Source organism: Pleurodeles waltl, chromosome 10 (genome assembly GCF_031143425.1).
Source record: "Pleurodeles waltl isolate 20211129_DDA chromosome 10, aPleWal1.hap1.20221129, whole genome shotgun sequence".
Lineage (NCBI taxonomy): Eukaryota > Metazoa > Chordata > Amphibia > Caudata > Salamandridae > Pleurodeles > Pleurodeles waltl.
In genome coordinates, this window is record NC_090449.1 from 1,047,175,283 (window position 1) to 1,047,319,461 (window position 144,179).

A 144,179-nucleotide genomic window follows, 5' to 3' on the forward strand; every position below is an offset into this window, starting at 1 on the left:
GCTGTATTGGAAAAGCTTGACCTCAAGACCATCTTCAATTCGACCCCTGAGAGCTTACTGTTTGACCCCTCGTTCGATCCCCTCACTCGACCACTGGTGAAAGCCCTGCAACTTTGATGTTCAAGAGAGCCATGATGACCATTACCTCAAGGGCCCAGCAAAAGATCACATACTGAGGAAGAACCTTGTACCAAAGACTTGGATCGTAAGAGGAAAATGAAGGATTATGTAGACAAGTGGCGACATGCTAAAGACATTGTTTTCACTGTAGGAGAGAAAGTGCTTGTCCGTCAATCATGAAACCGTAAGTCTGATATTCCCTTTGATGCCGAGCCTTTCCATGTTGTGACCAGCAAAGGACACGTGGTGACTGCTCAATGTCCTGTGAAGTCCATTACACAAGATTCCTCGCATTTCCGACAAGTAGCTCATCACTTATCAGATGCTGATTATAAACAGAGAGATTGGTTTTGAAATGACAATTGGAAAACTCGACTGCTGTTGCTCCTGCACCTCCAGTGCAGATCATGGACACTCCTATTGCCGGTTGCCTGGTTCCAAAGACAAGATCGAGATAAGTAATCAGAGCGCCACAAAGGCTTGTTGAAGAACTATGATTGTGTATATATTTTTTGAGAATGTTTAATTTTTTATTTCAACAGATTTAGTGTTGTGGGAGTTATGAATGACGGAACCTTTTTGACTCCTAATGGACTCCGTATAACTGTAACATAAGTGTTAGTACTTGGTGAAGTGAATGCAGGTTTAGGATGCAGAGTTCGTGGTTACACGCAGACAACTAAAGGTGTGTAATATCAAACTCCATGTGTGACGCAGTGATTGGCAGGTACCCAGCCTCAGGAAGCCACTACAGCCTGGAGCCTCTGGAGACCTGTTTAATGTCTCTCCGACCACACAGCTTTAAACTTACGGTAAGCAAAGCCCTCTTGTGGACCATAACAAAAATGTACAGTGGGCTTGGAGCCCACCCATAGTTTATCATTAGTTGGCTTTATAGTCACTCTCTTTTGCTTACTTCATATTCAATGGCTTTTGAGGGACCCCCAGTAACAACTTGTGGAACTGCACCTTCACAAAAGAAAATCAATGCATTTGACTTGAGGGACACGTGTCAACAGCTAGAGGAACCTCAGCTTCAACTAAGAATTTCAATGCTTTGGCATTTGACGGACACCTAGTAATGACTAGTGGAACTGCAGCTTCATGAGAGAATTTCAGTGCTTTTGCATTTTACTTGTGAAGGACACCTGGTAATGGCTAATGGGACTGCAGCTTTGGGTAAGAATTTCACTGCTTTTGCATGACTATACGGCTACCTAGTAATGACTAGTGGAACTGCAGCATTTAACTTAAGAGGGACCCTTATTAACGACTTGTAGAATTGTGTGCATGCATATGTGTGTGTGTGTGTGTATATATATATATATACACACACACACACACACACACACACACACACACACACATACCCTTCGTCTAGTATTTATCATCTATCGGCTTGAGTTTTGCTTCATACTACGACACTCCATAGCATAAGCCATAAGGCATTTTGCTGGGACATAAACACAGTGGCACTGGAAAGAAAAAAAACAGTTTCCCAGCAATATGGTAGAAAGCACTTGACTTGACCAGTGGTTGCTATTACCTATATTTACTAGGCTGTCTCAGTGTGAAGTGTTCTTCAGTAATCAAGCCATTTATTGAAAGTTGTGATATTGATTGGCATAGTCACTTATCCTATTGACATCAAGCACAATGTATTAGAGTAGCAAAAGTGGATATGTACATTTTTATGTTGAAGCCAGACACTCTCAACTTTGTGTAGGACATTTGAAGCAACTGTAACTTACTCAATAGGAATGTTTAATAACAATGCAAGTTATTGCAGCTTTGTGACTGACTTGTTAAACAGTTGCTTGAGAGGGATATCTCATAAAGTTCTGATGGGCTGCAGTCTTGTTAAAGACTTCATACTGTTTCCTCTGACTCGAAAGGACAACTAGTAATTACTCGAGGTACTGTAGCTATGTGAAAAGCCAGATGGATTGGCTTTGCTAATGCTTGTTTAACACTGGAATTGGTGTTTACAAACTGCTCTCACTTTGCAGTCAGAGAAAGGAAAGGAAATTGTGCAACAATTTTGCTGAGGTAAAGTATGAAAGGAAAGACTGTTGGATGTCATTTTTTGTAACAAACAAAATGTATACATACCTGTAAATGAACTGTACAAATTCAGCAGTTAGGAAAGCAAAAAATAATGACTTTTTTATAATTCCAAAGTGTGATGGAAGCAAACATTGTACTAGGCTCAAAACAAATCTAGACAGTTTACTTGGTGATGCACAAATGATAAATATTTACTGATGGCCTGATTTACAAAAGGTAAACTTACACTTTTGTGTAAATTAACTTTTTTTTTATTCACAAACTACAAGTTAATAGTAGGTTTACAACTACGGAAACTGCAGTCAGGGTAAAGCACTCCACACAGAAAAAGATTGGGCAGGCCTATCTTTTTATGCGAGGAGGACTCCGTAGTCTTAAACTTACTATTACCTTGCAGCGTGCAACTATTAATAAAATAGTGAACTTACACAAAAGTAAGTATAACTTTGTGAATTAAGTACCACAACAACCCGATTTCCACACATCATTTGTGTGCAAAGTATTTGTATCAGTAAAACCTCCTTTGTGCAACTTCAGTGGTCATTTCAAAGGGAAAAAATCAGCCTGTAAATGACTGTGTGCTGCCAAACGATGCTTTAGTTACAATAAAATCATGCATTTGCAATGCAATAGGTCTCACTTTTGCAATAGTTAGAGCTATTTGCGTAAATGTCAATGTCTATTACCTGTGTGTTGTGGTTTGGAGTGGAGTGAATGTGTGTGTGTAGTGGAATAATGTGGGTTGTACTGGAATTGTTAATTGCCGGGATTGTGTGGGGTGGGACTGTGTGATGTGGAGTATATTTGTGTAGTGGAATTATGTGGCGCTGTGAATTACAAAAGCCTTTTATGCACTTATGACTGTTGTGATTGCAATATCATGCCTGATGAAAGCCTGGGGGAGTGGCGGTACTGGTCAGTGGTGCAGTACAGAATGGAGGGGCAGTATGGATTGGTGTAAGGGGAGGTGTATAGATATATTTAGGATTGGTAGCGTAGGGGAAGGTTTCCTCTCTCTGCACGCCTCAGATGTATGTGTCTGTTCCCACCCAACTCTTTTGCAAGGGTTTCATATGTCAGATAAAGGTAACCGGAAACGTTTTTGAGCAGGAAGTGTTCATAAGTGTCACCTGACCTCCACCTCGCCGCCAAGATGTGGTACACTCTTCCGGCCCACCTGCGACAGACAGAGGACCTACTTACCTTCAGGAGACACCTCAAGACTTGGCTGTTCGAGCAGTAGCAGCCCCCCCTTTCAGCGATTTGAGACCCTCACGGGTGAGTAGTGCGCTTTACAAATGCTTTGATTGATTGACCTGATATGTTCCTTGTTCAGGTCTGCATAGTACACGTGACCCTATTCAAGCCTTCCACTGTGAGTGCTCCTATCAAGGTTTGGGTCGAACACTGAGCATAAATGTACAAATGTACCAATAGTACCCTCACATCAATGCTTTAAAGTTACAGAAAAAACACCACTTGTGTAGAAATATAGAACAAAATATTATATTTTGGGAGACTGCCAAAAAATTGCAGAATAAACTGTTTAAAAGTGCTACATAAAAGTTAGAAGACCACACATGGGCTGGTAGGGAGGAATGACCCCTTCCCAGTGTCGAGAAGAGAAACAACACACGTGGAGCGCTTCCTGTGCATTCCTGGAAACGTGTTTGTACTGTTAGATATGAATCACTGGTTTTGTAGATGTTGTATGTATGTGGGGTAAATTAGAGACATTTTCCAAAACCCTGAAGGCTGCTTTAAGTAAGGTGCGGTCACGTGATTCTAATCACCCCTGGATGTGGCACGAGCCTGCGGTGGCACACGAGGGGCTGCAGTCCTATCACGGGGAGCCTCACTCGGGGATGTCCCATGCACCCTACTCTCCGGTTGTGTTGACAGTAGGGTTAAGTTCCACTACTTGGAACCCTGGAAACTGTGGGACAGATGTATAAAAGCTTTTTGCATTCGCAAACGGTGCGAATGCCCGTTTGCGAATGCAAAAAGCCATTTCAGAATGTATTAAAGGCATTCTGAAAGCAATTTTAAGGAATCGCTAAAATATCGATTCCTTAAAATTGCGACTCTCTAAATAAGAAATCGCAAATAAGGATTCCTTATTTGCGATTTCTAAGCACATGTAAGAAGCAATTCCTTAATGCGAATTGGGCATTAAGGAATCACTATTTACCACCAATTTCAACTTGGTGGTAACCATGTGCAAATTTTAAAAATGCATTTAAAATGCATTTTTAAAATGTACATGTAAAGCACACATGCCCTTTTGGCATGTGTGCACCTTACATGTCCTAAAAAACTTTTTGGGGTGCAGCAGAGGGGGCCTTAGGCCCCCAGCACCCTGGGGTTTTGCATTTCCAAAATTGAGATTTCCAGTTAAGAAATCGCAATTTTGGAAATGCAAAAAAGTCGCAAATATGGGCCTGCAGGCCCATCGGTACGAATGGGGCCGGTATCCCAATTTGCGATTCGGTAATAGCATATGCGATTTTTAAGAAATCGCTATTACCGAATCGCAAATGTGATACATGGCATTTTGCGAATCAGAAATAGCAATTTCTTTAAAATCGCTATTTCCGACTCGCAAAAGGCCTTCTTGATACATCTGGCCCTGAATTTCTTCCTGTAATCCATGAGGACTCACAGTGAATGCTGGCCTCGTCACCTCAACGGAGTTCTTCGTATTGTATTTATCACACAGGAAGACAGATGTGTTCTAGTAGAACGTGGTGGTGCAATCCAGCTGCTCCGTGCAGTGAACACAATGCAGGGGTGTAGGAAAGTACCATCTTTCTTGGCATGTTACCCCCAATTTTACATGTATGTCAGTATGTTTTTGCCTGTCTCACTGGGATCCTGCTAGTCAGGACCCCAGTTCTCATAGTTTGTGGCCTAAATGTGTTCCCTGTGTGGTGCCTAACTGTCACTGAGGCTCTGCAAACCAGAACCTCAATGCTTATGCTCTCTCTGTGTTTAAAATTGTCACTTAAGGCTAGTGACTATATTTACCAATTCCAATTGGCATACTGGACCCCCCTTATAAGTCACTAGTATATGCTACCTAGGTACCCAGGGCATTGGGGCTCCAGGAGATCCATATGGGCTGCAGCATTTCTTTTGCCACCCAGAGGGAGCTCAGACAAACCCTTACACAGGACTGCCACTGCAGCCTGCGTGAAATAACGCACACGTTATTTCACGGCCATTTTCACTGCACTTAAGTAACTTATAAGACACCTATATGTCTAACCTTCACTTGCTGAAGGTTAGGTGCAAAGTTACTAAGTGTGAGGGCACCCTTGCACTAGCAAAGGTGCCCCCACAAAGTTCAGGGCAATTTCCCCAGACTTTGTGAGTGCAGGGACACCATTACACGCGTGCACTACATATAGGTCAATACCTATATGTAGCTTCACAATGGTAACCCCGAATATGGCCATGTAACATGTCTAATATCATGGAATTGTCCCCCCCCCCTTCCAAATCTGGTATTGGGGAGATAATTCCATGCATCCTGGGGGCTCCACTATGGACCCCCAGTACTGCCAAACCAGCTCTCTGGGGCTTGGACTGCAGCTACAGCTGCTGCCACCTCACAGACAGGGTTCTGCCCTCCTGGGGTCTGGGCTGCCCAGTCCCAGGAAGGCAGAACAAAGCATTTCCTCTGAGAGCAGGGTGTTACACCCTCTCCCTTTGGAAATAGGTGTTACAGGCTGGGGAGGTGTAGCCTCCCCCAGCCTCTGGAAATGCTTTGAAGGGCACAAATGGTGCCCTCCTTGCATAAGCCAGTCTACACCGGCTTAGGGAACCCCAGTCCCTGCTCTGGCGTGAAACTGGACAAAGGAAAGGGGAGTGACCACTCCCCTGTCCATGACCACCCCAGGGGTGGTGCCCAGAACTCCTCCAGTGTGTCTCAGACCTCTGCCATCTTGTTTTCAGAGGTGTGAGGACACTCTGGAGGCCTCTGAGTGGCCAGTGCCAACAGGTGATGTCAGAGACCCCTCCTGATAGGTGCATACCTGGCTAGGTAGCCAATCCTCCTCTCAGGGCTATTTAGGGTCTCTCCTGTGGGCTTCTCATCAGATTACGACTTGCAAGAATCCATCAGGGCTCCTCTGCACTTCTCTCTTCGACTTCTGCTAAGGATCGACCGCTGACTGCTCCAGGACACCTGCAAAACTTCACCGGTACTCTGGGTCCCCTCTCATCTTGACGAGCTTGCCCCCTGGAAAACAGATGGTGGACCCAAGTGACCCAGACTATCCAGTGGTCCAACTGTTCCGAATTTGGAGGAGATAAGTCCTTGCCTCCCCTCCCCTCCCTAGACAGTAATCCTGTGCACTGTGTGATCTGCAGCTACAAGGGCTTCTGTGCACATTTCCAAGAAAACCTGCATGCACAGCCAAGCCTAGGTCCCCAGCACTCCGTCCTGCGATGCCCAGCTCCCTGAGTTGACCTCTGGGGTCGTGGGGCCTCTCTTTGCAGTGTTGAGACAACTGCAGTGTTCAGTCTTTTGAACCTGTGTTCAGGGACTTCTGTGGGTGCTTCCCTCCTTCCAGTGGGCTCTATACGTTGCTTAGGGTCCCCTCTGTCTCCTCACCTGAGTGGCAACATCCTGGTCCTTCCTGGGCCCAGGCAGCACCCTTTTTCTTCAACCGTGACTCTTGCAGGTAGCAAGGCTTGTTTGCGGCATTTTGCGAAGGAAACAACTCTGCATCCTCCAGCACACTGTGGGACATCTTCTGAACAAAGCAGAACCTCCTACCTCCTTTCGCTGCTGCAAAACCAGCATCTTCTTCCAACTGGGGGCAGTCATTTTGCCTCTTTATCTGGGGTTTAGTGGGCTCCTGCCTTTCCTCCCCAAGCCCACCCCCCGGACAATTTAGAGACTCTTGGACTTGGTCCCCTTCCTTTACGGGTCTTCAGGTCCAGGAATCCGCCTTCAGTGCTTTGCAGTCTGTTGTGGTCCTTGCAAAATCGTTCATCACAACTTTAGCGTGTTTTGGGGGAAATAGCAGTACTTTACTCCAGCTTTCCTGGGGTGGGCTCTCCTTTACACTCTTTTTGTTTTCTCACACTCCCAGCGACCCTCTACACGTGCCTAGGGGTGCATTCGTGGTTCGCATTCCACTTACTTAGTACATGGTTTGTGTTGCCCCTAGGCCTATTGCACCCTATTGTGCTTTACAGTGTTTGCACTACTTTCTGACTGTTTTACTTACCTGATTTGGTTATTTGTGTATATTTTGTGTATGTTACTTACCTCCTAAGGGGGTATATCCTCTGAGATATTTTTGGCACATTGTCCCTAAAATAAAGCACCTTTATTTTTAGTAACTCTGAGTATTGAGTTTCTTATGATATAGTGCTATATGATATAAGTGGTATAGTAGGAGCTTTGCATGTCTCCTAGTTCAGCCTTGGCTGCTCTGCTATAGCTACCTCTATCATCCTAAGCTGCTAGAACACTACTACACTCCACTAATAAGGGATAAGGTGTAAGTACCATCAGGTACCCACTACAAACCAGACCAGCCTCCGCCAAGGGGGTTGAGGGGAGACGAGCAAGTACAGGTCTGAGTTGCATGACGGGCACTTGACGCCTTCACTGAACACACAAACTCGCACACCAGGGGGCAGGATGCCCGTTACCGGTAAAAAAAAAGTGCCTCGCTGACTGCTGGGAGGGTGGGGGCATGCTTGAGCTCGAAGAGGCAAGTGGAGGGTGACAAGCTGTTGGCTTTTAGATTTTCACATGGGTCATGAGGCACGCAAAAATATCTATTCTTCAAAAGTAGTTTGATTTAGAGACCGTAAACTGCATAGATGACTATTAAGCGAGTTTTAAATCTACAGATATCCAGCCACACTTCGGAAATTGCAGGCCTTTCCACTATCTGCATTTATTAACTGGTTCAAAGGAAGGTATAGTCCAGAACTCAGCCTAACATTTCTCCAAGCGATGCGTGCATCAAGTTTGTTTAGGCCTCAATAACTGGAAGAAATGGCAGTTTGTGAAATACTCCTGTCCGCAAGGTTTGGCAAAAAGAAATTGCTACAGGGAAGTCTACGATTTGTTTTCTCATGTTGTCCAGCTTTTCTGTACATGTCTATATCAGACCAACAACTGGGGCACCTTACTGAAATGAATCACCACTGGTATGACCTGTACATCTTCATCAGTGTGAATTGATCTCCTCCCCAGGGTAGAACCGCAAGACTGCACCAGTCCGATGGAATTTTATTTACGTGATGTTATGGGGCTTTGTTTAAAATAGGTGGTCAAGTGATGGAGCCACAGAAATTAACCATCCTTGAAGATAAGACGGATCAGTGGCCTATATGCTCGTGGCTGTCATCTTATTACCTAATTCAAATCTCAGCACGCCCCACTTGGCTTTTGATCCTTCTAAGAAGTGTAAATTCAGTAGAACTAAACACTCTTGGACATAGACTTTTCATTCAGATGTTACTCACAGTGCACTTTTTTTTCCCTGTAGGGAAACTCTTTGATCTCGTGTCTCCCCCCAAAAAAACAGAGCATTTGCAATGCAACGGGTCTCGCATTTCTCCGAGTTAGAGCTATTAGCAGTTATAAACTCCCAAACGGACTTTTCTTGCCTCATTAAATGAAAGAAAAAAAAAAGTGAGCGTGATCGCGCTGCTAAAGAAGCGAGATCGCGCTGCGAAAAATGAGAAAAAGTAGTCCACAAACTGGACGGAAAACAGCAAGCCTTGTATGTTTTCAGTACTTGGTTGCTGAGCTCGAGGGCTAACCACTGGAAAATTCATGACGTATGCATGCCTTCCACTAATGAAAGCAAGCAGATTTTAAAAGGCAAGTCCACGAACCAATGAAAAACACTGACGTGACACGGGCAGGGCTCCAAGCCCTTTTCTAACTACTACAGCGTCTCGCAAGCGCATGCTACGCAGGCTCGACCCTAAAAACATAGCTCGGGTCAGCAGGGCACAGGCACATCCTGGCGCCTCTGGAAATAGCACTGGAGAGGCATTGGGTGTCTGTCTATGACCTGGCAGCGATCACCCAATATAATTAATGTGCAAGGGGGATGGCCTGGGAATCTGACAGTCAACTCGTGTGTGGTCTATGCCACTGGGATTCATGGCTCGACAATATGTTACCATCGGCTGAAGGAGACGCACATTGTTATTAAAAAGTTGTGCTAGCACTGTGAACGCGCATCTGGGACAACTTTGTAGCACTACCCGTTGTCTTGGAAATATGCAGTTATGATCTTAACATGAAGCCCATTGTGGTGCCCATAGTAGGGTGTCGAGATGCAGGCTGAAAAACATCTAAGCGCTGGGAAGAGGGAGGGAATCACAAGCAACACAATCTCAGTCTTTGAATGCACATCAAATTTGACCAGATAAGATTTACAGCAGTATCCAGCAGAGCTCGGAAAACCAGCACTCCTCTCCAGTGCTCCAGATGAAAGATCAAAGTAGTCCCTGAACACATCTTGAAATAGTGAGCAGTGTATTTAAACAGTAGTTGGTACAATCTCCTAGGAGGAGGAAAAAAGGTGGGACAAAGGGTAAGAATACCCAGTAGAAAGCAACATTTTTTTAAAAGACACTATCATACACAAATCACAATGGCTGGGTGGAGCTGAACCTCACAAACCATCTACAACAGGTCGCTAAGCGACAGCACAAGCACTGTTTAGGCTCGACCTAAATATCACCCTCATATCCTTTAAAGTTAGGGGAGCCATGAAAGTTTTTAGTTTTAAAAAAAGTGGCCTCTGAGGCTAAAGTTTGCAAAGCACTGGTTTAGGTTTCCCCTCCTTCTGCAAGAAGGGGATACAGCTAGGCGGCAGCCTGCAGTAAAATGATAATACGATGGACATAAATAATTAACCTATCATGGACCTGTACACATTCATGGAAATAACACACAACATACACTCCATAAAAGCATTAAATAACAGCACTGCTAGTCTGAGGCAATTTTGCACCGCCAAATTATTTTAATAGCCACCAGTTGCTTTGCAAGGGTGGTATAAGCTCAAACATTCTTTGGTTGCACAGTGAGAAAGAGCTACAATTGTTGTGCAAAGGGCCACCTACATTCCTGAGCCCTGGAGCCACTGCGCTTGCTACAATGAGAGTTAAGCCCCCCGATAGACTCGTAGTGTGGAATTCACATGCAGAGCAGTAGGCATGTGGGCCAGACCGCTCACCACCTATTCTCCTCATCTTTCTTTGTGTGGTGGTGGGGAATGGGCTGTGGTTTAGGTGTAACTTTAGTCTTGCTCTCTGCCCTGGATGAGCTGAAGTCTGATGGCAGATCCCACATTCTGAGAATTACAGTCTTGCATTGCTTCCGCTGAACCAAATGCATAACCAAGATTGTTTTTGTTTAGCAGAAAAGCTAGAGATGCATGCCAAACCCTTCAGTGTGAGAGAGGGGTGTGTCTGCCCACACAGCATCACCGCTTTAATTTACCATAGAACAACAGCCTGTAGTAGGTGCAGTCGAGCAGTGAATTGTCGACCAGTATGGAGTCAGTCTAGCTAGAAGAGCCCTGTTGGTCCTGGGAGAGCCCCACCGAGCAGAGCACAGGAGAAGCAAGTCAAGCACTACCCCAGTGTCTCACTATGCAGCCCTTAATGGTAATTGCTGGAGATGGTGTGACCACAAGATGAAAATTCATACTGTGGTGCCCAGTGCTCTTCAGGGTGCGAGGCAGGGGGCAGTATTTGCTCACGCATTTCCAAACCAGGTAAACTACGGACTACATTTACAGACCATGGGTGCTGCAATGTGTTTATCAACTGCCTTGTTATATATTAACCCCATAGCTGCTGAGCCCTTTTTTTGACATTTGGGTTAGTTTGTAATTAGGGCGCCATTACTTTTTTTCCACATAAGGTATTGTATGGAGCTGGGTTCTGGTTGCAGCCCCACACTTTTTGCCTAGTTTTTAGATGCAACTTTGACTGAACTGCACTGGGTTCCTGCTAACCAGGTCCCCAGTGCCCCTTTCCCTAAAACAAGACACCTGGTCACTTGATCACCAAGCGACCAGGCCCTTCAGGCCCTTCAGCCCCTAGTAAACGGTAACCCTGGTACCTAGGGCATGGGTACTGAAGAGGGCCGCTCAGAGCTACTGCACATCTTGTGCTACTCTGAGGGACCCAGCACTATCCATATGCAGACTGCCATTACAGGCTGAGTGACAAGGTTCCCCAAAACTGAAAAAAACATAGCACACAGCAAGCGTGCCATGTACCCTAAACACTGCATGCAACATATATATATATATATATATCTTCAAACAAGGATGGTCTAAAGGTTGCTGGGTGGTGCACTCCACTGCCGGTGCTCGTGACGGAGAGGACCAGTCTCGAAAAGTACTGAACAAGACTCCTTGGGGAGTTGAAACGCGTTGGTGGTTGTGAATTTGGCATCAATAAATAGGCACTAATTGAACCTCATGGAGTGCAGTGAATACTTTTGGTGAATTATATATATATATATATATATATATATATATATATATATAATGTCACCCCTCTAGCAGACATTACAGCTCTAAGGCAGGGTGCAGTATATTATGTGAGGGAATATCTGCACAAGCAGATATGCCCCTGCTATGTCTATCGATTCTCTCAGATACTGTAGTGCCTGTGCTGGACACTGTTCACTATGAGTTTCCCAGCTACATGATGGCTTCTCTGAATACAGTGATGTTCAGTATCAAATATCTCAGATTAATAAACCCTCACTGATGCCAGTGAAAGATTTATTAATAACTGAACCCAGAGGGCACCTTAGAGATGCCCCCCTAAAAAAACCTACCAGCTACTAGTGTATTGACTGGTCCTGGCCAGTTCAGCCACTAGACAAGTTTCTGATTTCTTCCCCTACCCCCCCCTTCCCCCCACACTGCTTTTCAAATTCCTCTATTTTGTTTGGAATGAACTAGGCCACTATGGTTAGCGTTATGCCCACTTCCCAGTGGAAGTGGGCATAACAATGGTGGTGTCACCCTAAACGTGGTCAGCCCATTGGCTACTACATGGCACTCCCTGTAACACCCCTAAATTGATTATTTAGGTGGCACCCTAGAACCCAGATCGACAACCTACGAAGCAAGGACAAAGAAGAAAAAAAAAGAAGCAGCTGACTCAGCACCAGCCCTCTCTGCTGCTGCCCTCACCAGACTCTGACAAAGAAGACAATTGCCCTGCAGCTGAGCCTCCAAGAAACCCTTTAGGACTGCCTGCCTCATAAAAAAGACTCAAGACTCCTGTGAGCAGCGGACCTGCTGAGCAACAAAGTAACAAGAAAGGACTCTGCAGCTTTAAGAACACCTGAAACCTTATCCCTGCACCCGACGTCCAAGACATGAGGCAAAGCGTACCAGAGGCGCCAGCGAGTTTCCCCAACTGTTTGGAGTCAGAATCCACTTGAGTTTCACCTCTCTTGGCCTCCCCCATGACACCTGCAGCCTCTGCATGCAGGCTTCCTCTCCTGCAGTCTTGTGGTGAGACGAAACCAGACACCTCCAGCAACCACTGCACTAGTCACCCTGACGCAATCTGAGGTGGGTCACCAATGCCAACAACGTCCCCCGGCTCCCCTGAGCTAGAGTCCACCCTGGGTCCACTCCTGCTGGGCTCCCTGATGACTCCTGCTGGGCTCCCTGATGACACCTGCTGCCTTAACACACAGGACCCCCTGACCACAAGTGCTCCCGGACAGAAAAACCAGACACCTAAGGACACCCCTGCAGCCGTCGCTCATGTCCTAGAGGAAAGGACCAAAGGTGGATCTACATCCCTGAGCAGCCCAAGTCTACTACTTACCTGTTTGTTGTCCCCGACTGGCTTCCTAGCCAGGGCCTGCAGCCTGTCTCCATGAGGTCCAACTCCCATAGAGAACCATCGAGTACCTGACGCCTTACTGCACCTGACTGCCCCAGTGCTGCCCAGTGTGATCTGCTGATGTGGTTCTGATCAGTCCCCAGTACTTACCTTTGCTCCCTGAGCTCGACCTTTTAAGTCATTGTTAACGCTGGGTTTGCTGAACATTGTTTTCTTTCATAGGAAACCATTGAAGGAACTCTGAGACTTGCACTGTCAATATCAGAAACTGCAAAGTATTTATGATTAAAAGTCCACTTACCCGATTATGACGTTCTTGGGTTTGAAACATAAAAAGAATTAATGTTTGTAATTTTGTCTCGCATTTATTCTTTGAGTGTGTCTCATTTATTGTCTCAGAGTACAACAAATGCTTAGCACTACCCCGTGATAAGCCTAACTGCTCGCCCACACTACAAAACAAATGACCAATTTGTCCTATCTACTTTTGCCACTGCAAGCCAACTGAGGATCCACTGGACTCTGCCTGGTGTACTTCTCCTTAGTGCAACATATAGAGAGTCAGCTTCCTACAGGTATCCCTTGCCACATTTGTGTTGTTTCTCTCCCCCCAGCCCCCCAAACATCCTGGGGATTCTAAAAGTACCCAGGGTTTGTTGAGTCCCCTGGGGGAGATGGCGAAAATAGGCAAAATACAGCTACATTTTGAGTTTTGGAGAAAAATAGGAAAAACTGCTCTGGATAAAAGTGGCTGGGTTGTTTTCTAAAAATGGCATCAACTAACGGTTTGCTGTGCTAAAGTCACCATCTTCACGGGTTTCAGGAACACCCAGTGCTCAATTAAACATTTTTTTTACCTCCGTTTAGGCATTTTTCAAAGAGGTGGCCCATTTTTCCTAATGCTTTTAACCTACTTTTTGTAGAGGAAACCAGTGTGAAACCCAGGATGGGGTGACTTACGGGGCTCTTGCTAGGTTGTTTTACCCAGTATCTCTTGTAAACCTCAAACTTGGAACTACAAAAAAAAAATATATATATATATATATATATATATATATATATTTTCCTCGCATTTCTGTGATAGAAAGTTCTGAAATCTGCAGGGAGCCACAGACTTCCTTCGAACCAGTATTCATCCAAGTCTTTTGATAAAAACAGTACCTCACTTGTGTGGGTAGGCCTAGTGCCCACAACTCAAAATATCCCAAAACGCAACATGGATACATCACGTTTCCACTCAAAACGGACCCTCTTTTGCACAGAGGGTAGCTGTGGATTGTGGACCCTAGCTCAGCTGACACTTAGGGAAACCAGATGTCTAGTTTTCACAACGGAGTCTGGTAGTTTTTTTTCGGATGGTAACCTACCCAAGCCCAAAAAGTGCAGCCATTCACAATTACAAGTGGAATGATATTGGGAGTTAGCTATACTCTGGACCATCATCCAAAAGAATCAAATGCCCGCCCGCCTTGCCATTGGGATGGGAAGCTTTAGTCCGCAGGGGAGCAAAGAGACCGCTTTAGGGGTAACATTGCAAAAAGACCCAGCAGAAGGGGAGTCCCCACAGGATGGGCAAGGAAAAAGGGAGTTTCCTTTAGAAAAACCTTCACCCACCAGGGTTACCCCTTGGTGGCATGCTCCATCATTGGGTTCCTCCCAATATGCTACTGAACGGGGCATGCTGCGAGCTACTTAATACGTGGGAGCACTGATGTTTGCATGTCAATGTGATTCAGGTAAGGGATAGGAGTGGCAGGGCCTCGGAAAAGTAAAAAAATCCCTGCCTCCTAGCGGTTCAAATAATTGAATAGATCTAGTGGCGGTAGGGTTAAAAAGGGGTTTAATGAAAATAGGGTATACAAGGTACCAGTCTTCCTGGTCTACACGTTTGAGCCTTACCCCTAGGCTCCTCTTCAGGACCAAGGATGACTCGCTGGTTCCACTCCTTATATAAACATTACTTGTGTGAGCATGTATTCTCCATTCTAAATGGTAAAGTACATTACACCTATGTGGTGTCAAAGTGATACCTGTAGAGCCATAAAGGGATATAGTTTATTATAGCACTGTAGAATACTGGGCCGCCATACACATTTTAATGCTTGTGGATGTGATGCCAAAACTGAGCAAACTTCACCCCAAACCTGAAGAGCACACGTGGTTCTCAATGGTCGAGTGATGGATGCCAATAATTTTTCATAATGGACATTACAAGACAAACTACACATAGAAACACGTAAAGCACACAGACCACCACACTTGGTAAAAGGCTGGTTACGGTATCATAGATCCGCTAGGAAGGGGGGGGTGCTAGTAGTCACATTCTAAAGGTTTAATAAGGTATTAAAATACACTCTACTCCTCTCCAGGCCAGCGTAGAGTGACGCAATGAAGAGATATCAAGGTTGCACTTCATCAAAGAAACACTCCACCTCCCTGTTACTGGCATCTGAGAGCCGGGCTGATAAACTTGATGGCTCAGATGCGTGCATCGCAGCGTGCTGCAACATAGGAATATGTCGCAGTACTAGACTGCTGACTTTTCAATGTGGCGGATTGCCCTGGCCTTCTGGGAGGTTCGCGAGGACCCCTACAAATGAAGTGCCTCCGAGATTGCCTCAGAGGAGGTTGCCCTGCCCGGAGGGGGTGCTAAAGGGGGTGGAGGGGGATGAAATCTTCTTGGCATTGAAGATGGGAGGGGGATGAAAAATTGAGTAGCTATATACAGAGAGGTCAGCAGAGGCCTCCAATATAGGTGCCAGAGGCTGCCTTGTCGAGTTTTCAACCTGACGCATCCTGTGATATGTATCAATTCATAAGGGGAGGTGCCATATTCGCAAGGCAACTGGGGGTGAAGCCTGATGTTATGATGAGAAAGATACCCCATTATTTTATTATTAAAAATATATATTACTGCCATACAGTGGGCTGTCTGCCCACCCCAGAAGGTGGGGGTGTAATTACCCCATCTTCACAGCCCAGGGTTAGAAAGACTTGCCCCATTTAATTGCATTGGGGGAATGGCCATGCCCATGGTGGGCAGCCCCCACTCCTATATTAAAAAAGAAACCCTGGCTCCTAGTGGGCTGTCCCCCCTGGGGGTTTCAGATCAGGGGTAATTAGTCCCATCCGCCCCTGTGGGAATTTTTTTTTGGGGTGGGGACATGGCAAAAAAAAAAAAACAGTCCCTGGTGTATAGTGGGACTTCGGCCCCCCCACCCACTGCCCAAGGGGCAAATTGGGATAATCACCCCACCTGCCCTCTAGATGGTGAGGGCATAAAGACTTACTTTTTGGGGGTGGGGTCGTTGCCATACCAACTATGGGTAGCCCCCACTCCCGATAAATATTCTGAAAAAACACCTCTGGTTTCAGGTGAACTTTTTTGGGGGGGAAGGAGGGTCAGTCGGCAGACTGCGGGTAATTATTAATCAGCTCGTTTTACTTTCACTTTATTCTAAAGCATCAGCCACACTGGGGATGTAGCGGGGCCATCGGCTGCCCCCACAGGGTGAAGTTGGTGTTTGCTTAGGTTTATATGCGTAGTTTGTATGGTGCAGCACAATTTGCACGTATAAACGAAAAACACATCTCAGTATTTAATTAACAGCAAAGTTGGTACAAAAGTGTCCTTTCTGGATTTGCAAGAACGGATTTCGCACCTACGGCGCGGTGATGTGCGCAAGGGCTTTCTCAATGGTGTTTTGAAATCAAATGGACATTAAGGGAGCGGCATATGCTTCTATGTCCCTGCTTGAAGGTCGCTCGCGAAGGGGTGTCTACCACCAGTGCAGGTGCCTTTAACAGCGAGGCAAGTATCTGCCATCTCTTGAAAGTTAAAGTGCCCACTGGGAGTGTTCGAGGCCACGCTCCTTTACAGTGCACTTTAAAAGGAGCTTCTTTCTACAGGTTTAGAGCTAGACTGCATGCTAACCATGAACTTCGGGGCAGACAGCACGAAGCTCTGGAGTCCGTAGGTTTTTGTTGCTTTCATTTCAGAAAACACAAGTGTTTCCCCTATTCTTAGAGAACCTTTTTTCAATTTTATACAAACACCTTATTTCAAACCACCCTATCACTGCAAAAAATATATATATCCCTCTGCTGCAAAAATAAAAAACAGATCTGAAACTACTATGTAAGCAGAACACCTCCTGCCCAATCAGATGTTGAACTGTACTCCAGTCACCCAACATATGGGTTGTGTCAAGGCGCCTTAAGTTCTAATTATCATTTTAACTCTGGAAACACGTGCAGTCAAGTCCGAGCTAAAAAGCACCCTTTTGGTTAGCCATGTCGTTATGGCAACCTGTGTACTGCACGTGGTCGTGTAAATGACACCACATAAAACCACTGACGTATCTACTACGTCAGCGAAGCGACACACGTTGCTCTTTGTACATTCGTTTTGATGCCAGTGGAAATGCGACCTTCCAGTGTGTGGAATGGTTAACAGGGCATCTAGTTATGAATGGTGGACACGTTTCAAGTGTACGTAAAGCCTGCGAGACGGGGCCTCGTGAGTGAAATTACAGGATTCTTTCTACTTCATATAAAACATCTGCTGACATGCAGCTGGTGGCACCAGATCTGCAACCTTATATATATGCTTTTGAGGTCTGCAGCGGCCTCTGCGTACTCTGGTGACATCTAGTGGCTGACCGTGGCACTCCAGTCTGCTCTCGCCACAAGAGCATCTTTTCAGTGTTCTTTCTTCTGAGGACTACCATGTCCCAAAGCCCGAATTTCTCCCACTTGCCAAGATCCCCCGCAAAGCCTCATTGTGCAGTTCTTACACGATGCCCCCAAACCTAATAGCTTAGGGTTTTCTCGTCCACTTTGTATCCCACTGCTTTGACCGCCATATTAAAGAACCCTTATCTTACGCCACGTGCACGGAACTTAGCAGCGCACTGCGCATCTGGCCATCACCTATTAAAATCCCACATTCCTGTCCGCCGAAGGTAACTACGTGCAGAGAGAGGAGGGCGCTATGGGAAGAGTTGCCGACTTTGGAACTGGGGAACCAGGTGAGAGTTTCAGCGTCGGCGCAACATCTGATTCTGAGCAAATCACTTAATCGGCCCGTGATTTATTAAAAATAAAAATAAAGCTGCCCATGTGTAATGTAACCGGTGCTCATGTAAAACATCCAACGACCTTGGGCTGAGTTCGCGCTATAAAAAAATAAAATTAAAAAACCTGCAAAACTAAAGAGCCTTTTGTCCCGATAGTTACTCTTCCTATGGCTCTAGTGCACTTCGGAGCTCGTCTGGCCTGTTTAGGTCGTGCGTAGGGGGGTCTGCGTTGATGCAATCGTCTGCAGCTCACAGCTTTTCCCCGCAGTGCTAATGACCGACATTTAGGGTAAGGAGAGTCACAGGCTTGGAGAGGGTGACCCTATTTGACTGGGAGAACTTGGCGAATAACTGGTGCAGTAAACCAGGGCTTACTGGCCGTGTTTCTTCAGATGGTTCCCCACGGGTCTCCAACCTTTTCTGTATGTAGAGCTTCTGCTCAATAAAGTCCTCCAGAGATACAAGCAAACTATTATCACTAGAAGTGACCACATACACTAAGACAACCTAAGCAGGATTAGAAGTAAAGGCCGTAATAACTTTTCAGGCTAGGTTGCCAGCAGAACCATTAAATACCAATTTTTATTTTGTAGAAACAAATCTCAAGATGAAACCCCTTTTTTGCCTTCAAACATAAAACTTTTCATTTTTAGGAAATGCATAACCAAACAAACACCAGCCGGCCATCACTGTCACATGGACAAGTACTTCACATGTGCATATACAGCTTCACATGCTCGTGCTACATTCATACGACATGGATGCTCGCTGCAACCCCAACGATGCCGGTAACATTCCAATACTTTTAATGGTGCTTTGCTCCAGGTATTAGTTACCAAGCAGCAACAGGAGACAATGCCACGCATACAAATACACACACGCGCAGACTAACAGATTAATGCACACAAGGCTCTTAATGGTCTCAGCTCTAGACCCATAACCTGCTCTCTTTAGCTTTGGGGCTGATCATGCACCAACTAGCATAGTGCGACCAACGGAGGTGGGCCAGAGACCGCCACAGCAGGTGTTGGAGTCACTTGAAATGATTCCGACCATACTGCATTAGTACTGTTTCACTGCCACCACAAACTGGTTGTCCTATATCGCAGCTGTTCAAAAATAAAGGTTTCAATGCTCTTCACCACAAACCCAAGCATGCAGTTCCTGGTGGGTTCGGGATCCACCGTTAAAGATCACCTTCCTAACAAGGACACCAATGCAGAAGCTGAAAATGTTTGCCATTTAACATGTATAGTCTTGTCGTGTAATTTTGGGCTGTGCCAACTCAGAATCAAGTTAAAACCCTGGCACAATGTGGTCTTAAAAGTCACAGATTTAACAACCAGGGATAATACATCCAGGCAGTGGACGACTGTCATACCCTCTTGGTTCCCCATACAACATTAACCCACCTTGGTGTCACCAAAACAGACCGTGTTTAACTTCTAACCCAGGTTTGAACTGAAAGGACAGCTGTAAGCCGTACATGTCAAGGACAACATTCTTACACCCTAATCTCAGGAGGCAAGCTTCTACCCCAGCTGCCTCCAACAAGAAGTGATCGGAGCAGGCTTTTAATCTAGGTTGAGGACCGACAAAGCAGCAGAGAACTTCTAGGAAGTCTGGGTTCTTTTAGGCAGTCACCAACACCCCACACTAACCACGGGTCTCGGATGGAATGACGACATGCATACTCCATAAGGATCTGACCCCACAATGCTGCACCTTAGATTACTTAAACATTGCCGAATCCTCACAGGTCCCACTCCCGAGTGGGCATCATTAGTTCTTAGGTGCCACAAACACTCGCACAATACAATGTCTTGCACTCAAATTACTCTATTAAACTTACTGTGAGCTTCAACCCAGTACCGGCACCACTGGTCGCACACAGGACACCAAAAGACTCGGCACACCGGTCTCACTGCAGGTACCACACCCTTCAAACCAAGCACTTCCTCAGCTTAGCATGCTACCTGTCCAATAACGCGCTTTAGTACCTCGCACTCGGGTATGAAGCGCTATGCAAGTCCAACCGCGTTCGCAAGAGAAAAGCCAACAAATTGTTATGCACATCATTTTCATTTTTCCTTGCAGTGGTCCAACCTTCATTTTAGCATAAGCAGCAAAATACATTTAAGATACTTAAAACTACCTAGTGCACAAAAGCAACAAATGCAAGTCCTTTCAAAATCAATTTTATTCCAAATCTCTTTACAAGCACAAGGGGGTTTAACGGTAACGATGGAGCTGCAGGGTGTTGCGTCTCCTCCAGGCGGCGCGACGGGAGCCTCCGATGGTGAGGTGGAACTTGTGTCCCTTGCCCAAGCCACGGCTCTTCTTGCCAGCGGAGGTGAGGCCACGCATCTCCCGGTGCTTGTGGACTGCCTTGGTGATCCATTGGATCTCTGGGTTGCGTCTGATGGCCTTGTGGAAGGTGTCAATCAGAACCACTTCGAAGAACTTGTAGGTGGAGTCCTCACCGACCCAGTAGGAGCTCAGCACTCTCAGACCTCCGCAATGGCGACCAGCACGCTCCTGCAAGGGAGGACACACGTTAGAACATGCAGATGCTCAAACCACACCAGGTCATTGGATGAACAATATGTCTGCTGTGGAAGTAACAGTGTGCTCTGGGTAAGCGAGCTCACCCCACCCCCTAAAAAGCATTTCCTTTGTCTCTAGTGCCTTTGCTACTAAAAAAATACAATCTGCTTCAAATAGTTTGGTGCTGTGAAGAGAAGCAAAACTAAAATCATGAAGAACCAGAGGATTTCCCAGATAACTATTACCTTTATCACACCTGCTGTTATGTGGAATAAAACCAAGATACTGTTTAGGGGGAATTGGACAGTTTAAAGCCTCGTGGTATTTTGTAAGCACAAAGGTACAGATGGAAGAGATGATGGAGCACATGTACCTGAGACAACAGAGCCTTAAGTGCCCCGAGCAGGGTGGCTCGAGTAAAGAACGCCAGTGCAACAGACTAAATTAGATTTCTATATACAGACTAAATCTATAGGCAGTAGAAATGGAATTCAAAAATAGGGTTTAAAAGCCTTCAAAGTTCAGCGGGCTTGAACCACAATTCAGAGACGCCCAGAAGCAAAGATTTTTTGTAAAACTAAAATGGCTCTAGACAAATATTACAGACTTGCACTGCTCCCTCTTTACACAGAAATAACCTTCTTACCTCAGCCACGGACTGAAGGCTGCGGGCAAACTTGATCTGGTTGACGCCATGGTGCACAGGTTTGCCATAGGTGGCTCCCTTGGGGACAGGACGCTTACGGCCACCACGGCGAACACGGACACGATAGATCACGTAACCTGCAGAGGAAGAAAAGTGCCAGATGCATTAATGAAAATATTGCTGCCAGTTTGAAAGAGTAAATACTTGCAGACTACGAGGTTTTACGTTCATAGTGCCCGCACCTATTGAACAGCATCTATGCGCTACACCACTCGCATTAAAAACACAAAAATAAAAAATAAAATTAAAAAAATATTGGAAACCATGCAGTTAAGGCTAACCCTAGCCTCATAGAAAGTTTGGCTCAAAAGAAACAATCCTTTAAAAACAAGAGGTTCCTTTAGCAGTATGCGGGCAATTGGATTACACTGAGCATCTTCTCGATGCACCTCTGACAATGATCATCGTAGATACAAGGGAACAGTGAAAACGCCACCAACGACCGCCTTCTGACCGAGTCAAACAGTTGGTGAGAGATACACTAAGATGCACTTTACACATAGTTGGAGTTTTATCCAAGGTGAGTCACTGGTGCAGGGAAACCCACTGCTCTGAAACTGGCAAGGGGTCCAAGAGTGACACTCGAGGTAAAGTACACTACGGCCCTGTGGATTTAACCTGCAGCCATCACTTCAGCCAGGATAGCCCCTACATTTTCAAATTAATACAGAAGCTAAAATGCTTTCTAGATCGCACGGTGCCTTATGAAGCCTGAGAAATAGTCAAAACTTTATAAAAAAAAAAGTTTTCCCTTTCAGTTCCCAAAGCCTCGCATCTCCTTGCTATTTCACATTTACTATATTGCTTCAAGTTTTTAGGGCTGACTTGAACAAGCACTAGAAGGCCAAAGGGTGGGTCTTTCTGCCATGTACCACAGCATGCAGAGATTGGCACACATTTGCTGTTGCGGTGGTGGTAACATCAGTGGGGCGAAGTCATAACAGTGTTGGAAATAGTGGTAGTGTTTATTGGTGTTGGTGGCAATGGCTCGCTCTACAGTAATAAGCATTTTAAAAGATCTAATGCGGCAAACCCCACCAAAAACTAAACAAGATTGCCTTCTATGTAAAATGTATGTATGTGGCAAAGAACTGAACGTTTGAGGAGTATTAGTCAGATGTAAAACTGTTCCTCATTCACTGCAATGCAAGTACTCCAGGAGAAAAGGAGCAGTATTCCTAGGTGAAGCCAAATTCCTATGAAATGCATATTTCAAAAAATTGTTAAACCAGGTCATACAACCGACTGCTGCCTTGGTTCACCCTGAATTTCTTTCTGCAAATTAAGTTTTTAACCAATGCCACTAAAGTTACCATGTAAAAGTTTACAACTGGGAGTTTATGCGCAACTTCTAGGTGGTCAAAGGGATCTTCCTCATATGAGAACCTTAAAAATCCATTCTTTGTACAACAAGCTATCTACTCCTTGGAGTACTTATTTCTCAGGCCTCAGAGCCTGAATCTTCCTTCGAGCTTCGTGAATAAATATGTGCAAGAAAACAAGAAAAAAAAAAAAAAAACTAGTGTTCTAGTTGGAACACATATTCCGAGCATGTCATCAAATCTACCCTAGTGCACCGGCCCCCTCCCCCCCAACAGTAGTGGCCATAGATTTCTAGAGAACAGACACCCTGAGTATTAAAGTATGGTGGCAATATGTAAAAAATGGGTCACAAAGTCTGCAAATTATAATTTTAAAGATTTGCATGTCAAATTTACCACTGTGACTGGGTCAGTAACCAGACAAGGCAGAACTACGATTGCCACAAGAATGTTTAATAAAAAAAAGTGGTTTCTTGTAGCATTCTGAGTGAAACAAGTAACCACCACGTAACCCAAAGAAAGAGTAAAAACAAATCTCTGAACTGCCAGCATAGGGAGCAAGCCACTCCCCTGCACTCCACATAGTTAGTAGCACTGGTCGACCTCCAGTAATACTAGGTAAAATAAAAGCATTTGTTGGTTAGCATTGCCAGGTGGTAGATTCAACACAGTAACAACCCGTACACAAGTCAGCAAAACAGTCGTTATCTGGCAAACCTTACTTTCAACCCCACTTCTCATATGCGGACCTTAACAAGCGAGTCCGGTCGAGACAAAAGTAGCTACAACAAGTTGTCTCACCAAACACAGCCCCGACCGCCAAAGGTCATCACACCTAAACCAGCGACCTGGTGCGTGCAAAGGGCTGTGAAGCAAGGGCAGGAAATGTAAGTGCGATACTGGGGTGCAGGTGTTGTCGCATGCTCACTCATCCCGCCTCCCACCAATACTGATGCATTCACATAATGCTTGGTTTCTCTCAAAGACCCACACCCCCTGCGACATAGGTCAATGTCCAGGCGTACGAGGCCAGAAGGCCGAGAGCAGGGTCTAGGCAAGTAGAGTTAAAGCCCCCCGTGACCTCCGGCTCATGCGGCCGCTCCTTCTAGCGACAAACAGAAGAAAGTGATCTGGGTGACAGACAACGGCATACAGAACCACTGCCATAGGACAGTGGTCTTCAAACTGGTTTTAAAGGCACCACCCACCAATGTAAAAAAAAAAAAAAATTGGGGCCCGCCAGAATTTCACAACTATTCTATTAAATTGGCAGTGTGTAATCCTGACTATACGTATTTGAACATTGCAATTAAGTTTCAATCACCCCTTTTGAAAATGCAATCAAATACACGATTGCAAAACATACTATTTTGGTTAGTTAGGTCTTACTATCAAGTAAAAGTATCAAAAAAATGATTCTCAGAAAATCAGGCGAAGCATTAAGGAATATTTGGAGTCCTTTCCATTTCGACAGATGCTCCCAGCTAGCTAGAATTTACAGAAGATGTTACTGATGGCCTATTACTGTTATCAGCAGATTGCTTCTTTTGTGCAGAGCCCTGGCGACCCCCCCTCCTTGGGGGAGGATCCGCCCAGTTACAAGACCCTACCATAAGAGCTCAACTCCAGCCAAAGGAGTACACTTACTTCCACATTGAAGCAACCACTCCAAGGACACCTGGATCCTGAAACTGCCAACTGACCTCGTACTCGGGGCTTTGCACTCAAGTGACCAACCAACCCACGAAGAGTGCGCCACATCCCATCCAGTACATCACTCCATGGAAAATGGGCATGTGCACTAAGAACTGGTTGCGAAAGAACATTTTTGGTGATGGTCAGAATAGACTGGGCCAAATTCCCTTCACCCACCAAAGCAGGTGCCATGCAGGACTCGAGAATGCCTGCTCGTTTAAAGTAGACGATTTCCCGATGGTCCGCTGATCTCATTTCTTGTAAAACACCACAGATCTGAGACCTGATTCACCCCGAGTGAAGACTGGACCGAAGCATAACCTGTGTGGCTATCTGGAGAACACTACTGAGCAGGCCAGCTTCCCGATTTCTCAGTGCCCACCTGTCGGGCCTGCGTACTGAAACTACTTACGGGAAACTCTACAAAACACTAACATTAAAGGGCATGACCGCCCTAGAGCCACCGAACGATGGGAAACGGTGCCTTGCCTGGCGGGCTGTGCTTTCTCTTCTCACAAGTCACAAACCCATCCCTGCCCAACAAATATGAGCCACTTCCAACTGTACTGATATTCTGTACTGGCAGCGCTTCCCAAATGTCCCACCTTTTCCACAGCGCTTCCCAAATGCCCCACCTTTTCCACACACTGCAGCTGTTCAGAGGCTCCCAAAAGCCAGTCTTTCAACTTGCTTGCCTCCCTTCCACCATTACTAAGCACCACCCCTTCCACACAAGATACCAAACACAAGTATGTCCTTGCTTGGCTGGTCTCAAGCTTTGCTGCTGCTCTCAGCTTGCACACACCCGGCAGCTTGGCATCACTGCACGCACAAGAGCAATTCTGAAAGGCTCTGCAATGCCAAACCAATAGCAGATTGCACACAATATAAGTGCCAGTAACTGAACATGGGTAGAAATGCAAACATCACATAATGTGCCCCTGCGACAGGTAAACTTAACAAGCATTTCTAAAAAGTGCAAGAAGCATGCGAAATACCCCTAAACGAATTACATATGAAATTAAGTCACGGTATAAACCATACGTGCAGATGCGCAGAGTGAAGAAACCCACTTGCAATTAATGTAGAAAGCAAGTTTTTTTTTTTTTTTTTTTAAATGTGGTAAATCCATTCAGTAGTTTAAAATATAAGCAAATTAAAGCTCAATGCTGGATTGAAAGGGTAACACTTGTATACTGTGCCAGTTTAAAAAGTGATTTGTTAACTTGCTTATAACTTTGCTCGGTTTGACAAATATGCCTGAAGTATGACATACACTGAATACATTATCAATTGATAATACATTTGCGCAGGTGAGCGCAGGAGGGTTTAACAAAAAGGAAGGGTGCTCATTCATCTGCCCTACACTGTGCGATGATTCTGCACAGAGCTGGTCATTTTCTATTGGTGGGCCAAACTAACCATAAGGACCGGACAGTTAAACACTCGGAACTGTCAATTCAATTACCATTTGCTTATAACTGTGGCACTGGATCAATCTCTGCAAAGATTAGCAACTAGTTAAGAAAAGTAAATTATATTCTGACGATCCGATTTGGAGGAGGAGTGGGTTGGAATGTTAATTTCCTAATATTTTTGACAGTTTGATTCAACTGTATGCAATCCGACAGGACTTCAGAACGTTTAGCCTCCTATTAGCATTTGTTTACGCCCTCCAGGGTCCACCATGGCATGGCCAAAAATAATGCTCATTTGCCAACATTAGCACTGTGCTGACTGTACATGAAATTTGACAGAAGCCTGTACGGTTTGTTTTTTTGATGCATTCGTCAAGTTTTAGGCCAATCTAAATGAGGAAGGAGAAAACATTCAGGTGTTTATAACTTTATATGTTGATGAATCTGCATCAAACGTGGCATTCAGTTAGCAATGTACACCCCAGTGCACGTATTTTAGGTTTTGTGCAGATCCAAAGGAAGCCAAACAAAGCCACAACTCGCTCCAAACTCTGGTGCGCGCGCTTTAAACGGTGTATGGTTAAGAAGCCTAGCACTATGTCCTTCCCAAACAAATCCGCACAACACTGCTCTGCAGTGCTGTTATGGCCATCAGAAAGTTTGATTTCTAAACGTTTATACTCCTTTTATCCAATGAACGTTACTATTTTCATTTCGGGGAGTAATTCCCTCGGCAAAGGCAGCCCTAGCCCAAGCATGTTGAGTATCTGCTCTTTATTTGCCACTGTTGAGTGTGGAAAGGGCTATGACTCGAGTGCATGATGAAGCCACTCATCTATCAACAAGGGTAATAGCACAGAACACACTGCAGGCCCATCGGATTTTGATTAAATTAAACCAGATTATAAGAGGCCAAAATTTGTTCACAGGGAGGAAAAAAAAAAACTGCACACAATATGGAGGTGCCTTGTGGCTATGGAGGGTGTCACGTTGTGGTAACGGGGTCCGAATCAACAAACGCCAATTGCTGTACTTCAGTAACTTGGGATGTGGCCTGTTGCACTGCTGCATTGTGCGACTACCTTAAATAGAACAATTACTCTAAGTAACGTGATTAGGAAACCTTTGCTTTCACTGCCATAACAAATACATAGTAAATGATAGTGTACGACTGTTTTTATTGCACAACATGGTGGTATTTATATATAAAAATTCACAGGGAACTCCGAAATGTGGCTCTTCACCATGACCGAGCCTGATCACGCTGGTGAGCTTTACTATTGTATTGAGTCAACATTCCATTAATGAAAACTTCAAATATCTAATCTGAATCAGCGCCCATCGTTACCTGCAAACATTTGCAATGCAACAGGTGTCGCATTTGCTTGAGTTAGACCTATTGGCGTTGTAATTTCATAACTTAACTTCTCTACAATAAATTGGTCACCCCTGCTTCATAATTTGGTCTTTCCCTGCCACATAATTTCAGTATCCCAGCATACAACTAACACACTTCTTCCTCTTATCGGCAGCCAAAAATGAAAATGTTGCCATTTAGCATCCTAATTTAAGTCTGCATTGCTAATTCCAATAGAATACCACTTTCACTACCCCAGAGTTGCTGGCTAACTTAATTCCCAAAACAAGACAGCCACGAAGGAGTAACGAGAGGAATAAATAGAAGGGTCTACGAGAAATATCAAGGGTCTACGAGAAATATCAAGGGTCTTCAAACAGTCATAGTGTAATAAGGATGTTATGTTGCCTTGAATCAGTCATAACTATAATGGAGAGATTAATAAAACGTACACAATCATCACGTAACCTAATAAAAACCTTTATCAAAAATAAAGTGTTGGCATTAGATTGTAATGCTTAGAACAGCCCCTAGAGGGCACCGCAATGAAAAGAGCATAAGAAACATGGTCATGTACCCATAGAGTTGCCCCTAGCCGCATGAAAAGAAAATGTCAGAAAGTAATGCATTGTAACTATATATTTAACCCCCAGAGGGCATAAGGCATCACACTTTTTTAGGGCTAGCAGGCCTACTGCAATGAAATTACAAACAAGGTATTTAAAAAACACTAGCTACTCCCAGCTGGAAAACAAAAGTTACAACAATGACTGAATGGTGGGAGGGCTGGTTATTTTGGGGTCCCCACTAACCTGGAGTGTGGACCCAGAGATAATGTAGACAGAAATAGCACATTGTGGTGAATGTTTTGAAGGTGGTCCCATTGTCCCATGACCACCACAGGCTGAGTTATGTACAAAAATACATTGTAAAAGTAGTGCCCTGCAAAGCATTATGGGCGAGTTTTCGTGCCTGCGAATACTGTAGTATGTTTACTAATGCTCAGAACAGCCCCTAGAGGACATAACAATAAAAATAGCACTTAGAAGAAACATGGTCATGTAACCATGTAGTTAGGCCCTAGAGGGTATAACCACATGAAAAGAAAATGGCAGAAAGTAAATCAGTAACCATATTTAGTACCTTACACATTTTCTGAGCCAACGAACTTACTCCAATGATATTACAAACTATACAAACTAGGCCCTTAAAACACAAACTACTCCCAGCTGCAAAACAAAAGTTCCAGCCATGAGAGACCTTTCACCTCTTTAGAGTGAACTGCCTAAAAAAATAAACATACCACTTAAAAAAAAAAAAGTCACAAAGTGACGATCCCAATATTAGAACAGGGGTTGTAAATAACCATGCAGTGTAAAACTGACATGTCAATCAAACCTTCTCACAACTACGCATAGAGACAGGTAGTGGACAACTTAGTCTCTAGCCCAACGAGCCAGGCAATGGACAACCATTTAACCTTGAACCACATAGTTAATAACTCAGGACAGTCATGCAAGTTGCTCAATCATCAAATGAAAGATTGTCTGATAGCAAAAGTGGGCAGCTTAATGACAAACAAAGCCCCAACTTTAAGGCTGTTGTTGTACATTTAATGTACAATTACCATAGATCAAAACCCTGCTCTATATTGTCACTGTAATTTCATTGCAAAGTATTTCTTAAGACTGCTATGCATTTATCAAATAAAAAAATTTATACATCTACAAACACCCTGAAATGTGTTATAATCAGACAACACTTCCAACTTTTCCAACCCGTTGCATATCAGGTGCGTATTTTCTTTGAGAGTTTTGGCGACTCAGTTTTCCATTACAGCCTAAGTACTCAACAGGAATGACAGTCAGAGGGTTAATATTTAATTTTCTTAAATTGTTCCTAAACATATGTGGGAGATTGGTGATGTTACCAGGGGTGTGGAATTCCTATAGCCTGACGCCCAAGACATTGTTTGGGGTCAAGGACAACAAGATTTATTGCTTATTTTGTCCTTGTGTCAAGTAGGCCCCAACCCCCTGCAGCACCAACCCTTTAGCTGAGAGTTTACTGTAAAACATTATGGAGCAGGGAATGGCAGTCTGTGGTTTAGGTAATATTTGTGTCCACGTGTTAATGCTGTTCGTGTGGCTCATTAATTAGCCTTTACTATTAGGGTGAGCGCACTAAGGAAATGTTAGAAGCTCGGACTGCATTACTGACAGGGTTCCAATATAAAAATCAATACGTTTCCAAAGTTTAAAAACAACAAGCTACATATAATGCTCCCAGAATGCTCTGATTACATGCAAATATTAGCAGATGCTGAAAGCAAGATTAATGATTCTTTGCTTTCAAAATAAAATATCCCTACAAAACTTAAACTAGGAAAAAATATTTTGCTAACTTACTGTGAAATGTTAGGCACCACTTCTTTGAAGCATCATTTAGTAAAATATTCATCAAATTAGTGTAACCAGTTTCAACATAATTATTGGAAATATTAAAATAAACAAGCATTGCCAAACCCAATAGGTCTAAAATTGGTGGCCAGCCTTTTGGTTTCAACTTGATTTTTGTAAAACATTGTTCTGGGAGCTGCCGGCCATCACCATTTTAACAAACATTAACAAAAAGCAAAACCTTTATTTTTAAAACTCAAAATGCACACACTGCCACAGTAGTTTCTGGCACTGAACAAAACTATAGTGTGCTGATACACTACTATTGAATGATAAGTATGCTGTCCAGTGAAGCCAGCAGATGGAGAGATAAAATTGTAATAATTACGAAAGATCTTGGTTAACACCAGACCAAATGAGATGCCAAATCCGTAATGTCAAACATGCACCAGTGGTATGTGTCCTTGTGTTAGTGTAGATTTGTGGCTTTTACGAATATCACAAGAATTGACATTAATAGGCCAGGAAATTGTACTCCTAAAAAATATTTGTGAACTCCATTTTAGCACAAGCAAATATGCGTGTGTACATTTGCTCATGCAAAGTTTGAGCAAGTTTACAAGTTCACTTTCCCTCCAACCACTTTTTGGTCCTTTTTTACAACCCTGGAAGATGTTGAACTTCTGCCCTTGTCAAGGAAAAAATTGCCAACCTTTTCCAATATCGAAAAAGTTTAAAGAGCTGCTGAAAACCACTAAAACAGCTGCTGAAAACCACTGAAACATACAAGTTATTAGGTATGCAATATACTCAAAAGGGCACTCAAGCCCGGGATCTATTTCGTACTGCTACCTCCAGTCCAAGTATGTAGATCTGCGGAAGGGTGGCAAAATAAGGGAAATGCTAGTCTTGAAGCCCTACTACAGTATGAGGCCCTGACATAACCAGAGAGGCTAATATCATAGCTCTTACACAACAATATGGCTGCCATATTGTTACCGCACGACATGACACCAATGGGACAAGTGGATTTTGTTACAGGACAAGCAGATTTATGAAGCAACCTGTCAAATGGACAAGTACATATTTTATTAAATTCCACACCCCTGTGTTACTATTATTTAATAATGAATTTAGACTTAACTCTTACGGTTAGGTATGCCATTTAGTACCAGGATACCAGAGACACTGCCCGGATTAGGACGGTTAAAAACAAAAGTAAGCCGTGCAGTAATACACAGGCTCCGTTCAACTAAAATAATAATTGTGATATGTTGTGTACTTAGTGCATGCGTCTATTTCTTAGACATTGCAGTTCGGCTTGGATCCTGTCTGCATGTAGCAAGCTCATTTTGTTGGTCATTCAGTTTAACTTTGCTTTGACCACTTCCCAAAAAAAAAAACACGCGAAAGCTCTCAGACAACAAGAAAGTCTGAAAGGGGATATTTTACATGAACATGAGAAAGAGAAAAATAATAATCACGCACCTTGTTTGGCCTTGTAACCTGCCCTGCGAGCCTTGTCTGGGCGGGTGGGACGGGGTGCCCGGTGCAGAGCAGACAGCTGGCGGTACTGCCAGCAGCGGACACGCAGGAGGAAACGCATGACGTCCGACTGCTTCTTCCTCCATAGCTCCTGCATATATTTGTAGGCACCCATCCTGGATTCTTCTGTTACAAAAATAAGGGTTAGTTAAACTGTGAACGTTTATGTGCTGAAATGGCAACTCAACATAAAAAGCTGCCATTATTTATCAAATAAAGAACTAATGGTAGTTACATAAGTAAAGTAACTTTCAGTGTAGCACTAGGAACATGTAAGTGGTCAGGTCCTTCCAAAACATCAAGTATTAGGACACTCAAAAGTATGATAAAGTCGTAGTGAGCCAAAGGATGCTGCATGAATGTGTTCTCGTTGTGGCTGGGCAGCATTACACTTTACTGCCCGGCACCCACGAGTCCACTCAAAGGCGCGTTAGATTGAATTATAGAAAATACATTCCAAAGACTGAACCTACCAACTTTGCATTCTACCCACACGTTGTACATTTAGAATACCTAATGTAATTAGTCCCCCATATCCATACAGGATAACTTCGGAAATTCAATTGTTTAGGTTTCCAGAGTACCCCATGTGCTTTTTATGGACTACAGTAGCACAAAAGCTGCACCGCAGCGACACGGCACGTTGCATGTAAACACTGTCACACAGTAAGCTAGTTTATTAGTGTGTGGTAGGCTCTCAATGGAATACCAAACTATGAACTTGACCACTTATGGCAAAGGGGGAACATGTCATCAGCAAGGTATAGATAGGATCACTCACAAGACACGTGCACACGCCAATTATATTTATGAGAAATACTTCCTAATTAAAATAAAATAAAACGTATATGTTCCCATCTGTTAAAATATATATCCTTAAAATATAAAAGGGGAGGCAATTTTCCAAAACCGTAAAGGTGCCCCTCTTGTATAACACCGGGGACTCGATAACCCAAAGCACAAGAAGTGTCAGGCCAGCCAATCCTTCGCACTTAAAGCTGCTTCAAGGCACTAGGTCATGTATGACATTGAACATTTTAACCAGTCAAATTTATAATGAAACAGTGCAAGCTCAACGTGAATACCTACACGTGGAGGCACCGGGCAAGGCTAAAAGCCGTAACATGGAAAATGTTGGTGGCCAAAACGAGAACGGTTATTGGGCACACATGACATCAGGGGAGGGTGTCACCTGGAAAATGTATACGGAACACAATAACCGGCGAAGAATTGCCGTACACACTGAGCTCACGCAGACAAACTCGTGATTTTTTTTTATTTAACTCAGCTACAACAGTCCCGGACTTTTGCAGTCAACCCAAACGGATACAAAGCTTTACGCCCCGGCTGCACAAAACCACCCTGCCCTGCTTCTATCGGACGCGCTGGCATGGTGTCCAAGCAGTGCACAACATCAATTTCTAGGTCTCGATGAGTGATCATTTGGACGGATTGAGAAGGATTACTCGGCGACCATAGCACAAACCCTCCATTACCTTAGGCTCGCCAGCCGGAAAGGAAGAGATTCTTTCCCAGGGTGCCATATGATGACGAAGTTCCGTCACTTCCGGTTAGGGAGGTGGGAAATGTAGTCTTAATGAAACATGAGAGCAAGATACAACATAGCTGTGGCGCCGACAACAATGCGCTATAGGAGTGCGTGGGCCAGGCCATGATGAACTTCGTGGCCCTAAAAACATCAGTTACCGAAGGTGAACAGACCCAGACCGTCGTATGATAGCGGGGGGACCCCCGTTGCGTTTCAAGCCTCGCTTTGAATTTGTCTACATACGTATAAAGCGAGAAGATTTTGGTGCTAGTGATGTAATGGACATAGAGAAAGGACTTTAACAAAGCCTAAATGCAAAAATAATGCGGCCATCTTGGAAAGGGAGAGTCGTGTTGTTTATCATGGAACTAAAGTTGCGTGTTTTGATGTTATTCTAGGAGATCGAGAGAATTTGGCACGATTATTGTATCCCCACTTCATTTTTGAAGTTCATGCTGTGTCATATTTCCGTTTGATATTCTTCGATGTTCTTTTTTTCTATATTGCGCGGCTCCCCAGCTCTGCCTCTATTCCCCGAGTTGTCTCTTTTCTATGTCTGCGCTGTCAGTGTGTAAATCCCTCATCCGACCGGGCAGTCAGTTGCAGAACTGACCGAGGCGTAGGTGTCCTGTGCCGCTGGTTGGTTGGCACAGCGCCTGGACAGGAGGTAGGTGTGTTTTCACTTTCAGCAGCTGCCAGGAAAAGAGGGGTGTATTTGACTGAGCACAAATACATATTTATTTATGAATATTTAGGGTCAGAAAGTTATCTGTGTGTCCAGAGTTACGCATTCGGTAATCAGTTAAAAGGAATTCAGAGGTAAAGCAGAAGATCTAAGCTGATCAAGGGAAAAAGAGTATACTTTAGAGCGGTGATTCCCAAACTGTGCTCCAGGGACCCCTGGGGGGGGTCTGTGAAACTTACTCAGGAAGGTGTCGACTGCTTAGAAAATTAATTAATATGAACAGATTAATAAAGCGTATATAAATAGTGGCTAAATGTACAATTGAAAACTTTAAACCGTACTGTAAATGTCAAGGAATTCGAAATTGGAGGATACAAATGTAATTAGTATCCCACATTGATTTGTGTGCGCAGTGCAGGTGCATCAAACAGGATATAGTGTGAACAATGTGTGGGTTCAATTCGTTGTAGAAAAGTTCAAACTTTCTTATTAAAAATTTTATTTCTTTTTATTTTGTGTGCAAATTTTATGTCAAGACCGGAGGCTCTTATTATGCTTATTTTCTTGCTTTAATTTAAACCGCAGCACAGTCAAGAGAGAAAATCACCAATCCCAAAAAGGCAAGAGAAATCCTTAGCCAATGGGAGCAATACGATGAACACCATGAACCAATCAGATCATGACAAAGCTAATATATACCTATCTAAACCGCAAGCAGTCCTCTTTTCTTGCTGCTCGCGGTCAAGATAAGTATATATTTTCTGTATGTGCTCTTAATATGTATGGTGCATGTTATCTTTAACGTTTAATGGAGTTGTTGACACTTGTATTGTGCTAGTATTCTATTTGTTATTCTTTCTACTGTATCGCGCTTTGACGCGTGTTTTTCCCTCCCCCCTGCACACCGTTACTGGTGGTGTCTTCCTGGCCCTCACGTTCGAAAGCCTTCTTCAGAAACGTTTTTCTTCTTGGCGTCTGACTCTCCAACGGTTTTTCCTGTCAATGTCTCTTCACTATTGTGCTCGATGGCCTCAGCCAACGCTTCACTTGCCGTCTGTGGCGTTGCTCAGTTCTCCCTTCCGCATTTTTTCCTCAGAGGGGCACGGCCTTGTTTAGAACAAGCCAGCTTGGAGTTTTTCCTCATGGTAACCCTTTTCTAGTCTGGTTTTTGCTTCTGTTGTTCGTATTTCAGTGAAAACAGAGAGTTTTCTTATGCTTTCCAAAGCAATGACAGTGAGGAGGAGTTTAAAATAATTTAAATTATTTCATTCAGTCTTCAGTTGCCAAAGCAGTCTCATTATCCATGAACAGGGTCACTAAAAACCTAGAAAATTCAGTTTTATCCATGATGTCCCAATCTAAATTGGCCCTATCTGTGGGGGAAAGCAGAAAGTGCAAAGCCATGGTGGCTCCCAATACTCAACAACAGACTAAAAAATCTGCACTTCTGGAAGGTGAGTCTAACTCACACGAGATTGAGGACGAAGTTCCTCACAGACCTCCACCCAAGGATGGGAAAGTTTTTCAGGAGGAAAAAGTAAAAGAAAAAATATACACTTCGATAATGGTGCACAAAAGATTGTGATTTCTTCCATTCAGGATACTGATGATGATGATGTTGACCCTGATTCTGACAATACTTACAATGCCGATTTAGACATCTCAGATTTCTGGTCTGGCCCTCCTCCTAAAAAAAACAAAGTTGGTGGTTTTTAATGATCCACCAGAGTCCAAATCTCTTTTAGACTTGAAGGGTAATCCCATGTTTGATCCAAGGCTTATTCACCACCCTAATTCCAAGGAATGGTTTCCATCTCAACATGTAGGTGATTATAACTCAGCTACATTACGCTTGCCCCTGGATAAACAGAGAAGGGCAAAATTAAAGGCCGAATGTCCAAGACCTTCTTTACCTTTGCATATCACCGCTACCCCTTTCATCAGTCCTTTTATCTTGACTTTCTTTACAAAGTTTGGCAAAGGTCCACGCAAAGGGGTTGATAGAGCGTGGTCTTTGTGCCAAGATAAAATGCTGGATGTAGTGGGCCCTTTGGCTCAAATTTTTGACTTAGCAGAGACTGCCAGACTGAGCAGTATGGCTATTCATTCAAACAAATTGTCCTTATGGGTCCAAAGAGCCTTCTGTGTGTTGGGTAATGCCAATTCGGCAATGACCCCTGAGAAGTGTAAAGGTTTACTCCTCAAATTGGATCCTAAACTTGCAAATGTAGCATCAATGGACCCTGGGATCAAAGCAGATGGTTTGTTGTTTGGAGAGTCCTTCATTAAAGAACTAAGTAATATGTTACAACCTTTGCATCATTAGACAAAGCCTAGCAACCTTTAAAGAAAGTGTTTTCCTATCATGTTTTTGCCAGGTGCGGTATAGGAAGGAGTTGCTTTACCGGCCGCTACCCAAGATCTCAGGGTTTCAGAGGCCCCTACAATTCGTCCTCACAGGAATTTCATCCCCAAATTTGGCCCCGTAGAGCAAGAAGCTTCAGAGGAAGGAATAGACGTTTCCACAGATCCGCACAACCAGCAAGTAAGTGTACCTTTTGGCCATCTTTCTGTGGGGGGTCATCTAAAGTTTTTTTTCTACACAAGTGGGAATCCATAAGTTCAGATCCATGGTTTCTAAGTACGGTTCAGGGTTATTCTATCGAGTCTCACAGCACTCCTTTTCAAACATGTCTTCCCCCCTCTAAAATCTTCTGCAGAAATGACTTCCCTGGTATCTCAGGAAGTTTAATCCCTTTTTCAAAAACACGCGATTCAGTGCACTTACCATCATCCTCTAGGCTTTTTAAGTTCTATCTTCTTGGTTCTCAAGAAAATCAAAAAGTTGAGACCAGTTATAAATCTCAGGGATTTCAACCAATTCGTGGTATATCATCATTTCAAGATGGAGACCATCTTAAATCTCAGAGCTACTCTTCAACAAAATGATTGGATGGTTCGTTTGGATTTACAGGACGCCTACCTCACTATTCCTATTCATCCAATTCACAGAAAATTTCTTCAGTTTCAGTGGCAAGGAGAAACGTATCCGTTCTCCTCCCTTTTCAGTCTCTCTTCAGCTCCATGGTGTTTTACCCAATTAATGAAACCTGTGTGGCCCATCTCAGGACACAGGGTATCCGTCTAATCCCTTATCCAGACAATATTCTGTTAATGGGTCAGAATCTTTGATCTCTTCTTTCGCAGATGCATCACACTTGTTCTTTCCTGACGGATTTGGGTTTCCACATAAACAAAGAGAAACCAATTCTCGTCCCTTCTCAGAAATTGGAGTTCCTCGGTTTTCTTATAAAATCGGTAGAGGCCACTCTTCAACTTCCCGAAACAAAAATAAATGCAATAAAATCAGAGATAACCCACTCTTTACACCTTCCTTCTGTCTCCCTCAGGTTACTTGCAAGAATTGTAGGTCTGCTTTCCTCCTCAATTCAAGCAATGTTTCCCGGTCCTCTCCATTACCGCGCCCTTCACAGATTAAAAATTAGTCATCTTCGCAAGGGTCTTGCTTATTCAGATTCTATCCCCCTAGACCACGAATCCCATATAGAACTTCAGTGGTGGCTAGATCACCTCGAAGCTTGGAACGGCAGGACTATCTTTGCATCAGCCCCAGAGCTTTTGTTAGAATCAGATGCAAGCCTGACCGGCTGGGGCGCAAGGTGTGGTCAAGAATCGACTGGAGGTTCATGGTCTCCACAGGAGTCTTCATTGCACATCAACTGTTTAGAGATGCTTGCAGGCTCATTTGCGATCAGAAGCTTTGTAAAAAAACAAAGTCTGATGTTCCATTCTGCTTCGAATGGACAATCTGTCGGCGGTCAGATACATCAATCATCTGGGAGGTACAAAGTCCAAGCCATTGGTGGAGTTAGCGAAAAGCCTTTGGGAGTTTTGTCTACAACAAAAGTTTATCTCTCCGGGCCGGATATCTGCTAGGGAAACTCAATTGGGTAGTAGATTGGAATTCCTGACCGATTCCAGCGATTGGAAACTTCATTCTTCTGTTTTTCACAAATGGGGCCCTCTACACATAGATCTCTTTGCATCACGTTTAAATGCCCAACTGCCTCCGTTCTTCAGCTGGAGACCAGATCCTCTAGCATTAGCAACGGATGCTTTTCAACAAGACTGGTCTCAATCAATCAGCTATGCATTCCCTCCTTTTCTAATGATCAACAGGGTCCTTTGTCAAGTATGCCCTCAAAAGGCCTGTTTAATTTTGGTAATTCCCCTCTGGCAGTCCCAGGTATGGTACCCTCCTTTTCTGGAACTAGCTATGGATTTTCCGATCATTCTTCCTGTATTCCCAGATCTCCTCCTCAACCCGGAGGGATGCCCACACAATCAGATTCTCAACAAGTCTCTAACCCTCTCGTCTTGGAAGGCAATGGGTCATTCCAATCTTATTCAGGAATTTCAAAGGAAGCTTCAGATTATATCTCCAAAGCGTGGGCTCCTGGAACCACAAAAGCTTATAAATCGGACTGGTCTTTATAGTATAGATGATATGTGGGAAAATCTTCTGATTCCTTTTCAGTGGATATATCCTTAATCGCTAATTTCTTAGCAGCTCAAGCAAGTTCAGGTAAGTCTTATAGAACTATCAACCTTTATCGTTCGGCGATATCTCCTAACCATACCCAAATCATGGTCTGCCATCTTTAAAGGGAGTAAAATTCTCCAATCTGCCTTCTCCTAAATATAGTGAGTTATGGGATGTTAATGTGGTTTTTCAACTGTTTCTGTCATGGCAGGAAAGCTCATCTTTATCTCTTAAGATGATTTCTGCTACATTGACAATGTTGTTATGTTTAGTTTCCATAAAGCGTTTGTCAGATGTCAAAGCTTTAGATATTTCTGGTCGTCATTTTACTCCCACAGGTTTTCATTTTAAAATTCATAGACGAAACAAAACCAATATTTCTACATTTTTTTTTTTTTTTTTTTTAACCTTATTTCCCAAACCAACCAAAGTTGTGTGTAGAAAACTGCTTAAAAATGTATGTGCAAAAGACAGTCCATCTCAGAACGTCCTCTGTTTCCCAACTCCTCATTTCTATATAAAAAAAAAAAACATAAACCATTTTCTTCTCCTACTCTAGCCCGTTGGGTTGAATGGGTAATGTCCCTGGCTGGGATCGATACTTCCGAATTTGGCTCCTACTCTTCCAGGGGTGCTATGGCTTCTAAGGCCTTTTGGACTGGCTCCAGTATAGAGGACATTCTAACATCGACCAATTGGTCTAATGATAGCATTTTTCATACCTTTTTATTGTAAACAAATTAATACAGTTTCTTCAGTGGTAATTGATATGCCTTGAAGAAGCATAATAGGAGCCTCTGGTCTTGACATAAAATGTAGATTTTCCTAGTAATTTCTGAAGGAAAGTCTTAATTTTATTAAAGACACGGAGGCAAGTATTATCCCACCGCAGTATCATATTTCTTTCCCACCCAACAGTTTCATCTTCAGCTGCTCCAGCAAACAATGCATAAAGAACCGATTCCACCAGTCACCACCACTTAGTCTCGTCAAGTCAGTATTTCCTCTTCAAAATACTCTTCAACAAGACGGCTCCTGTTCACCAATTCCAGTCTTCCCTGGATTCACCTTTTTCGAGACTGTTTTTCATTGATATTGGCCATTTTGATGATTAGTTAAATATTTCCAATGTTTACTTCTTATTCTTAGACTTCTCGCTCAAGAAAAGAGGACTGCTTGCGGTTTAGATACGTATACATTAGCTATGTAATGTTCTGATTGGTTCATGGTGTTCATTGTATTGCTCCCATTGATGGAGGATTTCTGTGGCCTTTTTGGGATTGGTGGTTTTCTGTCTTGACTGTGCTGCTGTTTAAATTAAAGCAAGAAAATAAGCATAGTACTTGCCTCTGTGTCTTTTAACAAAATTAAGACTTTCCTTCATAAATTACTAGGAAAATCTACATTAAATACTATGTGTAATCATTTGGGTATGTGTTTGATGGAATGCATGTTTCTGTAGTTTTTGTGTGTATTGTTTTGCTGTTCACATCGTCGATGGTTAGGCCGGGATCCCCGGCTTCAGTAATGATGGGGGTGCGTTCCCAGATTCCAATAATGATTCAGTGGGTCCTCGGATTCCACTAATGATAAAGTGGCGGTTCGCGGAGGTGAAAAGATTGGGAACCACTGCCTTAGCGCATGGGTACTCGCAAACGCTTTTCCAGGGGCCAAAAGGTTTTGCCTGTGATGTGACTGAGGGCTGCATTGATGCCAGCAGAGTGGCAGTGGTAGGGGGAAACATGAATGTTTGTAAATTCATGTTTGAAAACTATTGCTTTTAAAAATAATAATTCTTAATGCACTGATATGTGATGTACTAAGGTGAAATGGTTCTGCATGTTAATGAAACACACTTATTGAATTTTAAGCAGTCCTTATCAGATGTTTACACTTTTGCTGCAATACCTTTAAAAATAAAGGAGTTTCTAAAGTTAGGCGGAGTTATTTTCTTTCTTTAAGAACCCTTAATTAAAGGCTTGCCTGTTCATTTGACTTCTTTCTCAATGTTAGTGCTGAGTCAGAAAAACAGCACCTTAGTGCCAGTGTTGACCAGGGGGCCGCATATAAATATCAGAAGGGCCGCACTTTGAGTATCAGTGCTTTAGAGTATGCCGTATTCACTTAAACAGTGAGAAATGTGTATATGTAAAAAAAAAAATATATATATATATATATATCGCCAGTAATCTATATAACAGTGTTTTGTATAAACAGGTTTGTAGGGTTAGAAGTCTTTGACGCACTATTCCTATGCTGGTTGGCTTATGACATATATATATACACAAATCTTATTGCTTGTGAACAGTGCACACCCTCCATACAATATTGGTTACAAGCATTGTTACGGCCCTTCTATATTGACAACCTGTAATAGTTCCACCATTTCCCCCACACTTTGTCATGCTTCTGTGGACAGCCGCAAGATGCATAATTCAGCTTTTCTTGTTGTGCACACCAATCAACACCCGTATGCCACACTGCTAACGATGTAGGTATGGGTTGCTTCTACAGGTGGGCTATGTCTCTCTTGGCTATTAGGCAGGCCACTCCTATAAAGCTGCGGTCCGCTCGCGGGCCTCCCAACTCCTCCATTAGCCCCTGCAGTGCTATTTTAGGGGTCAATTTTATGAGACGTCCCAGGACCTCAAATCTCTCCTCCCACTGCCTCCCAGAAGGGTCTTAGCTGCGGGCACTCCCAGGCCAAATGACAGAAATCCCCAGTGGGAAGGCTACTCTTTGCACAGGCCGGATGGGCCTCTGGTAACCTTTGCTGCTTGCGTGCGGGGGACAGATAGGTTGCGTGAAAGTAGTTGAATTGTACCATATGTAATGATGCGGCTATGGCCAATTCTTTTGCGGCAAGGGAATCTTCCCTCCAGTCGTCGTCTGTTCACCAACCCAGTTTACTTATTTCTGTCTCACGGAGTCTAAGCTGTCTGGGGCATGAGTAAGCAAGGATTGGTAGATTCGGGTCATTGCTTTCTTCCCCAAAAGCTCCATGAGTATCTTTGACTCTAGAGAGCTGTATACTGGGAGTTGAGTGTCTGGGGATGGGTGAACTAAGGGAGTGTCTTATCTGTAATAAGCGGAAGCATTGTTTATGACTTATGACCTATTTTGAGAGCATAGGGTGGGTTTGGTTTGGATGTGTCTAAGTGTGAAGTAACATTTCACAAGCATGTGGAAAATCAGGCTTCTGAAACATTTACCAGTTGCTTAAGTGGATGATTATGAATCTAGTGAGGTAGGAGGGAGAGCATAGGTTATGTTGCCAGTAAAGGTACAGAGTGCGAATTTTGGTTCTTGAACACTGTTGTAGAGTCATACATTTTCCCTGAAGCACAGTTACCAATAATCCTTAGTTAATAAATATTTTATTGCCCAATAGTTGAAGAACCAGTGCTACTCATTAAAGAAACAATGTAGAAAAAGTAGCAGATATAGTGAGATCTGCTTAACACATTGCAGAATGTAGGAGATGACTTCAGTAGGTGAAAGCAGGAAGGTTGATGAAATGGATGTAGTGTGTGTTGTTACAGACATGGTAAGTCACGTTGTCTCTGCAAAGAATTGCCCTGAAACTTAAATACAATGCAATAGTGTGGGACATCGTGCAAAAACGTATAAAATTAAATATGATACCAGTTGTTGTGTTCATAATATCAAAGATGTTGAGTGTGAGTACTGATATACGTTAAAAGCGCTAGAAGAGACAGCACTTCAACAAATGTTCTAGACTTGTTCAATCTCTGCATTGTCAACTTGAAATTCACGATAGGGCAGTGCATGTATAGGTGAAGACTGGCTGCCATACGCTTTGGTGGCTATGGTCATGGTTCAGAAGTTTATTAATGAAACATTAATGAATGTGATTCCTTATTAGTGTTGCTGTATTTGTATTTCATTGATAAGGTACTTTGTGTAATTTTTGGAATTAACCATTTTTATTATTTCATCCTATAGAATATTGCGCTAACTTGCCCATGGAATATAATTTAGCCTTACAGTGCTCGATCAGCCCAACTCCACTGGGCTGTCTCCTCAGTGTGGCAACTCTCATGTACGTTTGGGATTGGATCGGCATCAGTTTTGGTTACTTCATTGTGGGCTTGTTAGTCCACAAAGAACAACAAGTTAGTAGACCTTTGCTCTGGTACCACAACCACAGGACCAGACCAAGTACTACGAAATCTCTCATTGAACATCTTGGCAAATTCTCCTGTAATGTATCCCTTGAGCTGTTCAAACATTCTGCCCTTTACTGGCGGACTTTTCCGTCCCAATAGATGCCCCTCCCAGATCAGAACACCCTGAACCAACTCCTAACTAGGTTGGTCAGATCTGTAAAATCGGTGGGAAAGTCCATCAGCATTCCTGTGACTCAATCTGGCTCAGTACTCCACTACAAAGTCTAACCCTTGCAAAGAAATAGATCATCTCAACAACTTGAGATTCTCTCCCTTCATAGCTGTTTACCTTTTCAGTGGCTTATGATCAGTTTACACCACAAACTTAGTACCAAACGCAAGGCCCACACAATGGAAAAGCACTTCTTTTTCAATAGCCGTCCAGTTCTGCTCTCTGGGAAGTAATCTTTTACTAATAAAGTCTAGAGGACAATCTCTACCTTTGCCATCCATTTGAGCTAACACTGCTCCAACTCCTTTGTCTCCAACTCCCTTGTCAGAGGGATACGTCTGTACAATGAAATGCTGACTGTAGTCAGGTGCTTTCAGTGCTAGTGCAGTGTACAGTGCCTTCTTCAATTCCTCAAGTGCTTTCTTACATTCCCCAGTCTATATCACTTTCCTCGGCTGCTTCTCCGGGGTCAAAGTAGTCAATGAGACAACTATCATTCCATTGTTTGATGCAAAATTCCTCTAATACCCAGCAAGTTCTAAAGAGACCCTCACTTCAGCCTGGGTAGTAGGCACTTCCCACTCCATCACAGACTGATTCTTGACAACAAATGGGCAAATCTACCCGTTCCCCCCCATCTCAAACCCCAGTAGACTACAGAAGACTGTCCTACATGACACTTGGTTGCCTTGATGGCCAGCTTCAACTCCTGTGTCCTAGCCATCACCTGCTCGAGGAGCCTGAGGTGGTCCTTCTGTGAGTTGCTGAACACCGCAGTATCATCCAGGTAGGGCATGAAGAACTTTTCCAGTCCAGCGAGAATATGGTTCACCAGGTGTTGAAAAGTTGCAGGAGCATTCCAGAACCCAAAGGGCAGCACCTAAACTGATTTAGCTCCTCTGTCTTAGAAAATGTAGTCTTTTGCTTGGCATTTGGTGCCAAAGCGGTCCTCTAGTATCCACTGGTCTGATCCAAGGTGCTCAATTACTTTGCAGCTCATGAGATTGGATGGGCATCAGTTTTGTTCACCTCCATTGAGAGCTCGTTAGTCCACACAGACCCACACATGAGTAGACACTTGCTTATATACTAGAACCACAGGACTAGACCAAGGACTACAAGAACACTCAATGACTTCCCAATCCCCCCCCCCACCACCTCCAGGTCCAATATCTTGGTGACCCTGGAGTCGGTGAGAAGAGGGTGGCAAACCATCCCAACACCTCTCTACACTCTCGCCGCTGCTCAGGCAGTAACCCAGGGGTTATCTGAACCCTTTCCACAGTACCGTCCACATGTCCCTGTACAGCAAGAGAGGAAGAGGCTCACATTTTCTATGTCTTCCTCAACTTCCTCTGCCATAGCAATGATATTTGCTGTGTAGTCTACCTGGATGCAAGGCTTCAACCTTTGAAATGGAACACCCTCTTGGGTTCCCTTGTGGCACCTTTATCCACCAACTGGATTACGTCAAAAACCTTCTGCACTACCTTGTTTGGCCCATACCATTTTTCCTCCAAAGCCCTTGGATGAATAGGCTTTAACACCAACATCCCCTGACCTTCCTCATACCCAGTCAGTGTAAATTTGTGATTGTATCATTCCTTCGTTAGCGCTTGGATAGCATGAAGGTTGTTCTTTGTATGACTTGTGTATTCCACCATCAACTTCCTGAGGCCAGTCACATAGTCCACCACGTCCTTTTGTGGAGACTGAGGTTCCTTCTCACCCCTCTCTAACTAATGAGTCAACCCCCACACCGGGTGTCCATACTGAAGCTCAAAAGGCCTAAACCCTATTCCCTTCTCAGTAGACAAACACTGGGCATGGCAGGAGAAGATCGCACTTTCTCTTGAAATTCTCTGGCAGAGTTCCCATCATGTTCTTCAGTATCTTATTGAACTGCTCCACCAAACCATTGGTGTGTGGGTGGTATACCATGGAGACGTAGTATGTCACACCAGCTTGCTCCCACATCTCTCTAGTATAAGAAGAGGTGAAGTTGGTTCCTCGGTCAGAAATTTCTATCCTTGGAAATCCAGCCCTAGAAAAGCCCCCCTAGGAAAACTCATGCTACCACATTTGCAGTCATGCTCCTCAGAGGTACAGCTTGTGGCTAACTGATGGTGTGATTCTTCACAACCACGTATATTTGTTGCCTGACTATTTGAGTGGGTCAAATGGTCCAACTATCGCTATTCCCACCCGCTCAAATAAAACACCTACAACTGTTAGAAGCACTAACAGTGCCTTAGTCCTCCCTCCTGTCTTATCACTCATCTGGCAAGTGGGACAGGTTCTACAGAACCTCTCTGTGTATCCCTGGCCAGTAGAACAGAGGGTCCAAACTATCTTGGGTTTTTCTAATCCCTAAGTGTCCTGCAAAGGGCACTACAAGGGCCAGTGACAACAGGAAGTTCCTGTGCACCAATGGATCCAATAGCCTCTTACTAGTTCCTGGCTCAGAATGTATTAGTTCGTTATAAAGTAGACCATCCTCCCGGCCAACATAGTGTTTCCTGACATCTCTTTTGCTGACGTGTCCCTGGGCTTCCTTCTGAAGTCCCACAAGCATAGGGCACTCCTCTTGTGCCTTGTGGAATTCTTCCTAGATCACCTCACAGCTTTGTAAACCCTGCAGCTCTGAAAGCGACCTAGACTCCAGCAATAGGTCCACTTCCGGAGATTCATTCTCCCCTCTGTCTGGAGTAGGAGCGATGACCTCCATGTTCAAGAAAAAAGGGACCTCTGCAGGGATAGGGTTACTGGGACTGGGAAAAATATCAATTGAAAAGAACAAAACAGTCTACCCTTCAATTAAATTACTGCCTATACATACAAAAAATACATATACACACTGCTCAGAAGGACTCTGTTCTTTCTTATGTCCTTTATGTTTTCAATACATAATTAGACATAATAATTAATAACTTTTAAGTATCAAAATGCACATCTCCATAATCAAAACAGTCAATCCTAAATGCTTCAAACACAGGTCTCATAGATGACAGGAATATTTATTTATAATAACATACAGACTTATCTTCTAACACACATACCACATACTCATTCTTCCATACAGTCACTCATTTGCATATAAATAAAAAAGCTTCACAACCATGTAGAAAGTGCCTATGTACTATATTGGTACCACTTTAAATCTATAGATTCATATATTTAAAAAAAACTAGCATAAGCATTAAATCTGAATATTACACTTCACTTGAACTATAATTGCCATAAATTCAGTAGTAATAACAATTATTATTCATTAGGGAGGCTCCACCAGCTCCAATTTTTTTAGAATAATGCAGTTCTGTCCGTCCCAATCCTTTTTGTTTATAGTGGTTTTATACAATTCTAACACGTTTCAGAGTGAAATGCCTTTTTCAGGCCCACCACATTTTCTTAGAGACTGCTCTGTATCCTGATGACCTGCAGAAACATAATTCGGAGCCCTGCTGAACCGCACACAGACAAGTTCAGTCACATTTCAAATCACCAATGAGTTTAAAAAAAGGCTAAAACCACCTAAAAGGACCTCCACCAAAGAGTAAAACCATGTCCCAAACATGGAGTATCCACGAAGAGATGGTAGATCCACAGTGAACTTTAACAGTGGGCAACTCCAGTATGTAAAGTGACTCGTGTATTCTACCAAGAAAATTCAACACCAGAAAGAAATATAATAAATAAAAGAATATTCCTTCTATGCAAGCCTTCCATTAGGAAATAGAATCCGCACTCTGTCTTTGCGGTATAAAAAGCTTGGAATCGATGTGAATGTTCACCAAAGAGTCCCTGATAGGACCGATGTAATGCTGTTATCTGCAGAACATGGCAAAATAAAGAAAACAATGTCACAACAAATGCTCAGTAACACGAGGCTCGGTCTTGGAAGTGGAAGGCTGAGGCAGAGACGCTCTACCCATTTGAATGCCCATAGAGAAGAAAAGGAAGTCGCCCACAGTGTAGAATATAATGGCTCGTCTCTAAAGGCTTCCGTATTGACCCCTGTAAGTAAGCAAGGAAAGGAAAATTGAGGGTCACTAAGCCTGTTTTTTTACAAATCATTATCGCCAGGAGGGATGGTCACCAAAATACCCTCCTTCGGGTGTAGCAGAGAGATCACATCTCCCTTCCAGTTGTAAACACCCATGTAACAATGTGTTCAAAACAACTCCACAGTCTAAACCTCTGACAGACTGTCCTCACCATACGATGTTTAATCCAGAGCGCTTTTCGTGGGCCTAAAGCCAAAGGTGGACTATTGGAACCTAAAAGACCCACTACACAACAACATTATAGCACTTCTTCAAAAAAGTATTTTTATTTCACCGCTATCCTACAAGTCTGAAATAAAGTTTATCCATGATTAATAAAATTACCCCACTCGGCACTGTAGAAAGACAAATTCCTAAAAAAAAATACTTCCACTAAATGGATATAGTGCGCTCAATTCACCCGAAACTTGAGTGGCTCTTCTTACCTCAGTTTGTGAAACAGCCATAGTTTTGTCGTCCAATAGATTTTAAGTATGAGAGGTGGTGACACTATGAACCTCTTCTTAAATACTGGAAATCAACTGGTTCCTTGAGAAAAAGATGCTCCCTCTCAACCATAGCGCCAAAGGTTCCAGTATCCCTCAGGGCAGGCACTTTCATCCCTTTGACACTAATGTCCTGCACAAATCCGGTTGTGTTAGGATGAATGTGCTTCAGAGCATCTGGGTCCCAAATGTCCATAGTAAGGTCAACCAGGCCCTCTCGGTTCCCGTCACCCACGTGTAACATACTTGCTAGCGCAGGTGCTGCTGGGTCTTGTTCTTTCCCCTGACGGCCTCTCTTAAATTGTCCACTTTGGACTTGAAAGAACATCCTTGCCCTCCCTTCTCATGTTGCTCCTTCCCGTATATAGCATCCCCATGTTGCTTTGGTCCTCCTCAAGTCACATCAGTTTTATCCAGGCCTTACCGTCTAGTGTAGAACCAGTCGGTGGAGAGTTTGTTAACACGTTTTCTTCGACTCATGCTACTCTAGCCCTTTGTGTACACTGTTAGGTAACCACTTCTTTTCTTTCAAATGAGACCGGTATTTACTAAGTGGAGTAGAGCATTCTTCCTTGAGTCATTCTGTCACTATCAACTGGTTAATGGACTGAAAGTACTTGGCCTTATTCCCTCTTCGACACTCATTCTAATCTCTCAATGCATAATGAATCAAAGTCTCAAACATCATCCCCTTTCTTGCAGTCATGGAATCTCTGCATGTGTTTAGCTGATTTGAGGCCAGACTGCCTAAATTTGTCCCTGATGAAATTAGCAAGGACCTCTGTTCCTTCTCCTGGGAATCCTCCACCCTCTGTCCCTACATAAACCCTTCATCGGAACTATAGACATGGTACTGAGGTGAATTCCCAACCCTGTAGTTTTCATTGTCTATGCATGTCACCTCTGTGCGTAGAAGAAAAAAAACGGGACTCATTGTACTGCTGGTGCAAATTGGAGATGGCCAGTGCCAGTTCTGTGTCCAGGCTCCTAAATGTTAAGTGCCCTCACTGCTTGCCGCCAGTTGTGAGAACCCCCCTTCAGTGGGCACAAAGGGGCTACTGGGCCTAATTGAAGGGGGGTGCGGTGCTTTAAGACCTTTTACTCCTGATGTCCCATGGGCAGACATTTTATGGAACATGACCTACTGGGCCAAGTACCCCTTCTGTATTTGACACTCAGTGATTGATGTGGATGAGCAGTCCTAGGCTACCCCTAGGTAGGGAGAAAGGGTGTGGATACAGGTTAGTGGGCAGAGGATCACAACTCAAAGAGCATGCAGCAGCAATAAATCAATGACAAGCCAAATACTTACTTTTTTTAGAAGTATTTTATTTCTAGCTCTGCTCATTAAATGGCACAATATGACATTGACAAACAATAACACACTTCCTCTTGAGGTCAGGGCTCTATTGTTTCAATGACAATTCCCTGTCCCACTCTTTCCTCGCAGTGTTCTAGGAGTTAAACCTTATTTGCTGTTGGCCACATTCAAGGAACGCTCAACTAGCAGTTCATTTCCCAGCAGTCCACTCTGACTCTTAAATTTAAGTCAGATGTGTCTTAGTGCTCTAGTGCGTTCAGCAGCACCCGCACCCTGGTGCCCGTAGGCCCTAAACAAGTCTTACCCACTCCGGCAGGAGTGAAGTGTGCGGACTCTTGGAGTGTGCCCCTTCTGTGGGTGCTCCCAGACACTCCGGGCCCGATCAGGTGAACCGGTTGGACATGCACTGGGCAGGCACAGTCTTTTTCTTTCTCTCTTTCTTTTGTTTTATTTCTCTCTTTTTTTTTTTTTCTCTTCTTTTTTTTCTTTTTCTTTCTCTTTCCCTATCTCTTTCTCCCCCGCACCCTGCAGCCACGCTCTGTCAGTGATTAGAAATTTTCCTGTGGGGTAAGTGTTCATGCTTCAGAAGGAGGCATCTGGGGGTTGAGGGGTGATGATTCCGATGCTCCTGTCTTTGATCTCAAGCAGGATGGAAGACGCTTCCATGGTGGCCTTACAACCAACTCCTTCCACAGTCCTTGTTGCTCCTGCCTAATCACTGTGGCGTAAGTACTTCCGGTAGCCTCTCCTTCCCTGCAATTAAGTCTTTTCTGTGGCCGGCCTCTCCTGGCATACAGGGTTGCCGCATCGGTGCCTTAAATGCTTCCGCCTTTACCGAACAGCAATCTTTTCAATGGCTCTTTTCACTGTGGCTCTTTCCTGGCACACAGAGGTTGCTAGTTCAGTTCTGCACACTGTCAACGACCCGATCAGTGCAGTAACCGTTTCCTCGAACCGGGCCGCTTCTCATCAGGGCTCCCCACTGGACCTTGCTCCGTCCAGCGCTCTTCTTTTCCTTATCAGGCATACTGATCTTGGCCTACAGGCACGTGCTGGTGTTCGAAGCTCTAGAAAAGGTGGTTGTGGTCCCCGCTAGGTGATGTCCTCCCATCCTACAGGGAGACTAGCAGGCCTTGGTCCCTAGTCCTGGTGACAGACAGAAGTTTTGCAGAGCTTCCCCTCCTCACACAGCCAGATTGCAGCTTGGTAGATGAGTTTGCAAGGTCTCAAACTCCCCTTCCTAAGGTTCATTTCCAAACACCAGATGTGAATTAGGGTTGTTGTCTTTGAAGTTTTATGTTGGGGGTCTGCTTCTTTTGAAGAGCATACTCCTCCGCTCCATTTTCCTTTTGAAAATCAATCAGTCACAGCAGGAGAAACTCAGCGCTGCACCCCACCCCACCCCAACACAGGCCATGGAAGTTGTTCACATAAAGTTATGTAGCTAATAGTTCATACAGCCAAGTTTTATTGGATAGTAGTGCAGTCCTTAGTGTATTCCAGAATGCGTAACATCCTTACGACAGCCAGCCAACACGTTTCGTTACTAAAAGGGACTTTTCCGAGTGTTATGTGCTTGTTTTACCATTTAGTGACTCCAGAATACAAAGAATTACAAGTTGCAATTTCCACTGCCAGACGGGATCACCATTTTGCCAAATCGTCTAAAAACATTACAGCATAGATCTTTCGCTCTAACTGCATAGGTTAATCGAACCGCAGTTGATCTCACCTAAACGATTTAATATAATATTACTTACGAGAGAATTCTGTTTACTAGAGTCGCTATATAGATGATATATTTGCCATCTGGACTGGTGACAAATCTCTTCTTGAGGGTCTGCTCGCAGACCTTAATCAAAACATCTACGATCTCAAATTCACTGGCCATGTCAATTCCCAGCAAATTGAATTCCTGGATGCAATCTTATAAATTAGAGACAACAAGATAGCTTCCAGATTTATAGAAAGCCCACAGCTGCAATGCAATTCTACATGCTCAAAGCTCGTACCCAACCTCACAACTGAAAGGATCCTTTTTGGGGAACACCTGTTAGAAGAAATTGTAGCAACGACTTTATTTTTACACAAGAACTCAAACTACTGGAGAATCGGTTTTGCTTAGGGGTTATAGTGAAGATTTCTTATCCAAAACCATGGAAAGAATCATCAAGACAACACGTCCTTCCCTTCTTGCACATCATAAACGCAGAAAACCCCCAGATAACAGGTTAGCACTGATAATCAGATACTCCTTACAAAGTTACAATATTCACAGAATTTTGAGGAAACATTGCTATCTGTTATGATTGGATGGCACATTAACCAAATACCTGCCAGACCATCCATGTATCACACATAGTAGAGGAATGACTCTTAGAGACCTACTATGCACTGCTCATTCTTCCACATTACCTAGAACGACAGGGATTAACTGGTTTATACCCAAGCCCCAAAGTTTTTTTTTTCAAACGCTTGAATTGCAACATCTGCTAATACGCCATGGACAAGGCTACCCTCTTCCAATATAATACCAAACAGAAGTACTACATAAATAACTTCATTAACAGTAATACCAACTTTGTAGTTTACTGCATCATATGTCAATGTGAACAGATCTGTATGGGTCGTACTATACGACCACTAAAAGAGAGAATCCAAAACATTGGTTTTCATGGTATTGCGGTGGCAGAGACTAGCCCCAGAGGTGGAGTTAGAACTTTGATTCTTAGGAGAATGGAGACTAAATGGATTATAAAATTGCGGGCTGTGGACAGGGGTCGTAATACTGATATTGAATTGCACGTTTTCCTTACAGACAACGTGAGATAAATGTGTCACATGTGGTACTTATGTATGCTGTCAAAGACTTATGTAAGCCAGTATATGTATACTCATGCCTCATCAGATGTGTACATTTTGTTTATCCAGTGTTTTGAATTTCGTTACAAGGATTGGATCTCTACCTACCAGGACATATTTATTTTATCAATGTATCAAATGTCATTAAGATGGATCGGAATCACCATTATTTATATTTCTTCTCTTTTCCGATCTTAGAAACAATGTTGTGTAGCATATCATTATGTATACGCTAAATGTTTGAGGCTGTGATACTGCATCAGTACTCATATTATGATGCTAACAAATTCTAGCCATATGTAATTAAAATTATAACTTATGTCAGGATGTGGGCATTTAACACAATGAAAAATGTACTTGGACTAACATGAACATACTGTATGCTAACTTTGGTGCTCTAATAATTTCACTGGTACTTTGAAGGATACCTTTGTATCACACATTTTCAACGCTTACGGGGAAACAAACCTTCAGAGTTAATTTCTTCAATTCTTGTGTGCTCATTACTTTCATATCGCCTACCTTTTAGGCTTTTATTCGTTACAGTCAAACCTTAACCATTCACCATTATAATATGGCCACCAAGTATATTCTTTGGCAGTCCTCTTTCTATATTTGCTATTTATGCGAATATTTAAATGGGAGATTTCCCGCGTTTACTTTGAACAGAGATGCAAGCGTTTGGGGACAATAAAAGTAATTCATATCAACACTTTGATACTGATAGCAAAACTTCTATTTATCTACCCCCTGTTGTTTAGAGGATCCAGCTTATTAGGGCTTACTCAAACGCACATGGGCCTCACCTAGGACACAGAGGCTACTAGCTCATTTCTAACGAAGTATTTCTTACTTATTCTCGATACGTGCCACCCGGCCAAATAGCACCATACTTGCCTACATATTTAGTCTTACAAATGTATTCCAATGGATCCATTGACAGTGGTATCTTGGGTAGTAGGATACCTGTTACCACATTAGCCCCAACCGTTAGTGTTACAATTTATATTTGCCCTTTTACACTATTTCATCCGGGAGGTGTGATACATAAACTACTCTTTAATTTTGATACAGGCCATGGGAGTGACTAGAGTTCACTCCTGGATGTGAGCCACGGTTATATGTGCACTGCCCTGTTCCTGTATTGTACCCTTCCCAGTCACACATGCATTCAGCACAGAGCTACCACTCCTGCGCAACACTCCACATCCAACGGATGTAGTCAAGGGGCGAGTTGAGCCCAGAGCAGCAAATCTTTTAAAAGTAAATGACCCTGTAGGCCTCACTCCTGTGACACGGGTTAAAAAAGGCCTGTTCACTCTGCTCAACTCCTAGTGAAGGTGGTAGCCTTCCACCACCTATCAGGGTAGCGCTTTGGGTGTTTCTTCTGGTCCAACAGGACCGCTGTCCGTGAGACAGGCCTATGTCATGGCACTCATTCATGATCCATGTCTGCCTATGACAACAAAAATCAGCGTTTGGGATCCAAACAAAAGTACAGTTGGGCACTCCGAACAGGGGTACACGTGCATTACCATGAAGAGGACTTTGTCTTCACAACATCGTGCAGGAGTTTTTTTACGCGCTATTGTCTGCCATACGAAGTATATTCACTGTGCTACCTTAGGGGTTTCTTTCCTTCTCCAGTAACCAGCTTTAAATCTCTTCATGGTCCCCATGATCTTCTATACCCTCATCCAGCTGGAGTTACCACATCCCCTGTGTGAAGTAGTACCCCATCTGGAGTCACAATAAGTGTTCCAATATGTTTGCATCCGGTCACCATACATGAATCGCTGAGCCCACTCTTTCTACACATCTCAACGTAGGCCTATTGTGTTGGGGTATGTCTGTTGCAGCCTTTTGTTGAGGGGGGGGGAGGTAATATATCAGCCCATCATCATCTTGTAATCAGGCGCCATTTGTTGCAGACTTCAAAACCATTTGGGGATATTTCTCCAGCTGCTTTCCAAGCTTACATCTGGATCTCTTTCCCAATTTCCTCTTCTCATTGTAGTTGCCAGTTCCACCTGCCCCACTTTTGTGCACATTTCAGAATGGAATACAGGGTCAATATTAGGCTCTTCTTTCTTTCATAAGCTCCCATGTATTCTCTAGCTTAGGGTAAGTTGTCCGTTCATAGATGGCTGCATCTCTTAGCTTGCTCTCTTTTCTTTTCTTTACTTTACTTTGTGGTAGGGTGAGATGAACCCACATAAACTAAAGGCTAAAATCCCCACACTAATAAACCAAACAAGAACAAACCTATTGGACACCTGGTTGTCCTCAATCTCAGCAAGAACCAGGTCACTAATGATAGCTCGGTATGCCATGGGTTGACCCACATCTGTTCCTCTGGTGAATTGGTCGAAATTAATCTGTTTGTGTCACAAATAGCTTGGTCATTAAACTCCTGACAACCCTCACTTCTCAAGTCACCAAGTGTTAATTGAAATCTCATGGGGTACAGGAAGGGTAGAGTAGGCCCATCTGACCGCCCTTGATTTTGAGCTCATCCTAGTCTATCTGTTCTCCCAACTCTTCTTTACTTGAGCATTAATAATGTCATCTTTTTATGTACATCCCCTCCAGTCAATACCTTGGCTCATGTAAAAAAGGAGAAGGAGTCTTTGAATCACCCTAAAAACTGCTTTCATCTTCAAACTGTGGCATATATGGAACCCAATGATCATTTATTGTTGTACATCCACTTTTATGAACACATAGTGTCCCTCTGGGTCTGTCCATGTCTTCCTTACCCGTATAGGAAGACCATTTGGGATGAAAATAGCCACCCTTCCTGTTCAGTAGGCCCTGGACATTCCAGCCTTGGCACCTTGTTGAGAACAATCTGATTCCGACTTCTGGCTGCAGATTCCTTACCTTTGAATTTCCCAGGCGTCAGGCTGGATCCAGAAACTTTTCCTTGTGCAATAGCCTTGCATGTGCTGTCGGGTGACTCCATTTGGTTCAGCGTGGCATCGTTGGCTTTAGATGTGATGTCATGGCCGCCTATATAGTCCCCACCCAGGCATGCAGATGTCAGTTCTTTTCTTTCTGTTCCAGTTAGCGCAGATCTGGAGAGAGCTATCCCTCGGTTGCTTTTTCACAGGCTTTTTTTTGTTTTTTGTTTTTTACATTTTGTCAACGATTTTTTGTGAGTGTCTTGGGATGACGTCTAGGAAGGTAGGGTTTATGCCCGGTGGAGCCTGTCACCGCGCCATTTAGGTATCTAGTCTGCCTATTGTGTCTCGAGCTCAATCACAACTCCAAATCGTGCTTGGACTGCCGGGCCATGACGCCAAAGGCTTTGAGGGAATGGTCCCTAAAGCTGTTTGCGAACCTTCTACATTTGCTGGGGTTTACTATAAACATACCAAAGTCACACCTGATGCCCTCTTTCATAGGAGCTGTTCCGGACACAGTGCAGTTTTGAACAGCGAGTCCAGAAGATTCAAGTTATGATACAAATGTTTCGGCCTCTATCCTAGGTTTCAGGGAGACTGACTCTGAAGCAGCTGGGCCTCGCAGCCTCCTGCTGGTAAATCATGCCAGGTGTCATATGCGGACTCTGCAGTGGCACCTGAAGTTCCAGCGGCGGACGTAGCATCAAGGAAACCTCTCCGACATGGTCCAGATCTCTGAGGGAACTGCGGAAGACCTGCAGTGGTGGATTATGAACAATGATTGAGTCGGAGGCAGACTCCTCTCCCTTCCCCAACCTGACCTTACACTAGTGACAGATGCATCTCTTTTGGGATGAGGCGACTATCTGGGAGAGGAGTACTCCAGTGGAATCTGCGCTCCACATCAACCTGTTGGAGCTCCTGGCGATCTGACTAGCATTGAAAGCACTTCTTCCCTCTGTCAAGGGGAAGTTAGTGCAGATGTTCACGGACAACACCACCGCCAGCCAGACATTCCTCCACGAAAATGGTATCTGCCTGCAGTTGACAAAGATTTGTAAAATATTGTATAGAGAAGTCTTTAGATCCTCTTTCTGCCTCTATGGCTGATGTTCTTTTTATCATTCTGTCCCTTGTCCAGCAGGGCTCTGCTCTGGGCTCTCTTAAAGGCTATCTGTCCGCTTGCTCTGCCTTTTCTGCTGCTGCCTGACCAACCGTCTTTAAGTCCTCTGTTGTAAATAGGTTTCTGAAAGGGCTTGTACATTTGTTTTCCCCTTCGCCCTTCATCATGCCTCCCTCTGACCTGAACCTGGTTCTCACGTACCTCATGTGTGCTCCGTTTGAGCTACTTCACAACTGCCCCCTCAGGGTTCTCACAATCAAAACAGCCTTTCTCGTGGCCATAGCATATGCCCGGAGGGTGAGTGAGCTGCAGGCCTTGTCATCCAAGCCTTCATATCTCACAGTGTTTCCTGATAGTGGTGCTTTGCATCCTTGCCTCTTTCTTCCAAAAAGTGGTGACCGCGTTTAATTTGCGACACTGTTACCCTACCCACCTTCTTTGCTCCCCCGCATCCCTCTAAGGAAGAGGAGCGACTCCACCGGATGGCAACAAAAAGAGTGTTGTCGTTCTACCTTGACCGCACAAAAGAGTTCCGGGTGAACGACCAACTCTTTGTGGAATATGTGAGAGCAAATAAAGGTCAGGCAGTACAGAAATTAATCATTTCATGCTGGGTCATTCTCGGTATAAAAATCTGCTACGCCCTGGCCAAGAAGCAGCCTCCTGAGGGCTTACAAGCCTATTCCACCAGAGGACAAGCTGCGACCACGGCGTTTGCTCACGGAGTCCCAGTCCTGGACATCTGTCAGGCAGCAATGTGGGCGTCCCTGCACACACGTTCCAGTAACTGCTTTATGTGTACTCTGTTATACAAAGGACCTTTTATAGATGATCCTTGATTTTGTTGCGTACAAAACCCGTTGTACCTTCCAGAGTAGGAGGCCAACAAAGGAGCTAGCCTTTAGGTTGATGAGTACTTGCGTAAGACGTGTAGCTGTGGAAGGTTTATCAGATGGATGCCAGTATTGTTGCATTTTGTGGTTGCAGTGTTTATTGTTGGGTCTTGGTACCACGATGCAAAGGATCCTCTAAAATGCAAATGGTGTTGGCATTGTGTGAGAGTCAGTTGCGCCTCTGTGGTTTCCAGATAGGTATTTCTCTACCATACTGGAATAAATATTTAATTTTATGCAGCATATTCTTTATATCACTTGTAGGACCGGAATTGTCATAGTGTCTTATTCCATTGCATTGTGAGAGAAATTTTTGCTTACCACTAAAAGCGGGAGAAATGCCTCCGTGTGGTTAGCAGCTTCAACAAGCATCCAGCCTGGGGGTGTGGTTTCCACAAGACTATGAGCATCCTTGGTAAAAGTGCAGGCTCGGTCATGCAACCTCTGTTCCATTTCTGCAGTTGGGCTGTAAAATGTGGTATTGTGCTAATGGTGACTCCTCCAGCATGACCCTGCTGCTTACACATCCACTTGTGACACTGTTAAGCCTCTGATGCCCTGCTTTGATGTTGCCCGCACCAGGACGTTACTGAAAGAACTCAGACACATGGACCTATGGCAACAGACTGCCATTAGAGCACTATTTGCTTCTTATTTTAGAGCCCTGAAAAGGGAAAATAAAGTTCTGTTTTCCCATGGGGTGGGATCTCCTCAGAGGGTTCTGAATATTTCTGCATTGTACTTTTTGAAATGCCACAAGTTGAGAACTACTGGTCTTTTTTTACTTACTACATATGGGACTAGAGATGCCTCACCCAGAAAAACTTGGTGGCCATTAAATTTGCATTAATAGAGTTTAGGGTTTGAATATGTTGCTGGCAAATTCAATGTGTTGGGTGGTTATACGTCAAGGTTTATAGTTAAACAGCAATATTTAGCTTGAAGAAGTGTAGACTGTTGTATGTCTGTGGATATTGTGTGGTTAACATGCTGGAAAATAATTTAGGAAAGAAAGAATGGCAAGGAAAAATCCTGTAGACAGAGTAATGTCTTACCTCTATATTGGCATTTGGGTGGATTGCTAGGGAAGTACCATATGCCATTATTTAAAACCAAAATAAAGAGCGTTAAGTTTAGCTTTATGTAGGATTTGTTGGCAATTACCCACCCGATCTCCCCAAAGTATCCTTAAAATCATTCAGGTCAAATTCCTCCCTGCTTTCACCTATGCACACAGTGCCAGATTAACTGAAAGTTTAGTTTATTCAAACAATCCTTGGTGGCTATGGAAAAATTGTCGAATTCTGTATCTGGGCCAGATCTGCTAAAGGTTGACTGTGTTATAGCCCTGATGTGGAACTGAATTGTCCGTTGCCTACTCTAAATCAAAAGAGTTTTTATGTCTCTGGAGTTAATACTTAATTGCATGCCTACGTACATTAGATCTATTGAATACTTGGTCGGCTAATGCTAAATATTTAACATTAAAACGTACAGTTGTCCTTAATTTAAGTTTGCTTTCCCCTGGTTGGGATTTTGGCCTCTTGCTTCAATGTTCATCTCCATAATATGCTGTCATGACTTAGGTTAATCTCAAGCAAGGCTTGTTTGTCAACCTCCGTACAGAAACTTATAGATCCAATTTCTTCAGTTGAGACGTGTGCTAATACCACTGTTCGAGTTTAGGCGTGGCTGGAAGTAATAGGGTGGGTGACGGGTAATGGTCGACTGTGTGGTAGCTGGAAGGAACGCTTGCTCCACGTTTCGTGTTTGTACAAACATATTCTTAAGGAAGGATGTTCAGTGGTTAAACCATACTTTTTGGCTTCTGAAGTCCACAGTCTTAATTCAGCTGTTGATGTTTGTCTGAAAAATCCAATCTACAAACTAATGATGAGGGTACTTAGTTTGAATGTGTAATTTGAATGTGAGGATCTCAAACACATATGTTTTATTCCTTTAGTTTAGTTTCAGGTTTTATTTAGAGTAACAGTAAAGTTCAATGGATTGTTTTATTTCTGTTCTATTTTAATTGTTATAAAACCATGCAGTCAAATTTATTCACTATCCGTACTTTAGTGACAAATTTGCAGTTTATTTTCTGTGTGTGTAAGGCTCTTTGCTGTATAGATAATTTATCTTAATGCTTTTAATTGATCATACAATACATTTATTATGACGTAGGCAAGTAGCACCAGTTACTATTAGGTGTAACTGTGTTAGGGTTGCCAGTGACTTTCCACCAGGATCAATATATTCCAGTTCTAGCTTTCCTCTTTACAGTTTGTTGTGTTCAGATGTGTAAGTACAACTGAACAACCCCCATATTGGAGGTATATGTTCAATGAAACCCCAGGAGTGGAAGCTGGGTGTTCCATTGGTATGCATGCCTGGCTGCAGTCCTAAATGTCCAAAAACATTTGGTTACATTCACAGTTATTTTCACAGTGTGAGATGGGTTGTATGTTGGCCTTTTGACTTAATATGGAGGGATTGGTGCCCTAAGTGAGTATAAGGAGTAAAGTGCTGCTTCGGTACTTGAGTATCACTTGGGGAGAATTATGACAAAAGGAGGGAAATGGGAGCTCTACTGGTAGCCGAGTTGGGACAGGATAGAATGTGCAATAGCGCAAATAGCGACAAGGTGCTTAATGGTGGGGATGTTCTCTTTGCAGTTAGTGGAAGTTCCTAGAGTGAGGTAGAGGAAAGCTACTTTAGATATAGCAAGTTAATTGGATATACCTGGCTATAGGAAGAAAGCTCAACCATCGCTGTAGAGTGTTGCTCAAGGTTGATAGGAGAGTTTGTAGAGCAGGTAACACTGGAGGAGGTAGTGGATTTGTGAGAGGAGTTGTGTTTGAGAGAGCAGATGGTTAAAGACTTTCTCTGACAATAGAGTTGCGTTTGTGAAAAAGGCTATTGTAGAATTTCTAATGGGGTATGGTATTGAGCACAAGAAGACGGGTTTGTTTGTATTGAAGGGAAATGGTTTGGAGCTAAAGTCTGTTGGGTGGTCAAAGACCCCTTTCAGCTGCCAATTAGAAGTGGATTAGGTTGGCAGAAAGTGTTTTCTGAGCTAGTTAAGGCTTGCCAAACAAATGAAAATACCACAACGGGCAGCTCTCCTGATATGAGCAATGATCCTGGAAAGTACATTGTATTTCGGCTGTATAAAGAGGAAAGGAAAGCTCCAGCTGGTTGAGGTGAGATAGGGGAGCAGTGACAGTAATCTGGCTATGCAGAGTTTGCAATCACAGGAAACCGCCCCAGAAATACTTTGAAGAAAAAGTAAAGGAGACATCTCCTGCCTCCCAAAGAGTGCTCTCACGCTCTCAAAGTATGGAGCTAGACCTATTGTGCAGCCTGTAATTGATGTATATGCCTGAATGGAAGACTAGTGGAGGAAGCAGTCCTTTTCCTGAGTGCTCAAGCTTGTGGGAGACCAGAGGTTGTGGGTCAGGAGCATGAAGATAAGTTTGCTCCACTTGGGCCATCTAGAATTTTCCTTTCACAGTAGCCCGAGTGCTTAGCTTTGCTGTAGAACAGAGGGGAATGTACAATACTTAATTGACATGACTGGTCCGACAAGTTTTGCTGATGTAAGTATTTACTATGCTTAGATTGATACATACATGATTGATTCCTACGTTGTCTTGCTCCTTTAGTGGAAATACTATTGGGCCTGGAGTGTGTCCAACCTTATGGGACACCTACTCACTGCTCTCGAGTCATCTCTAAGGCTAATGTCAAGCAAAGAAGCCAATGGTTTGCTAAGTAAAAGCCAGAGCTGTATTTAATGATCTGTAGGAGGGGAGTAGGACTTGGAGCCAAATGCATTCTATGTATATGTTAGGATTTGGCAGTAAGTCAAATATTTAGGACAAAACTTAATTCAGGAGCCGCATAAGGTTTGCATGCATTGCTTCTCTGTTTATTACCAAGAGGTTTCCAGTATCTGAGTGGTGTAATTCTTTGTACTCCTTCAGACTGTGATTTTCTGTATGATGGTTTCCAAACTCTGAAAGCACACATTTGTGAGTGTTGGGATTTAATCTGTTGTTTTGTATGTTTGAACAGGCAGTCTTTGCTGTTGCTGCCCCCCTAAGTGACAATGGGGAAGGGGTACAAGGTGGTGATTTGTGGATTGTCTAATGTCGGAAAAACAGCCATCCTGGAGCAGCTTCTTTATGGGAACCACACTGTCGGTAAGGTCTTCATACACTTGTTCTTTGCTTAATCACTGTCTGCGTTCATTATAGCTTCTACGTTTAATTTTTGTTGCCCCTTTTTAATCTTCTAAAGTGAAAAATGGTATGTGCTTACAATGCAGAGGAAAATACAGCATCTACAACATACCACTAAATAAACAAAACAATGCCTTAAATGATAGTGTAATTTTAGGCACATTTGAAGAGCGCACTGTCGCCCAGGAGGGTATCCTGGCGCTGAGCAGCTGTGAGTCTAGCCAAACCTAGGGCTTGGTGGGACTTCTCCAGATGCCCGGTCTTCAGCTTCTTGCAAAATTGAAGAAATGAGGAGGCAGCACGTAGGTGTAGCGGCCGTTTGCTCCACACTCTAGGAGTGACACAGGAAAAGGGCTTGACCGCTGGATCTGGTTGTCAGTATATGTGGGATTTATGCAAGCAGGAGTCCGGGCGAGCAGAGGTGCCTGGAAGGTTTGTGAAAGCAGATGCGATTGTTGAGGTATGCTGGGCCAGTGTTGTGTAGAACCTCAGAAGTGTGGATGAGGAGTTTGAATTGTGCTAGTTTGTGTATGGGGAGCCAGTGGAGCTCCTTCAGGTGTTGTGTGATGTGTGCGCAGCTTGGGAGGTTGAGTGATTTTTGACCATTGAGTTCTGAATGGTCTGCAGCTTTCTGGTGAGTGAGTTTTTTTTTTTTTTTTTTTTTCCATTGATTCTGACCTAGAAGGTTTTCCCATAGTCCAACTTGCTTGTGATAAGGGCGTGCAGGGCTGTTTTCTGGGTGCTGATTGGGGTGTCGGTCCTAGCTCTGTTGCCCTCCACATGTAGTACCATGGTGAAGTGCTCTTACAGGAGATCACAATTTCAGTCTTGTCTGTCTTTAGTTGGTTTTCATCCAGTGGACGATTTCAGACACACAGCTATTGAACTTGATCTGGTTACTTGCCCTCTTGTTGACGAGGGAGAGAATGATTTGCATGTCATCGGCATAGGAGAGGACGTTGTCATGAGAGCAGACCATGCAGGGTCGCAGATGAGATTGGGAGTCTGAAGTATATGGTGACAGGCTAACTAACTAGTTCCTTTCAGGCAGGAAGGTGCAGACCCTTTGGACTTTTTGGACTTTAATTTCAATGTCGTGTAGGAGATTCATGAGGAAGGGTTGGGTGATTGTGTCAGACGATGTGGAGAGATCCAGAAGGATGAGGGCTGCCTCTGTCCTGAGTCATACGGATGTTATCCATGGCAGCAAGGAGAGCTGTTTCCATGCTGTGATTGGGTATGAAATCAGACTGAGTGGTGTTGAGAAGATTGTGGTCACTGCAGTGTAGTGTGAGGCATCTGTTTATGATTTTCTCAAAAACTTCGGCCTTGAATGATAGCAGAGAGATCGATCTGTAGCTGACGAGATTTATATGGTCCATGCTAGTTTCTTCAGCAAATGGAGGACAGTTGGGTGATTCCAAGCATCTGGGAAGATTGCAGAAAAGGTAGTCATTCAAAATGGGTGTGAGCCTGACACTAATGGGTTGCAGACCTCTAGAGTAGTCGTGATTGGAGCCGTGGTCCGATGGGGCACCTTAGTAAACAGACTTCATGGTGGTTACTTTTTCTTCTGGGGCTGCCAATGGGCCCTGTGATTAGCATTGGTGCTTTGAGTAAAATTAGATGGCTTTGGCGAGGCCTGTCCGGTCCAGTTGAGAGTTGAAGTTGCTATAAATAGTGGTGATTTTGTGGTTGAAGAATTGGGACTGTTACAGAGCTCCTGCAAGGGGGTGGTCCAGTGGGGGTGGCTGCTGGTAAGGTGAATTCATTCATGATGGCAAAGATGTCTTTGCTTTTATTGGTGCTGACATCTATGCTTGATGGCCTGGATCATTTGGTGGTAGCGTCTCCGGGTGGAGTATATTATCAGAATACGTAACAAGCATTGGCAAAGCCAATAAGTCGCCCCTTTGGGACCTACTGATTTTGGCAATGCGTTTTGGCATTGTTAAAAAAAAAAAACTTTTTGTCAGTTCTGGTTATTTTTGACATAAGAAAAATAGCTGTGATGATGCAGCCTTTTGGTGGACTCGTCATTCTGTAGGCGTGCACATACATAATTGGCGTGAGCATACCTACAGAATGAAGCAGGTGCTCTTCTCTCTTACATTTTATTGAACAGTCTTGGATGACGGGCACCAGAAATTGTAAGTGTGCAAAAGTTCTTTTGGGGAGCGCTGTCAGCAGTTTTCAGCTTGACCGTCCAAAGTATATATATTTAAAAAATAATCAAGGAGGTGGTGGAGCAATGGAGAAGGAGAGTGGAGTTTGGCGGAAAGCCTGTGGGAGTGGGTGGGGAGCATGAGGGAGAGAGCAACACAGGGGACACATAAGGGAGCACACGAGGGACAGAGTAACACACAGGTGGGGGTGAAGCATACATTGAAGACAAGAACATGGAGCAAAGTGGGGCATGGGAAGAGGTGCACAGGAGAGGGAGCAAACACAGAGCACAGGGTGTTGGATATTGTTTGTGGGAGAGAAACTCAATAGGGAGAGAGCTGGAAAACATGTACATTCTCTGCTCACCCAAGAAAGGAAAAAAAAATAGTTCCCTAAAAGTGAGCAGCAGAAGGACATAATTTGACTAATTAAGAAGTTAGTAAAAAGTTATGCTCCAGGGTAGTGACAAATGCAACATGGACAAGGAAAGCCATCAAATAAGAAAAAAGCAAATGAGTGGCAATAAAGGAAACCAATTGTAAGCATTTTGGGGTTGTAAATCTGTAAATTCTTGGTAAGACTGCATTAGGTCTTTGGCAACCTGTAGGCTTGGCTTACAAAAGTTGAAGGGGGACATATAGAGATGGAGGCACAGAAGAAACTGGAAGGGAAAACGACAGAAAAGGGGAGTAATTGTAAAGCCAATTAACAGTGGGTTGAGATTATGGGGACATGGGCTGGTACGGTTATGTTAATAGTTTAGTATGTTGTTCCACGTAGTATTGGTCCCAAAGGCAGTAGGGTCGAAGTATTTTTTTTTCATAAGCCTGGTGTCTTCTTCTTCATCGGTGTTTCCCAGACTATGGGTTGCGACCCACTGGTGGGCCATGAGCTGATTTTTGGTGGGTCGGAAAATTCAGAGCAATAAAAAAAGAAAGATGCCTTTACATTCTGTGTTTATCTTGTCACATTTGCCATGCTTCTAAGACAGTGGCTAAGTGTCAGGCATTATCTTATGACAGATTGCTTGCATACTCTTTTAACATGAGATTCGTGTTTACTTTTCTTTCTCTGACTGCAAAGTGAGAGGAGTCTTTAAAAATAATTCTATGACAGTCTTGCTGGAGCACAGGGAACGTGAAAGAGAAGGCTGTAGGAAATATTTTTTGCAACTTATAACAATGTAAATACATATAAATGAACTATTTGCATTCATTAGTTAGGAAAGCAAAATAAAGCACTTTTTATTTTTTTATTTTTTTTTATTTTGAACTGTGCTGAAAACAGATATTTTTATTTTTTTAACAATCAAAAACAAATTAAGACACTTTACTTGTTGATGAGCAAATGATAAATCTTCACTGAAACCAGATCTCCACACGTTATCCTATAATTGTTAAATAGTTTTACTAGTGCTTAAGTTGTGAAATAATGAGTGCCGGTGCCCACAACTCTGCTCCGAGGCCCGCAACCTGCACTATTAAATGTCAGCGTGCCAAATACCAGGGCTGTGTAGTCCTGAATCCACACCAGGCCTCTTAACTCGACTGCTGAATACTTCCTGCCCCTTTTTTCACACTCTTGCAGGTTCCTGATTTCTCCTTTGGGGTTTTCCGTCTTCCTCCTTCTTTCCCGTTTGTGTGTTTTTTTTTTTTCTGCTCTCTTGTTCTCGGAAAACATCTGATGATGAAAAATAAGTGCCGGTCCCCAAAAAATGAGTGCCGGCTTTTAATCAGTAAAACTTTGTGTCAGTCTAAAGTTAGTGGCCATTTCAGTGGAAAACGTGCTGCTGTAGACGACAATGCTCTACCAGACAGTGCGTTAGCTATGTTTAAAAAAAAATAAAAAAATAAAAAAAAAAATCACCCTGTACATTAAAGATCGGCAGCTCGCAGATGTTTGTCATTTAAAAAAGAGAGTCCTGGTCCTAACACGCTTGGGAACCACTGCAGTCGATCACGTTGACCTTGTTTTAAAGTGAGCAACTCGTCCTCTAAAGAGAGAGCATGTAACTTGATCTCAAACAGCTTTTGCATCTGATCACAAAAAAAAGCAAAAACAATATAAACCGAATTATCATATCTCTCCACCAATGAAATTCTCCTGTATGTGTATTTCTCCTCGGAGATGATAAAATAGAATCCACGTTGATTTGATCATCTCGGAAAGTCACAGTTTTACACATAAAATTAAATAGCCGCAATTAAGGAATAGTGCAAATTTCTGTGGATCTTCAGAGAACTGTACTGAAGGCATTAAGGGCCTGCTCGAAATCACTGCAGAAGAGGAATTTGTCCCAAAAAAAATTAAAAAAAAAAAAAAAAATTTAAATAAAAACTTACTTTCTGTCCTGGGAACTGGCAGCGTCCACGGCTCTGCAGTTAGTATCTGTGGGCAACTTGACTTGTACATTTGCACATCTCTTCTCTGTTTTCGTACATATCTCCTGTTTGATGGATACTGACTCTAGATGGAGTGAGTTCTTTCTCTAGATGGAGTGAGTTTTTCTGATTTAACTAAATTATGCAATCCTGTATTTTGATTAGGACTTCTACAATCTGAGGCAGTGATTAAATCCATTGCTATGATTGGATGGTAATGTGGACGAGGCACTAATCTTAAGCACAGGATCCACCCAAAGCAATTCTCTTTTCAGTCCCTCACCAACCCCACCAGTGGCCACGAACAGCATTATGACTGAGAAGAAATGAAACAAAATCACAATATTTTACCGCTGCATCCTTGAGACTTAGCTGCTCAGTGAGGTCTGCGGAATGTAGAGAAACCATGATATACAACAGATATGCCAAGTGCCCTATTATCACTCCGATAATTCAGCATACGTCTAATTGTGAGTGTAAACAACTCTCTGTACTTCGACACGTGAGGGGTAAGTCTTGAAACCTAAACTTGCAAAAGATAATAATTTCAAATACATGTGTGCATTAGTATGTGTGGCTCTGTTTAGGATACCTCCCTCAGGCACTGTCACCACCCTCTTTGATGAAAGATGAGTATTATCTTGTCCTTTATTTCTGCATAGCTGCAGAATAACCATTCTTGTTAATAACCTGTTCTTACCTAGACATGAGAATAGTGTAACTTTATTCAAATTCTAATACCTTATCCATCACTTCGACATGATATTACTAAATACATATGCAGTAATGCACATTTGGAGTCCTCGGTGTTTCTCCGCCGGGCAATAGGGTAAACAAAGCCGGTCTAAGTAGTTCAAACAAATGTTCAAAAGAGTGGTTCAAAGTTCCTTTTCATCAGCAACACATCTTGAGGATAGTTCCATCATCTAATTCTCCATTCATATCAATTGTTTGAAGCTCCACAAGTCCTTCCAAGGAAATTCGTAAAACAAGTAGGGAAGTTCCTGGCTGCAGCAAGTTTCTGTCACAAGTGCCTAGTGAAGAAAGCTGTGAAGAACGAGGACAATTCTACTCCATGATCTAATTTGGCAGGAGTTTGTGGCTTGCTGGCGATCGTGCTTCATTGCCAGCACTCTGCCGTGAAGCATGTCTTCCACATGCATGCAGCTTCAGTGCAAATGGCACCAGCACTTGGCGATGACAGCCAGCCTTGTCTTCCTTGAAAGACACTGGAGAGCCACCCCCACACGCAAGGGCCAGAAAAAGTGGTAAGCAGAACCTTCACCCCGACTTCTTGATAGCCTCCCCAAAACTGGCTAGGCTATCAACTCTTTCATTGACCCTGGCCTTATGACTTGTTTGTATTTAGGTGTCCACAATAACATTTCAAGAATCCTCTGTTTGGACTTTATCGGGGGGTGAGAGGGTAGAGCGGTCAAGCAGGTGAAGTCTTACTGTTAGTGATGCAGGTTTAAAAACTTAGATGCAGCTAGAACATTAATAACGTGCTATAAATAGAATGTTTGACGACCCTTTCTTCTAGCAAAATGGCAGGGACTTAAGTGCCCAAATGGATCAATGTATGGTAAGCTATGGTATTCACAAGCAACAGTATCTATGTGCTACTCGGACTTTGACAGTGAGTAGGACACCTGGTTCCATCTGTGCGGGATTCCTAGAAGGGGAGGACAGATGAATAGAAGTTCTGATTTAGCAGTATGTTTGCCTTTCTGTAGTGTGTTCTGTTATGTTTACCTGCTTGAGTAAATGCAGACAAGACCAATTCTATATGTGGGTCTTTTAGTCATCCATATTTTTGTTTGTGTATAATGCCCAACTACTTGGTACATCTGGGAGTTATTAGACCGTTGCTGTCCTAATGTCTAGCAGGTAGGTGAGGCAGGCTGGCAGGTGTGGTGTTGGTGCTGATATCCCAGGCACAATGAGTGACATCCACACAATATGCAAACAGCATCCCGTCCAAATATTCTTACTTAGCCCATGGTAGCCTAGTGGAATGTTGCTTAGGAGTGAAACCTTTTCTCCAGTAGGTTTTCTATATTGATTCTATAATGATGCAGTCAGCAAGGGCTGGTTTTGGTGGTCCAACCTTTGCGGTAAAGTGTCTCTGAGTGTCTGTAGCGAAGAGAGCTTTCAAAAGTTGTACACACCGCCACAAGGACCAATACCAACGTTGCAAGAGAGAGAGTGTGTCCTGGAGAGTGTGCTTTCCTAGACTCATTGGAGATGACACAAGCAATCTTTCACGGGGGTTTTGGCGCAAGGTGGGGAGAGGCATTTCCTCTTAGTTAGGTCAAGTTTGCCTTGGTCAGGCTGGGCAGCTATGGCAGCACCCTACTGTTGTTCAAGCTCCAGTCACAGAGGGCAGTAGATCATAGCTGTGCCTCTCTGTTCTAGAGGATGACCTCATAATTGTTCTTTATCACAACAACAGATGGGTTCTTATTCAGTTTTCAAGCCTGTCCCTGGCAGGGGTGTGTAATTTTATTAAATATTAATATTTAAGCGCTCTGAGATTAGCCTTTCTGATTATGCCAGGACTCATACTACAGTATTTTTATTTTTTAATACTAACAAATACCTTATTTTGCAACCTTTCTGCAGGTATGCATACTGGTACTGGAGGTAGCTGCAAACAGTAGTTCCAAAGTTGGAATGCCCTTTTGAGTCTGCAAACCTACTAACTTGCATGTTTTTGGGGTTTTCACCGTCTCTTATCTAATCTTGTGTCCAACTGATAAGGTTGGAAATTTACTCCTTAACAAGGGTAGAAATAAAAATTCTTCCAGGGTTGGAAAAAGTGGTTGGAGGGAAAGTGAACTTGTAAATGCTCGACATATTTTCACATGAGCAAATCTACACATGCATATTTGCTCATCCTAAAATGGAGTTCACAGATATTTTCTATAAGATTGTCTTACTGGCCTACTTCCAGAAATGTTTGTGAATTCACGAAAGCCGTAAATCTGCACTAATGCAAGGGCATTTACTATGGATGCACCTTTTTGACTTTCTTTAAGAATTGGGCATCTAATTAGGTTTGGTGTTTACCAATGTAGCAAGGTGGCAGTATTATGTGGTATGACAGGGGAGTTTTATCACATATTACTAACACAATACCCCAAAGTGCACCTCAAATTCACACTAGTAAACCTTAACTCAGTCTTGGTTGAATGGCAAAGAGCAGTCGGCCTACTTAAAGGAACAGGTGTTAGGCATTTCATAGCACCAACATGGACGATAAGTAATTGACACGACTTGAGAGAAATCCAACACCAATTTATAAAAATAAAGCAGATTTTTTATAACTTTAAACATTAAAATGACTTTGATACACAGAGGATAACCAGAGTTCTAAATTTTAGAACATTAAATAAATCAGTACTTTGCAGAGCTGTCGAACTGTACCTTTGTGGTCAGTGGGAGAAAACAGTATGAAATCGGTCACTTCTTGGCTGAGTTACATGGAACCCACCTGAGGTTAAGGTCTTGCAGGCTGACAGACCAAGCTTCAACAGTCAGTACAATTTTACCTGGCTCAAGGGACCAGGATGCAGAGGGGTGCTGGCTGTCCTTGCTGCTGAGCAGGACTTGCAGTCTTAGAGTGGGCACCTTAGCAAAAGGTGACCTGCACATTGAGTTCACTGAAGCCGTTTAATTCTTACTTTTGAAGTTGGCCTTAGGTCAGGAATCACCAGGCAGAACTGCATGGTGACACTCTGGTATCTGAGGGGCAGAGGTGCTTCTGGCTATCCGTGGTGCTGAACGGGATCTGCGGGTGATCACTTTACCAGGTGTGCCAACACAGGCTGAAAGGAGATGCAAAGACTGGACAATGGAGCCACTGAGGTGGATTGCTGAGCTGTGTCGGCGAATCCTTGGGCCTGGAGCGTCTAGTAAAGTAGGTTCTAGTCCGACTGACCACCAACAAGCATTGGTGCCAGCAAGCACTGGGGTTTGTGAAATTTCCTTCCAGAGGACCAGGGGAATGATGCAGAAAACTGAGCCTCGCTGAGAATCGGGTTTGCAGTTCCCTGGAGGCTCCTGATTAGTTACTTTTGGGTGGCCACTCTTCAGAGCCCGGTAGACACTTCTTCAGTGGTCGTGGAAGTGCGGTCTGATTCTGCCGTCATCACGGGACTAGTACCTCTAGTCCTAGGGTGTCCTGATGAAGGGGATCAGTTGCAGAGGGTTCACCTTCATTTTGGAACCGGTCCCTGGTCTGGGGCGAGTTCAAGACCAGCAGTGTGCAGAGTGGCTACCATAGGTGCAGACTTTGTGCCTCTCTATGTGGAGTCCTGCCTTGTCGTGGAGTTGGGTCTTTTCTTGTTTGACAACAGATCTGATGTTCTGGTGTTAGGGGTGCCCCTTGAATCCTGGAGTTAGGGGGTGTTAAGGGCATCTAGCCCTGCAGCTAATCCGCCCCTTCGGTGACTATATTCAGAGGGTGCACATCACCAAACTACGCAGACCCCACTATTCCGAAGTCTTTTCAAGATGGCACAGGCCATCCTCCACGGTACACTCCAGCTGGCCCACCCTAGAGGTTTGGGCAGCCTCCGGGGAGTGCCCGCCTCCTGACTAGCTAATTTTCCCACCTGCCTGCCTTGGGAAGGTATGTGGGGCCCGGGGAGACTTTGCCCTTGAGTGGGGGACAAATTCCTTTGTCCAGCAGCAGCAGTGCAGCCTTTAAAGCTCACTGCTGTGATGGATCCATTAATAAGCCATCCTGGCAGGATGGAGGTGTTACTTCTGTCCTGCATAGGCCTTTGTTCCGACCTCTGGGAGCGGCACCCCCTCCCCAGCGTGAGGTCACACCTCTGTGTTGGTGGTAAACACTCTGGAAAGCCTGTCAAGGCACGGGAGAGCTGATATCTCAGTGGGCATCCTCTAAGGATGCCACCTGGGTACATGCTAGGTAATCCTGGGCCCGAGAATCGTGCCTGGGGTTAAAAAGCACAGGGTTTGATACCAAACACAATAGAATTCGGTCGAGCCATTATGGAGTTGGCATCGGTGCCAGCCCATGTTATCCTATGGACCCCCAGTCACTTACGGTAGTACTAGGTTTTAAATGCTACCTCTGAGCTATATATGCTTGCAAATATATGTCCACACTCAACACAATGCACCCTGCCTCCTGGGCTATAGGAGGCCTACATTAGGGGGTGACTGCCATATGTTATGGGCAGGGAGGGAACACTGCCTGCACATGGAGTGGGCAGAGTCAAACTCAAGCAGGTGAACTGCTTGTGCAGGGCAGACATGGCCGGCCTGCAGACCTTGCTTTTCTTGGAGTGACCCAGGGTGGCATAATCAGTGCTGCAACCCTGCTGACCTCTTTACCATCCTTGCCCTGGTTTCACTGGCACCCTTTACTAGGGCCTTACAGGGGTGGTAATGTACTTGCCAATCGGGTTATCCAATTTACAGTTATAATTTAAGGGAGTGAGCACTGGCACTGGAGCCTGGTTAGCAGGTCCCAGTGTACTCTCAGATCAACAACGACAGCATCAAGCAGCCAAATGTGGGGAGTGACCATCCAAAAGGGCACTTTACAACAATCAAGATTTTTTGTTTTTAATAAAAATGTATTTCTTTCTTTATCTATTGGCTGGCTTCGCTGTGACAGCATTCTGCTCTTTCCCAAGGAGCATATCGACACACAAACTTGTGCTCAGTGCCAGGAACTACTGTCACAATGTGTGCTTTTTGAGACCACAAAATGTTTTTTCTTTTTGCCAATATTTGTTATAATAGTGAGGGCCTGGCAGCTCCCACAGCAATAATGTTTTACAAAACTGTGTCAAAACAAGACGTGCATTGACATGAAACTAAAGGCTGACAACCAATGTCAAACATGTTGGCTTTGTCAATGCTTGTTTATTCTCATGTTTCCCATAATCTTGTTGAAACTGATTAGACTGGTTGTTCATTTGGAATGTTTTTTGGATCTACAAGTGTGTATCAACACATTTTACTAAAAGGTGCTTCAAAGAAATGGTATTTAATATTTCACAGTAATTTAGCAAACTTTTTTCGTAGTTACATTTGTTTGTGAACATTTTTTCTTTTTTTAAAGCAGAGAACCTTCAGTCTTGCTTTCCAGCTTCTGGAAATATTTGCATCTAATCATAGAGCACTCTGGGAGAATTATACATTGCCTCAGATTGTTCAACTTTACATATTTTTATACTGGGACCACTGTCAGTAGTGCAGTGTGAGTTTATAACTTTTCCTTAGAGCGCTCACCCAAATAAAGGCTTTGCATTACTGATCCATAAATACAAGTTTCAACATTAGCATATGTACACATTAACTTAACAGCAGACAATGTCCTTCCCTGATCCATAATGTGTTAGTGCAAGCTTGCAGCCAAAGAGCTTGTGCTGCAGGGGTTTAAGCCTGCTCTTCCCAAGGACAAAATAAACATTAAAAACCTGTTGTCCTTGCCCTCCAGCATTATGTCCTGGGAGTCGGACTATATTAATTCCACACCCCTGCCCTGGCTCCAAGGTAGGGAGCAATGTTTTTAACTACCTTTGGTCAGTGATTCCCTGTGCAGCGAGCTCCAAGAAATCAAAGTGGGGAGAGGGGGGGCTTTCACCAGTAGATGTTGGCTCCTGCCTACACACCCTAGCCTCACTAGCGGCATTGAGGATGCTGTTTCTGTACCAGGAGGTGCTTAAAGGCCAAGACAGGCCCCTCTTAGCATGTCATAGACGGACTGATGATGGGACCATCTTATTGGCTCCCTCCTGTTGGCCCACTAAAGGCTGACATACCCGTCCTTCTTCTCTCAAGGTTCTGTGTGTAAACAATTATTTTTGCTCTTGCTTCCCTCCGGTATTGGTGATTAATATGGGCAAAAGAAAGGCCATCACCAGCGCCACTTTGGGCTCAAAAACACCCGCCTTCATCAATTGACAGCTTCTTAGTGCAAGCGATGGACCGCTTATCAAGGAAAAATAATTCGGCAGGGTGCCATCTTTCACTCGCGGCTGAGGACCTTGATACTCTGACCCTTTTTAAGGCACTTAGGTACCCTACTATAAGCCCTGCTGATTCTGCTGGTGCCATGCTCCACCTCTCAAGTACGCCAAGTTGTTTAAGAGGGATTGTACTGGCCATAGTTGGTCCTGTAAGTATCAGTTCAGTGGAGGGGGCTACTCATATTAATGGTACGGCAACCAATGTTTTGTTTTCCTGATGTCGGCCGACAGCCAAAAGAAGGAAAAAAAGCTCAGAGTTAAACCGCCAAAACCGAAGCAATCAATAGGGTTAAACAAGATGGACAACTTGGTAACCTGCCTCCTATGAGCACCGACCCCGTGGGACAGCCTGGGTGCGCGTCTTAACGAACTTCAGGACACTAAGTTGTGTCTGGTCTATGACCAGCTTGCTGCCATTGAGACCAACTTAAGTAAATTGTGCAAATTGGTAGAAAGTGGCTCTGTTTCCCCCCCCCCCCCACCCCCCGCAGCCACAGCCCTGGGACGTTGACGATCCTATCCTCCCCAAACATCGGATACTCAACCATTAACAGATACTGGGACAGTTGGTGGTAGAGCAATGCTTAATTTGTGCTTGTTGTTTCCGGTGCTGAGCACCGGCACTTATTTTTGATGGCCCCGGCACTTAGTCTTGTGCCTCAAGCATTTGCTGCGAGCAAAAGACACATATGGGAAAGACTGAGGAAGGGAAAAACTAAAAAGCGTCACAAAGGGAGAAAGTAGAAAGCTGCTTGAGTGAGCTGAAGAGGCAGGGACTGGCTGTAAATGGATTGAAGAGGCCCGAGATGGCTTCAGGATTACGGCGCCTCAGTATTCCGTGTTCACTCCTTTAATTGCAGCAGCCGCGTGTTTAAGAGTAGGGCTTTGGGCACCGGCACCTTTTTATTTACAAATTAAGCACTGGGGTAGAGGTGGTGCTAACATCAACATTTTAACCCGGGCTACAGCTACAGTTGTAAATTTACTGGAGGGTGGGCATTGGGCCTCACAGGAGGGCGGGCATTGGGCTTCTAACAGTTCCAACAGCCAGACAGTAGGAAATCGGTCAAATTTGCCCCTTCCTCCCATGTGATTGATTTGCCTCCTGCCCTTAAGTTGTCGTTTTAGCTAATGTAGCCATCCTTCAGGCAGACTCTGTGGAGTCGACATCAGCGCTCAAAAATAAAGTAATCTTCTGGCTGAGCACCAATCTGAGCTGCAAGTGTGGCTTCAACGAGATTTTGTGTGTACGGTGGGTGGGGGCGGGGTACAGGTCCTGTGGCGAGGCAATACCCTGGTGACTATATAACTATTAATGTATGCAACCCCCAAGTTGCAGGTGAGGTCTTGGCATGGTGAAAACTAGTCCGATTAGGATTCTGCCACTTGTTTTTTTTTTTCTTCTTTAATAAACACTTCGCAGTCGCGCCTGTGAAGAATAATGGGGCTCGAGCCCCTCAACAAGTACCCACAAGACAGACACTGAATTAACACCCCCCCCACTCACTACTTGCGTTTTGTATAATAATATTATTAGCATTATCAGTAATTTGTTATATATTGCACAACATAAACTGAATTGCATCCTGTATTAATAATAGATGTTAATCAGGGAATAGTCAGTTCATTATCAGCCTCCAAAAGCTGAAGGTATGAGTCAAACCTCCTTGGATCCCACTGGTAGCCTGTACGTAACGCCCACATCTCTGCAGCAGGTGCATTTCCTCGCTGCAATATGGGACATGAGTCCCCTGGCTTAATGTTCCATAGACGTCCAACTTCACTTCACTGATAAGGGCTAACCTGCCCAAATCATAACTGGGGTTGCGTTTTTGGCCATGCTGAGGGGACCAAACAGGTCTTGCTGGACTCCTCTTCTTAGCTGGTGTCAAAACCAGGGGCAGCCATGGCGGAGGAGCGTCGCAATGCTGGTGAAAGCAGAAACATAAAGGGATAATAAAATTACTTAATTATCCCTTTATTTTTCTGCTTAGTGAGGGCAGGGCCAGCATCCTCCACGTCAGCAGGTGGAGGAGTGGTGGTCCTCTTCTAAGTGCGCATGTCTGTTAAGCCGGCTGTCTGAGGCCTGCCAAACTGACATGCGTGCTCCGAACTCTCCATCCAGCTGTATTGCTCAGCCGGGTGAAGACCAAGCGCGGTGTCCTAAGCCCTCCCTGAGCGGCATTTCTGCCCGCTCAGGCAAGTTCTGGCACTTCTTTCATGCTGCGTCACCACATGAGAGAAGCATCCGGATTGGTTGGGGAGGGGCGGAGAAGCCCAGAAGCTGCTGGAGTGGCAGAACACGGAGGTGGCAGGTACGTTTATTTGCTTGTTTGTTTTTATTGCCCCTCCATGCCCTGCCCCTTGCCGCTGCTGGTCAAGACTGCTGTGCTTGTGTGTTGTCATAATAGGCAAAAAAACAAAAGATGACAAAGTATGCCACTGATAGTTACTCCTGTGGAAGAAATTAGTGCAAGCATGTCACCGAGGGCTTTATTTCTCTCAGTAGCAACTCGAGTGGCACAGGCAGCCCGACTGAGCTCAGAGTCCTAGTACATGTGGGTGACTTACCGTTGGACATTAGTGGTACCCATCAATACGTTTGAAAACGCTCCAAATTAGCATATTCTATGCATAAATCATGAGTCTTGATCAAATGTGAGAATGTTTAGATTGAGTAAATCAGTGGCTTGTTCTCCTGTACCTGGACATTGCTTTCTTTTACAAGGAGACAACAGGATATAGTCATAATAATCCTGATAATTATAAGTATATTGAAGTCTGCAAGCTCTGAATTAAAAAAATAAAATTAAAAAAAAACGATAATGTTTTTAATACAGTCTGGTTGCTACTTTACTTCCCTGAGGCATGAAAGTGGCATCAATTTCTTATTGCACTTGAGGTGTGATGTCCTGACCATGCCAATTAGTATGCACATCAGATAAGAGAGCAGTACATCCAAAGGGTTAATTGGACCTGTCTGCAGGGCAGTCATTTTAGGTCCTGCAGACCTTCTTAAAATCTTTTATTGCTGTTTCCGCTGATCTCTCATGCTGTCAGAAAGTTTCTTTCTGGTTTCAGCTGCAAGATTGAGAGAAGAGCTGTCCAACCAAGATGATGACAGTATTCAGGGTTAATATCTGGCAAACCAGTATATGTATGAGAGATTAGGATGACTTTTGACATTAGAATGTCACACGGTGCTTAAATGATTTTACGCTTCTAGCAGTGCCCAATGCTTATGATTTCCTGACTATGAAATGCTTGTTTGTGGCTGCTTTTATGGTTAGTTTTTATGAAACAATATAAACATATTTGATTTGCAACAGGAATTTGTTAATTGAAGAACCTGAAAGCCATGGAGATCTTTGATTTAATATATTTCAATAACTGCATCAAAAAGTTGTACCACATGTCTTCATTTGCTCCACTCAGATTGGCACTGGTACCCTCCTCTCTTGCCTTTCTTCAAACCTTGCCCATCCTTCTGCCCTTGTTCAGTTAGTGGATGAGTTGAAACTCTCCAGATCTTTGAAATTGTATTTAAGCCACATCTAATCCCAGGGACAGAAATGTAAACTAAACTTTAGGACTTTCTTAGGAGCAGCTTCCCCAACAGGGACAGTTTTGTTGTTCGGTTGGCTCAATATTCCAGAGATTATCTGGGTGACCAGTTAAGGGTTCCCAAAAAAACCTGTTCTACTCTCCCTCACCCAATACCAAACATTATAATATACAGTGGTCAAAGTTACAATATACAAGCCTGCATTTAGGACAATCCTTAAAACTGCTAGAAAACATACCTTGCCCCACTACAATGCTCACATACTCCCTCCTTAAACGTTTGCATAAAATTACTGACAATGGTTAATTTGCGAGACCAGTTTAGTCTGCTTGGGGGGCCTTGCCTACTTCCCATGCATCAGCTAAGGTTCCATGTTCTGAACTGCACTCATCGACTAGCTGCTGGTAACATATAGCTGCTTTCGCACCATATTTAAATGTCTCAGTAGCCCAATAATACTGTTCGCTCCACTGAATATTGAAATTGCTTTATTCTGCATCTACTTTGCACTGTTGTGCTCTAAAGTGTGCTGTCACTGTGCACTCAGGATTGGGACTGTTCTATATAGGATCCATAATAAATGTTAAATTAATGATAATTTCTCTCACTCGTCTGTTCCAGACGGTACATAGTGAACTCTATAAAGTCCTCACAAGCTGGTATCTCTCCTTTAGAATGATACCTCACCGTATTGCGTTATTGAAATCTATTTTCGACTGGTCATACTTCTCCTTCTGTACTCCCATATATCCCTCCTTTTTGGGTCGATTCTACTCTCTCTCTCGTTCTACCCCTTTCCCTCCAAATAGCAGTCTCAGTATGTGGGTTGTGCAGTTTAGTCCCTTGATAGAGGCTCTGGGCGAGAGCAGGTAGGTGAAGATTACCAGAATTGTAAATAAAGTTAGACAGAAAGCTAGCATTTACCAGCTTCATTGTTGCAATCTGATTGGATACTATCATTCTTCTATGTTGCACCATCATTGTCCTTGTTTATGTCCAACTTCTTGCCAGGTTTGGAGGCCAGTGAAACTCAGGAAGACGTGTACATCGCCTCCGTGGAAACTGACCGTTCCGTAAGGGAACAGTTGCGCCTCTATGATACGCGGGGGCTACAGGAAGGCCTAGACTTGCCCAAGCACTACTTCTCCTTTGCTGATGGCTTCATACTTGTTTACAGTGTCGATAGCCTAGAGTCCTTCAGAAGAGTGGAGATGCTGAAAAAAGAAATTGACAGATTTAGAGACAAGAAGGAGGTAAGAAATAGGATCTCGAGAAGGAATGTTTCCTTCCATGTAAAACATTCCAGTTTGCACCATTATAATCTTTACGTGAAAGCTTTAATGTCTAAACTGTTTTCCACTATCTTTATCTATTTATTTTGTTTCATTTGACGATGTGAGTGGTTTTCCCAAACTCCCTCCAACCTCCTTTGTGGTTTTTGCCACCCAGTGGGGTGTTCTAGGGTGGGAGGGGCAGAAACAGACCTCGTGCAGCAGTGACCCCCAGTGGCAACTCTTGTTATGCTGTCTGCAGGCTTGTAGTCTGACTCTAGGCCTCGGTTGCCTCAACACCACCTGACTCAGCTTTGTGAGAGATGAAGACACCCTGAGAATTGTACCCCAGAAGAAAATCGGTCCTTCGTCTGGGCGCAGAACAGAGTGGAGTTTAGGAAATAGTTAAATTAATCCTCATTATACGGAATCCACTTAAGCTTCTTTTAAAATGAGACTTTTAGGCTTGTCTACTGGACTTATTGGTAATGTAGACTGCATGGGACAAAACTGATCAATGTCTTGAATCACCACACACTTGAATACAAATATTCCATCATTAAATGCAAAAGACCTTCCATAAAAAGGTGACCTTGTGCATAAACGTTGAATTATGTTTTGATTTACAATCTCATAGAGCAACTCTCAAGCATTCTATCCTATGCTTCAAACATGAAAAATGTGATGCATTGTGGGAGACAGTTTAAAACGGGAATTCTTCTTTTCTTCTTAGGGCCCTATTACCGAAGCAAAATTGGGTCAACTAAATTTACCCTTTTTTCATTTACCAAATATTCTGGGATTCCAGGCAGACATGAACCCATTTACAGGGGAAGAGGTTTCTGCCTCGAGTACAATGATCTTTGGGGGTGGAAATTCCAATCAAGTAGAGGGAATGTGGAACTCAAAGGCAACCTGAGGACTCCAGGGCGCACTTTGCATTGGAAGTGTGAAAATGACCACAAGCCATTTACATTTGGGGTCATTTCCAAAGTCTGATCCCACCTTTGAAATAGTTGAAGATTTGATCCAGCATAGGGCTGGATGGAAACCGACCAACCCCTGATTTGTTGAGTGGCATTCTGCACGTGATGCATATTTCCTGCAGAGGAACAAATGTGCATTTGCACTAGGGATTATTTTAAGTTACTAAAAGTGCTGCAACGCTTGTTGCCATACAGGGGAAGGCCCTTGACAATGGTTGACTGATCACCATTTTTTTGCTTATTTCTGTAATTGGGTGTGTCAAAGTAGTACTAATGAGATGGATCATTTTCTCAGATAGTGATAATGTGTGTAAACAATAAATAAATAAATAGAAACTGAGGTAGTATTAATGCGTTACTCTGCATAATTTGGTCCTCCCCTGCTCATCAATCCATTACCTAAGATTATCTCCCAGTCCATTAGTTGTCTTTGAACGTTATGCATGTGTTAAGGTAATGTATCTGTGACCTTTGATTATACAGAATTATATCTGGGGCAAAGTTTATATAGTGGAATGTTGCCCCGGAAATTGATTATATAATGAAATAGATTATAGGCTATAGTTTACATAGTGGAAAGTATCCTAGAAAGTTGTGAACGTAATGGCCTATATTATCCTGGATCTTCAATTGCATATGTGTTCCCTGGGATATTGTCTGCGTCGGTAAAGAATGCCTTTGCGAAGTTTATGTAGTGGAGTATATCCTGGGATGTTGTTAATGTAATGGCATCTATTATCCTGGATCTTTGATTGTATAGACTTTGCCCTGGGATATTGACTATGTAGTTAAATGATACCCTTGCAGCATTTTTATTGTGGAATATATCTGGGGAAATTGTTCATGTAATGGACCACGTTACCTTTTGCCTTCAATTATATTGAACGATATTCTAGGACATAGCTTTTGTAATGGAATGTAGTCTAGGAAATTGCTTATGAAGTTGTATATCGACTCTCGCTTATATCGAAAGTTTCCACCCTCGGTCTAGGAGGGCTACATCCATGCTTTATTTTTTTGCTGGCGAGTAGTTATGTAAATCAGTTCAATTTAGGTTCATGGTAAATTTTTGATCCATCAGTTTGTCTACCATGGTTTCACTCCTCCTTTGTGTAGCTTGGATCCCCCTGATATACCAGGATGTAGTGCAAGAGTGTTCTCATGCAGTGGAATCTTACTGCATCCACACAACTTCTGGACTTTAAATATGTCACAGTCGGCTTTACCTGGGAAAGACCTCCTTCCAAAAAGCAAAAGAAAATCTAATTACATTCATACAGAATTATTGGATGAAAATGCACGGTGTTCCTTAAAGCTGCAGCACTGTCCTGGGAGGCCCCTCTTTTCACAGCTTCACTGCTGGTATGAGGGAATGCACTTTCTTGGCCTACTTATGCTACAGGGATAACAGCTTGTTATGAGAAGCTTTAAGACCTGGTTGTTTCTTGGTCTGACTTCTCGCTGCTCCAGCTCGCAGGCTTCAACTTGACCCTGGCAATGGGCAGTAGTTACTTATAGAAAACCTGACCGGAACTTTACATCTTGAATTGACGTAACATTCTGAAGATTTTTCCAAGCAATTCATTTGCATGCCACTTGGTAGCATTGTGCGGCTCAGCATCAACTCAGTCCTGTCCCGCTGCAGAAGTGATGTTGGGAGTCGCAATATAACTGTCATCTTTGTATGTCTATACCCATTCATTTCTTTCCGCCCCTTCCGACGTGGACCCAGGGCTCTCTCCCTTAATTTTTGTCACTTGAGTGAAAAATTCTCAAATTTTTATCAGTGTGTAAGAGACTTCTCCCCCTAAAATCACAGGGCTCAAACCCTTAAAGGATAGCCACAAGCAGGTGTCAGTCACGGACACATGAGGTCTATCTGTTATTTCAGCTCCTTGCATGACTCAAAGTCTTACAAGAAATGTACTCAAATTAATCCAAAGACCATTTGGGACTGCGAGGCCAAACTGTACATCGCCGAGCATCATTGAAAGGGTCAGAAGGCTCAATCTCAATCAAAGTTACAGGCGCGTTCTTGGTCCCGAGGCCATTTTAGACAGAAATCATCATCATCATCCCACTCCAGATCATTAGACAAGCCCAAAAAGAAACAACATAAGAAGTCCCAACACGGCTCTCCTTCTTGCCAGGAGACGCTGCACAGATGTCACGGTACCTCCAGATTTTAGCCGCCCACCCCCAAACAACCCCACGCAATAATCCCCGGTCCATTGGCAATCCCACAGCAGATTCAAAGAGGCTATGTTGCAGGGTTTATTGTACCCTTCAGAGCTCTCTTTTAGGACCCATGGATCTGAGAACACTTTCATTCGAGTCACTGCCATCAGATCTGTCCCCAACGCCGACTGCATCTCTTGACCCTTCTCTGGTGTTCATCCCAACTCAGGGACGACGCCCACTCTGACTTCTCGCATGGAACCAATACCACATCAGTTCCCGTACGTCGACACAGGAGAGAGAGCCCACAATCCTTTCAGACTTTAAAATGAATCCGCCACAACCGCAAGTGAAGTTATGCCTAGCTCGACCACTTTCACAACCCCGTTCTTACTCAGACGTGCTTATGCTGCCAGATAGGTGTTTTGACCTGAAGGCACATGAAGATGACGATGATGATGAACTGCAAGTATCTGATGAAGAAAATCGTTTTCTGGACCTAGGTAAGTCAATGACTTACCTACATTGACCTCAGTGCACAGAGGAATCTGCATCATCTGCTAAGCTAATCAGGCAGGTGGCAGTAGTTCTTTACCTCCGTCGTCCGCCAGTGGAGATAAACAAAAACATGTATTGATGGAAGTCCTGCAGCCAAGGCACACCTCTTCGGAATTACTCCTTCCATTTGATGAGGCCCTCACAGACACCCCCTTGGGCACCTTGGTAAACCCAGGATCTGGCCCCCGTCAATAGGCAAATAGTCCAATGCACATGCCGGCTTCGGGGGACCCACCTTTCTTCCTGCTGCACCCATAACCAGAGAGGTTCAGTCTTCCACCAGTCGGCTAAATCCAAATGGGTTTCCAACCACCATGCCAGACCAAAAGTCGAAACGTATGTATGCATTCGGGAAACCGTTGTTCTCCCCTGCCAGCCTTGCCCTCACCCCTATAAATTAGGTCTCCTAGGGCATATTCGCATGCATTGTGGGACTTGGTAAGTGATATCTTGCCTGCAGACTCAGACTATCTTTGTGCCAGCCTCCAACAAATTATCTGGTTGGCCAAGATGCAATGTGGTACAGGAACGCCAGGCATGGACACTACTAACTGTCTGGGTAGTGCAGTAGGTACCAGCATTGACAAGATGCACATGCTTCTCCATTGATACCAACAGTCCCTAATGGGCATGCCATTTGATGGTACCCGTTGCTTTGGATACCAGACAGTCTCTGGATTACAGCACTTCAAAGAAAGCAAAGCAATAGGATGCTCTCGTGGCCTTCCACCGCCTGTACGTCCGTTTCTCCCTAGCAATATCTGCTCTTTAGAGGCTTCAGACAAGGCATGCAGCAGAGACGATAACAAACTTTGCTTCTGCAACAACCGACCTCTAAGTCCCTTCATGGTAGGGGACAAGGATCCGAATGACAGTGCCCTGGCTTCCAAAGACAATGAACTATGCAGTCCCACACAGCCTCTACCCACTGCTGCAAAATCCCTTTAGTTTGCTCCCAGCTGCGTGCTGTCACCTGTTTGGAAACCGGATAAGTTATTGCTGCCACAGGTGTCAAAGCGTATATGAGATAGATAGGTGCTTCAAATTGTCCAATGCAGTTATATTCTGCCTTTCTTATCCACCCTTCCAGACACGCCATCTACACCATGGCTTCCAGGGGACTACTTGTCCATTCTTTGCCAAGAAGTTCACACTCTTTTGGAGAAGAGAGCTAAAGAAAACATCCCAGCACCAGAAGGCAGGACTGGTTGCTACTTCTTTTACATTCTGGTGCCAAAAAGAGGACGGAGGACTTCACCCCTTTTTTGTACCTATGGCCTCTGAACTTCATCCTCAAGAAGCATAAGTTTAAGATGCTCACCCTAGCTCAGGTTTTGTCTCTCCCTAGTTCAAGAAGACCTCGCCAGTGCCTGTTCTTTGAATGGTTGCTAAAGTCTGGGTCATCTCAGAACAGTCATGAGCCACCTCCACACTACTGCCGGCCTGTTGGCATCCATTGGGATTTACCATCAACCTGCTGAAGTCCTACCCGACTCTTTCATAGAGGTTTCCATTCATTGAAGCCATCCTCAACACAATGCTTTTTCAAGACGTCCTGTGCTTTAACGATTCCAGGATATTAGGACTATCATCCCAATGTTTCAGCCCTTGACAGGGTCTCAGTGAGAGCGGCTCTGAGGCTTCTCGACCTCAGTGGATTTTGAAGCCTCAGTAGGCGTAGCACCAAGGGAACCTTGCAGATTACAGCCAGGTATTGGAGGAGGCTGCGGAAGATCTGCAGTGGTGGTTGCTGGACTGTGATTGGACTGGCAAAAGATCTTTCTCCTTACCCCACCGGCTGCTAACAGTTATGACTGATGCATTGTTGCTGGATTGGGAAGGCCATCTGGAAGAGGACTCTGGTCTTTGTCGGACACCCCCCTTCAAGTGTACCTGTTGGAGTTGCTGGTGATTTGCTTGGCACTAAAGGCTTTCCTCCCGTCCATCAAGGGGAAACAGATGCAAGTCCTTACAGACAAGACCACCACCATGTGGTACTCCAATAAGCAGAGCTGGGTGGGTCCTGTGCCAAGGGTCTATGCCTCTGGGACGGACTGAGTAGTCAGGGCATCTCCCTGTTCGTACTACACCTGGTAAGATCTTTAAACCCCCAGGGTGGACAAAATCAGACGGTGTTGTTTAGCAGACCATGAATGACAGCTATACTTCACGATGATACAGGGCATCTTCCAGCAATGGGAAGAACAGTCTTGAACTTTATGCCACTGCAGAGAATGTGCAGTGTCCAAACATTTTGAGTATTCGAGTTCCCAAGTAATTTTTCTCTTGATGATGCCTTACAGTTGTACTGGCGCTAAGGACTCCTGCACGTCTTCCAGCCTTTCTCTCTCCTGCTCACGATTCGGAAGGAGGTCAGGAACGACCAAGCCCAAGTCACCCTTGTGGCTCCATAGTGGGACAGGAGAGCGTGGTACGTAGAACTTCTGGCCATGAGCATCTGTCCGTCAATCATGTTGCCTCATGATGAAGATCTACTATTGCAGCCTCAGGGCAGGGCAGGCTCCTACACCGAAGCCTGTAAAATTTACACCTCCAAGCTTGGAGATTGAGGGGCAACTGATAACTGCTTTCAGCCCCCGCCTCCTCCCCCATTATAGAAAGTGTAAATCTAGAAGCAAGGTGTCCCTCCACCCAAACCATCTCAGCAGGGCACTGGAAGAAGTTTGTAGTGTGGTATTCTTCTGGGCATATCCAGCCCCTGCAAGCCCAGTTTTATGCCGTCCTTTTCTCCCTTTCATTAACCCAGCAATGTCTACTGGGGTGTCAGTTAAAGGTGATTTATTGGCCTTTCTGCAGTTAACTGATGTGCAATCTTTGTTTAACTCACCTGTTATGATTCAATTCTTAAAAGGTCTGACAGACATTTTACCATCACAACCTTTGTGATGCCCAAATGGGATCTGAATTTGGTTCTTGCATTTTTTATGTGAATCTCATTTAAACAAAAATACAGTTGACCTTTAAAACTACTGACCCTAAGACCATGTTCCTCATAGCAATCAAGTCAGCTTGTCGCGTGAATGAGATACAAGCACTCTCTGTCCAACAACCATACATCACTTTCTTTCTGGACTAGCAAGTGCTACGGACTAAGGCAGCATTCTTCCTGAAAGTTATCACACCCTTCCACATCTGACAGTCTATTACACTGGCAGCATTCGTTGCCCCTCCTCACCCATCCAATGAGGAAGAAAGACTCCAGTGCTTGGATCCTAAGAGTGCTCTGAGCTTCTACATTGATCTCACCAGTGACCGTCGAGTGGACGATCAACTCTTCATTGGGTTCTCTGGAACAAAAAAAGGAAAATTAGCATGGAACGGACCATCTTCATGTTTATTTTCCTCTGTATTAAGATCTTTTATGGCTTGGCTAAGAAACTACCTCCGGAAAGCCTGTGGGCTCATTCCACCAGGGCGAAGGTTGCTACCCACTGCAATGCCATGTGGAGTGCCTGTCTCGAGCATCTGCGAGGCTGCTACATCTGCATCAGCCCACATGTTCACGAGGCACTATGATTTGGATAGCCAGTACGGCGGGAGGGGCATCTTGCCTGTTTGGTCCTGCAGGATTTTACTAGTTTGAGCGAGACTTACCACCTATGGAGCTACTGTTTTGCTGTCTATTCATAGTTGCAGCATCCACCAGAAAGAGCATCACCGAAGGTAAGTAACACATCCTTCTGATGAATATTTTGAACAGCAAATTCCTCATCGACCCGCCCTCCTCCCCATTCTGTGGAATGAACTCCTTCGGTTTATATATTAAAAAGATTCCAAATAGAGATCTTCACACTTGCACAATCTGGTTATTAAACAGTTTGCGACAGGCGCAAAAAACGTTCAGAAATAAACTGACATCGACACGAGAGATGGCAGTTATACTGTGGCCCTGATATCACCTCCGGACTGACTGCAGAGACGCCTGACACCACCTACCGGCCTGCGAGGGAATTGCTAAGAAATCTGCACTTTTGGTGTCCGAGGTGCAAATAGATGCATCATGATATACTTGGAGTTCCTGCCAAAACATTTGCCGCTTGGATATTTAAAGGGAACTATGTCCCAGAGCACGCTTGTAATCCTGTACAATATGTACTTGATCTCCAGCATAATGAGCCAAGCATCAGGCCACTAGCTCTGTTAGTATGCGTTTGAGGTCCTCAGATGGGCACACCATATACATCCAGAATTAAAATAACTACCATTGATTTAGGTACTGGGGCCAGCACTGCAGCACACAGAACCATCCTGCTTAACAGCAAATTGAAATGTGAGGCTTGTGCGGTAATTTGATGCAGATTTTTTATATCTATTTTGTTTTGAAAATGTAGATTTTTTCTAGTAATTTATGAAGAAAAGTCTTAATTTTATTAAAGACATGGAGGCTCCTATTATGCCTTCTAATCTTGCTTTCATGACATAGCAGCAGTCAAGAACTACAAATCCCAAAAGGCTCAGCTACAGGCTGGCCAATAGGACTAAAGAACATAACAGTAGTAACCACCAATAAGGTAATCGAACTGACTATAGCGTACACACTTGACTGCAAGCAGCCCTCCTTTTTGCTGTTCGCAGTCAAGATAAGTACTCTTATTTCCTCTTGAAATCATTATTGATACTGGTTACAATGTATTTTTACTTGTATGTGTTATTAATTTACATGGTAATGGTATTTTAATCTTGGAACGTTTCCTTTCGTTCCATCTAACTCGCGCTGTGCATCTGCTTGTTTTGCCTTCTTGATGCGACTCGCGCCTATTCCTCTTTTCAGCGGGACTCACACCCACCATTTTCCTTTCCTAACAGCTCACACATCTGCAACGGTTTCAACCACTGCAACGCCTTACTGCTTCATCCTCCGTATTGCTCAGCCACGCTCTTCTTTCATGCTTCACTGCCCACATTGCCAGTTCTGTTCTCCGGCGTCCTCGTCTTCCTCGTCTTTGCTTCGTCGAATGGGGCGCAGCCTTTGACTCCACCTCTCTTATTTTTCATCAGCACTTCAGTTGTTGCAGTACACGCCTCAGGGTAGTGTTTCTTTCATTTTTTTTCTCGCCTTTCTCCTTTCTGGCTTCATTAATCCCTTATCAACTTTTTGCACTTTTAATTCTTAAAAACGGAAATTGATAGCTCCCCTTTAGTGCTCGACATGAATGACGATGGGGAAGCTTATAAAAAAGAACTAAATGATTCTATTCAGTTTTCTGTGGAACAAGCCCTTGAGGCTTTAATGGAAAAAATGTCTAAGAACATCGAAAATATTGTCCTAAAGATTGTAAAGAAAAACTGGTTTAAACAAATGCACCTCGAAAAAGCTCTATGGCGGATTCATCCAGAAAAAAACACACATGTGCTGAAAATCCACCCACCACAGTTCAATGAGTGAGATTTCACTAATGTGAGCTGTAAGCGCATCTTTTCAAATTGATTTGGAATAAAAGTGTTCTATGCAACCCATGGGATTTCCTTCTGTGGAACCTCAACAAAGGTTGTTATTTGGCTATATTCCAAAGTACACTGTGCACAGTTTCTGGTTGGAAAATAATGGAGGCAGATTAACACACCTCATTCTATTAAATGTTTTCTCAAGGTGGTCTTCTCCCACTATCTGCCGAGCCTGCCTTTGGGGAAGTGGCAGTAAGGAGAGTTGGGTCTGGGCTCTCACTGCTAGTTATTAAAAGATGAACCTTACCAATCTGAAAGTATATCGCTGCCACTCAGATTAGGTCCATCTTTCGAAACTGCATTCCCAAGACTGAGCTCTAGAGACAGACAGTAGTCAACATCACCTGTTTGCAAGGAGATATTATCTTATATTGGAGTGACTGTATGCATTTTGTTTTCTCTTGTGCAGGTGAGCATGGTTATCTTGGGGAACAAATCAGACCTCGCCGAGCAACGACAAGTAGACCCTGAAATGGCGCAGCAGTGGGCTAGGTTCGAGAAAGTGAGGTTGTGGGAAGTCACGGTGACCGAGCGGAAGACGCTGATTGAGCCTTTCACGTTCCTGACCAACCGGCTCGCCCAGTCTCAGAGTAAATCTTCCTTCCCGCTGCCAGGGAGGAAGAGCAAGACCAACACCACATCCGAAAATTGATAATAACTCTGCGTAGGAAATGCATAGGCAACAAGGACCAGGATAGCCTGTTCTTACACCCACAGCCAATGTTGTGAATAGTCAACCACCAGGAGCTGTAGGTAGTGGTAACTCTAAGATGCAGAATCAGCAAAAGAAGCCAGAAATTGGACAGCGAGTAAGAAGCTGAAGCACTTTTGATGGTTTGAGGCTGAGAGAGGGGACAGCAGGAGTATCTAGAGGTTGGGACAACAGCGACAGACGTGTTAGCTCTTTGATCACTCCGACACCAGGTCTATTGCCTGTTGGCATCAGTCCCCCCTCTCCACACCTCTTCAGCCGAGGTGGCCACGTTAGATCCGCATCCATGTAATATTTTATTTCGGTCATTCTGTGAGGTGGTTGTGGTGGTAGTTCACAACGTAAGTTTGCACCTTCAAGTGGCTTAACAAATCCCTTGAGATGTAGATGTTTGGGGTTTTGAGTCATCGGTACCTGCTCACTGGCCACTTTAAGCACAGCCGCTCAGATGCTAGAGGCTCTCTGTGCTGAGTCCACCTTTTGACATTGGTGACAACCTAATCCTCTGTTGTGTAAACCCAATCCGAGCCATGTCCTGCACAGCTCCTTTGATGCTCCTTTGGAATAGTTCTTTATCCCTTATTGCCAATCACTTTTCAGACTGTAGCACCAGAAACACACTCACACACACACTCACACTCACTCACTCACTCACTCACTCATTCACTCACACTCACTCACTCACACACACACACACACACACACACACTCACACACTCACACACTCTCACACTCACTCACACACTCTCACACACACTCTCACACACACTCTCACACACACTCTCACACACACTCTCACACACACTCTCACACACTCTCTCTCTCACACACTCTCTCTCTCACACACTCTCTCTCACACACTCTCTCACACACTCTCTCACACACACTCTCTCACACACACTCTCTCACACACACTCTCTCACACACACTCTCTCACACACACTCTCTCACACACACTCTCACACTCACACTCTCACACTCACACACACTCACACACACTCACACACACTCACACACACTCACACACACTCACACACACTCACACACACTCACACACACTCACTCACACACTCACTCTCTCTCTTTCGCTCTCTCTTTTACAGAGATTGTTCTTTTTCTGTCACTTGAGTTCTAACCTTGTCCTGCTCTGGTCTTCTCATTTTGAGAGTCCCTAGGACACCTTATTTTTTATGATGATGTTTGCAGCATAACTGTATAAATACCAATATTTGTGATGTTGGCTAGTTTATATTCCTGTATATTTATAATAAAGTCATGTAATTGATTGATGTCGCATGTGTCCTTATCATATATATATAGTTTTGTTCTATTACCTTGGGACTTACAATGGCATTTTCATCTTTCAATGATACTTCTTTGAGCAAAGGTGCGTTGCCAGTTTTTTTTAACCCTCTCCTCTGGTGTTATGTAATGTCTTTGATCATACTTCTAATAAAGAAGTACTTTCTGTATTCCCTAATTTGGCTAGTAAGATGACTCAGTGGGTTAATGTACACACTGCAGATATCTGTCTGTAACCTGTACTTCACAAGTTAAAATTCCCTTGGGGGTCAGCTTGACGTTTACATTTTTTTCGTGTGAATTTAAATGAGCACCTTTTAAGAACTGCAGTAGTTTCATTTCCTGTTTATTCGGTTTTTTTAAGTGCATGATTAAAAAAAATCTTTCCTTATTGGCACCTTATATGATTTTGGGTGTGTATATATATGTGTGTGTGTGTGTGTGTGTATGTATATATATATATATATATATATATATATATATATATATATATATATATATATATATATATACACACACACCTATCCCAGTGGCGGTAGGTAGTTGTAGTTGGGACCTAGTTTCTATAGAAAAAGGATTTTTCGTTTTGCTAATAACTTTGGTGCAGTTTGATGAATCTTCAAGATATTTTCAAAACGTATGCTTTGCTAAGTTCAGCATCTGTCTTGAAAGTTTCAGGGTGATTTCTCAAGCAAAAGGTGGGGGGGGGGGGAGGGGGGAGTCCCAAAACCCATAACCCATTTTCCCCATTCATATTTCCATAGGCCCTTAAGACACGCCTACAGCCCGGACCACTGAACAGAATTCCACCAAATTTGACACAAAGGTATATTGTATTGCACAGATTACACTTTTTATGATTTGGTGTAAATCCGTTCAGTAGTCTTGGAGTAATTTAGGGCCAAAAAATATACATATATATTGACGCGGATCCATGCGCCACAAGAAGAGTCTGATTGGCTGGCCGCAACCCGACTTCGGGGGTGGGAGAAAGAAGAGAGAAAAAACATATAAGGACACATAGAGGGGTCCTTTAGGGACCCCTTGTTAGCAAAAATTGCCCATTTATTTATTTATTCGGCCTATTCCCAGATTCGTGAATCCATTTGAGGGTCTGCGAATCCAGAGAAAAACTGGAAAACAAACAAAATACCCACTGTATCCAAACTCATGCAGTGAACGGCCCAAGGTTTGGGTGCATGCAAGAGGGTTGGCCGCCGGGCCTGGCCATCCAGCCCATGTGGCCATACCCCACTGTGCGCAGCGCTGCTTATATTGACGTCTGTGCGTGCTAAAAACACCATAGAAATTCACTGGAAAAAAACAAAAGGTTACAGGGACGTTATAGTTAGGTCCTGAATTTACTCGCACAAAACCTTAGAAATTCAGCAGTTATTTCAAGTAACTATAACTCGCACCTTCACCATGCGCAGCTAATTACTCCACATTTTATTTCACCGATGACACCTTCTTTGGCGTCTTTTGATACGATCACTGCAACATTTGCAATAAAATTATTGATCAGAAAACTGCATGGCAAGGGCGTGAGTTATAGTTACTTGAAATAACTCTAACTATAACTGATGAATTTCTAAGGTTTTGTGTGAGTAAATTCAGAACCTAACAATAACGTACCTGTAACCTTTGTTTGTTTCAGTGAATATATATATTCACTGGTCTGGTCTTCCATAGGAAAAGCTTTTTTGGTGTTGCAAACAACTTTGAACCGTTTGATGAATCCCTATGAAACTTTTCAAAAAGGTGCTACTTTTTTTTACTAGTTTGTACGTGGAAAGTTTTGGGGCGAGCTGTCAAATGGAGGCCAGGAAAAAAGTGGGGTCCCAAAAGGCAAAATCCCCATACATTTGCCAAGGACTTCCTTAGACGGGCCTACGGCAAAAACTGCTGATTTGAAGACACTGAATTTGACTGGAAGCTAGATCCTGGTCCACAGATTCTGCTTTTTGTGACTCTGTGTAAATCTGCTCAGTAGTGTTTGAGAAATTAAGGTTGGAAAAAATGATTGTATGTCTGGACAGTTGGGTCTGCGAGAGTCTCTCGAGACTCTTACGGGAGTGACAGTTTAAAAATAGAGCTCTCTGATTGGCCCAGGGAACTTTATTGCCTTTAGGCCATCTCGTTTATGCGGGAGTCAGACTCCTGCGAGAGGGGGCGCTCTGATTGTCTGCCAGCAATATGAGAAAAATGTTGTTGGCAGCCATTACACGATTTGGGGACCCGATTTAGTCCCCCTGTCCTAAAAATAGGGTATGAATATCCTGACCTCTGAGGCCCCATGGGGGAGATGCACAAGCCCCCCGACCCGGTTAAAAAAATAAATCGGCAAAAAATGCAGCAAGATTCTTGCGGGACTGGAAAAAAATAAATGAAAGGCGACCGTGTGGCATTTATTTTACTATAAGCTCTGGAGCACACACCCCCAGGGCTGTATTCTTGAAGAGAACAGGGACTGCGTATCTCCCCTGACCTCCTAAGACTCCAGAGGCCCTGTGGAGCCCCTTCCATGGGGCCAAACATATTATGTATGAGGAGGGAGGGACTCACGGCCACACCCCTCCCCGAGCCATGCCAGGGCCAAAATTTGGCAAAATGGAGAGAGGCGCCGTGGATCCCGTCCCCCAAGTCTCTAAAGACCCCGAGGAGTCCACCCGCGTGGCCAGTTACTTTAAGCCATTAATGCTCCGGTGACCCCATCCGGCTCAGATGCTACATTCTGGTCAGCCCATCCCCAGGACACATTGATTTCCGTGCCCACTCTAGCGCGGGCAGGGAAACGTGTTTGCACTCACTTGGTGACAGCATTTTCCAAACTACCACCAGGCAGGAGCAAAGTCTACACCCAGTGAGCTGGAGCTTTGAAAATGCTTTTGCCTGTTGGGAGTGGACTTATGATCTGTGTCCGTGCCCGTCACATGGACCCTTCCCTTTAATTAAAACAATGGCCCTGGGGGATGGGGTCCCCAGGCCTAATAAGGCTCAGGGTGAAGGGGGGGAGGGAGATGTGTATGTCGGTTGGGGGTGGGCACACACAGCCCCCTCCTTTAAAATAAGTAAGTTCCTTGGGGGATGGGGATCTGCCGTGAGCAGTAGGGGGTTGACTGCCCTTGGGGTGAGGTTGGTCACAGACCAAGCCCTGTGGCCAGCCCCCCCCAAACCATGCATAGCTGCCTTTATGAGGGTTGGCCACAAGGGGGTGGAGGGGGTGTATATGTATGTATGTGTGTGTATGTATATATATATGTCACTAGGTAGTTATAGTTTGGATCTAGTTGCTATAGAATTTATTTTTGTTGTTGTTTTTTTTACTTGCCTATATCTTTGGCGTCGGCTAATTAATCCTAACAAAAGTTTTCCCAAAAAACGTGGCGCTCATGTTACCGTCTGTCTGAAAATGTTAACGGTGATCCATTAAACAGGGGCAGAGTAAAAGGGGTGGGGGGAGTCCCAAAATACTTTCTCCTCATGCATGCCAAAGGCTGTGCTAATGCGGTGATTGGATTAACGTATAGTAATGAAAATTCACGGACAAAAAAAACAAAGGCTACAGGGACGTTATAGTTAGGAAATAGAATTTAAAAACCTAGAAATTTACTTAAAAAACAAAACTTACAGGGACGTTATAGTGAGGCTCACATTTTAAACGTAACAAACCATAGAAATTCACCTGTTATATTTAGAGTTATCTCAAGTAACTATAACTTGTGCCCTAAGGTAACTATAACTGACGCTCTCTCCGTGCGTTGCTAATTAACCCGCAAATTACGGCACTCATGACATCTTTGATAACATGATTCATAATATCAGAGCACGAGTAATAGTTACTTGAGATAACTATAACAGGTAAATTTCTATGGTTTGGTACATTTAAAATGTGAGCCTAACTATAATGTCCGATTCCCAGATGCGTATATGGCTGATTCACAGATGTGTTAATGAGTATGGCAAGTTGTACTCCCTGAGTACACCTTGTACACTCTTCTATTGGTCCTGGATGTAATGTATGCAGTATGGCTAGGTGTCACATTACAGTGGACATAGTCTGCTTATGTGTATATAGAGACCTGAGTATGCGTGACCAAGTGAGTGACAGTGTAATGTGAGTGAATGCAAGTATATGTTGTAGTGTTAAGTGACAATACATTTATTACCTTCTTTGGGTACCCATTTCTCCATGGATAAGTGACAATCCTGGCCTGTCTCCTACATGGAGTATACAACGCCACATTGACTTGCTGCAGTGGATGATGATGATGATAGAGGTGCCATGGTCCTAGGTTGGTCAAGGGGTCCTACAACATGATTGTCGCATGTGTAGACCTATTACTAATAAGGGGGATGTGATATAATAACTTTTTCCACTGTGTAAAGTGACTTCAGCTGGTCAGATTATTGAAAAGCCACTGTGTCATTTCCTACGCCTGGGATGAAGAGGTGTAGGAATTTTTACCTATTCCGGGCTTAGTGCGACGCATCTCAAAGATGTCACACAATAATGAACTTCAATATCACTGGGTCACTTGTAAGTGGGTTTTTAGGTAGGAACACCTACCCTGTATACATTATAAACTGCGTGGTGAAACCGGTTCCAGTGCAGATAATTTTTCATGCAGGCCTACAGAGAGTGACGCATTGAGCCTAATACGTCATATTGTAAATATGGTGCTGCCAATGCATTAAAAAAAAATGATAAACAGTGGTGCAAGCTCCTTGTAAATAAGCCACACTCTGTCTCCTCCTCACCTCTCCGCGTTTGAAGGATTACTTGTTAAAGGTAGATGCATGGGCCTAGCAAAGCTCATACTAAGCACACACCTGTCACTACACCATCTACCAAAATGCTTATGATTAAACGGTGCAGTTACATCTACTGTGCATGTCGTAGCCTAACTCTATTGGTCGCATGAAAATGGAGCCAGCTGCAATCTCGACAATCATGGTAAAGCCCTTCTCGGATGCCGCTGCAGGCCCCTGTATCATGCAGACTTGTGGGTATGTCGTTGAGCTCAGGGGCGAGTGGGAAATGCGAACAGACTTGACAATGTGTGCTTTTACCAAACCAATGCTGGTGAAATTTCATGTTACATTTGTTACACGAAATCCCCAAAATTAACCCATATTGTTGCAGTTTGTGGCATAATTTTGGTGCAGGAACAATGTGAACAACCAGAACTTGAGCGGCTGCTGTCCCCAGCAGTTACTTTTTGCGCTATGTTTAGGGTCGAGCCTACGATAGCATGTATGAGTGCATGCGTCTCGCTTGCAAGACACTATTGTTAACAGAAAGGGCTTGGAGATCGTCCGTTGCTCACCATTTGTTGGCTTGCGTGGCACTCATCTTTACAACCTCGCAATTGGTCACTGCGGGCCATGTATCATTTCCGTTCCTGTCTGTGGAGCAGGGACCAAGCACTGATTAATAACTTAATCAGTGTCTGTCCGCTGCTCTCGACGTGATTGAAGTGCTATTTTGTTCTTTTTAACTTCTAGTGCCCTGCAAACAAAAAGCGTGTGACTGGCAAAAACATGCCTAGCAGGCTAAATAAAATTACAAAGTTGTATTTTCTATAGTTAACTTTTTTTATTTTGCCAAGTCTTCCTTTCCCACTTTGCACTCATGTTTTGTTTTGTTTATGCTCGTGGGCACAGTTCTCTAAAGAGGACAATGATGATCTTGTTCTAAAGATTGTAAAACAACATTGTTTCTTTCTTATGTGTGATTTCTGAAATTATGCTGTAACAAATAATCATGCACTACACCCCACTCCAATCCCCTGCTCACTCTAGTCCACCCAGACCAATCCACCCCACTCCAGTCCAACCCACTCCACCCCACACCAGTTCAATCCAAACCACTCACCCCAATCCAGTCCACTCCACTCCAATCCACCACAATCCAGTACACCCCACACCAGTGCACCCCAATCCACCACACTCAATCCAGTTCACCCCAATCCAATCCACCCCAGACCAATCCAGCCTAATCCAATCCACTACACTCTTGTCCACTCCACTACACTCCAATTCAGTCCAAACCGCTGTCCCCTATCCACCCCTCCACTCTAGTCATCCCTGTCCACACCAATCCACCTCACACCAATCCACCTCACTCCAATCCGCCTCATCCAAATCACCTTAATCCTCCCCACACAAATCCACCCCACACCAATCCAGCCTACCAAACTCAAATCCAATCCACCTCACCCCAGTTGAATCCACAATACTCAATCCACCCCACCCCACTCCAATCCAATTTAATCCAATACACCCCCCTCACCACATTCCAATCCATCCCACTCCAGTCCACACGCCCCAGTCCACTCCAATCCACCTGACTCAAAGCCAGTCCAGCACACTCAATTCCATTCCACCACCAGTTCAATCCACACCACTCCAATCCTTTCTAATCCTCCACAAGCAACCCCACTCCAATCTAATCCACCCCCATCCCATCCAATGCACCCAGTCAAATCAATTCCAATCCATACCACCCCACTCCAAAAACTCCACCCAATTCCAATCCATTACACTCAGTCCACTTCAATACAATCCATCCCATTCCAATCCACCCTACCACAATCCAAAGCACCCTACTCCAATCCAGTCCACCCCAATCCAATCCACCACACGCCAGTCCACCCTAATCCAATCAACCCCACTCCAATCCGGTCCACCCCACTCCAATCCAGTCCACCCCACTCAATCAAGTCCACCGACTCAATCTAGTCCACCCCACTCCAATAATCCAGTCCACCCCACTCCAATAATCCAGTCCACTTCACTCCAAACCAGTCCACCCCACTCCAAACCAGTCCACCCCACTTCAGTCCAATCCAATTCACCTCAATCCACCCCCTCCAATCTAATCCACCCCATCCATTCCAGTACACCCAATCAAATCCACCATAACCAAAACCTTCCTAGTCCATCAAAAATCCCCACCACAGTCCAGTCCATTCCAATCCACCCCGCCTCAATCCAGGGCGCCACTCCCCACTCCAATCCTTCCCACCCCAATCCAATCCAATCGAATCCAATCCTCCCTACTCTAATCCGTCCTCTCCAATCCAGTCCCCTCCTATCCAATCCAGTCCACTGCACTCCTATCCACCCCACTGCACTCCAGTCCAATCCACCCCACTGCACTCCAGTCCAATCCACTCCAATTCAGTCCAATCCACCCCACTTCTACCAACTCAACTCTAATCCAGTCCACCCCACCCCAGTCACTCCAGTTCACTCCACCCACTCCAAACCAGCCTAATACACCCATCTCCACCCCATCACTACCCCAGTGCTGTCCACCCCAATCCAATCCTCCCCACTCCACTCCAATCCACCCATTCTACCCCAGTCAAATCCACACCACTGCTCTCTTCTCCAGTCCAAATACACTCCACCTCACCCCACAACACTGCACTCTGACACTCTCTCCCACCAAACCCCTGAACTCTGCTCCACTCTGACATCCTACCCCCCTACTCCACTCTACGACACTCCACAGCACTATCTTATACCCATGCTAAACAGCCACACTGGCTGTACAACATGGTAAAATACATGGCCAAAGCCAATCGCTGTTGCTTAAGCGAGACCTATTGGCTTTGCCAATGCTTGTCTGTTTTTTTTAATGTAGCTTGCAGTGAGTTCTTGTGCCAAAAATTGACATGAGGTGCGCTTCATACTAAACTATAGCACTAAATGGCGGATTTGCGTTTCCCTTTTATTTTTTCGAAATTTTGCATAACTAGGCGAAACAATCCTGAATTTCCCACATCCCTAGTTTTTACCACTGAATTATATTAAAGCACTCTTGTGCTCCACCGCCAAAATGCGCCTCTAATGGATGGCCAGGCTGCTGGGGCAAGCCAGCGTATTCATAATGCAGATTCTTACATAAACTGAGTTCAGTTTTCAGAATTCGTTCTGTACCCATAAGCATTCAGTATCCAGTCACAGGTTAGACCTAAAGATTTAGGGTAGTACTGAAAATGAGCATATTCCGTGGGGACCAACCGGATGTTTAACATTTAAAAAACTTCTGCCTCATCTTTTAGTGTGAGCTCCTATGAAATGGTCCATCCCTGCAAGGTTCTGCACTGTGAGTACAGGAAGCACTATTATTCTTTTCTTCCCATGATACTGGGTATTATTACTGATAATAACGAGTTGCTTGTAGCTCTTCTCTTTGAATCCTCGGAGCCTTGAATCGCTAATGACAACTACAGTTACTCAGAGCTCTGCTGATGTAAACCAGACTGGCATCCTTCAAATCTCCATTCCTGATAATATCCAAAGTCACCTACACCCTGTGTTTAGCACTAGGGACCTTTCAGAGCACCTAATTTAAAACCTATAACATGTACACTACCAGAACTCATGCATCGGAAGTCCTAGAGCGTGCCCCAAATAAAAGCCGTATTCAGTGTGTTGCTTTTGATATTACCTGGTCTGATCTTGACCGCTCCTTCTCAGTCGGAGCTCTGTTCTTCGCAGACAGTCTCCCTTGGATAGCTGCTCCTGAGGATACCGAGACACATTAAAACGTATTTAAAGCTCTGTACTTAATAGTACCTGGAGTACCTCCTGGGTCTTCTAGATTAGTACCTGGAGTACCTTCTGGATTGGTACCTGGAGTACCTCCTGGATCTTCTGGATTGGTACCTGGAGTACCTCCTGGATCTTCTGGATTGGTACCTGGAGTACCTCCTGGATCTTCTGGATTAGTACCTGGAGTACCTGCTGGATATTCGGGATTGGTACCTGGAGTACCTCCTGGGTCTTCTGGAGTATTTCCTAGAATAGTACCTTGAGTACCTCCTGGATCTTCTGGCATAGTACCTTGAGTACCTCCTGTATCTTCTGGCATAGTATCAACAAAGGGAGGGACTGGGAGATTAGTTGGTCCAGTGTACGGTCTCCCAATTAACTGAACATACAAAAAAGGTGTACACTGTTCCAAATGGAAAAATATATTCACTAGGGGAACATTAAAGTTCAGGAGCAAGAGCCCTCACACATCCGAGAGGATGTCATGCTTCATCATCGGGTAGCTCCTCGTCAGACCGGTGCTGCAATGTCTGACGGGCTCCCCGTAAGGGGACTCTTTGCCGGAGATCTTTTAGGTAGCAGCCGTGGTAGCGGACACTACAAGACCTGGTGTTGCGGTCAGGCGCTAATCCTGGCAGGAGCGTGAAAGCTAAAATTGGTTCCCAGTCTTAATAGGAGCGAGTCAATTTAAATAATCAATGGAATAAGACCGGGACCAAGATTAAAAACAGAAGGAAAGTGTAAAATGAGGAATAATGCTCAACCACTTTCTGCATGATGCTGGAGCTTAAGGAGATTATCTTCGGGCTCCTAGGACATGGTCAACATGTTTCGCGTACAGTGGTCTAACAAGATCCTATGACGCTTCTTCAGGACCAATACGTAATAAGACTTCTCCTGCCTATATTACCGAAAGTTTGCAAAAATGTCAAACAAATCATATAGTCACTTACATTGAAGTTCACTAATTGTCAGAAACCTCTAATGGTCGCCCGTCCCTTGGTACATGGGGGGCCCCTTGGGAAGTAGCATGCCAAAAGCGGTCACTATTTGTGGATGACGGCAGTCTGCAGGGGAACCTACCCTGACGTGCTCTCCTGGCATAGTACCTGGAGTACCTCCTGGACCTTCTGTTGAGATCCAGAGTTGGCAATAGCTCTTCTTACTCAGGACCCTGTTCTTGATACCACTCACTGTCAGAGCTCTGCTCCCTAAATCACCCTGAACTCTGCTCTTGATATCACTCACAAACACTCAGCAGTCTCAGTCTTATTATACCCAGGCTTTTACAGGGATGTACTCTGGGTGACAGATTTGGCCGTAGATCTTCTCTTCAAAACATGCAGACTAAGAGCTGTGGTCTTTATAGTGCCCAGAGTCACTCCGATCTGCTCTGGGTAACACACAGACTTACTCACAGCTCTGCTATGAAAATGACTCGACCTCAACTCTGCTCTAGATAATTTCCAGAGTCATTCATAGTTCAGTTCCTGATAATGCACCTATCTACTCTCAGCTCCAACTTTAATAATGTCCTGACTTACTCAGAGCTTATCATTTGATAATGCACTTACTTACAACTCTTCTTGTGACAATGCTGTTGCCTTCTCATAGGTCTGATTTTGATATTACCTATACTCATTCGGGCCTGGATTTACAAAGGGCTTGCAACACGCAAGGTACCACAAGCCCTTGTGTAGGATTTACTAAGCCAGGCAAAGCTGCCTTGCGTGGCTCTGTGTCGCTTGGTAAACTCAGAGTTATGCAAGTGAGCGCAAATAGCTGCTTGCATTACTCTGCACTGGGAAGGCGTTCCACGGGTAGAGCATGGGTATTCCACGCATCCACCCGTGGATTTTGATGCATTAACAAATTTACTGAGGTTAGTAAACCTGGGGTTGCGTCAAAATGGTACGCCTTCCCAACAGAGGTGTACCGGGGACAAATATCTCTATTTCTTCTTGCACTCCGCAGCACACGTAGAAAGAGGAAAATGCCTCAAAGTATTATTTTTGTGCAGGAAGGTGCCACCTCCTGCACACAAGCAATCCTGCCTGTAACACAGGCACCTGTGCACCGTGGCACAAGGATGCCCACGTTAGTGCTAGGCAGCACTCCGTGCACCAGCTCTGACACGAGAAGAATGCGTCATATATTGGTAGATGTGGTGCATTTCTGCTTTCTGTCTGTCACACAGCGCATCAGGTTGTCTTGCTGCCTCGCGTGACACTTGATAAATCTGCCCCAATGTGTCCTCATGTTGACCAGGCTCAGATTCACTCCGAGTTCCGCTTGCAGTAGTGCACTGACCTTTTCAGAGTTCTACTTTTGATAGCACTCAGTGCTCTCATCGTGTCAGACTCAGGCTGTCTGTGTTTCCTGCTTGGGATAATAACAGTGAAGTGAGCCAGTGAAGTGAAGTGAGCCTCTGAGAATCCCCACGCTTACTCAGAGCGTTGTCTTTGGTAGTTCCCTGACTTACTCAGACGTCTGCTTTTAAGAGTAACCAAATCCTATCCGAGCTCTGCATTTCATTGTATTCTGACCCCACCAGAGTGTGACACCTGATGTTACCCAGGGTTACTCAGACCTCTGCATTTAATATTATTCTAATCCCAACAGAGCTTGACGTCTGATGGTACCCAGGGTTACTTAGACCTCTGCATTTAATATTATTCTGATCCCATCAGAGCTTGACACCTGATGTTACTCAGACCTCTGCATTTAATATTATTCTGATCCCATCAGAGCTTGACGTCTGATGTTACCCAGGGTTACTCAGACCTCTGCATTTAATATTATTCTAATCCCATCAGAGCTCGACACCGGATGGTACCCAGGGTTACTCAGACCTCTGCATTTAATATTATTCTGATCCCATCAGAGCTTGACGCCTGATGTTACTCAGACCTCTGCATTTAATATTATTCTGATCCCCTCAGAGCTTGAAGCTGATGTTACTCAGACCTCTGCATTTAATATTATTCTGATCCCATCAGTGCTTGGCGCCTGATGTTACCCAGGCGTCCTCAGACCTCTGCTTCTGATAGCACCTATACTCACGTTGTGTTCTCATCTCGTTAGTAGACAGACTCAGAGTTCTGTATTTGATAGTACAAGGGCTCCTGGTTTTTATCGCATGTGGTTTTTACATTTCTGCCTCCGTCTAGTTCTCATTTTTCTCTCTCTCTGTTGGTATGTATATGTATTTTTTTTTTATCATAATAAGTTGTCATATAACATTAAACAATACTCACATGAGTACACGTGCACTGTAGTACTAGCATGTGTGTGCATCTGCGGCTTCTTTAGTAACTTGTCCTGTTTGGAAAAAAAAAAAAATATATATATATATATATATATATATATATATATATATATATATATATATATATATCTTATGCGCTCACAATATGCATAGCTAATGGCCATGCAATGTTGATTATTGTATGGAGAGACAGAGCTTGAAGTTCAGATTTCTGTAGTTTTTCTGTTATTAATAGAGAGAGGATGCAGATTGTTTACATATTTGTGAAAAGGAGGCGCTTTAAATAATACAACAATCTTTGCATAGCACTGCCTTGTAAGTACCAGCCTTACTCTGTGCTCTGCATTTAATAAGAGAGACTGACTTAAGCGGAGCCTTTGTTAACGCCCACATTCACTCACAGCTCTGCCCCCAATGCAAAGCAGGCTCAAACAGAGCTCTGCCCCTGAAGATAGACTCTCTGATCGACCTGGCCAGCCTGTGCCCGAGCCAGAGTCTGTACTGGCCAATCCCCGGGAAGAGCATCCCTCAGGGGTTCAGTCCTTCTCTCACATTTACATACCTCTGTTGACAATACCCATCCGTTAACACTATTTATAATTAAACTGTAACGTGTGATCGTGTTGTTTGATTGAGCCTCTTGGTGACTTTTTTTTTTAACAAAATCTGTTTTTTTCGTAGCTCCTGAAAGTGTGTTGGGTTTGATTAAAACAAAGTTAGTGATTCGTTCATAGAATGTGTACCTTGCAGTCAGTGGCGTAACGAAACTGGGCCTCCTCCTGCAAACAACATAGAGGGTGGCCCCCTCCGAACTCAGTCAGGCCTGGTGTTGTGCTAAGGGAGCCCTCGGAGTTTGGGGGTCCCGCCGCACCGTGGGGGCCTTTGCTATGCCGCTGCGTACAGTGCAACGCACGCTTGAAATGTTTGACATAAAATCTCCTACGTTAGCGGCTGCATCAAGGATGTGTTATTTGTTACTCAAAACCTGGTCTAACATTTTCTGTAGAAGGGGCTTTGCGTCAATAATCATTGGTGGCTGCGGTGTGATGCTCAACTACCACCCATGCAAAGCCACCTGGCTGCAAAGCGCTATTTTCTCTTTAAAAGGTTTACATTGGTAAGTAAATACTCTATCAAGACCTTGCATTACTTAGAGGCAGCAGTAACTTATTCACAAACGTACTCCTGTATTCTAAACATTAATTTTCTACCCCTGGTTTGCCTTCGTCGCAGACGTAGATCTGCGTTTTGTGCTCTCAGTGAAGCCGCTCAGACAGTGAAAGGATCTCTAGTTGCTGACCCTTTATTCATGACACAGCATTTGCGTCGGTTTTCGCACCAACTGAACAGACCCTAAAAAACCTGAAATGGAAGGAAAGACCAATATTACACAACACAATCGGCTACAATAACATAAAAGAGCAAAATCAAAATACTGAAAAGAACCAGTGCTTAATTTGTGCTTGTTGTTTCCGGTGCGTGGCATCAGCTTTATTTCAGAGGGCCGGCGCTTAGTTTTCTGTCTTAAGCATTTACTACGAGGAAGAGAAAAACGAAAAAGCGGCACAAGGTGAGAAAGCAGAACGTTGCAGGAGTGAGCTGAAGGGGAAGGGAGTGGCTGTAAATGGGTTAAAGAGGCCCGAGATGGCTTCATGATTACGCTGCCCCAGTATTCGTGTTTGCATTTTTAATTGCAGCAGCCGCGTGTCTGAAAGGAGGGCTTTGGGCACCGGCATCGGCATCGGCACCGGCAGCTCTTTATGTGCAAATTAAAGACTGAAAAGAACGTAGAGGTTCCAGATTCACACAGTGGAAGAAAACAGTCTCCCTGGCATGGAAATCATGCGCCAGTCACGACAAATACCTTTTCATATGCACATAGGCTTTGCAATTAGACCACGCCCCTTGTAAGAAAACACACCGTCCCTGAAGGAGAAAGTTGGGGAGCCTGGAGGACGGAAACAAATCCCAACTTCAGCCATGGGCATTGGCGTTTGTAGGGGGTGGAGGGAGGGGGGTGTTCAGTCTAAATAGATTTCAGAGGTGGGGGGCAGTGGGTAATCCTTCCCCTCAACCCAAGATTTTGAAATGGAAACTCATGATCAACTGCCCGTGTCTTTCTGCTTGAAGCGCTAAAATCTGAGGAGCAAAGTAAACAAACATTTGCAATGCAAAAGGTCTCGCGTTTGCTTGAGCTAGAGCAATTGACATTGTAAACTCCTAACCGGACTTTTCTTGCCATATAAATGGAAAATGAAAATAAAACAGTTACACGTAACTAACTGGACTTTTCTTGCCACATAAGCGAGCTGACAGCCGCCATCAGTGCAAAGCAGACACACAAACGGAAATAACAGTTCACTCGTAGTGAAACCTATCGGCAAAAGTGCAATTATCCATTTAACCGGGAAAAGTGCTATTATCTACATAACCGGCAAAATTGCAATTAACTATGTAACAGGGTCGATGTCATGCAAAGTGCTTAACTTCTGCCAAGCAAGATCGCGCTGCGAAAAAAGATAAAAAAAATAGTCCAGAAACCGGATGGAAAACGTGGAGCCTCGTAGGTTTTCAGTAATTGGTCACTGCGCTCGAGGAGGGCTGAACACTATAAAACGCATGACGTATGCATGCCTTCCACTAATGAAAGCAAGCATATTTTAAAAGGCAAGCCCACGAACCAATGGTCGCCTGTAAAGAGAGAAAGAGAGAGGTTTTTTTTTTTTTTTTTGTAGGGGTGACTGCAGAGTAAAGGAAGCCAAGGAGTTTATTTAATATAATAATATCTTTATTTCGGCTAAGAGCCATAAAAGCAATTTAAAAGAAGAATTATAAATACATACGGTCATTAATTTAAAGAAGTTAAAACTTGGATAAGACTAGTCTAAAATGACACACCGTTGTTGAACTGTCCAGACCCTAAAACATTTACAAGACACTAAAAACGTATATTCATTAAATCTTAAAAACATACAACTAATTAAGATCACTCTATAATGTCACACAGTTGATGACCTGTCAGTCTGTGCTGTCTTAATGAATCAATGATCTAACCAGACATCTTAGCAAAGTTACAAACCAATCAGATGTAAACTCTCTCGGCATCGTACTGCCCAGGCACATTGAAGATACCTTGTTACTACGAACACTACCTTATCACTTGTGTCACTTGTCAGTATACAGAGAGATTCTCTATGGTTCCTTATACCAAAAAGTCTACACAAGGGAATAATCCACTTTCTCCTGGGAATTGAGTATCGTGGACAGAAGAAGAAAAAATGGGCCATGGTCTTGAGCTGTGTCGGACAAAAATGACAGAAACCAGAGTTAATGTTACTACTGGTGCGGCTGTGACTTGGGGGGGGGAAAAAAAAAAGAAAAGCTTTGGGAGACACTTGGCACCTAAATGATTACAATTAAATAATTGGCAAACGGATGTGGCCCGGAGGCCCCCACCCCAACCAATGTTTGCTCCTTAGGGAGACACTTGTGCAGTTCAGCCAGATTTTTTTTTGTTTTTTTTTTGGGCGGTTTTATATAGCGCAAACTCGACTCGAAGGTATTGGAGCCTTTATATTAGCTCCAGTTATCTTAAGCAAGGACACATTCATTTTTTGGCAGGCGCGGAGAGATTAAGGGATTTGCCCAGAATCACAAGATGTTGAACTGACACCGAGACTCGAACCTGGTTCCCCAGTTCCATAGTGGGCAGCTCTGGCCCTGAGGCCCCAACGTCTCCCAAGGGCATGTTGTATCACTGTATCAAAGTGAATGCAGCAATATTCCAGACAGGACCACAACATTTATAGGGTGACCACCGTAAATTTCATGGACTGCCCGTAATTTTGCCTTGTCCGTGATGAAAGCCTTAACGGACGGCATTTGGCCTTAATTTAGTCTTTCACTAAAAGGACAGCAGAAGCAGGGCGAAATTAGAGCAGATCAGTTTCCCCAGCCGGAGTGTAAGGGAGGGAGTCTCCTGTGCTCTAAGGGAGGGAGGTGCAAACAGATTAGAAAAGGCCCTCTTCCAGGGTGTCTCCTTCCCTAAAGAAATGGAAATGTGCCCAGCTGGTAACTCTGCAAATGCAAAGGGGCTTGAAAACCTGCATTGACTTTAATCAATGGAGTCACTTGAAGCTTTTTGATGACAAAGATATTTTCTTATAGAGGGGTACTGTAATGGTGTTCCAAGGTGAGCTGGGGAGTGTGTAGTTTTAAGGGAGTGTTATAAAAAATGTTAGTACTAGGTATAAACTGTATTTTATTCAAATCTGTATTTGAGAATCACTTTTTTTTAATGTAATGTATTTGCACATTTTGTAGCAGCCTATATTATGATGTAATTGTATATATATACCGCTTACTACCCCCCTGACGAGGCATCGAATGCATGCTTAAAATAAGGACTTACACATTCACAGTTCTTTCAGTGACCTTGGTACCTCATAGTACTAACCAACATTTACAAAGCCAATAGGACTCGTCTACGGAAGAGTTATTGGCCTTGCTAATGTGTTTTAGCCATGTTATACACCAGAGTGGCTGCTGTTCTGCATGGCTAAAGGCTAGTGGCATAGTGGTGTAGAGAGGAGTAGAGTGGCATAGGAGCAGTGGCGTAGAGCCCAGTGGTGCAGAGTACAGTGCAGTGGGGTACAGTGCAGTTGTTTAGAGTGCATTGGAGTAGAGTGCAGTGGTTTAGAGTGCAGTGGCGTGGGACAGAGTAGAGTGGCATAGAGTGCAAAGGAGTAGAGTGGCAGAGAGTGCAGAACTGTAGAGTGGTGCAGTGGGATAGAGTGCAGAGTAGACTTGCATGGCAGCGAGTGCAGTGGCGTAGTGTAGAGTGGTGCAGAGTAGAGTGCAGTCGCATAGAGTGGGGCAGAATGCAGTGGCGCAGAATGCAGTAGTACAGAGTAGATGGGTGTACAGTGGTGGAGATTGCAATGTTGCAGAGTAGATTGTCTGTGCAGTGATGTAGAGTAGCACAGAGAGCAGTGGCGTAGAGTACAGTTGTGCAGAGTAGAGGGCAGTGGCGTACAGTACAGTTGTTTATAGTGTATTGGAGAATAGTGCAGTGGCATAGAGTGGCATGGGTAGAGTAGCATAGAGTGCAGTGGAGTAGAGGGGCATACAATACAGTGGCAGAGAGTACAGTAATGCAGAGTGGGGCAGTGTCAGAGTGCAGAGTAGACTCATGTGGCATAGAGTGCAGTGGCGTAGAGTGGTGCAGAGTGGAGTATTGTAGAATGGGTCAGTGCAGAGTAGAGAGCCTAGAGTGAGTGGCGTAGAGTGCAGTGATGCACATTGCAGTGGCATAGAATGCAGTAGTACAGAGTAGAGTGGTGTAGAGTGCAGTGTTGCAGAGTAGAGTGTCAGTGCAGTGGTGTAGAGTGGTACAGAGAACAGTACCCTTTACTCTGCAGTGGTGCAGAGTAAAGGGCAGTGGCATACAGTGCAGTTGTTTAGAGTGCATTGGTGTAGAGTGCAGTGGCATGGGGCAGAGTAGAGTGGCATGGAGTGCAGTGGAATAGAGTGTATTGGTGCAGAATGTAGTAGTACAGAGTAGAGTGGTGTAGAGTATAGTGGCGGCCAGTGCAGTATTGCAGAGTATAGTGTGGCGTGTGCAGTGGTGTAGAGTGCATTGAACGGGAGTGCAGTGACGTAGACTATGTTGTTTCAGAGTAGAGTGCAGTTGCATAGAGTGGAGAGGTGCACGGTAGAGTGCAGTGGTATAGAATGCAGTGGCACAGAGTGCAGTGGGTTAAAGTAGATTGTTTCACAGTAGAGTGAAGTGGCTTGGAGTGGAGAGGTGCAGGGTAGAGTGGAGTTGCATAGAGTGTGATGGCATAGAGTAAAGTGGTGCAGAGTGGAAAGAGCTACCCAACGGTGCTGCAGCGACCAAATCAGATGTGTGGCATGTCTGAAGAAGGAATGGGGGACGAGCAGGGGAAGGTTTGCAAAATAATACTATCATTGGGGTAGCACACCATCTTCACTAGTGCCACGTGACCCACTACAGAAAGCAGGAGAGAAGACCAAAAAGCAAACTGGGCTTGGAGGGACCGTTCGCTCTGCCGAGATTTTCATCCTGGAAATCAGTGTAAGAATGGTAGATATTAATCACTAGGTATCAAAAGGTAACGGGTTCCCAGTTCAATCTGAGATCTAATTGTATATAAAGGGGAAAACAGTGCCATATGTTCAAGAAACACTAATTATATTTTAACATTTTTACTTTCTGTTTGTGTAATTTACATCCCAAATATTTTGAAGATTCTATGTGTACTTGACACTTAGGGATAACCCAGATCACTAGTTTGGCTTTTGCTCTATTTCAAAACCATTTAAAGACATGGACAAAGCGGGCAATTGCCTTGCACAACCTTGCAAGGGGTCTGGCCCCTGCTCACCCTTCACAAGCACTAACAGCGAACCATTGAACCAGAAGAGTTTGCCAAGGTGGGTGGATGCTGCTTGTTCAACCACTTGACAGTGCCCCTTCTGTTTCTCTCCTGTGTGCAGAGACAACTCCTCAGGTACCCAATACCTTCTGATAGTCTTGGTGGTCCCATCTTGTCTGATTTTAGGAATTGTCCTACCTTGTTCTTCTCTTCCTTATTTATCCAGTTCTTAGCAACAACCCTTTGGATCACTTGCAGTGGATCTCCCATTTGATCTCAATTGCATCCTCCTCTTTTATTATCTTTGATTGGTAGTCCGGGCTCCCATTTCTGAGAAACGTGTAGAGTCCCAGACATACACTCTAGTGCTGTGAGACTACAGACAAGTTGTGGGTACCTCACATCCTGACATTAGGTGTGAGACTGTCACCCACACCATATGCCCTGCCTCTTGAAAAAAAAAAATGTAGGTTAAAATTCCATGGGTGGTTGGGGTAAGCCAGATGTTTTTGTTTAATTTGTTTAAACTAGCATAATGTTAATTACCTTAATGTTTCACAAATTATTTGCCAGGGGTTTTAAAATGCTCAGAAACATAATCAAAATGTTGCTGTTACTTTCTCTTGCCGCAGTACTGAAGGGCATTCATTTAGTACTGAACAAGGACGTAATGTGACACCTGAATGTAGCACACCAGGAGGCAATCACAAAAAGATCACAGTGACTAAATAGTGCTCTGTCAAGAAAAGAGTAAATAAATGCACTGACAACATAGTGAGGCGTGGCCTCTCTTGCGTGTGTCTGTAAAACCGACGTTTGCTCTCAAATTTTTGTCCTGAATTTTGACCCTTTGTCCTGAATTGTTTACAGTCCTGTCCAGAATTTGCCTCAATGCCAGGTGGTCACCCTACACCTTTATATCCAGTGACATTGCATATGCATACATATCGGTTTGACGGTAGTGGTTGTAATAACATTAAGTGCACAGAGCACTGATGTTTGGTGTTAAATCGAAGAGAGACGGATGTAACCCTACTGTCTCTGAACTGCACAATATGCAGCCCTGAACTCAAATCCTGGCTTCTATGCTTAACCAAACACTGTGATTCCTTGCCCATTGCTTTCTCTTCAGTATGTATTATTTTCCTAAACCATGCATTGTGAGGGTATATTGAAGTAATCCAGTTCAAAGTCTGCACTGCACAAAAACCTCACTTTTTTACATAGCTAATATAAAAAAATATTGCTTCATGTTTAATGACAATATAGGCTATTTAAATAGAGAACATGATAAACTGGTCTGTTGGGTAACTCGCAGCAATGTTGTCGGGACATTGTGGCATTCTTGAACATTTTCTGTTTTAAAAAAAAAATAGTACATTTAACAAATGTCACTCATGCACTGAATATCACAATAAAATCATATGAACTTAATTGAGACTGTAAAATACAGAAAATATTTGTTGTCATTAGAAAAGTGTTTATCTTATCGTTTCAGGGCATTTTATAGCTGGTTTATACCATTTGATGGCTCACGTCCTGCTCCTAGCTTCTTTCTCCCAGATGATGTCTATTCCTCCTAGTAATTTACGGCCAGATGTACGAAGCCAGTTCACATTTCTTAATGGTCTGAATCGCAATTTCGGGCCTTTAAGAAATGCAAAATGGACTTTTCTTATGTACAAAGCCCTTTAAGGAATCGCAAATTGCAATTTCTACCCTATAGAAATCACAATTTGTGATTCACAGAATAGGAAAGCGCAAATAGGGATTTTCTATTTGTGATTCCTATTCTGATGTACCGTGTATTTCCTAAATGTGACTTGGGCATTTAGGAGATGCAATTACCACTGACTTGCAGTCGGTGGTAACCAGGTGCAATAAAAAAAAAAAAGCACCACAAAGTGCTTTTTTTAAAATTGCAATAAAGCACACTTAAAATAAAATGTAATCCAGCAGGCCAACTACTAGACTCCATCCAGGATGTAGGCAACAGCACAAGGAGAAGCAATTGTGAAAAATGACACACATTAATATTGTATGGGGAAAACTCTTCCACAAAACTTAGACTAACCTAGACCAGCACGCTAAAGGAAACAGACTATAGTTGGAGACATGTCATTCAACTATGGAAACGAGGCTTCCAGTTAGTAGCTCCTTAAAAACAGAAAGTACCTGTGCCCCGCAGGTAAAGAGCTCTGATTCGTCTCATGGTGTAGAAGCGGCCACAAGGCTATATGCCGTACAGCCCAAGGCAGGGATTATCCGTTTGGCGCCATACTAAAAGTCAAGGGTGGGGAAGAGCAAAGTTGGCCGCTTTGTAGAGCCATGGGCACTCTCTAGGTGAAGTGCTGCCCCCGTTTCTCCAAACACATACACACTGCATGCATCTGCTCTTATATATCTTCTGCCACTTGGAGTATACGCAGTGGTGCCATATTTGTTCCGCCATCATTGAACCATGGATTGAAGAGCGGCCGCAACGTTTTTGGGAAGGAAGCTCGAGGAAAGATGAACAGCAAAGAACTCTCCCTCATATATTGAGAGCCTTGCTTTCTCATAGTCCAGGAAAAGACCTATAACTTTTGGGGTGACACTAGGGGTCAGGAAGGTCCAGGGGGATGTATGTGCAGAGTATCTACCATCTCTAAGCCACACTGTCCAGTATCCTCTCTCTGGTGTTGTTGCAATCTTCCCCTTCCTATTCAATAAGTCATCGCACACCCCTAGTGCCCAACCAGTTTTCTCCCCCACCTCCACCTCCCGATAATGTCTCCCTGATGTTATATTTTGTTTACCCAGGACATTTATGTATGTTTTAAATCTCTGGGTCGTATTAGGTACATCTTGTGCTTCCTCCCCATATCTCACGCTTTTCACATCCGCAGACAGGATGAGATTCGGATGAGCGGTCTCGGGATCCAGAGTTACCTCCTCAGCAAAGCGTCGGGCTTGTCTCCAGTTAAGTTCTCCTGGAAGATTTTTAAGTTCCTTTGTAAGTCTTCCCATTCTAGCATGAAGGTTTGCTCTTCCTGGTTTCTTGAACAGATAAACAACCAATGGGATGAAAATAATCCCAAGGGTTGTAAAGGAGAAACAAATGACCACGCGCTGCGTGCTGCAGCTGGACTTGCTATGGACGAAATTGTCTGATATGTGGATCGTTGATTCCTTGAACGTGCCTAGCATGGGATTTTTGATTCTACAGGAGAATTTGTCAGAACGTCCGGTGATAATGTAGGTTGTCTTAACTTGAAACAATCTACTTCCACCTGTAATGGTCACTTCTGCTGATGAAGATATGTTTTTTCCATTGTTACCTTTCCTCAAAACCATTGGCTCTGGATACCAACCAGATGACTTGCACACAATCTGAATTCCTTCGTCTCTGAATTTTTCTAAATAAATGTGAGGATTGGAACCCAGAGCTGCCACTTTTAACTCCACTGGGGTCTCTTCATAAAATGATCCTTTTTTAAAGAAACACATGTACTGACCACTGTCTGAAAGACTAACATTGAGAATTACCAGGGAAACTTTGCCAGCATGGATGTCATCTTTATGAAGCAGTGTCCTTGTTCTGTATTCCTCCATTAGTTGTTCGTCTCGGTCTGCTCTCTCATGATACAAGTGAACCAATGAAAAGTAGCTGCCTTTAAACCACCTCACAGTCATGTCCTCTGCATCGGTTTGGGGCGAGAGGTGGCATGGTAACACAGCATCTTCTCCAGGAGGGACGACCACCGGCTGATCAGGCCCAATGACTGCAAAACGCACTGGAAGTGATGGGGCAACTTTCATGAGAACGAATGCGAAACGGTAGTGTCGCTGGCAAGCGATCCCTCATCGTCACGCGGTAGAGTCTCCAGTGAGGATGCTGAGGGCCTCAAACTCCTTCCAGCAACAGCAGTGTCGAAGAACAGTCGTGTACTCCTGAGTATCCCCAGCCCCTTGTGCCAACATCAGCGTTGGGGTCAGAACTAGAAAACGAGCACCCTCTCACACAGGTCCTTGTGCAATAACAGGCTCTCGCTGTGATTTCATATTGTGTGTGATTTTGGTTGCAAAGTTCAGGAGTCGACGAACTAGTATATAGCTGATAAAGACACGGTCTGATTTAGCCGATCCAAGGTCTCCTACGTGTTTATTCATGATGCATGGAATTGTGCCATGCCTGTAACAAGCTGTGTTTATTTTCTACAACTGTTCTGAGATCCAAAGTCCCTACTATGAGCTTCCAGTTAGAGTTAATATTTGTACTTTCATCTCCTCTGCTAAACACAGTGCAAAGTTGTGTACATGTGAAAGGTACTGGCCAGATTTCCTGAGCTAAAGATAAGCTGATGTTTGTGAATTAGACCACGCAGGGTCTCTTTGCGCTGACCTGATCCAACCTGGAGGCCGAGAGAGGAAAGATTGAGGAGCATTGTGCCAACACCTCTACATCTGCTGAATGATGGTTCAGGCAATAATGCTAAAAGGATGGCATTCCAAGCCTCTGTTCCCTGGGAGAAGAACCCCTTGAGCCCACTGAGTGAAGGCGGTAGAGGTGGGGGTAGCATGGGCAGCCTGTGATCAGTGCTTTGTTTGTAAAATAATAAGTGCCGGTGCCCAAAGTGCCGCTCAGACAACCGCAGCTGGCGCTATAAAATATCAGAGCACGAATAGCAAAGGTGCGTAGTCCTGCATCCACCCCTCGCCTCTTATATTGAATACTAGGCACTCCTTGCCCGCAGGAGCGGCTCGCGGCATTTTGAACATAGTTTATTATTGTTTTATAGTAAAAGGTTTGCTGCTGCTGGTGGGGGGTGATGCCCTGCTTGCCCCGTTGTCTCACCCTTACAAGTCTCTGCTTACTACCGTGGTGACAGATTTTCTGTATTTTTCTTCCTCCATCTTTTTGTTTTGCTTGTTTTTCCCTCTGTTGGTCTCAGGAAATGTCTGATATGGAGAATTAAGCACCAGTGCCCACAAATAAGTGCTGGCGCCCCCACCAGCAACCACTGACTCAAATTAAGCACTGCCTGTGATCTTAAACTCCTCCTAGCCAGAGGGTATGTGATTTTGCCTAAGAGGTTGAGCAGGATAGCCTCGGGACGTCTTCAGCAAGACTCACCTCTGCATTTTTGTGCTCCTGTCAGTTTACAAACTGTGCGCAACATGGTCTGGAGTTCACTAATGCTTCAACTAGGCGTTACTGAACTCCAAACCGAGTTACTCTTCAGCACTGGCCAGCGCAGAGGCAAGATGTTATTTACAGAGCAAGGTCTCTAGCACTTTTAGGAAATCCAGTACTGTAATCTATTGCTGTATCATTCACATTTTTTTTCCGCCCATAACAGCACATAACATGGGCAGCCATTGGCTAACTGCACTGTGAGTGACAGCATTCTGCTCTTTCACAAGGAGGACATGTACACATAAAGTAGTCCCCTTCAGTGCCAGGGTCTACTATGGCAATGTGTGCTTTTTTTTCCTAAACAAAAAGTATTTTTGCTTTTTGCCAATAGTTTCTTTTATATCGGTGAGGGTCTGGCAGCTGAACCATTACAAAACAAGCATGCGCAAAGTCAAAACGCTGGCCACCAGACCTACTGGCTTTGAAAATGCTTGTTACCTCTTAATTGGAGCACATTTTGTTTTGCCTTGTTGCTCATCTAGAAAATGCATATTTAAAGTTCTTCTATTGATACAGAGATTCCCATCCTCACCCAAATCAACCACAACCTGGTTCTCATTAGCGTAGTTCTGAAATGACCGACCTTCACTGTTAATGACCTTACACAGTGGAGATGCGTTAAGCAGCCAGGGTGGGAGTGGTGACCCTTAGAGACCTAAGAATATCCAGGATGTAAATTGAAGAATTAAACAGGTTCCATTTGAATTTGATTAGGCAAAAAGGCCTAGGCAAGTTTTTGTATGCCCCCAGGACACCTGGCAATAGCGCTGTCTAACCTCATAGACTGTTATGGTCCACTAAGTCAAACACTGCTGACAAATTCAGCATCACCATGAGAGGCAGGTAATCCTGATCAATTAATCAGCTTGATGTTGCTGGTGCGTAGTTGTGCTGTCCTGTGCAATAGCCGAAAACCTGAATGACTAGCACGCAATAAACCATGTCTACCAAGATGTGCCTGGGGGCTACTGTTCTATTCCTGACTTTGCCCACTGCAGGTAAGCAGGAGATGCTAGTTTCCTTTATCACTAGCAGAGTGGGAAGGGAACATTTGCAGAGAGGAGAGACCAGACCATTCCTTAATATGTATTAGAACATTGCAATGTTGGAAGCTCCATTGGAGACATTGGAGTGCTCCAGGCTTTTATTGGCTGGTAAAAGCCAGAGCGTCAACTTTCCAATGTTCCTTGTTCACAGCAACAGCTGTGAACAAAAGCCTCATGGCGCCAGAGGGGATTTTAACCCCCTCGGGCTCCATGAGGACTTTGTTTTATTTATTAGAACATTCTGCCCTCTAGTGGCAGAATGTTCTAATAGCCTTATAGCCCTTCGGAGCTGGGCTATACCTGCAATTAAAGTCCCGCTCCCTTGTAGGCCTTTAATGCTGGAGGGGTCCTTTAATGACTGGAATAGGCTGCTACAGTGGGCTCTAAGGCTATAATGAAGGGAATCCAGAGGTCAGGGACAGTAGCCAACAACCAGCCTGGAAACTGGTTGTTGTGTTGGTCTGAGAGTTTAATTTTACTCAAACCCCAAACTCGTCTGTAAGTAGTTTTATGAAACTGAAAAAGGGGAGTCTTGGATATAGCAAAAGGGGCAACATGTTTGGTGCAGTGTGAGGTTTATCTGTCGGAGACAAGTGTTACTCTCTATTGAGGACCTTATCTATGAAGTAAGTTGCAATATTCTCACACACAACTTGTGATGGGGAGGTGGAAATCACGAGGATAGTCTGTATTCTCCCTGTGATGGCAAGTTTGAAGTCAGGGGTGAAAGGGAAGAGGAGTCTGAGGGGATTGCCCCAGTGGGGTACTCATAGGAGGGTTGCTGATGGTAAACTGTACACTGCCCTACGCATAAATTATGTGGGGGTGTGAGCCCACCACCAACGTTTTGCCCCATGAAAAGCACATATGGCCACATTCCCCACATTCCCCAAATGAGTCTTTGCTCTATAGTACTGACCACTGTGATGTCACGACTAAACTGTGGATTTTTAATTTTTTTTTTTAAAAGCTATTTGCTTAATTGACAGTGAAGCTTACATTTTCTAGTGGGTCAGACGCCCTGTAGAAACCAAAAAACGTACACCTAGAAATCCTTGATTTGTAAAAGTGGCAAACAAAATCATTCCCTCTGTGGATGCATATTATAAGACCACTTCAGCGCATCTCTTTCCACATTGATGACGCTCATTGAATCATAAAACCTTAGTTGCCCAAACAGGTTTTTAACCCATACCATTTAATTCCATTAAGAACACACTTCCATGTTTTCATTCTTCTCTCACAATTTCCAGTATGTTCACAAGTCCCATGCCAACATTTGGTTTCAACATCCAAACTCATCTCCATTTGCTACAGGATTCATGTCCTCACATTGCTGTAGTAGGAGTTGTCTGATAGGCGCAGACTAACTTGGGAATTACGAACTTTCAATCAATTCGCTCAACGCCAGCTGAATTTCCTCCTTCAATCAGTGATTCCTCCTTTTCACCAATCTATTTCCCTTCGGGTGGTACACTGAACTCAAGATTTTTGATGCTCCCAGAAATCAGGACAGAAAGGAGTTTATCTCAAACACTTCCTTGCCAAGCTTCAGATGCCTATGCAGGTAGCCACCCACATCTCCTCATGCAAGGGCAGCCCGGGAGGCTCTTCCTTGGACAACACAATCGCTTTCTCCTTCATACTCCTCACACTCAACCGACTTACACATACTCCAGGTGTTAGAACTGGGGTCTTTGGTTGGCAGGCAGGTTAGCCCCTGTCCAAGCAAGGACCCTCACTCTAGTCAGTGTAAGTCGCACACAATCCAAATTTCCAGTGCTCCTCCTCTGGTAGCTTGGCACTGAGCAGTTAGGCTTAACTTAGAAGGCAATGTATAAAGTATTTGTGCAGTAAATCATACAATAACACAATATAGCACCACAAAAATACACCACACAGAGTTTAGAAAAATTTATAACATTTACCTGATAAGATGCAGGTCAAAACGATTAAAATGCAACAAGTATGTGTTGAGATATCACTGTAAAAGTGTCTTAAGTCTTTTAAAAGCAATCAAAGTCTCTTTCAAGCACAAAGTACCTGGTTTGCGTGAAAAATCTCCGCAAAGAACCGTAGAGGAGGAGATGTGTGGAAACAAAGGGGTGTGCGTCGATTTTTCGGGCTGCACACGGCGATGCGTCATTTAATTTTCACGCAGGGACGGCTGTGTGTCGATTTCCGGCGCTCGTCTTGGATCCTCTTCGGGTTGCGGGGTTTTCACGCGCCCCGAGGATGATGCGTGGATTTCCTGTGCTGGCAGGATGAAGTCACAGGAGCAGCGTCGATTCGGTGGGTGTTGCGTCAAATGTTCTACTGCACAGCAGGCGCTGCGTCGATTCCTCTCTGGAAGTCAGACTGCGTCGTTCGGGCTCCACTGTGTGTCGATCCGGTGAGCCGTGCATCGAATTTCCCGTTGCTACGCTGGCGCTGCGTCGATCTTCTCAATTCAAAGTCAGGCTGCTTCGTTTCGGTTCGACATGCAGTGAATTTTTCACCGCAGTACAGACTGTGCGTCGAACTTCGCCGCACAAGGAGTCCTTCTTGTAGAGATGAAGTCTTTTTGGTCTTGAGACTTCAGTCCTTGGAGAGCAATTCTTCAACACAGCCAGAGAGCAGCAAGGCAGCAGGGCAACATCAAGGCAGCAGTCCTTCACAGAAAGCAGACAGGTGAGTCCTTTGGGCAGCCAGGCAGTTCTTCTTAGCAGGTGCAGGTTCTGGTTCAGGTTTCCGCTCCAGGAAGTGTCTGATTTGGTAGGGGCAGAGGCCCTGTTTAAATACCCAAATGTGCCTTTGAAATGGGGGAGACTTCAAAGAGTGGTTCAGAAGTGCACAAGGTCCCCTTTCAGTTCAATCCTGTCTGCCAGGGTCCCAGTAGGGGTGTAGTGTGGTCAGTTTTACGTATTCGTTGCGCTTTAGCTTTAGGCTCTAGGCCTTTATGCACTTTGCCCTGAATATATTTTATTCATTTGCTGACCGCTTAGAGCCTCTGTGCACTTTGCTCTACATGCTTTTTATTAGGCTTCGTACTGTTATTTTTCGAATAGCCAGTTTTACGGTGTTGTTTTTTTATTCATATCACACTGTTTTGCCTACTTCAGCACTGGAGTTCTCCATAACATTTACTCTGTGCTTCAGTCAAGGATACAGTCTGGTACATTGCCAATAGACGTGGTAGGAGTTTAGACTTGGCATTCCTGCGTAGGGACATTTTGTGATCACGATGACATGTTAGTTATAAAATCACTTCCTTATCCCAATACACGCAAGAGGGAGATTCCGACCAGGGAACCACAACTAGACGCTGACTGCCTCGTTGCAGATGCTGAACCAAGATCACAGGTCTTTGCTCAGGTATGAGGGCTGATGTCTCCACAGTGATTCTAATAGGCAAGCTAGAAGCTTAACATGCTGTGCTCTAAATAGAACAAGCAGAGGGAGAGTAGAAACTGTTAGACAATATGATAGCTTTGTTCTTATGTTTTACTCTCTTGGTGACTATTTCAATCCTACTGTGTTGTATCGTTCTGGTTATTGCGGCTCACGCCTTAATATCTAAAATACAGTCGTTTTATTAAAACATTATATAAAACTTATACTGTCTTTGTCATTTGTATATGAGATCATATTGTAAATAAGAGAGTTGGTTTGGATCTGAGTAACCACGACTTCCCTGAGAAGTTCCAAAGATGTCATGCGCTCGGCTGCCGAATTATTCCTTCCACATGGGAGAAATAAGGCACTGCTAGTTAGCCGGAGCAAAAAACGGATTTAGGGTGACAGAGTTCTTTACACGTGGGTCAGACTCAGTCCCCCACACGTTATCGATCCTGCTGCCTAGAAATCCAGTAGTCTCATTTAGAATAATGAGAGCCCACGCGACATGGCGCCGCCAACGTTTGGTCAGGCTCTAATGTTTAGGTCCGACTGACTCTCTTGGTCTCATATATATTTTGACTCCTCGGTTCCGTATACGGAGACGTCCGTGGGGCTGAGGCTTTCCGCCGCCACGGGATAGGTGCTTCCTATTGCTTTGTGTTTGGTTGTTCAAGCTTGAACTTTGAAAGGAAAACCCCGATATTGGTGTGCCTTCTCTGACCTGGAACTATTTTTTATAAATGGCGAATCCTAATGTAGTGAATATTGCAATCAATATGCGTCAACCGCTCACAGGACATCTGTTGGCACATGGACTGACGGTCCAGGGGGGTCCAGTCACTTTTGTGGTGGTCGCCCATGCAGCCTATAGAACAGAACTTTTTTATTCTTGGGTCGGATTTCCAGCAGTGGATGGGGGTACAAATACTTTTCACGAATACACTGTTGCGAATGTCCCTGGACAATACAGGGCTTACGCTTATTTAGAAATACCTCTATCTTATCAAGAACACCATAATTGGCTTGATGGCGCCCTCCCACACACAGTTGCACAAGTTAGGTTAGGTCCACTGAGTAATGATGGTCCTACCTGGCCTTTATTGGCTACATATACACCTCATCTTGCGGTTGCTCAATTGGCAGTGGCTGAAGTTCGTCGTTTATATACAGACTTGACGGCTACATATAGACGATTAGTTCAGTTTGTAATGCAGACACTAAATACAAACGCAGCGCGTGCTGCTCCGGCGCACCCACAGGCAGTGGTTCCGGGTATTAATCCGGCCACTGTACACTCTGTTATGGGTAAGGTACCGGCTAAACGAGAGGAGACTCCATTTTGGCTGGCACAAAAAATTAATACGCTGAAGCAGTATTTCCCCATACGGGACCTCAGGATAAACATAGAATTTTGACGATGTGTTTGCCGTATGGGATGGTTCCTCCGGTGGACCTTTGTAATACCTGGGGCACGGTGTTTGCTGTGCTCTACACTACGGCACACGGTACACCGACATTAGCTAATTTACCGGATGTGCTTAAACAAATTCAAGATGAATATGGGGCTGCCCCTGCCTTAGATTTGGGCATGCAGTTGCTAGGCAATTTTGCCACAGTTTCTTCTATTATTTTGAGTAATCTCAAAGGAGAGGCAGTAGCGCTAGCGGTGCAAATGCGTCTTCGGGATGTTCCGCTGCTTAATCAGGAGCGGGAACTTCCGAGAATAATAGCGGAAACATATTCTAGTATTGGTCGAGATAGCCTAGGTGCTAGACCACAGAAACCCCAGTTACAGGGTAAAAATAATAAAGATAATGCTAAACAGCAACAACCTGAGGGTTCAAAAAAGCGCTGGGACAAGAAACAGCAGACACCTAAAAAAGATGGTGGGCAGTCTCCACAACCGGAGACCCCACAGAATAAGTATAATCTCCGGAATAGGGATACTTTGAAGACGCCTGATAGATATCAATATACTGATACACGCCAATCTCGTTCCTTTCAGGACTCCTCGGAAAAGAGAAGTGAGAGAGGTGGGCGGTCAGAGCGGAGGACGGAGTACGTGAAACCGAGACAGGATTCACAACGCTCGGCGGAGGTTTCTATTAAACAGGAAGAGAAACCGCTGCAACAAAAACAGCAATTTAAAAAGAAGAAAGTGGCAGCAGTCTCAGTTAGACATGCCGCTCAAGAAGAGAGTTCTCTTGACGAACAAGACATGGGCGTTAGCACTGTTAGACAGCGCGGCAGAGGTCACAATAGTTCGCCGGAGTCTTCTAGAGCATCTGGAGGTGAAAGCAACTGATGACTTCATACAAGTCGAGACGGCGGATATGCGAGTCTCTGATCCTGATAGAGTATATGAAGTGACTCTGCGATTGGAAGGGGACATTGACCGTATTATAAACGCCATTTTTTGGGACCATGTGGTAAAATCATATGATGTTCTGTTGGCCGAACAGGATTGGCCACCTGACTTTGTTCGCGACTGTCCGGTTGGGGAGGAGGTTATTACACCTTCCTTCTCACCACTTGTTCCGAGAGAACTAGCGGAGTCCTATAGTAAATCATGGGCTCTAGCACAAGCTCCCGCCCTATATAGAAATAACGTGGGGTGGGACAGACAATCACCTTATCATGTAATTCCGATAAAGGGCGAACCTCAGCCACAACCGCAGTATCCTATTAAATTTGAAGCAAGGGCATCGGTTAGGAAAATTCTTACACAATTGGAGTACCAGGGTGTAATTGAGCCCTGTGTCTCGCCGATGAATAATCCCTTATTTCCGGTTGCTAAACCGGACCATTCATATAGGATAGTGGTGGATTATAAACATTTGAATAGTCATACACGAACATATGCTATACAGAATTCACACAGCGCAGCGCTTATGAATAATATAGTGCGTAAAAAAATACAAACCTACATTAGATATCTCAAATTGATTTTTCTGCCAGAATATAGCGCCCGAAAGTCGGGACTATACCAGTTTCAGTGCGTTTGGCTCTCAGAAAAAATGTTGTCGTTTGCCTCAGGGGTATAAGAATAGCCCAGGACTGTTTTCGGCTTGTGTAACTGAAATGCTGCACGAGTTCGACCCTGAAGCGTTATCATATGTTGATGACATATATCTGACAGACGATGAGATTCTGCAACATCTAAGGCGTGTATCGCGCATTGTTGTGGGGTTTGCTGATATTGGCTATAAGTTTAATTTTAAGAAATCAAAGATTGCCTTCCTCAGCGTCATTTTCCTGGGATATGAGTTGTCGAGTGAGGGCAAGAGCTTAGCGCCACATTTTTTGGAGAAGTGTGCTTTATTGCAGCCTCCTAATATGGTTCGGAAGCTCCAGTCATTGTTGGGGTTTCTGAATTTTGGCAGAACTTACATTCCTGATTATGCTACGCGTATAAAACCCTTATACGAATTGATTCGCCCGAATTTTTCAAGTAAATTTTGGACGATTGAGCATACACACATACTACGAGAGTTACAGACTGATCTCTTGGCAGTTAAACACTTACATACACGGGACAATAAGACACATTTAGTCATCAGGGTGATACCTGGGGCTGTTGGGTTTACGTATGTCACCTTTAATGAGGGTGAGAGTCCCGATTGCATACAAATCCCACTTGTATTCTGCTGCAGAACAGCGATTTGCACAGACTGAGAAAATACTCACTGCAGTACAGATGGCTGCGATTAAAGAAAGACCGCTTGCCCAGGGCCAACGCATTATTGTCATTTCCCCGATTCCGGCCTTAGAGGCTGTTACAAAAGCGAGTGTTCCTAATTCGAAAGCTTTACACCCGCGATGGATACAATGGGCTACGTCTTTGACAGCCACTGATGTAGATTATGTATTTGACCCTAAACTGCAGACTCAAGAATTTCTTCAATATGAGATGGAATACCCTGTTCCTGCTGGAACGTTGCCTATTGACCGATATCAAGTGGTCATGTATACCGATGGCTCTGCGCAACCAGCGGTTGGGACTAAACAACAGTATTCTGCTGCATGTGCGGTGGTGAGCGGCACTATGGAGGTGGAAGTGTTCTGCCCCCGACATACTTATACTAAAACCTTGGGAGATTGCACGGCACAGCTGGCTTTGCTCAAAGCTCTATTGTTAGCGTTGGAGCACGCGGATCCGGCGATTTTAACCTTGCTGGTCTGTGACTCCTACTACTGTGTACAGTCTTTCAATGAATATTTGCACTATTGGAAGATGAATGGGTTCAGAGATTCTAAAGGCAACACCATTAAACATAAAATGTTGTGGGGTAAGGTTGCGGATCTGAAGGAAACGCTTCCTAACGTCCATGTTGTGCATACACTTGGACACCAGCGCGTTGGAATACACGTTGCTGGGAATACTTTGGCTGATGAAGCCGCGAAATCGGCAGTGGCAGTCGCCACTGTAGCCGCAGTGACTCGTTCGAGTTCCAAACCAGACACAGAAATTTTGGCTGCCATAAGGGCTACGGCTGATGGCACGCCCTTTACTAAAGGATTTCCTTCTAAATATAGTTACTGCTTGAATGGTGCGCTGAATGCTACTGTTACAATTCCAGGCATTGGTGTACGTGAAATTCCCAATAAAATTGAGAGACCTCGATTAATTTCTGCACCACATGAGGGGGTGGCTTCTGCACATGCTGGGGTGGCTGCCACGATTTCACTTTTACAGGCTCGTTACTGGTGGCCTGGTCTCTATAAAGAGACGAAGCAGTATGTCCTTTGTTGTGACATCTGTCAACAAATTAAAGCATCGTCGGCTAGACGCCCGCAGCAGACGCCCCTTCTGATTTCAAATAAACCTTTACAGTGTGTGTTCTTGGATCATTGTGGTCCGCTGACACCAGATAGTGCATACAAATATATATTGGTTGCTGTAGATTCGTGCTCCAGATTTGTGTGGGTATGGCCACAACGCTCGGCTGACGCTCGAACTGTTATTAAAGATTTGCGCATCTTTGTCGATACATTTGCGGTTGCGGCTTTTCATTCGGACCAGGGCCCTGCTTTTGCCTCTAAGGCATTCAGGGACACCATGGCTTCGTTGGGGGTCCAACTCCAATTCTCGTCTCCATTTCATCCCGAGGGAAATTCTGTCGTGGAGCGTTTAAATCGTGATTTAAAGCTGTCCTTAACTGCCAGGGTTATAGGTACGGGTCGTGGTTGGCTAGCCCACCTATATGGAGTACAGAGAGCACTTAATAACTTGCCTAGAAGGTCACTGGGGGGTCGTACTTCATATGAGTGCCTGTTTGGAACACGAATGTATGTTCCTGATCTAGATGGTCCTGGTGTGGAGGCGGCAGATACGCCCTTTGACATAAATGATCGTGTCACTGTTTTGCAGGATTTACAACAATTCCGTGAAGATAACTCTTCTGCCTGTGCTGCCTCCTCAGGAATTAAGGATGAGCCAGTAACACCTACTGGTTGGATACCCAGGATTGGGGATCTAGTGCGTGAAAAGGTCGCAGTTAAAAAAGAATTTGGTCCTTCGTATCGAGCACCTGTCCCTGTGTTGGGAGTAAGCGTCACAAGAACTGTGATTTTACCGCCGCTGCGAGGGGCCAAAGGAAATCGCTTTGTTTCCATTGATAATGTCAAGTTACAACATGTGGCCGATTCTGCACAGCAGACCAAGAGGGACACCCAGTAGTTCCGGAATCCCTCTCACTACTGGGGAAGAAGTCCCGCTGCAGGTGATTTTCACCGACACTGTTTCCTCTCCGAGCTTGGGGAGGGTGGATGATGATCTTGCAATTGTTCCACCGACGACGATTAATTTGGAATCTTTTGACCAACTTGCTGTACGTTCTACTGATGTTTCTGAACATGTGGTCTATAGCGTGCCAAGGCGAGAGCCTCCATCTGCTTCTTTGTTCACAGTTGCACCTTTTGCTAGAACTGCCTCTGGCTGCTTCAACAACACTGATACTGATGTGTCCGGCTCCTCGTCCTCGATGTCTTCTGTCCACTGTCCACGTAGGATGCTGGATTGGCTTAAACGCACATATTTTGTTTTTCCTTGGAACTATTTGTGGCTGTTTTTGGCCGTGATGACTCTTTTATTGTGGTTGTGATTTGTGGTTACTTTTTTTCTGATAATACATGGTCATTTTCTTCCTGATCGATCTGACATTGAGCACCTGGAGACTGTGTTAAAACCGCATTTTTCGTCTCATATGGTTCGAAGAGACTTGTCCACAGTAAACATTTCTGCTATACCAATTCCGGATGGGATTTTGTGGGATAAAATAATGTTTGATGTATATGGTCCCACTGAATTGATTCAAATACCGTATGTCCTCAAATTATCAATGAATGATATTGTTATACCTGGCATTGTTTCTGATGATTGGGATGTGAAGACAGTAGATTCTATGCTAACGGATTTGCAATATTATACTGTCTATGACGATGAAGATGCTTACCTATTTAGAGATAATCATGGTGACATGTTTTGCTACAACTATTATGGACACCACTTTATTCATAAAGCTAGTAGCCCTAAGTCCATATTTAATTATGTGCAATGGGAACATTGCTCGACTCCTCCACAAGGGAGTTCGAAAACGTATTATGATAAATTTGCATATTTTTCTGGCCATGATCAACGAAATGCTAAGTCTTACTATTTTAAAGTTGCACCGTATTCCAATAAGCAAATCTTATTGACCAATACTAAATTACTGTATTCAAATTTGTTTGTATCTAAACTTTCGGTCGAGGGGTATGAATACTGGTTTAAAACTGTTGATTTGAAAAGTGTTTGGGGTTCAAAAAATTGGCAAATTTGAGGCAGGGACACGTTAGTTAGAGCATGTATTATCCCTGTGCAGATGATTTTCCTCAATGACACAGTACAACAGACTAGCTGTTTGGGCTTAGCGACAATTAGAGAGTTGACTTTGCCTAGTATACCTGTCCCTTCTAAATTGAGAGATTGGCAACATTATGTGAATGCTACCTTTAGTGAATTTACACATTGGGTCCAGAATGGTACGCTTAACATTTCATCGTTACATCCAGGCGGGTGGTTATTATGGCCTGTAGACACTAATGTGTGTCATCAACGTTTTGTCACCTCTTCAGGGGGGTTCAGGGCTAGTAGGGCAGACCCTCGTTATATTTCACCAGAACATGCTGATATTATAACTACATACAGTGTGGGGAAGCTTTGTCAGCAATGGTTGAAGTCATCCACGCTGAATGCAGTTAAGTCACATCTCACGTTACTGTCTAATGATACTGATTTACAAGATTTTTTGTCGGGTCCCAAAGTACCACGGAAGAAAAGGTTCTTATACGAAGTTTATAATGAGATTTGGAAGCTTTCACAACAAGAGGCTGCAGCCCGGTTGAGGCAGATTGATCAGGAAAACCTGATGCAGACTTTGGGCCTGATTCTTACCTTGGCGGGCGGTGGAGGCCGCCCGCCAAAGTACCCCCGCCAGAACACCGCACCGCGGTCGTCAGACCGCTGCGGTGATTCTGGGATTTCCACTGGGCTGGCGGGCGACCGCCAAAAGGCCGCCCGCCAGCCCAGTAGAAATCAACCTTCCCACGAGGAAGCCGGCTCCGAATGGAGCCAGCGGAGTGGGAAGGTGCGACGGGTGCAGTTGCACCCGTCGCGTATTTCAGTGTCTGCAAAGCAGACACTGAAATACAAAGTGGGGCCCTCTTACGGGGGCCCCTGCAGTGCCCATGCCATTGGCATGGGCACTGCAGGGGCCCCGCGACACCCCATACCGCCATCCTGTTCCTGGCTGGAGACCCGCCAGGAACAGGATGGCGGTATGGGGTGTCAGAATCCATGGAGGATTCTGATGGGCAGCGGAAAACCGGCGGGAGACCGCCGGTTTTCCGCATCTGACGGCGGCCAAACCGCCGCGGTCAGAATGCCCTGCGGGGCACCGCCGGCCTGTCGGCGGTGCTCCCGCCGACCCTGGCCCCGGCGGTCTTTGACCGCCGGGGTCAGAATGACCCCCTTTGTCTGTTGTTGATAATGGCATGCATACCCTTTCTGACCGTGTTTACACAATTGACAGCATTGTTTCCTCTGCCATTGACATTATTAAATCGGACATGTCTTCTTTGTATCATGGGCAGAGTCAGACGCGGTCCATCATGCAGCTGGGTTGGACTCTTCAGACCTTGAAGGCGGGTCGCATTCCATGGCAGCACGTTCGTGCCAGAGAGATCTTTATCTCTTTTAATTTGACTCGTCAGCAACAACTGATGGCTAAAAAGGAAGCAACATATGTTATGTTGAATATTGAGAAATTAGAGAAACTGCCTTTCACGGTAGCTGAGATTCCGTCAGCTGAGTGGTTGATTCATGGGGTTATTAATTTGCCTATCTCCACTTTGCAATTTACTTTGTGTTTGAAGCACATTCCGGTGGGTAGATATGAACTATTGGGAGACAGTTACATACACAAGGTGTGGGAGCTTCCCTTTCAGTACAGATGTGTTAATGGTTTGAGGGAGGTTTTTCTTAGCGGCAGCGAATGCGAAGCTTCTGTCAGCCATTCAATGGTTTGTAAACAGCTGTCCTTGCACGGGGCGTGTAACGCTTCGATTGCTAACTTAGCTTGTTATCTGAAGGGAGTTCCAGTCCCGATTATTAAAAACACTTTCCAGGTGCTTTCTAACGGCAGTTACATTGTTCTTAACAGCGAACGTTGCTGTGGCATGCGTGCCGGAATAGTTTACATCGTTGTTGTCAACAAGGCCGTTACGTGCTGCGGGAATGTGTTGTTTCCCCCCACTCAAATTAGGGAGGTAGCAGACATCTGGCCTCATATTGCTACTTCCAAGGTTGATTTCGACAAGTTGAGTCGGCTAAAAGCTTTATTGTTTCAAAAGCATGTGGCCCTTACATCTGCTAACGAGACCTACGCACTTCAAGTGGCAAGGTCATCGGCGGAGATACAGTCCCTTTTGAATACTAACTTTCGAAGTCACTTCGGTGAACTTGTGGGACGTATATTTAATGTATCCAGCACTGCTGGTATTGTACATTTTTTCAAAGCCGTTGGTGTTGGTTTTACTCACACCTTCTCTTCAATATTCGGTTTGATACCTTCGGCTATACATTCTATTTTCGGAAGCATTTTTGGGGGTTTCCCCGATTACTTTAGCTTTATTGGCTGGAGTTTTGCTGTTGTTGCTATTTTTTCGCAATGGCTGTCCTGTCACGACAAGATCCTGTATTACTGCTCCCGTCAGCGCAGCTGTGTCGTGAACGCATGATGCAACATATTGGAGCAACACTCCTGGGACATTTGGAGTATGACTGGTCTCTGTCATTTAGACCGGTTTTGGATTGTGTGCAACCCGTGTTTCGATGCCTTTGGTGCTCGTTTGACCATGCACTGGCTCTCTGTCTCTCACTGCAGCGCTCTCCAATGGTCGATACTGATCTGTTGATGTTCCCGATTAGGGCTCATTCCCAGACTTGTGCACTACGGATGCGCTTGCTTCGTGAGGCGGTTTATGAGATTCCCTTCCTGGAGGAAGATGGTATTGTCTCTTTCATAGGCTGTGCACGGGGTGCCGCCCTGAATGGTTTTGGGGCTTTGGACCACACCTGCTCCATGGTACTTTGTGGCGTGGATCTTCCGGTATCAACATATATCGAAGTAGAGGAACTCCTGCGTTCTGTTGCTTCTGTTTGACGAGTGGATTTTTTTTTCCTTTTTACGAAATTGACACAATATTGAATTTGGTTTTATGGTCACATGTTGCCTAAATTTATGACTTTGTTGTCTTCTCACCTTGACGAAATATATGATTTTTATATTGTTTATTTCTGGGGCATCGTTTTATATTATTGGAACCACTTGCTACAGACAAGGGGAGGGTGTAGTGTGGTCAGTTTTACGTATTCGTTGCGCTTTAGCTTCAGGCTTTAGGCCTTTATGTACTTTGCCCTGAATATATTTTATTCATTTGCTGACAGCTTAGAGCCTCTGTGCACTTTGCTCTACATGCTTTTTATTAGGCTTCGTACTGTTATTTTTCGAATAGCCAGTTCTACGGTGTTGTTTTTTTATTCATATCACACTGTTTTGCCTACTTCAGCACTGGAGTTCTCCATAACATTTACTCTGTGCTTCAGTCAAGGATACAGTCTGGTACATTGCCGATAGACGTGGAAGGAGTTTAGACTTGGCATTCCTGCGTAGGGACATTTTGTGATCACGATGACATGTTAGTTATAAAATCACTGCCTTATCCCAATACACGCAAGAGGGAGATTCCGACCAGGGAACCACAACTAGACGCTGACTGCCTCGTTGCAGATGCTGAACCAAGATCACAGGTCTTTGCTCAGGTATGAGGGCTGATGTCTCCACAGTGATTCTAATAGGCAAGCTAGAAGCTTAACATGCTGTGCTCTAAATAGAACAAGCAGAGAGAGAGTAGAAACTGTTAGACAATATGATAGCTTTGTTCTTATGTTTTACTCTCTTGGTGACTATTTCAATCCTACTGTGTTGTATCGTTCTGGTTATTGCGGCTCACGCCTTAATATCTAAAATACAGTCGTTTTATTAAAACATTATATAAAACTTATACTGTCTTTGTCATTTGTATATGAGATCATATTGTAAATAAGAGAGTTGGTTTGGATCTGAGTAACCACGACTTCCCTGAGAAGTTCCAAAGATGTCATGCGCTCGGCTGCCAAATTATTCCTTCCACATGGGAGAAATAAGGCACTGCTAGTTAGCCGGAGCAAAAACCGGATTTAGGGTGACAGAGTTCTTTACACGTGGGTCAGACTCAGTCCCCCACACCGTTATCGATCCTGCTGCCTAGAAATCCAGTAGTCTCATTTAGAATAATGAGAGCCCACGCGACAGGGGGTGTGGCAGTCCTTTGTGTGGGGGCAGGCTACTGTCCTTTGACATGCAAGTGTCAGGCCCTCCACCCTCCGAGCCCTGGAAGACCCATTCAAAATGGAGCTGTATGCAAGCAAGGCTGAGTATCCTGTGTTTGGGGTGTGTCTGGGTGAATGCACAAAGGAGCTGTCAACTAAACCCAGCCAGACGTGGATTGTAAGGCACAGAAGGATTTAAGTGCAGAGAAATGCTCACTTTCTAAAAGTGGCATTTATAAAATAGTTAAATTAAATCCAACTTCACCAGTCAGTGGGATTTTGTATCACCATTCTGGCCATACTAAATATGACCTTCAGATCAGCAGCTACCACTCAAACAATGTATGAGGGCAGCCCCAATGTTAGCCTGTGAAGGGAGCAGGCCTCACAGCAGTGTAAAGAGTTTTACACTACCAGGACATGTAAACTACACAGGTACATGTCCTGCCTTTTGCCTACACAGCACCCTGCCGTATGGGTTACCTAGGGCATGCCTTAGGGGTGAGATATGTAGAAAAAGGGAAGTTTTAGGCTTGGCAAGTACTTTTAAATGCCAAGTTGAATTGGTGTTGAAATTGCACACACAGGCCTTGCAATGGCAGGCCTGAGACAAGGTTAAGAGGCTACTTAAGTGGGTGGCACAATTAGTGCTTCAGTCCCACTAGTAGCATTTAACCTACAGGCCCTGGGCACATATAGTGCACTTTACTAGGGACTTATAAGTAAATTAAATAGTCCAATTGGGTATGAGCCAATGTTACCATATTTAAAGGGAGAGAGCATATGCACTTTAGCACTCACTAGCAGTGCTAAAGTGCGCAGATGACTTAAAACCAGCAAAAACAGTATCTAAAAAGTGGAGGGAGGCAGGCAAAACATTAGGGGTGACCACCCTAAGGCTGTCAGGACTAACACCAGGCATTCCCAGACTCAGCAGCCAACGCATTGTTCCTCAGAGGAATTTGGAACAGCCTTCCTTCACAAAACCAGGCCCCTCCACTTGGTGTTCTCTCTGTTTTCCTCTCATCATACATCTTGGTATTGTTGTTTGTACTCCTTCCTTTTGATGGGGCACTGCTGTCGCCGTTCAACTCTATTTCAACCAAATAAAATGTATTTTCAGTTAGGCAGTAGCTGAGGAAATAGGGAGACCCCCATGCCATGCCTGGCTCCCTGCGCCAACCGCCTGGTCCAGTCAGATCAGGATAATTGCTTACATTGTACAATTGAAATTCAGGCATTTCACGTGCTTAACCTGCATATTGGGTGTCTCATTTTTCACATGAATGGTTGGCACTTTAACAGCAAAATGCATCCTAATTCCTGTTGGCTGACTTGACTGAGGAGCCATACTGGGGATAATATCTGGGGAACATGATGTAGGAGCCACTCTTATAGCAATTGTGTCGGGCTAGAAACTGCTTAGCCAGGGCCAGTCTGAAACAGTCCTTGCTTGTTTGTTCTGCAAGCGCATCTGACATTGCTTCAAGCTTTGGGTGTGCAAGCTGTGGCTGGTTTACGTCAGTGGGTGCCTGTGGGCCCCACCAGTTTTTATTTTATGGGAGCAAAAGTCTTTGTCTCTAATTCAGGCAGTGCTGCGTGTTGCTGTGCGTTCAAAGACAGAGGTCAAATACCAGTCTGTATCGCAGTCAACCAGTAGGCTTGTAGAGCGCTACTTGTCAGCCGTGAAGGTATCTAGGCGCTGGTGGGGTCCAGTTGATTAGCCCAGTAGCAGGGCTTCAGGGACTTTCGGTACTCTGTAAGAGATGGGGAGGTCCATAGATGAAAGGGTAGCTGGTTCCATGTCTTTGCTGCTATGTAGGAGAAGGAACCACCTCTGCATCTGCTATGTCTGATGCGGGAGTGAGGGCTAGAGGAAGGGATGTGGAGCGGAGGTGACTGGTGAGCTGATAGAAGTTCAGGTGGTGGTTTAAATAGGCGGGTCTGCAGTTGTGTAGGGCCTTGTATGCATGGGGAAGGAGATTGACCTGGCATCTTTTCTGTACAGGGAGGCAGGGGAGTTCCCTTAGGGAGGGGGTGCTGTGGGTTTGTCTAGGGAAATCCAGGCCGAGTCTGGCTGCAGCGTACTGTACGCTCTGTAGTCATCAGAGGAGGTGAGCTACGATCCCGGCATAGATAGGGTTGCCTAAGTCCAGTCTGCTGAAGATGAGAGCTGTGGTGATGGTGTGTCTTGAGCTTTGGGGTAGCTATGTGACTATCGTACGAAGCATGCAGAGGATAATGAAGCAGGAGGAGGATACAGACTCGACCCGAGTTGTCATGGTTCGCTTGTTGTCCAGAATGATGCCTAGGTTCGTAGCTGGTCATTGAGGGTAGGACTAGGTCTGAGCGCCACCAGGATGCGTCCCATGGGGAGCTTCTGTTTCTTGCTTCTTATTCTTTTGACATGAGATTAGTGTTTAGTTTTATTTGCAAAGTGGGAGGAGTTTGTAAAATGAAGTGTGACAATCATGTTGTGAAAGTAAATGTAAATACCTGAATGAATGAACTTTACAAGTATTTCAAAATATATCGGCAGTTAGTAAAGCACAAACGAAGTGATTTTTTTATAATTCTGAATTGTAAATGAAGCAAAGATTTTAATGGGATAAAAAAGAAGTCAAGAAGCTTTAGTTGGTGACGCGCATATGACAAATCAGCTGAAACACAGTTTTCACATATTGTCCTTTGTGCGCCACATAGATCTCTAAAACTGTATATCTGTGCACATGTAATGGCCCTTTCAATGGTAAATGTCGCCAGTAAATGGCAGAAGGCTACCACACCACATGATGCTGTGGTAATATAGTTGTGACAATGTGCTCCAAAATACACCACCAGCTACATAATACACCATAACCATGAACAGGCACGGCTCATTTGCTACACTTGTTCTTTGTATTACGCTAGGATTTTTCACACTTCCTAGGACTTCAGTGATGTAACTGATGGTAGCACTCCCAATCTGAAAATTGTTCCAGTACCACTGAGGGCAGGCTAGCCCAAGCCACCAAGATGTCTCCAGCAGGAATAACCCTGGTGGTTCATCAACTGGCAGGTTCTGTGAATGCCAGGGCAGACAAACTCTGCTGTCGATGCCTAACAGATCACGAGTGGGGTCTGTTCGGAGGTGGCGCAATGACTCTTTCTAACATTACAAAAGAGGCCCAGCTAAAAGAACTACCAAAGGATGGATAGGAAAAAAAGATGTTCCTGTTAGAAAAACCCTCATCCACTGGGTTACCCCTTGGTGGCATGCTTCATCATTGGGTTTCTTCCCGTTCCGCTACGGAGCGGCGCGTGCTATGACCTACGGGATAGGTCCTTCTTCCTATCCATCCTGTGGTAGTTCTTTTAGCCGGGCCTCTTTTGTAATGTTATATGGGCTATAAGGAGGACAGACCCAGCCCACAACCTCCTTCTCCCTCTTTGTTTTTGTATACCTTTTCTCAGCCCAAGGTGTTACCATCTGCAAGTTGCAGGCTCCTTCGGTGCCCCTCCCCCTTGATCAAAAGTGCTCGGAAGCATTGGTAGAAACTGTTTTTGTTTAAGAGGGCAGTAATGTCTCAAGTAGGAAGCAGGATTGGACCTTCCCCCAGTTCTAGTTGCACCCCATATTTCTCAGCGGCCTTCATTATAAGGTGACCATACATCACAATGTCATCGGGGTGCAAAGGTCTTGAGGGGTACATCCATCCCTTCTTCAGGAGAATCCGTCTTGATGTCTTGCCATTGGCTCTCTGTATGTTCAGATCCTTCCTGCAACATTCCCGTTGCTTAATTTTCAGGATCTTCTTCAGAGACACCCTCCTGTTCCAGTTCTTCTTGTTGCTCAGGTGTTGTTGGGGGTTCCAATTCTTTGGTTTCCCCTTTGCTACTGTCATATGCGAACGCCTCTTTTTTACTTGTATAGTCAGTTATTTCTGAGTCTCATCCAGTGTGTTTTTTCGGGTTTATCTTTTGTTTGTGCTATTCCCTTTCAAGATTGACAATGGATAACTCGACTTCCGAGCCTTCTCCTCTAGCTCCCTCAGTGACGTTTTCTTCTTCGTCGCTGGAAAAACCCAAAGTCCTTCAGGGGTGGAGTGGGTTTTTGCCCTGCATGGTGTAGTGAGCCCACCTCTACTTATCTCTCGCCTTTAGTTTCTTTCGCTTAAAGTCTGCACAAGCCTTGCAGTCAACGCTGTTGTGGTAGAGCGGTAGACTTAGGTTACACTCTGTCTTTTTGGGCAAATTTATGGTGGCACCTCCTCCATTTTTTGGAGCAGGGATCACATGCCTGTTTGACACTCCTCCTCCAGTATCTTTTATCGGTGGTTTCTTCCTTGACAAAAAACTACTTTTTCCACCTTCATTAGTTTGCAGTTTGGAGAGTATTGGGTGATTGGAAAAAAAGAATCTGAAGATGGCATCCAATAGGAAGGCTTCCGGGCAGGGCTTATGACATCACAGAGGATGGTCCAAGCACCAAATGGTGGAGATTGTTGATGCCCCAACCAAAAAAAAAAAGAGGAAGGATTACTACTACTTTGGAGAATGCTGGTCCTAACCACTAGATGGCAGAATAATGCACAGCATGTGAATCCAGAGAAGACTCCTGCTTCAAAACCAAAGTTCTTGTGTTGCACTGCACTGTACTAAGATATGGCACCGCGGCCCTCTTCGCCTGTGCAAAAACAGGTTACTTAGCTCTACGCATACACCTTTCCACCGTTGTGCAAAGATGTGTGCTTGACGTCTGGTACTGATTTTGTTTTGAAAGGATCCTCCTTCCAGTACAAAATCCTTTGCCTAGAGAAACCTGAAAGCATTACATTCATGAGATGTATTGTGGCCCATTTTGATTTGTACTACTCTCCTCCTGATAAGTTTGTTTAATGATTTCAAGGTCAAGCAATAACACTGTTTTGAGTTGTAACAAATGTATTTGTTTTACTGCTTCTCGTGGGTTCCGTTGGACCATGTTTTGCCATACTCACTGAGAAGCTCAATCTTTGCTTTGTTTCCAAAATTTAGGGGTGTGGAATTCCTATAGGCCGACGCCCAGGGCATGTTGTATGGGGGTCAAAGACAACAAGTTTTCATATTCATTTTGTCCTTTGGAGAAGTAGGCCCAAACCCTTTAGCTGACAGTTACCATACCACTTTATGGAGCAGGGAAGGGCATTGTCTGCAGCTAAGGAAATATTTGTGTCTGTATATGTTAATGCTGGTCGAACATGTATTTATGGTTCATTAATGCAAAACGTTTATTATTGGTGTGAGCGCTCCAGTATGTACAACTGTGGAAAAATAAGGGAATTGCTAGTATTTAAACCCTACTATGATATGAGCCCTGCCATATTATAAGAGCACTTCTGAGAGACCGCTGCCATAATTTTGTGCCACACAACATCACACCAAGGGGACAAGTGGATTTATGAAGCAACCTGTCCCATGGACAAGTAAATATATTATTAAATTCCACACCCCTGCTAAATTATTTGTATACTGTACTGGCATGGATTGTGCAACTTTGCCTTAACCAGACAGTCATGTAGGCAGAGGTACACATAGGTCTTCTGCATACTTAAACTGCCACTACTGCAAGACATTCTGAGTGTGGGTTTCATCATAAAGGTTCAAAATCTGAATTGGAAATGAGGGTTGTTTACCATAAGCCTGAGATGTGTATTGTATTTGTTGTTCATAGGGATGTGGAAATAGGCATCCTATGGTTGCCATGTAGCCCACTTCTTTTACCTATGGGATGATGTCTTGCAGTGTAGTCGTCTTGAATGTTTGTGCGGGGATGAATTTATCGAGGAATCTCAGGTCTGTGGTGGGTCTCAACGGCATATCTCTTTTGGGGATGAGAAAGAAGATGGAGTACACTCCCTGGTTTAAAATCTCATTTGCTGTCTCCTATATTAATTCCTTCTGCAGGAGGTCCTATGTTTAATGTACTGACTGTCTCAATTTCCTTCCTTTGCAAACCCTTGTTTGGATTGATGTCTGGTGATATCTTTTCTAACTCTATTTAGTGTTTAGCACCCACTTGCTAGGGGCAATTTCCTTTAATTCCTGGAGGAAATCTCCCAGTCTGCTTTCTCCCAGGGGTCTAATGCCAGATGTTACCCCTTTGTGAGTCACTTGCAGGCTGTAGCTGTGTAGAAAGTTTATATTTTTGTGCATCAACAATAATGCGTACTATTCCGTTCCACATGAGTCTTCATATATAGACTGAATTAACATAACTGAACTTGAAACAAATTTCTTAGAATGTTTGTGTGCTTATTATGATTTAGTTAAGCCACGTTTTGTAAAACTCCATTTTGAACAAGATGGCTTCCATCTCTGTCCCTCCTGCTTTGCAGATATCCTCTACCCACAAGGTCCGCAGAGTCAAACTGATGACAATTATTTATTTCCACTGCAGTGCTTGTGCTATTGCTGAATCTTCTATGGTGCGGATGTAGAAATATGTGTCCATGTTTTCCGTTCCTTCACTTGTCTACTCATTCAGAGAAGTCTTATTGCTAAAGGTTTCATATTTGTTTGACCATCTCCGGGTGACATTAGCATAGAGGGTGTTCAATGATTTTTTAATACAATTAGGATGGTGCTTATGTGTTAAGGTAAAGATGTTTATTTTTGTTCTGGTGAGCTTAAGAAATGCTACTTTTGCTCACACCAAGACGAATGTGCAAAATGCTTATTTTCTATGCAAGAATTGTGTATTTAAGAAAAAAAAAAAGTGGGCCACAAGACTTTTCTATTCTACTAGGGATGCTGTTTCCTCTCTCCCCAATTTTGGTGCTCATTCAGGAGTTGGAATAATTTCTGATTTTGCCTAATATGTGTAACTCTGAATTTTGAGAGCCTTTATGGCACTTACTCTATCTCTTAATTCAGAATTTCTGTAATAAACTTCTTAAATTTGAATTAGTCTAGAACTCCTATATTAAGTGGTCCCTATTTCTTTGTGAGCTATTTCACTCTGCTAGCTTGATTTTTGGGGAGATGCTTTGATGCTTATACTAACCTGTGGGAGAAAAGCCTGAGTGTTGGGTTTTGCTCCTGAAGGTGACCCGCGTGGTCTGGCCTTTTTCCCCTAGGTATGCCATAAAAGGAATGCCTCGGCTGCGTTGCGTATTCCCATGGTGTTCTTGGTCCTTACAAAATCACCCCCCCCATGTATTTTGTGTTTGTTGTGGAATGGGATGGAAATTGGTCTTCTCAGTGCCTCTCCCACAACACCCCTAAATTGTAGGTCCCCGATTACCTTAGCCCTTTTATGGTCGTTCTTCATTTGTTGGAGACTCTGTCTGAGGGTGGTCCTGTGGAAGTTGGCACAGTGGCCCTTTTCGTGGCTGTGACACCTGTACCGAAGTCTACTGGCCCTTGTTCTTAATGTAGAGATCTTTGTTAGAGGGCTTGTGTTTCTTCTCTACCTTTGGTGTTACTGCTTTGGAGAGTACTGGCACTTTAAATGCTTATCACTGGCCAATGGTGCTAGGTACCATGTGCAGGAATACATGTCTCCTTCTGTGTTGTAAGAAGCATTTACAGGAAGCAAACATATCTCAGCCTCTTCTAGCTCTGATCCTAAAGTGACTGCTGCCCTTTTAATGATAGTGTTATACAGATTGTGACACGCTCTGGATGATGGCCTAGCAAGGTAGGAGCTGAATCCCTTCTCAGGAGTGTCTGTCCTATCATGTATCTCCATCCCCTTGGGGTGCCTCAAAGATGGGTTAGCAACATTGCCTATCCTCACCCTGAACTTCCACCTGCATCTGAGGTTCTGGAGTTGCTCTGGTTCTAGATTGACTTGGCTCCCCTTTCTGTATCTTACGCTTTGCTGGTTTTAGAGGGTGTATGAAAGACTGGAGATATTTGAATGGCAGTTTCTTCTGCAGTAAAATTGGCATTATGCCTCTGAGACCATATTTTGGTCTTTTGGTATTGATCACCTGTTGTCAGTATCTGCGAGCTGCTGTGCCTTTTTTTCTGGCTAACTCTTTTTCCCCTTCGACTCTTTGCTTCGTTGGTTCCCCTTTCAGAGCTGTGCCACAGTCAGGAGGTTTGTGCCTTCTGGTGTGTCTCTGGGCTTTGATCTGTGGAGTTCCTTTGTTTTGGGGTTCCCTACAACCACGGAGTGTTTCAGCCTCAAGGGTCGTTTTGGAAGTTTGAAACTTTTGGCTCATCCCCACTGCAGCTCAGTGGGTACATATCTTGTTGCATGGGCTCAGAATTTTTGTTGAAATAGTAAACAAGCATTATGCTGGGAATTATCAGAGAATTCACTCAAATCCTTATTTTCTTCAAGAGCTGCTTTTAACTCAATCTACTGTGTATGAAAAGAACCAGGCACGCTCTAGCTTCCCCTTGCCGAAGGATAAGAAATAACAATCAAAAAGTTGAGGAATCTAATTAAAATCCTTACACCTCCATTTAGGCAAGAAGAACATTTTACGAATAATCTTTAAATTTTGTATTTTACCATAAAGTTCAGTTATAAAATTTCTGTTTTCAGGACTTTCTAATTAAACAATTGAACAAGGATCCGGCATTATCCACAAACAACCTTTTCTTGATGAAACCTGATTGCTGAAATTCAGTTAGATTAGGCTGGAGACAGCTTGAGCTTCAGAGCAAGCAACTTAGCATGCAGGGTGCACTCCAAGGTAATTAATGAAATTGGTCTATAGTTCCCTATAATGACACATCTTTGCTTTTTTAAGACTAACACAGACCATCAAGAAGAGAACCCTCTAACTGAGGGGTCTTCGAACTGGGGTATGGGCCCCACTAGGGGGGGCCTCAACTGATCTCAGGGGCTGGGGAGGGCACCAGACTCTGGCCAAAAGAAGGATTATACTGCTAAGTGTTTTCATTTAGTGAGTGGCAGTAAGCCCCTCTGTAATGGGCCATCACTAACATCTTTTGTCATTTACAACCTGGACTTTAAATATTCTTCAAACCCCTCACCCACACTTCTAGAAATCACACTGTGAATACTTTTACACCCGAGTAAAGCCTGCCTGACCAGAATAATATGTTTGGCAATCATGTATTAGATTACAATTTTAAATCAGTAACAGAACTTAACTGCAATGTTTAAATACGTCTAGACCTATTTAAACACTGTCAGTTTAATAAAATAAATATAATTGTGGGCATGAACTTCTGCGAGGAACCTTCTGGAAGTGCATCTTTTCCCTTCTTTCATGAAGTCAGAGCTTTTGTAATCTCTTTAACAGTTAATCCTTTTCCAGAGGGAGTAAATAACAATCATTCAGTGAAGAATTTTAAAGTAATTTTAAGTAGCTCATACAGTGAGAGTACTTTCTTCTCGATAAAATTCCTCATAAAGTTCGAAATTACTATTGTCAGAATTTTAACTCTGTTGGCTCCACACTAGACTTGAGTAACCTCAACTGAACTCTTGTTTTTAATCTTCAAATAATTAGGTCATAATTTGCCCGTTGTGTTTTGTCCACCATTAACCTTGGCTTTGAAAATAATAACACAAGCACATTCTGTGGTTTTCTTGTTAAAGTATATTTTTGCCTTAACACATTCTTCAAGTACATATCACTCAGACGTAAAGTCTGAATAAGTTCTAAAGATTTCATATTCACCATAGTCTCTGTGAAACACTCAGTGATTACCTTTTTATGAGCAATATAATTCATAATGAAATCTCTATTAGAAACCTTAAAGGATTCACAAATGATTTGTACAGAACGACTAGAACTAATAAAAAAAAAAGAAAGCTACAGCAAAGCCTTCAAACTCAGATACAAATTGCATTTCCCACAGCAAACTAGTAATGAAACTTTTTTTTTTTTTTTAAATATGAAATCCAAATCACAAATAGCCGGCACGTAGGTTGATATTAGGATAGTTCTAATGTCAATTTAGTCCGATTTGAATTTGCAGCTCTACAATTAATTCTAGGATTGGATCCATGCACCGGGATGAAAAAGAAAAATCACAAATATCCAGATTACATATCCTCCACGCACCAGTTAACATACTTTATAAAAGAACTCTCACCTCTTTTCGCATCCTACTCAGAATAGTCTAATTATTTCCTGTCTAGAACTGATGTTGTTTTTATCTCCCACTCTTAATATATTTTTATTCAGATCTTTACACAATATGTCAATACTATTGCCGAAGGAAACCTCAGAATTTATTCAGCCATATAGATTTAAGATGGAAATAAGTAGGTTTTCTACTTAGGGTCTGATAAAATATACCCACCATTAAAATCATAAATGTTAAATAACTCTTTGGGGCCAATTCACAAAAACATTTGAATATGGGAAGTAATATTACAATAGGTTTCTTTTAGAAACTCTTACATGTGTTTGTGAATTGGAACCTCAAGTCCCCATTAGTAAAAGTGCAAGTTTCAAGTTTATTTATTTCATGAATTGGAACTCCTAAGGGGTAAAAGTGCAAAGAAGGCACAGCTGTTTCTGCTTGCACTAATTGGATATGGGGCTAATTTACAAGTATGTATGAGAGTACTCATTTACGTATTTGACAATGCTCCTCTGTATAGGCCTCCTACTCTCTTGATGATGTTACTTAGACCTTTCCCATTCCAAGGTAAAACTCTGCACATTGCATTGCTGCAGCATTAGTTAAGAAAAAAAGAAAACCAAAAACGTGATAGTCAACATTATGCGTAAGACAACATACAAAATAAATATATTGACACCACCAGGAGACTAAAAAGGAAAAGAAAAATTTTATATAAACAGAATGCACTAGATTAAAAAGTGTAGAGAGAATGAGCTACTACTAAAAGTGTGAGAATAAAAAGAACCAGGAGGCTGGATAATGTGATCGGTTACTTAGTACACAACAACCAGAAAGGTTTTATGAGAAATAGACACGTAGGGGACCTGACTCAGGATCTTGTCTCCGCAATTGACATTGCAACTACTACGAACATGCTTCTTACCATATTAACAATTGACGCCGCAAAGGCCCTTGCTCTTTCTGCAGGCAGTAATGGAACGTAACAACTTGGGAGATAAATTTCCTAAAGTAATTAAAGCTATTTATAAGGCACCTTCTGCTTGGGTCCTGGTTAATGGTATCTTATCCTCACATTTTAAAATTGAACGAGGGACACGACAATCAGATCAGACCAGAGAATTATACCCTTTCAGTATCACGACTGGGTCCTGAAGGAAGCCCTGTATGCAGATGACCTCTTGGTTTATACACAGAACCCCCAAAGTGCTTCTCTGGCACTTTGTGAAATTATTGCTAGCTTTGGGGAAATTTCAAGTTATTTAGTTAATTCGGATAAATCTGAAGTAATTACCTGGAATGGCCCACAGGATAGTCCACTGGAGAAAAATTAAATTTGTTACTTAGGGGTAAAAGTGGTTAAGAATCTGGCAGAGATGGCCCAGGTGAATTTTGTGTACCTCTTTAGGGAAACAAAGAAGTTACTCCACCAATGGTCACACTTACATCTTTCCATGTTAGGTAGAACAAATTTAATAAAAATGGTGCTATTGCCAAAATTTACTTTCATTTTTAACGCCATCCCCTTATTCTTCAAAACTGACTGGTTAAGGAAACGGCAGGGGGAATTAGTTAATTTTATCAGGTCTAATAAAAATCCTAGAAGAGCATGGAAAAAATTGAGAAAGAAGCTGGATGGAGGAATCACATTTCCAGATTTCCAGCTTTACTACTGGGCATTTCAATTGAAAAATATTAGATCACTCCTCTCCAAGGAATATGTACCTTCTCGACTTCAGGCGTTGACAGGGAGCATACGGGACCAGGGCACACAGTTTCTCTATAAATTTGGCTACCCCAGGTATTACAAAAAAGTTAGACTAAAAGTTCTTAATAATGCCTGCAGGATTTGGTATGCAGTAAGAATGAGAGTGGGTATCCTGTATTACAGTGATCTGGCCCCAATTTGGAATTCACCGGATACACTGCTATGTCTGCAAGATGCACAAGCTATGCCACTGATAGAGGGAGGAATTGTGCGTTGGGGACAGATAGTCAGTGGGGGCTCAGTAAGCTCTTGGGAATCTCTATCCGAAGCAACCAATGCTAAGTTATCCAGGTTTAAATGCATGCAAATTAAAAGCTGGGTACAAGGAGAACCTGAGGCGGGGTGTCCCACGGGTTGAGAAAGGGAAATCACTGGTCCACAGAGATTAAAAAAATAAGTTTCAAAGTGGTATTGGGCCTTAATACAAGCCAAAGGTGCCTCTCTCCCATTACCCACAGAGATGTGGGAACTTGTTTTTCCTGCACTAGACCTCCCTCATTTCTGGCAGGCCTCTATGAATATACTTTGGTCTGTGGTATAATCTGCTCCCTTGCGGAGGAACCACCTGTTCACTGTGTACCAGGCTTACTGGGCCCCCAGAAGGCTTGCTAGAATAGGATTCCAAAGGAAGTGTAATTGCCTGAGGTGCAATCTAGAGGGAGTAGATGATATCGATTTCTGGTGGCAGTGTCCGGGGATCCAAACATTCTGGGAACAAGTGGGTAAGACTATCTTATCTATCATAAATAAACGCAATGAGATAACTCTACCAATGATTGTATTTGGGCTACATGAGGGAGTCGAGAGGAATATGTACGATAGACTGGAGAGACCCCAGGCGCACCTCTTCTCTTACTTGGTCCTGATAGCATGGCGGGAAATATGCATTAAGTGGATCTGTAGTTTCCTCCCTACCCACATGGCTTGGCTACTGTCAGTTAAGAGAATCTCTGACCCAGATTGTAGTAACGGTTCGGTTAAGTGTCTTAGAATGTGGGAACCCTTCTTGGCCGCTTATAGAACCATTTCTCCCGGCTACAGTCCAGTGAGAATTAACTTGATTTAACTCGATTTAACATTTGATTCTGGTAAGAGTCCAATGATTAAGCACTAAGATGCAACAGCAAGGAGGATGGGGGTGGATCCCTTCTGCCCCCCCCCCCCCCCCCCCCCCCCCCCTAAGGAAGATGGAGGCTGCCTCTTTGGTGTCAGTCTGCGGGCCAGTGATCTGACCAAAGTCAGGACACGTTTCAGCTTCTCCTGTCTTTTGTTTCAAATGAGGGCTAAAAAAAAAAAAAAACTGCAACTTCTCCGTTTCTTGAAGGATATTTGTTTTAAATCCAAATAACGTCTGGCAAAGAAACAAAATAATCAATTTTGAAAACTATTGGGTGGTTTTAAATATTTTTATTAGCACAGTAACAAATGCAGGCTTAAGTACCTACAACATATAACCAATTTGAGAGACTCCTATCCACAACTTTACAGTTATACAGCTCAAGGTATTTTACTACATATTCCCACGCATCTCTGATAAAAAAATGTAATCTTTTTTTATAATAAAGTTGATTGGCAAATATAATAAAGGAAAAATTACCTATCTTATTCTACATACAACTACTGTTGGGTAACGTGGGAGGGCAGCCTCTAAAATACATCTGTTAAATAGCAATACTCCCTTTCCAAGGAACAAACAAAAAAAAAGTTTTTTATTCTTTTTTATTCATTTCTTTTTTTTATTATTTTTTTTTTTTACAAAACCCAGTACTTGTATTCCTTGAAAAGATTTATACGACTGCCAAAATCAAATGTCACTGTACAAAAAAGAACCTATGCCAAGTCTGTTTTCACACATTCCAGGTAAAGTAATCAAAAGCGAAAAAAATAAGCTCACCTTACCCCTACGAACTTTACAGGTTTTGTACCCGTGAAAAGTTTCAGAACAAATGGCTTTAAAACATAAGCTATAAGGGGGTCTAACTCTTTTCCGTAGTAAGATACCTTAAGTTACAACAACAAAATCTTGAGAAATAAAAAGACTGAATAAAATCTGTTATAGAAATACCCTTTTCCCCTCCCTCCGTTCCTCGCGCCCCATTTTATCCCTCCCCCTTCACCCAATCCAATTTATAAGCAGCTCTTTCCATCACAGACACAGAACACCTCATCTGGAGGGAAGCCTGGTCTATGTGGCGTATCTCTTGGTCCATTGCCGGGCCATCCGGTCATGCTCGGCTCTGTTGGTCGTGTACTGGGTGGCGATGCTTCCAACGAGCGGGTCCGCTGTTACGGGAGAAAACAATGAAAAAAAACCATCACTTTCAGCAGACAGGGGTTTTGGGGATAATTTTTGCTAGGTAAGAGGCAGTGGCTTTATGTCACATCATAAGATGTGGCGGTGGCATGATGTGGATCAAAGTTATAGCATTACTTTACACGTAGGGGCATAGTTATTAAAGATGTGTGTCGCCCTTGCGTCACACACGGGGCGCAAAAAGGATGCAAATCTTAATTTATATTCATCAAGCCATGCAAGGCTGCCTTACGTGGCTTTACCTAGCTTTATAAAACTAGACTAAAACAATGCAGCACAAATCATTGCATTACTCTGCCCTGGGAACATATTCCATGGGTGGACCATGGGTGCACCCACGCATCCAGCCGTCGAATCTGGCGCATTCCCAGATTTACCATTACTGGTAGACCTGGGAATGCATCGGAATTCTACGTCTCCCAAGCTGCAGAATAACGAGGAGAAATATATTTGTTTCTCCTCTATACTTCCTCTTTCTATATGTGCTGCCCAATGCAGCACACACAGAAAGAGGAAAATGTCTCAGCATTGTTTTTGTGCAGGAAGGTGCTCCTTCCTGCACAAAAACAATCTTGCTTAGTAAGCAGGCACACATGCACCATTTTGCAAGGGTGTTTGCATTGGGGCTAGGCAGAACGTTGCGCACCTGTGCAGATTAAGGACGGAAAGGCGCCGCACAACGTCAAGTACAGTGCATCCATGCCCTTTCCCCATCACACCGCAGCAAGGTGGCTTGTTGCGCGGCATGATTCCTTAATAAATAGAATGTGTGCAGTTGAGTGCAATAAAATAAGTTGTTTGCCTGTAACACTGGTTTTGCTGCTTGGTCTTTACAGAATGCCATGCGTAGTGTACTTCTGCCATCTGGTGGTTGGACGCAGGATAGCTTTAAATGGTTTAAAAAAAAAAAAAAAACTATTGGCAGAAAAGAGCATACCTGTGACAAGTTCTGATGATGCTAATGTCATCTTCAGATTTTTTTTCAGTCCGTTTAGAGACCAGATAAAACCTTTTGATCAACTTAACCTCATGTTGGGGATGCACGTGGCACGATAATCTATAGTGGATACTAACTTGCAAAAAAAGTGCTATGGGTAGGTAACTTACTTTTAAGCATGGGTCCATTCAAACTGGCAATTTTTGAATGTGAATTGCATTCCAGGTAGATTTCTTATCCGAGTGGACATTTCAGGTACGTTTTTGAGCATGAAACTACAATACGAACCTGAGCTGCAGTGTTTTGAAAGCGAGCAGTAACACCTTTTAACGTGGGTCGTTACCAAACATTTCAGGGAGATATTTTACCCTAGCAGACCGTTTGCCTAATTTTATTGTACAAAACTACAAACTTGAACCGCAGTGTTTTGAAGGCATGACTGGAATGAAATGCAGAAAAGGGAGGGATAGAGGTATGTTCGCCAATACCTTGTTCAGAATACCAGAATCAAAGCAGGATAGCCTAACAAATATAGTTACAGAATTGGTGTAAACAACTTTCACATTCAAACCAGAGGAACATTGAAGTGAGTGCAGCCAATGGTAACTTCACTGTCGAGGGAGGAAGGTGAGGGGTCTCCAGAGGGGGCACTTCTAGTTTACAGCGATTTGTTGGCGAAGTGGTGTTATGATCTGGTGCTTGCTACTAACTGGCAGATTTTATTTTGATATCTATTTATCTTATCCATCTACATAAAATATTACAAGACAATGCCAAGTGTTTTTAATATCTTGTCTCTTCAACCAATACCTTAAATCTATTCTTGCATTAAAGTTGGAGCAAGAATGACAAATAGATGACTTAAGGGCCTATTAATATACGGGCTGTCGCCTGTGGTTCCACCAGAGGGGCGGAGTTCATGACTCCATCCTCCCTGGTGGAGGCACCCACCCGCCACATTTATGGATGACCATCAAGCAGGCAGTCATTACTAGTAACGGCGGTTCCTGCCAGTGCATTTTACTGATTGCTGCAGAGCTGTGTTCACATGACCCAGCCCTGCACCAAACAATTTTCTTTTTTTGTCAGAAAGAAAATCCCGAAACTAGATTTTCTTTTTGAAAATAAATGCTTCCCTCGCACTGGGAGTTGTCTCATGGCGAGGTGGCTATCCTAACTAGCTGATTAGTTAAGTGGACATATATATATTTTTTTATTTTTCTGTTTCTCTGACAGACATTACTCTCTCAAGCCATCTGAGAGGTTTGGCTATGGTGGCGATGGAGTAGTCACTGCTGCAGCAAACTTAGGTCCGTTTCCAAAATACTGCCCACCCAGTTTTGAAACTGGAAGACTTGGGCCCATATTTATACTTTTTGTTGTGCCGCATTTGCGTCATTTTTTGACGCAACAGTGGCGCAAACTTTCAAAATATAAGTGTATTTATTAAGTTTACGCCGCTTTTGCGTCAAAAAATTACGCAAATGCGGCACACAAAAAAAGTATAATTATGGGCCAAAGTCTTCCAGTTTCAAAACTGGGTGGGCAGTATTTTAACTTGACAGTATATATTCTCCGCTGCCATTGCGACCGAGTATATAATACCTACAAGATACAAGTTAGCCCCCAGAAAGAAAACAAGAAGCACGATCAACTGAATCATATGGAAACCTGTCATAATTATGTGGCAGGACTGAACAAAGTGATTTGTCATGCTAAAGAATGTAATGGTATATGAGTGAAAGCATATAAAAGGTCTGGTGCGGGAGCTTGGACAGTACAGCACTAGGTTCTAAAGAAGGAGTACAATGAATGTTATCGGGTTACTCATTATAAAACCTTCTAAACATGTACATTCAACCAGAATGTATACCATGCTTTGTGTGATGGCCAGGCCCAGGTACTAACTCAATCTAAACACACGACAATCTGTGCACATCACACACCAAGGAGGACACCTTTACTCGTTGTCACAAACCCGAGTTCATGCGCATTACTTTTCTCTTACATTACTCTAGTACTTTTTTGAAAGTGCAAAACATGAAAGCAAATTGTAATGTTTAGGTACAAAGACTGCAGGAGATACATGGTCACTCCCTGCTGTACTCAAACTTTTCTGTTTATAATGGACAAAGGCCTGGGGTGATTGTCAGCTTCCTGAATGCCACGCAAACACCACGGTTAGATTACAGAAGGGCAAAGGGTCCACAGGATCTGACAGTCATTTTCTAACCCATGTCAAGCCAGGTGGAGGAACCTGAAAGTGGTGCCTCAAGTGAAAAAACGCAATATTTGAATAAATGTCAGCAGAGGGCAACTTCGTATCAACCAGTTGCTTAGGCAAAGGTTGACATGAATAACTTCCCTGCAGAAGCCTCATCGAAAAGTTGGTTTTCAACTTTGGGTAAGTTCGTCGTCATCACATGAACTGGAGTCGTTCTTCATCGAATTTTGTTGGCGACAGATAAGATAAGGAAAGTGGAAGTCAGAGGTCCTGAGGGCTGTTTCTGTGAAATCGTCTTTATTAAAGAAATGGAAGGGATTAAGTGTTGATGTCTAGTAAGTGGCACTCCAGTGGGATACTG

At 43.9% G+C, this 144,179-nt stretch overlaps 4 protein-coding genes across 9 annotated transcripts in view; 1 reads left to right on the top strand and 3 right to left on the bottom strand.

The window, feature by feature from the left end:
- Nucleotides 1–3,443: 3,443 nt before the first annotated feature.
- Nucleotides 3,444–87,772, top strand: NKIRAS1 (NFKB inhibitor interacting Ras like 1). Of its 4 annotated transcripts, XM_069212043.1 has the most exons (5): nucleotides 33,052–33,348; nucleotides 35,745–35,911; nucleotides 60,024–60,151; nucleotides 76,327–76,568; nucleotides 86,184–87,772. In XM_069212043.1, exons 3-5 carry the CDS (start codon nucleotides 60,058–60,060, stop codon nucleotides 86,424–86,426), a joined length of 579 nt encoding a protein of 192 aa, XP_069068144.1. In that variant the 5' UTR covers nucleotides 33,052–33,348; nucleotides 35,745–35,911; nucleotides 60,024–60,057; the 3' UTR covers nucleotides 86,427–87,772. The 4 variants fall into 4 exon arrangements, with proteins under 4 accessions (XP_069068143.1, XP_069068145.1, XP_069068144.1 ...); XM_069212042.1 differs by lacking the exons at nucleotides 33,052–33,348; nucleotides 35,745–35,911 and adding an exon at nucleotides 3,444–3,465; XM_069212044.1 differs by lacking the exons at nucleotides 33,052–33,348; nucleotides 35,745–35,911 and adding an exon at nucleotides 32,743–32,844.
- RPL15 (ribosomal protein L15) lies at nucleotides 20,326–32,760 on the bottom strand. Its single transcript, XM_069212040.1, has 4 exons — nucleotides 32,629–32,760; nucleotides 31,076–31,258; nucleotides 21,337–21,473; nucleotides 20,326–20,681 (listed from the first exon to the last, which is right to left on the bottom strand). The coding sequence occupies exons 2-4, from the start codon at nucleotides 31,245–31,247 to the stop codon at nucleotides 20,376–20,378; spliced, it is 615 nt and encodes a 204-aa protein (XP_069068141.1). The 5' UTR covers nucleotides 31,248–31,258; nucleotides 32,629–32,760; the 3' UTR covers nucleotides 20,326–20,375.
- A 20,701-nt stretch (nucleotides 87,773–108,473) lies between the features above and the next one.
- Nucleotides 108,474–109,823, bottom strand: LOC138262477 (butyrophilin subfamily 3 member A1-like). The gene has a single exon (XM_069212370.1). It carries the CDS (start codon nucleotides 109,821–109,823, stop codon nucleotides 108,474–108,476), a length of 1,350 nt encoding a protein of 449 aa, XP_069068471.1.
- A 29,912-nt stretch (nucleotides 109,824–139,735) lies between these two features.
- The window catches only part of UBE2E1 (ubiquitin conjugating enzyme E2 E1), a 311,010-nt gene continuing 306,566 nt past the window's right edge, over nucleotides 139,736–144,179 (bottom strand). For all 3 annotated transcript variants that reach the window (XM_069212045.1, XM_069212047.1, XM_069212048.1), the window contains one exon: nucleotides 139,736–140,626. In XM_069212045.1, the coding sequence (XP_069068146.1) occupies nucleotides 140,529–140,626 (98 nt within the window). In that variant the 3' untranslated portion in view covers nucleotides 139,736–140,528. The remainder of the gene's footprint in view (nucleotides 140,627–144,179) is intronic.

Coding starts and splice junctions, on each gene's coding strand:
- NKIRAS1 (XM_069212042.1), top strand. CDS start 60,058: ATGGGGAAGGGGTACAAGGTGGTGATTTGTGGATTGTCTAATGTCGGA. Junction 60,152..76,326: donor TTATGGGAACCACACTGTCG/GTAAGGTCTTCA, acceptor ACTTCTTGCCAG/GTTTGGAGGCCAGTGAAACT. Junction 76,569..86,183: donor GATTTAGAGACAAGAAGGAG/GTAAGAAATAGG, acceptor TCTCTTGTGCAG/GTGAGCATGGTTATCTTGGG.
- RPL15 (XM_069212040.1), bottom strand. CDS start 31,247: ATGGGTGCCTACAAATATATGCAGGAGCTATGGAGGAAGAAGCAGTCG. Junction 21,474..31,075: donor AGGTTACAAGGCCAAACAAG/GTGCGTGATTAT, acceptor CTTCCTCTGCAG/GTTACGTGATCTATCGTGTC. Junction 20,682..21,336: donor GCCTTCAGTCCGTGGCTGAG/GTAAGAAGGTTA, acceptor CCTCCCTTGCAG/GAGCGTGCTGGTCGCCATTG.
- LOC138262477 (XM_069212370.1), bottom strand. CDS start 109,823: ATGAAAGTTGCCCCATCACTTCCAGTGCGTTTTGCAGTCATTGGGCCT.